At 31.2% G+C, this 143022-nt stretch overlaps 13 protein-coding genes, 3 long non-coding RNA genes and 1 pseudogene across 34 annotated transcripts; 9 read left to right on the plus strand and 8 right to left on the minus strand.

Moving 5' to 3' along the window:
* Nucleotides 1-2081: 2081 nt before the first annotated feature.
* On the minus strand, nt 2082-4369 carry LOC114173000 (uncharacterized). Its single transcript, XR_014992772.1, has 2 exons — nt 4095-4369; nt 2082-3740 (listed from the first exon to the last, which is right to left on the minus strand). It is a non-coding gene; the product is annotated as an uncharacterized LOC114173000 (long non-coding RNA).
* Nucleotides 2467-3052, plus strand: LOC114172999 (uncharacterized). Its single transcript, XR_014992771.1, has 2 exons — nt 2467-2605; nt 2940-3052. It is a non-coding gene; the product is annotated as an uncharacterized LOC114172999 (long non-coding RNA).
* A 1237-nt stretch (nt 4370-5606) lies between the features above and the next one.
* On the minus strand, nt 5607-15176 carry LOC114168229 (DNAse I-like superfamily protein). Of its 2 annotated transcripts, none has more exons than XM_085669985.1 (10): nt 15124-15176; nt 9550-9641; nt 9416-9456; nt 9201-9250; nt 9041-9110; nt 8396-8517; nt 7762-7904; nt 7284-7428; nt 6988-7135; nt 5607-6304 (listed from the first exon to the last, which is right to left on the minus strand). In XM_085669985.1, exons 1-10 carry the CDS (start codon nt 15174-15176, stop codon nt 5993-5995), a joined length of 1176 nt encoding a protein of 391 aa, XP_085526111.1. In that variant the 3' UTR covers nt 5607-5992. The 2 variants fall into 2 exon arrangements, with proteins under 2 accessions (XP_085526111.1, XP_027908781.2); XM_028052980.2 differs by lacking the exon at nt 15124-15176 and adding an exon at nt 9725-9859 and having other exon boundaries at nt 9550-9638.
* Nucleotides 13526-15195, minus strand: LOC114174711 (type 1 phosphatases regulator ypi1-like). 3 transcript variants are annotated; one of them, XM_085669986.1, is made up of 3 exons: nt 15074-15179; nt 14875-14970; nt 13526-14260 (listed from the first exon to the last, which is right to left on the minus strand). In XM_085669986.1, the coding sequence occupies exon 3, from the start codon at nt 14171-14173 to the stop codon at nt 13811-13813; it is 363 nt and encodes a 120-aa protein (XP_085526112.1). In that variant the 5' UTR covers nt 14174-14260; nt 14875-14970; nt 15074-15179; the 3' UTR covers nt 13526-13810. The 3 variants fall into 3 exon arrangements, with proteins under 3 accessions (XP_085526112.1, XP_085526113.1, XP_027915350.1); XM_085669987.1 differs by having other exon boundaries at nt 13526-14250; nt 15074-15090; XM_028059549.1 differs by having other exon boundaries at nt 14875-15195.
* A 6537-nt stretch (nt 15196-21732) lies between these two features.
* On the plus strand, nt 21733-27699 carry LOC114173914 (Pectinacetylesterase family protein). Of its 3 annotated transcripts, none has more exons than XR_014993060.1 (18): nt 21733-22150; nt 22890-23011; nt 23130-23212; nt 23326-23455; nt 23539-23618; nt 23729-23815; nt 23898-24022; nt 24109-24169; nt 24334-24387; nt 24476-24553; nt 24806-24911; nt 25135-25280; nt 25477-25602; nt 25899-25973; nt 26624-26692; nt 26798-26861; nt 27313-27411; nt 27519-27699. XR_014993060.1 is itself a non-coding variant. In XM_085669993.1 (13 exons), the coding sequence occupies exons 2-13, from the start codon at nt 22891-22893 to the stop codon at nt 25606-25608; spliced, it is 1203 nt and encodes a 400-aa protein (XP_085526119.1). In that variant the 5' UTR covers nt 21745-22150; nt 22890; the 3' UTR covers nt 25609-25848. The 3 variants fall into 3 exon arrangements, 1 of the variants encoding a protein (XP_085526119.1); XR_014993061.1 differs by lacking the exon at nt 21733-22150 and adding an exon at nt 22608-22760; XM_085669993.1 differs by lacking the exons at nt 25899-25973; nt 26624-26692; nt 26798-26861; nt 27313-27411; nt 27519-27699 and having other exon boundaries at nt 21745-22150; nt 25477-25848.
* A 1707-nt stretch (nt 27700-29406) lies between these two features.
* Nucleotides 29407-34488, plus strand: LOC114173977 (RING/U-box superfamily protein). 2 transcript variants are annotated; one of them, XM_028058691.2, is made up of 6 exons: nt 29407-29890; nt 30678-31721; nt 31937-32131; nt 32238-32368; nt 32945-33055; nt 33668-34488. In XM_028058691.2, exons 1-6 carry the CDS (start codon nt 29747-29749, stop codon nt 33726-33728), a joined length of 1686 nt encoding a protein of 561 aa, XP_027914492.1. In that variant the 5' UTR covers nt 29407-29746; the 3' UTR covers nt 33729-34488. The 2 variants fall into 2 exon arrangements, with proteins under 2 accessions (XP_027914492.1, XP_027914491.1); XM_028058690.2 differs by having other exon boundaries at nt 29409-29890; nt 32217-32368.
* A 1695-nt stretch (nt 34489-36183) lies between these two features.
* Nucleotides 36184-42925, plus strand: BMY2 (beta-amylase 2). 2 transcript variants are annotated; one of them, XM_028057823.2, is made up of 10 exons: nt 36193-36688; nt 37145-37369; nt 38287-38367; nt 38538-38741; nt 39922-40116; nt 40383-40547; nt 40663-40923; nt 41637-41849; nt 42043-42259; nt 42652-42925. In XM_028057823.2, exons 1-10 carry the CDS (start codon nt 36296-36298, stop codon nt 42669-42671), a joined length of 1974 nt encoding a protein of 657 aa, XP_027913624.1. In that variant the 5' UTR covers nt 36193-36295; the 3' UTR covers nt 42672-42925. The 2 variants fall into 2 exon arrangements, with proteins under 2 accessions (XP_027913625.1, XP_027913624.1); XM_028057824.2 differs by lacking the exon at nt 42652-42925 and having other exon boundaries at nt 36184-36688; nt 41637-41945; nt 42043-42226.
* Nucleotides 42926-43106: 181 nt separating this feature from the next.
* On the minus strand, nt 43107-47537 carry LOC114173430 (RNA-binding (RRM/RBD/RNP motifs) family protein). Of its 4 annotated transcripts, none has more exons than XM_028057827.2 (9): nt 47381-47537; nt 46952-47270; nt 45792-45893; nt 45564-45650; nt 45235-45360; nt 44792-45082; nt 44118-44183; nt 43656-43752; nt 43107-43345 (listed from the first exon to the last, which is right to left on the minus strand). In XM_028057827.2, exons 2-8 carry the CDS (start codon nt 47249-47251, stop codon nt 43696-43698), a joined length of 1029 nt encoding a protein of 342 aa, XP_027913628.2. In that variant the 5' UTR covers nt 47252-47270; nt 47381-47537; the 3' UTR covers nt 43107-43345; nt 43656-43695. The 4 variants fall into 4 exon arrangements, with proteins under 4 accessions (XP_027913628.2, XP_085526120.1, XP_027913631.2 ...); XM_085669994.1 differs by having other exon boundaries at nt 43651-43752; XM_028057830.2 differs by lacking the exon at nt 43107-43345 and having other exon boundaries at nt 43347-43752; nt 44792-44991; nt 45330-45360.
* A 7403-nt stretch (nt 47538-54940) lies between these two features.
* LOC114169576 (LRR receptor-like serine/threonine-protein kinase EFR) lies at nt 54941-58285 on the plus strand. Its single transcript, XM_028054804.2, has 2 exons — nt 54941-57763; nt 57871-58285. Exons 1-2 carry the CDS (start codon nt 55048-55050, stop codon nt 58239-58241), a joined length of 3087 nt encoding a protein of 1028 aa, XP_027910605.2. The 5' UTR covers nt 54941-55047; the 3' UTR covers nt 58242-58285.
* Nucleotides 58286-60557: 2272 nt separating this feature from the next.
* On the plus strand, nt 60558-63382 carry LOC114173108 (alcohol acyl transferase 1 allele RGb-like). Its single transcript, XM_028057331.2, has 2 exons — nt 60558-61075; nt 62266-63382. Exons 1-2 carry the CDS (start codon nt 60632-60634, stop codon nt 63163-63165), a joined length of 1344 nt encoding a protein of 447 aa, XP_027913132.2. The 5' UTR covers nt 60558-60631; the 3' UTR covers nt 63166-63382.
* A 3387-nt stretch (nt 63383-66769) lies between these two features.
* Nucleotides 66770-71090, plus strand: LOC114173224 (methanol O-anthraniloyltransferase-like; annotated as a pseudogene). The gene is made up of 2 exons (XR_014993062.1): nt 66770-67358; nt 69601-71090. The product of XR_014993062.1 is annotated as a methanol O-anthraniloyltransferase-like (transcript).
* A 4862-nt stretch (nt 71091-75952) lies between these two features.
* Nucleotides 75953-82826, plus strand: ROPGEF14 (RHO guanyl-nucleotide exchange factor 14). Of its 3 annotated transcripts, XM_085669991.1 has the most exons (9): nt 76041-76109; nt 76336-76411; nt 77263-77432; nt 80516-80899; nt 81018-81172; nt 81263-81337; nt 81435-81704; nt 81804-82154; nt 82244-82826. In XM_085669991.1, the coding sequence occupies exons 3-9, from the start codon at nt 77357-77359 to the stop codon at nt 82619-82621; spliced, it is 1689 nt and encodes a 562-aa protein (XP_085526117.1). In that variant the 5' UTR covers nt 76041-76109; nt 76336-76411; nt 77263-77356; the 3' UTR covers nt 82622-82826. The 3 variants fall into 3 exon arrangements, with proteins under 3 accessions (XP_085526116.1, XP_085526117.1, XP_085526118.1); XM_085669990.1 differs by lacking the exon at nt 76336-76411 and having other exon boundaries at nt 75953-76109; XM_085669992.1 differs by lacking the exons at nt 76041-76109; nt 76336-76411 and adding an exon at nt 78059-78991.
* A 3185-nt stretch (nt 82827-86011) lies between these two features.
* Nucleotides 86012-89786, minus strand: LOC114173107 (uncharacterized). Of its 3 annotated transcripts, XM_028057330.2 has the most exons (3): nt 86995-89780; nt 86517-86882; nt 86012-86312 (listed from the first exon to the last, which is right to left on the minus strand). In XM_028057330.2, exons 1-3 carry the CDS (start codon nt 89774-89776, stop codon nt 86293-86295), a joined length of 3168 nt encoding a protein of 1055 aa, XP_027913131.2. In that variant the 5' UTR covers nt 89777-89780; the 3' UTR covers nt 86012-86292. The 3 variants fall into 3 exon arrangements, with proteins under 3 accessions (XP_027913131.2, XP_085526114.1, XP_085526115.1); XM_085669988.1 differs by lacking the exon at nt 86012-86312 and having other exon boundaries at nt 86509-86882; nt 86995-89782; XM_085669989.1 differs by lacking the exon at nt 86012-86312 and having other exon boundaries at nt 86799-86901; nt 86995-89786.
* Nucleotides 89787-96840: 7054 nt separating this feature from the next.
* On the minus strand, nt 96841-99634 carry LOC114173716 (uncharacterized). Its single transcript, XR_003602550.2, has 2 exons — nt 99170-99634; nt 96841-98803 (listed from the first exon to the last, which is right to left on the minus strand). It is a non-coding gene; the product is annotated as an uncharacterized LOC114173716 (long non-coding RNA).
* Nucleotides 99635-108097: 8463 nt separating this feature from the next.
* Nucleotides 108098-111245, minus strand: LOC114173053 (coiled-coil protein). Of its 4 annotated transcripts, XM_085669995.1 has the most exons (5): nt 111092-111194; nt 110712-110747; nt 109300-109620; nt 108951-109130; nt 108098-108870 (listed from the first exon to the last, which is right to left on the minus strand). In XM_085669995.1, the coding sequence occupies exons 3-5, from the start codon at nt 109540-109542 to the stop codon at nt 108343-108345; spliced, it is 951 nt and encodes a 316-aa protein (XP_085526121.1). In that variant the 5' UTR covers nt 109543-109620; nt 110712-110747; nt 111092-111194; the 3' UTR covers nt 108098-108342. The 4 variants fall into 4 exon arrangements, with proteins under 4 accessions (XP_085526121.1, XP_027913056.2, XP_085526122.1 ...); XM_028057255.2 differs by lacking the exon at nt 110712-110747 and having other exon boundaries at nt 111092-111245; XM_085669996.1 differs by lacking the exon at nt 110712-110747 and having other exon boundaries at nt 110982-111124.
* Nucleotides 111246-112371: 1126 nt separating this feature from the next.
* On the minus strand, nt 112372-113762 carry LOC114174291 (late embryogenesis abundant protein). The gene has a single exon (XM_028059107.2). It carries the CDS (start codon nt 113367-113369, stop codon nt 112701-112703), a length of 669 nt encoding a protein of 222 aa, XP_027914908.1. The 5' UTR covers nt 113370-113762; the 3' UTR covers nt 112372-112700.
* A 494-nt stretch (nt 113763-114256) lies between these two features.
* LOC114174290 (uncharacterized) lies at nt 114257-117511 on the plus strand. The gene is made up of 5 exons (XM_028059106.2): nt 114257-114798; nt 114892-114969; nt 116209-116290; nt 116545-116687; nt 117199-117511. The coding sequence occupies exons 1-5, from the start codon at nt 114511-114513 to the stop codon at nt 117397-117399; spliced, it is 792 nt and encodes a 263-aa protein (XP_027914907.1). The 5' UTR covers nt 114257-114510; the 3' UTR covers nt 117400-117511.
* The last annotated feature ends 25511 nt before the right edge of the window (nt 117512-143022 follow it).

Consider the following 143022-nt stretch of genomic DNA (forward strand, 5'->3'; position numbering starts at 1 on the left):
GACGTGCGATATAGGACTTCCCAACAGTCCCCTTCACTCACTCACTTGCCAAACGAGGTGATTACTAAGAGGAGCTATAGGCTATTATACCGTGACAACATTAAAACAAAGGATAAAGACACATGAAAAAGAAGAGGAATATAATCTTTACATTAGCCCTAATAGAGAGTCTGAATACACAAGACACAAATAATATATAAATATGACAACAGCATAATACAGACATGTGTGTGAATTATCTAACAATTATATCAAGCTTAATCAATATTCTTCTTTTAATGCACGCATGATGCTTCCATTTACTTACACCAAACTGAAATATCCATACTGCTTGAATAACCCTTCAAGGTTACACTTGCACTTCATTCTCCACTCTTCTTATGAGAATGATTTCTCATATGATGAAAAGAGCTGAAGAAAAGGATGAATTGGCCAGCTCAATTTCACGTGAACTGGTTGTCCAAAACTATAACTCCATACCATGTACAGCATGTGCATAAATATTAAAACCATACACACAGACAAAGGCAAAAGATAATTTAAAGCTTTTCCAAATGGAATGAAGTAAAGACAAATACACTGCCACGACCACAACTCCGCCATAATTTATTTGTTCTCTTTCGTTTCAACCCCATTTTTATTTCCAAATTTAGCTTCTCTGTGTCATTTAACTTATCTTTCGATTAATTGACTCTCACCAATTTCACATGTTGAAAATCCATAGTGATATGATTAAAACAAAATGTAAATTTCAATTTATAAATCAGTTTTTGTAAGATTGATTCTATCTAAATTCAAATTTTAAGATGATATTTGAACTTACTTTAGTCATTGTTGATTGCTTACAAATATTGATTTCATGTTTAGGATGTAAAGTTTATAAAAAGAGAATGAAACTTTATGTTACAAATCAGTTTGGTATGCTTGGATTATGTCTAAATCTATTTTTCTAGAGTTTTCTGCTACTTAAAAGTCATTTTCAATGAACAAAGAAGAAGGACATTACTGTTTCATATAGCTTGATTCTACATTTTCATGGACAATAACTAATACCTGTTCATGTGATTGAGAGATAGTGAGAGTTTATATCAATATCTGATGAGTGAAAATGTATTTTAAAGATAAAATAAGAAAATAAGGAATAAACTTACAGAAATCTGATCCATGTAGGTTTGTTTACTTAAGTTTTTTAGTAACAAATTAACTACGTCTTTAGAAAGTACTTGCTGACAGAACTATGAAATTTGTCAGTAAATTTTACCATGAAACTTGTCAAAATAAGTTAGAAGCTAAATGATGTGATAAGTTTGATATATTAAATAAGTATTTAATTAAATTATTTATGAAAACTTGACTTAAAAGATATTAAAAATCTAGGAATGAGGATTTTCTGTGAAGTTAATTTGTTAATACAGCAAATAGGTAAGGACAAGTTCATATTTGAGCTGCAGTTCTTTATGATCAAAAAAATACTTCAATTAAAATAAAATTGAAAGCACCCTTTTGTATATTTATCTGCCACAAACTGATTTCTCATTTCGAAGCCTTACAGAAGTAACAAAATTTGTGATTCAAATGAGGAGAGAAACAAAAATTAAAATCAAACCACTTGATCTACAATCCTCTCTCTGAATTGAAACTCTGATTATGTTCCAAACCATGTAATTGAGTGATCCATGATTCGTTCCACCCCCAACTTGCATTTCATTGAAGTTGAATGAACATGACAATGCTATCCAGCTTGTTCTAATAGGTCCTACACTTCACGTGCCACATACTTGTTCCTAATTCTATGGGACCCTCTTTCTATTTCTCCCATTGCTTTTAAACCAGTAACACTAACTGTTGCAAGGCCTCAACTTGTATTCAAATTCTGATGTCACACTCATCATAGGCTTATTATTTAACTTGAACAAACTGATATTGTTAGGTCTGTGCTATAAGTTAATTTTATCAGGCATTTTCAGACTTGTTTTCTTAATTTTCCTCTTCTGAAGGTGAAGATAACTCAGATATACTTTCCAAAACTTTCCCACAATATCAAGCAGTTTAGTTTTTGTGAAAGAAAAATGAACACATGATTTTTGGAAAACGAAACTTGGTAAATGATAAGTTTACCTAAACTTATGTCCTATTCATGTCACTTTCTATCACAATTTCTTATGCTTGTCAGTTAGTGTGTGCAACACAACAAAGGGTGTGAAAAGATAAATATTGGCCTAAAAAATCACACCAGAATAACTTCAGGCCATGTTAGCCTTCTCTATATAAAGGTCCTCATCATTACAAATCTCAATTAGAATTTAGAAGAGAGAACACTCCTTGAGCTCCACCCAGATCACAGCAACATTCTTGTGAAACTAATTCCAATTTACATGGCTTCCCAATTTGATGGTGTTGTAAGATCCAAGAGACTAATTCACTGTGCAGCCTCTTATGGAGAAAGAGGGAGCCCTTGCTCACTATCTCATCTCCAAAACTATGAATATCTTCGAATCCAACCCCATGGTAACTTCAAAGAACATCCTACTAACAACATGGAACGTGAAAAGGGTACAAAACGTGGCACAAACCGAGGTAGACAACAAGCACAAAAGCTTCACAGGTTGGGTTTCTCATACCTTGCATCATCTTTTCTTTACATAGTCATAAAGGTTAAAGCCTTCTACAATGGATTCCTTGGAGAAGTTTCTGGTGAGGCAAAAACAATGAGCATTGAAGCACCAATGACTACTGAGACATATTTCTCAGTGCCAGTTCTTCCAAATTAACACAGTTCCTACCTCAGTAGGGGCAACATGCATGTTCTCATGTCTGGTTCACTACTATGTTGGAGCACATAAAAGCAAAAAATAAAAAATGTCCCGAGTGTCTATATTATTAAAATTGAGTAGAAATTTGTAATCAGGTTCTGACTAGAGTTGCACTTCTATGGGCAGGTTTCTTGAGAAGTTCCCTGCTGGATTATGAAGTAAAAATACATTTTTTGGGAACTAATTGTAATGATGTAATGTAATAAATAAAAGTTGAACAAATGTTATTTTGTTCTACATATGGGTGACTTTTTTTTGGCCAAAAAGTTGCTGAAGTGCTAATTAACTACATCAGTATATGTGTGTTAATTAAGATTAACTAATTGCACCACTAAACCATTTAATGCAAATAATATGTTCCATTTTGAATGTTCTGACCTCGTAAAGTCGAGATATTTGAACTAATACTATATTTTTAAGTATGTTTCAAGCCCAGAGACTATTATTTGATTAGACCAGCAAAGGTGTATTCCAGAAGATTCAGACATACGCATTTACATTGTTCCAACTAAACTTGAATGTGAGATTAGTTAGCCCACATATATTCTATTTCTGTGTAAAAATAAGTTCACCAGGATTTGTAGAAAATTCCAGAACATGAATTTGTCACCACTCTCGATGGATTTGTTTGGATTCTTCAGCACTGTAGCTTTCTGATGAAGAGAAGGAAGCATGACATAGAAAAAACTAATGCAAAAAGAAATTTAGCAGTAATTAATGTATGAGATATGTAACGTCCGGATTCTCACCATCCAATAGGAGAAAGAAAGAGCAGTGTGAGTATAATAACAGCACATGTGGAAAACACAGCCCAGCAAAAGATGAAATTGAAATGTTTGAATCATGAATGTGTTAAGAGCGAAGATTAAAATTTGAGTACCTTATTTACCGTATGGATAACTTTTGACGAACACTCAAAACGTGAAACTATATTATGAAAAATCAGAGAGAAAAGTTATATATTTACATGAGATTTGATGTGATTAAAGAAGACAGGCAGAGAACAAGGATCTCAAAGAGGTGCTCCTTAAAAGTTAGGATAAACTTGTTTAACTTTTTTAGAGATTCATTGAAACTATTTTATTTTAACGATAAACATAGTATTATGAATGACAAAACCTTTCTTTATTATGATGACTCATCTGTAAAGAATATAATGATGAAATTGAGAAATTTGACAAGATTTTCATATCCATTAGCACAGCATTCATTAGGTCAAGCTCCCGTAAAGATAATAATTTCATGAAATGTGAGAATTTATTGAGCATTTATTATGGTTACCTCAAGAATCTAGGTCGAGCTCGATTCCAGTTCATGGAAAAGTTAGTTGAAATGTCAAATATTTGATGTACCGCACACGGCATCCCAATTAAAGTTTCTGATAGTGACCTGCGATATATAGCCATAAAAGGTACCTCTATCTGTACATACTGTTTCCCAAGTCACGAGGGAAAAGTTTCCATTACCTTCCATCCAAAGACGAAAATGCAAGGATTTTTGTTAATCACCATGAGCCCCACTTCTTCACTTTCCTTTGGGTCTGGTTCAGATTTCGGAGACAGGTTTATGCTATCTATCTAAAGGCTTATACGATCTAATTTTTTTAAAGATATGAACTTTCCTCAAAGAAAGTCATTATGATTTCATTTGGTATTAATCTAAGCATTTTGACCATTTTCTTGAACTTCTTGTAGAATGAAGCTCGCGTTAATGCATATGAAGAGTAACTACTCTGCGCACTTCAGATTATGTAGTTTACCTTAATTGACACGAAGTAACATGTGTGGAACTTAAGCAACCTTAAAAACATGAAAACTGAGAACACAAAACTTACAAGTCTGGCCCCCCCAACTTGCAATGTTCGTGGTCCCAAACGAAACGCACCAATCATAACTGTGGGTGTCAATTTATGAGGGCCCTGCTGCAATCTATGACATTGGTGATAACAGTAAACTGTGCTAAGCATCACACGAATAGACAGATGAGAGCCGTCCAACGATTACGTAAAACAGAGCACATTAGCTAATGGAACAACTGAAATTTCAAAATTCCTTACACCGGCAAAACAAGTAAATTGGTTTCATTATTGCACTAACAATGTGAAAAAAAAAAATAAAATAGATAGTTAGCTATTGAGTTTGCCATTGTTGCAAAAATTATTTGTTGGATAAAAAAAGGAGAAAGATGAAAGATGAAAATAGAGAGAAAAATGATGGGAATAGGTAGGAAATAAAATAAAAGTTGAAAGTGTTTAATTGAAAATAAATAGAGTATATAATAAATATAAGAGAAATGGGAAGATGAATATAATAAATGAAAAATATACTAAAAAGATTACTAGTAATAGTAAATGTCCCTACTTTCAAAAATATATCTCCTCTAACTTTTCTCCTCCAAGCATCCTTCACTCATCCACCCTATATTTTTCATAGACAAAACAAAGACAAAGTGATGCTTGGAGTTTATAGCCAATAGGAAGTGCATTCTCACAAGGTAATGTGCGTTATGGGAAAACAGTGATATGTGCAATCTGATAGGTATAGGCAAACATTGACTTCGTAAATCAACTGGGGTAGTCATGTCACAATCATGATGAACATCAAATTTCTGTCTCGTATGGACAGGTTCAAAACTTGCACCACAATCATAAAAAAATAATATCCAACGAAAAAGATCATGGTCGTCTGATGGGGCCAGTAAGTGATGCTGGCCTGAAAGGACATCCGATAGCCAAAATAATCACTTTGGTTTCAAGATTAACAAAGAAATTTGGAATAGAGACTTTTTCCAGTATTCCTTTGAAATAAATAATGACATTTAATCACAAGAATGCTTTATCTCCAAAAAAATACAAAACAAAATATTGTCGTAAAAGAATACATATGTTCACATAATTTCTGAAACTGTCTGCTCAGAATAAAACAACTTTCAAATACTGGGCTGCAATTTTTGGGGGGTAAGTCAGACAAACTCAAACGAATTTTTCATCACAAAACAAGGATTTCCGCATAACAATAGCATTGTGGTGACTTTTAGCCTCCTTGCCAAGTGCCTGTAATGATTTTATGACATAATTCATTGTACATTTGCTCCTAGAGCCTTGCTTGCATCTCCAAAAAGGGGGAGGAGATGGAACATGAAGCCTGGTAATTTAAAGAACACCTGGCATAGAAGAATGTTTACTCCTTGATGATTTCGAACTCAGCACCAATTGGTAGATGATCACTAGGATAACTAAAGTTTGGCAGTCCACCAACAATATCGGCTGCATCTGAGTCTGGAAGCTCAAGAAAACTAATTGGTTTAATGTGATCAGAAGGGGAAAATAAAACATAGTCGAGTGTTCCAGTGAAGTCAGGTGTGTAGTTTGTAAATGGTGGCTCTCCTCTTGTAGAAGCATAGACACTACATAAGGGAATAGGAGGTGACTCCTCTAAACAGTTCAGCATCAGGTTTGATGAAGGATTTCCGGATACAAGATACTGGTAGACCTGAAAAAAAAAAGGGGAAAATGCTATCGGTTACTAAAGCTTTAGAGGAAATAAAGCTCGTATTTTGAAAGCACATCCAAAGCTATGACAAGTAATCAAGCACGACTAAAAGTTACATAGACAAACAACAACAAATTCATACAAGATAGAACTATGACAGTACAAATTAGTCAGTTTGCACTGTTCGTTCTAATGCTAACTAAAAAAAATCTCGAGAGCTTCTAGTTTTTATATAGTCATACTTTAGAGTTTTATATTTATTTTTGAATAATAAACAGTTTTTAATCAATTGATATGAATCATAAACATTGAATTGTGTTCAACAGATTTTGTCAAACTCAGAATTTGCACGTCGGATTACTTGTATAGTTTGGTCATGAGTTCCTTAAAAAAAACTGCAATTCTTCTAGGGAGGAAGTTAAACTGTGCAGCACTTTCAGCTATGGCATCCCATGACACATTTTTGTGATTTCCTTTTACCAATAAAATATTTTTTATGTCATTCTACTCTTTTCCACTGAGGTTGAACGTTAATCCATGACTATGAGTTGCTAGCAGATTATCAGACAGGATCTCTTCAAATTCCAAGAGAAGAGTTGGGCTAGATATGACTATAGCAAAAGCACAGTGACATTAGAATTTAGACAAAAGAAGAGAAGTTGAGGTTTAAGTAATGCTAGTACCGTGTCTCCTGGCTGAGAATTGAAGTCACCAGCCACAATGACTTCAGGTATGCATTCGTATGTATCTGATACCAGTGTTTTAAATTTTGCCAGACGGGATAGAAGATATTTAGCTTGTGCAAGCTTGACATCAGCCCATTGAGGATCCCTGGGGCAAAAATATATGTAATATATTAATTCCACCACCAAAGTTAAGCAAACCCATGTTGCCATACACAATCCATATTGAGTTAAAATTTCATTCGAAGACAACAATGGAAAAAATGAAGTAAAACACACATAAGTCACTTCATTACCAATAAAGATGTGTGTTGGCCACAATAACAATATGACGAGAGGGATCTTTGAATTTAAATGCAGCCATTATTCCAACACAATCACGCTTCAGTCTCACACGGGGATCATTGGGATCTCCACGGTCTTCTGTATTTGATTTAGAACCTGAATAAAAAATTTAGTAAATAAAGAAATTGTATACTCTAATCTGTACAGACATCCAAGTAACCTCAAATTCTGTGTGTCAAAAACAATGAACTTAAAAGAAACTATAAGAAAATAGCAAAAGTAAATAGCTAAGAAAAGGAAAACAGGGAACACTGATGCAATAGAAATAAAGTTGCAGAAATAGAATTGAGCTCCCACCAGATCATCAGTCATTTCATAACAAATATTAAAACAGTATATAGAAGAAAATAGAAAATCTTTTAAGTATCCTTAATATGAGAAGAAAATCTATATTTTAAACAGAAATCTTTAATTTCATTTTGCATTTACCATTTTTGGGTGCCACATCCTTTTGTTTATCAACATGGACTGTCTGAATATTGGTGTGATCATCATCGTTCGAAGAGTTCCCATCTGGAATAGACTTTACAAGATCATTGTATTCAATTTTCTCCTCTATGAGCAACTCTGCACTAAACAAAAAAAATCTAAGGATAAATTTAAGTAGATGAAGGTAGTTAGGACTGACCATCAATGAATATTGTAATCACATGTATTAAATTCTTTTGGAGAGAAAAAGGGAACTAACAATTAACTCCAAAAGATGAGATAGGAAAGAGAGATAAAAGATACAAAGAACCATTCCATTATAAATATTAAAGAACCAATATCAAGCAGAGTACCGTTATTGGTGGTTTTAATTACTAGCAAATTAAGTTGAAATCGTTCCAAGATATGTGTGTGCATGTAATACACTGACTTTGGACATTAGATTAGCAAAGTTATTGTAGTTCTCCCCAACTTTAACAAAAACACTTGTATCCACTCTATGTGAAAAATTGTAGCCACTCACTAGCCACTGCTTAAAAACTCAAGGTAAAATTAAAATCATTATAACACACTCCCTTACTTTCATAGCTACAAGTTTATGCCTGTAAAACAACCGCAAAAGATTTGAACATACCAGTCATGCTTGTAAAATAAGCCACACCCATCACGCTTCTGACCACTTCTCTTCATATAAATCGAAGAATATCCTAAATTCTGCATGTTTCCTTTGTAAAAGCTTTCAAATTCATCAACTTCCTGAAATGATTCATGATAAGAAGAAGAGCATCACTTGAAAGAAAGTAATCAAGGGGTTAAAATTTACGCATAAGTTATAAATGAAAATAAACAAATTGGAGATTGAAACTCAATCTTCTCAGTCACTTAGATTGACATTCTCGACAATCTCCCTATTCACTCTTTTGGATAACAATTCAATTCACAAATTACCTTGACAACTAACCAAAAAATTTTCAGCCATCCCCAACTTTCTGAGTGTAGTATTCGTAATCTTCTAAATAACCAATTCTTTTCAGTCTTACTTATTTCATCATTTATCTCCATGTTAAACTTAAAATAAGCTTGTATGAAAATATAAATTACTCTCGTTGTAAATCCAAAATATAGTTTATATTCAACAATATTTGTTTATTAGGAATTTAATCAAATAATAATTGACATATTCAAAATATCTATTTATTAATTATATCAAAATAAGCATGTATCTTGTACTGAGCACTAATAACCATGCCAAACTACAGTTTGACAAAAATAAAAAAACCTGCAGGCAGAAAAAATCAGCTCCCAAGTCCTTGAGAACTTCCAAAATTGTGTTTGAACGAAGTTTCCATCTACAGGAAGCAAAATCAATTAGTCAAATAAGCGTGCAAATTTCACATTCATCATTTGAAACCTTAGTAAATACAAGGCACATTAATTACTTGAGAGACGAAGATGGAGAATGCGGGAACGACGAGCTCTTCACATAAACCTACATTACAATCAGACATTTTATATATATATATATATATATATATATATATATATATATATATATATATATATATATATATATATATATAATAAAAAAAAAGTGAATAAACTGTATCCGTATATTCGTTCAGACAAAATTCAAAAACTGTTACAATTAGTGTACCTGCGCCAATATGTTATACGAAACAAGACTGAATCTGAAGCCTGAATAATTAAAATTGAGAAGCGAAAGAATGTAACTGAATTGAACAACGTCAAATTCAAAGGAGATGGGAAAATCAAGGTTAGGTTCGTTACCATCAGGTTTACTTCTAGAATGTATGTCTGAGCCTTCCACGGAAACGAACTTGCGAGATGCCGGCACAGAACTCATCTTCCTTACAACACTTCATTCATTGATTAATTCAGTAAAAGGAACTCAGAGATTTGTTCAAAAGATTGTTAATGGGATTTGAATGTGTAAGCACAGTACCTAGTGGTAGAAGATTTCGAGCAAAGCACGGCACATGCACCACCCATTACCTTCAGCATCTCTGCAGGCGATAGAACCGATGTGGCGGCGCTTTTTGTGATTCGAACTACAGGCCCAAACTAGTTCACCATGGGCCCAGGCCCGGACCTTTTTGGCCCATCAAATCTACCAAGAACTTTGGTTTGGGGGTGTTTTTCCTCCACCCCATCAATTTTTTTCCTGCACACCATCAACCAGATTTTGCTTTTGGTAACAAACTAGGCTAATTCCGAAAATATCATTTCGAAGACACTGGACTAATCCTATTCCGGATTAAAATTTTCAGAAGCCTGTGATAGGGTGCAGAAAGAAAAATTCAATGGAGTGCAGAAAGAAACACCTTTGGTTTGGACTGCCTCAGATTAAACTTCATTTAGGATATTTCTTTTTGTAGTCCCGTAATTTCAACTTGCACCCTCATGAAATAGTGAAATAACTTATTTGTTTTTATCTTCTGCACTTCATTCTTTTCTTTTTCTTTTTACACCACTGTGCATTCTCTTATGCGGATGTGTTTCTATTGACGGATCGTACTATTAATGCTACTGTGCAGTGCATGTGTGAATGTGCATGTTTCAATAAAGGGTCTTTCTTCCTACACCTCCAAGCATTTCTTCTGCACCTCCAAAAAATCTTAAAATTTCCAAAATACCCTTTGACCATTTAAAGAAACGCACGGACATCACACCCCCAAAAATACTTCCGGATGTCGACTTCCAGAAGTCAAAATATATGACTTTCGGAAGTCAAAAATCATCACCGGAAGTCGACTTCCAGAAGTCAAAAATCATCACCGGAAGTCGACTTCCGAAAATCAAAAATCATCACCGGAAGTCGACTTCCGGAAATCAAAAATCATCACCGGAAGTCGACTTCTGGAAGTCAAAAAAAATTACGGAAGTCGACTTCCGTATATAAAAAAAAATATATTTTATTTTATTTAATTTTTTAAAATACGTATACAAAATTATAAAACATTTAAATTTAAAAAAGATTACTTTAAAAAATAAAAAAATAACAAATAATAAAATTACTAAATAAAAAATTAAAAAACAAAATTGAAAAATAATTTAAATTCAAATAATAAAACTTTAAATAATTTAAAAATGAAAATATATATATATATATATAAAACGGAAGTCGGACTTCCGTATATATATACAAACGGAAGTCGACTTCCGGTATTAAAAATTATAAAACATATATATTTTATAAAGTTTTATTATTATAATTTAAATTATTTTTGAATTTTATTTTTACTTTTACTTATTTTATTGATATTCTTATAAATATTTTATTTATATATTTTATGTATATTATTTTATATTTTATTTGAATTTTTTAATTCTGCTTAAAATTTAAATATTTAATTTTAATCAAATTTTTAAAATTTTTTCAGTTATACATTTTTTATATTTCTAAATTTAAATTTATTTTTATATAATTTATTAAAAATTTAATAAAAATAAAAAAAAATTAAAAAAATTATATTTAAAATAACATATATTAATAATCAAATTTAAAATAAATTATATATCATTTTAAAGAATATTTCTATTTATTTTTATTTTAAATTTGATTATTTATATATTATTTATTTATATTATTTCAAAATTTCTAGAAAAATTAAAAAAAAATTAAAAAAATAAAAAAAATAAAAAAAATATATATATATATACGAAAGTCGGACTTCCGTATATATATATAAACGGAAGTCAAAATCCGTTTATATATATATATATACCGGAAGTCGACTTCCGTGTATATATATATATATATATATATATATATATATATATATATATATATATATATATATATATATATATATATATATATATATATATATATGTATATATATATATTTTTTCATTTTTTTTAATTTTAAAGTTTTGTTATTTTAAACATTTTAAAACTTTTTCAATTATATATCTTTTTATATTTTTAAATTTAAATTTATTTTTATATAATTTTTTAAAAATTTAATAAAAATAAAAAAGAATTAAAAAAATTATATTTAAAATAACATATATTAATAATCAAATTTAAAATAAATTATATATTACTAGAATTCGATTTTAAAAATATTTCTATTTATTTTTATTTTAAATTTGATTATTTATATATTATTTATTTATATTATTTCAAAATTTCTAAAAAAATAAAAATAAATAAAAAATAATATATATAAACGGAAGTCAAAATCCGTTTATATATATATATACCGGAAGTCGACTTCCGTGTATATATATATATATATATATATATATATATATATATTTTTCATTTTTTTTAATTTTAAAGTTTTGTTATTTTAAACATTTTAAAATTTTTTCAATTATATATCTTTTTATATTTTTAAATTTAAATTTATTTTTATATAATTTATTAAAAATTTAATAAAAATAAAAAAGAATTAAAAAAATTATATTCTTTTTTATTTAAAGTTTTATTATTTTAAAATGAATTTAAATATTAAATAAAATTAAATGAAGCAGAATTTTTTTTTATTTTTTTGTTTTTGTAATTTAAAGTTTAATATTATTTTAATTTTACTTATTTTTATTTTTATATTTATATTTATTTAATGTTTATATTTTTATTTTTATATTTATATTTATTTAATATTATTTAAAGTTAAAAAATACAAATTCTAAAATAAATTAAAAATGTTAAAAAAAAAAAAAAATTTACCTTATGAAAGTCGAAGAATTTTTCTTTGACTTCCCGGAAGTCAAATATTTTTTAACTTCCGGAAGTCGACTTCCGAAATTTTTTTTTGACTTCCGGAAGTCGACTTCCGGTGATACATTTTGACTTTTGGAGGTATTTTTGACTTCCGAAAATTGACTTCCGGTGATATATTTTGACTTCCGGAAGTCAACATAATTTTGGGGGTGTGGTGTTTGCGGATTTTCTTAAATGGTCAAAGGGTTTTTTGGGAATTTAAAAAAAGTTTGGAGGTGTAGAAGAAATTTTGGAGGTGCAGGAAGAAAGACCCTTCAATAAATTTGAAAGCATTTGACAAACTAAAGTATAGATGTAAAGATGTAGAAAAAGACGAATTTTTTTATATTAACTAATAAGTTAAAGATGTTTTTAGTAATTTAAAACAATAACGAGTATTAGAACAAGAAAAAAAAAAGTATTAAGATTGATATTAGAACCGGACAAATATGCATATATACATCTGTACCTAATTTAAGAAAATAAAAAATTACTCATACCTAACGAGAATATCTCATTAAAATCAAGATAGTTTTGGTAATATATATGAATATGAATTCATTTGTGATACCTAACGATTTCCCAATTGAGTGTTGTCTTGTTCAGGGACTTATTTTATTGAAAAAACACATCCTATGAGAAATGTTTCTTTTTTTTTTTAATTTGTATTTCATAATGTATAATTCAAAATATAAATTTGTATTACAAAATAAAACATACTTTTTAGAATACAAATTTATATTCTGAATAGTATAATTCAATATGTATTTTTTATTTTATATTTTAGAATATACAATGTACATTCCAGAATATAAAAGTATTAATATTAAACATTTTTTATTATATAATAAAAGTGATAAAGGTAAATTTTAGGATTTTATGAAAAGGACCAATTTTGTTTACATACAGATGGAAAATACGGAAGCATGAAAATTTTATTGGATGTGAGGAATCATGGTGATGACATGAGACCGTATTTGAGTTCAAATGACTGGATAAGCTGAAGCAATATAAATTAGATTATACAGATTCCACTTGCGTAGCAAACAAATCTTCAATCTTCGTTTTATAAATGCCAACAATCTCAGTGTATCACCTGGTATACAAGAATGTTTAATACTTGATGATTTCGAACTCAGCAACAATTGGTAGATGATCACTAGGATTACTAAAGTTTGGCAATCCACCAATGTCATAATCTTATAATTGCAACCGAAATTAAATAATTATTGAGTTGCAAACCTAAGTTCAACGATTTCACCAATTACACTACAAATATGTTTTAGGTTTCATTAATCACCGCTCAGCTGAATCAATTCTCTAGGTACTTGGGCCAGCTTCATCATGATTCTTACAGCAAAACCCAGTATCGTGAGGGCGTTCGTCAGAGTGATGTTCATCTTCATCGCTGTCATCTTCATCAAAGGGCTTCTCCTTATGGAAGATACAACACCTTTTGGAACTCTTCTTCTGCATGAACTCATTGTCCACGGTGCCCTCTTTCCAACTGACCTTTTTCTTCCTGCGATTGAGGGGGAGGAAAAGTACTTCTTCTGGTTGCTGTTGTTGGTGCTGAGATGAAGAGATAGATGGCTCAGAGTTTTGAATTGTTATGGTGGTGGTGCCAGTGATGGAAGAGGAAGACATCACTATTGGCCTGGTGGTGTTCGTGTGTCTGTCCATGACTGTTCTCTTAAAGTTCAAGAGATTGGAGAGACAAAAATACTTTGTGGTTGTTCTGTTTCTGTTTGTTCTCCAATCTGCGTTCAACTTAGAATATGAAATAATGTCAATGCTTAATAATCAAATTTATTTTGACAAAGTTATGTGTTGTCAACTTCTATAATCAAGCATCAACAATTAAAAATTAATCGCATAATCTCCTCCACAATTAATCCAATAATTTTGAATTTCATCATCCAAAACAGAGTTGATTTCGTAGCATTCCCTCCCAGCTTTTCAAGCCATATAATTCTTTGTTCCGAAAGAAACAACACCATTTCCCAATTTGAACTTGAACCTGTAATTCCTAGTCCCACCCTTATTGCATTGATTCCAACCACAATTAACAATTAAACATTAACACACATACACCACAATCAACCCTTAGTTACTTGCATTCAATTACATAATCCCTTCAATACATTAACAGTAATATCCAAGAGCTACAATCACAGTCGGTATAACATTACCCATAATCACAAGCACAAATGTCATAGTCAAATAAAACAATAATCCTTTCACTCAACGCCACAAAACAGCACAGAATGAGTTTAAATCACATTAATTAAATCTCAAAACCAAAACAGAATACGAGCATACGAGATATTTTAAAATGACCAGCATAGCGCCAGAAGAGATTGTTGATACTGAAAGGGTCTCACCGGAAACAACAACAGTGGGCTTGGAGGTTTGCACGAAGAAGACTCCAGGGATGCGCCGCAACTCTGGGAAGCTTCGACGGAGATGGCAGAGGCGACCTAGGGATCCGAAATTGCAGTGCAGCGAGACGCAAGTTACGTGGTGATTGAGGAAGAAATTGAAAAGAAATAAATCAAAAGAGGGTTCCTAAGGGTTGAGAACCTATGCGTGAGGGCTTGGTGGAGAATCAGTGTGCGTGAATTGTGTGGTTAGTGGAAGAAGACTTCGAGCATAGCACTGCACGTGCACCCAATGCTTTCAGCATCTCTGCAAACGAGAGGAACAAAGAGATCACGGCGCCTTTTATAATTCTAAATAAAAGCCCAAACTAGTTCACCATGGGTCTAGGCCCGGACCTTTTTAGGCCCATTAAATCTAGCAAGAACTTTGGTTTGCACTGTTTCAAATTAAACTTTATTGAGGATATTTCTTCTTGAAGTCCATAATTTCAAACTGCACCCTCATGAAACAAGTGAACTGACTCATTTGTCTTTTTTCTTCTCTACTTCGTTCTTTACTTCTTGTTAGACCATTGTGCATTATCTATACAAAATGGTGCCAAATGTGTGGTTTATAAGAATGAAATGGGTTTGACTATCCTATCTTTATTTAAAAAAAAAAATTAATAATTTCCATCTCAATTCCCATTTTTTCAACTCAAAGCAGTTATATTTTGCAATTCTACGTTTTTTTTTTACTGAGGTTGAATATGTTTTTACCTCTTAACTTTCAGTAAAAAAATGTAATTAGTTTCTTTTTTAAAAATTTGACTCAATTTAGTCTTTTAAACTTTAGAATTGTGTAAATTTAGTCTTTCAAACGTGTTTTATGATAATATTTGAGTTGTTTACACAGATTGACATATGTTTACTTAGCTGATAAACGTGTTTGAAACGTTAAATAAACTTAATAAAATTTGGTTAAAATGACTAAATTTGGTTCAGAAACTAAGTTGGATCAAAGTTTCTAGACTAATTTTAATTTTCACTAAGTTAAAGACCAAAAATATATTTAACATTTTTACTATTTTAAATACTAATTAAATATAATTTTTTACAATAAATCATATTATTAAGTATTAAATGTTAAAAATATACACTTTTTTATATACATATTTTATTTTGTATTCAATTTCAAATATAAGACAAAATATTACAATTGTATAAATATCGAAAATTAAATAAAAGTAAACTAAACACACGCAGAAGATAATCTAATTATAGAAAATGTAAAAACTTACGTGAGTTTTTTATATTAGTTCATAAATTAATCATTTTTTTTAGTAATTTAAAATGAAAACGATGATGAGAACAAATACGAGTAATGAGATTGCTATTGGAACATAATTTTCTTATCAAAATGAAAACAAGTTTTGATTATATCCATGGACATGAGTTCATTTGTGTATCTCATATACTCGATTAAAGCCAACAAAACATTTTTTTTCAATCGCTTCTCCTCCAATTGAGTGTTGCCTTTTCTCAGAGATTTTTTTTTTTAAATACGCTCTAAATTCGACGGTCCAAGATTTTTCTTTTAGAATATATATATAAATATATATATATATATATATATATATATATATATATATTTTGGTACATTTTTCCTTTAATGAAAGTCTTTTCATATCACTGAAAAGATACAATACTAATGAAACCTGAGTATAAAGAATTGACATCATTATCGATCTAAAACTTTAAAGACAGTGGGTTTATATAAATCTTTATCCTTGTATAATACTCTAATTTCTCATTTATAATCAATGTGAAATTATTAATGTTAATCATATATAATAAAAATCCCTCTATGTACACAGTCCTCGACTAAAACTAAAAGTGAGAAAGGTAAATTTAGGATTATAAAAGTGGGAGTTACAGGAGTACAGAAAGAAATGACCCGTGATTTTATGAAAATGACCAATTTTGTTTACCTATAAATGGAGTTTTTATTGACATGACACTGTATTTGACTTCAAAACCAGAGTGTGGATAAGCTGAAGCAATTCATTGGTCAATTTAGATTATAAAGATTCCAGTTCCGTAGCAAACAAGTCTTCAATTTTCGTTTTATAAAATGGCAACAAGCTCAGTGGACATAATCTTCTTTTCCATTATCACTTTCCACCATTTGGTGCAACAGATTCACATTCATCTATCACCCATTAATATTATTTCTGCGCATTCATTCAAGGCTTTTTCTGTGGGACATGTTTTCTGATGAAGACAATTAGGTTTCATGATGACATGTTTATGTTTCAAATTCAAACCCAATAATAACATCACTGTATTTCAGTGTTCATACCTATAAAATAACATAATATATATATTGTGATTTTAATCAAATCGCATGCCATTGTCATCCACTCGCTATTTTCCATTGGAGTGTCCAATTATTGATCCATTTACGATAAGATCGCATAATGACATTTTTTTTTCTGAAATTTATTTAAGAATATGGTTTGAAATCTTAAGTCCTTATTCGTTTGTCGTCTACCACTTCTCATCAATTAAGTATTATTTTTACTTTGTGTTTTAGTATTCGTTCCCATTAAACAGTTTCGAACTTTACCACAAGCTTTCATTTACTTTCTTCACCTACCTATTCCATTTTTTTTTTCATAGTAAATCCATTTAAAAAAAAAGTTAACAAATATTAGGAAGTGGAGTTAAGCCTATCCTAACCTCATAAAACTGACTTATAAAATGAGGTTTGTACTCATTTATATATTTTTTAAATCGTTTTATATCTCAAATTAAGTAGAACTATACATAAATAAGTGGCCTGATAGTGGCAATATACCCAACAAACAATAAATTTTTCCATAGTAGGTGACGCAATAGAATGAATAAAATATCAAATATTATTAAGATAGATGTTAACTATGACTCTAATATCATATTAGGAGGTGAACATTAAACCTAACTTAACCTCACAAAACCGACTTGTAAGAAGTTTACATCCACTTGTATATTCTTAAATCGTTTTATCTGGACTCCATCAAATGAAAGTCTATTAACATTAATTACCATAATAAACATGTTCGATGTCCATATTGAGAATTATTTTTAAAATATGAAGTTGGATTCACAACATTTGTCATAAGAAAAGACAGATATCGACCGCGGTGAATGCCATTAATTGATTTAAATAACACATAACGGGCACCACAGAAATTCTCAGAAGCACGTTTCCTCTTAAGCATGTTAAGCAGTTGCTTATTCTGGTGATTGAATAACTTGCAGGTGCAGTTTGGTGGCTCCCTTACTTGTTCCGTTAGTTAAACCAACTGAATTAATATATTATATATGGAACAAATAACAAGTGAGGGAGGAACTGCAGAGTTAGGTTTACCATCCTCATTGTTTTTTTCCAGTGACGTTTTGCGATTGCTTTCTTCTAACGTGCTTCTCATGTTATCCAAACAAGTCCTTTTCCACTTTCGCTTTCCGCGTTCTCTCTCAACTCCCGGTGGTTCCATATTAAATGCATTTGGCCATCACATGTCCCATGAGAAGCACTTAAATTTTTGAGCTGCCACTTTGTTCCATCTCGCATATGCCTTGCCTCCTACATATATAATTTCTCTATGCTTATCTGCTTTTGCTTAGACAAATCATTAACATTAATTATTTCTGCAAGATTCTCATCAACCATCGATTAAGACTTGTAATCAATGTATTCAGATATATTCTTTTCATAAACAACCATGTCTTCTTCTACTATTAATATTGTTTCAGTCAAATGAACAGTAACTATTTTTTAAAATATTTAACATAATTGTAAAAATTATTGTTTTGGTCTACCAAGTATATTATTCCTAAGCAATGGTTTAATATTGATTAATTACTTTTAAAAAATATTGAAGTGGGATTTGTCTTTATGCATTAATTAAAATTATATATATGGTCAGAAATGAAACTTATAACAAAATACACCTTGTTAGTTTGTAATAATTGATTCAATAATATTTCAACATGTATTTTAGTCGTCTAAAGTTGACTCATTGCAATATATTTATAGCTAATCAAATTAAATTTTCAATGATCGAATTAAAAAATTCATGACTCGCTATAAAGTAAGTTCAATTAACTTATTTAAAACTCAATTCGAAATGTGGATCAAGACGATGGAGTTAATTGATTTTGACAACTTAAATTATTAGAATAAATTAAATAAAATCATCTTCATTTATAGAACCATTTCTATTGTAACATCTTTGACAATAATTAAATTATGTATAAATTGTAAACTTATACTTGATGAGTTATATACAATAATATAGTTTAAGAATTTGTGAAGAACTTCAATAATAAAATTTTCATAACTAAATAGTCTCACATTCACTTGTTGTATTTTTTTTCTTCTTGTTTTAGCCAATGACCATTGGTATATTTTTTCAAAATCCTTGCTCGAATACTTAATGTGTAAGTTTTTATTTATACTTCCATTTTCAATTGAGCTGAAAAATAATATTTAATTAATATAATTTGTCTCATAATATTATGTACATATTATTATTGTTGTAATAAATGTAATTATATTATATTACATAATATTACACATACTAAATATACTTATGAACATAATATATCTTGAATATCATTAAATCTGATGATCGATGCACATAAAATGATAAATCAAATAGCAAATATATTCTCAATTAATTTTGTTTGAAAATTTACATTTTTTGTCCGCTACTCCCTATAGATTCAACATAGGAGTAATTACTTAATTCTTTCTCGTAATCATTTTATTAAATTAATATAATTATTCTCATAATATCACGTATATATTATTCTCCTAATAAATATAATTATAGTATATCACAAAAGATTAAACCATAATAAATATAATTACAAGTATAAGATACCACAAATTTCATTAAATCTGATTATTGGTGCACATAAAAATGATACATCAAATAGAAAATATTCTCAATTAATTTTATTTGACAATTTACATTTTTTGTCCACTTTTGTCATTAAATTCAACACATGCATTAATTACTCAATTTTTTCACATACTCATTTTATATATTCAAATATTTTATGTTTTTATTTACCTAAGCGTCAGAGAGTCAGAGAATTTTTTGTAGTTAACTCTTCATCTTGTTTGATCAATAATCAATATCTTCATATCATCTTCGAGGACCAATGATTTTTTTCAATAAAAATACTATTCTTAATGTATCTCCGTAACTAGACATCCATATACCTCATTTCAATAAGTAAAAAGAAAAAACATACAAGAAGCCAGGTTGATTGTTGTTTTGAAATGGTGGAGAATATCCTATATTATAATATTCAGATAAAATAAATCTATCAATATAAAAAAATAGTTCACAATTTCAGAATTCACATTAGAGTACACTGGCATACCTATGTGTATACCAAAGTGTGTAAGTGTACTCCATGATTTTGTTAAAATTATTACTAAGTATTTGAAAAAATAAAATTTTGCCTACCCCTCCTTGATTTTATATATTTAAATTTGCTGACCGTTATTCTATAATAAACTCGTGTGTAGTTGAGAATATGTATAAATATACCATTTGATTTGTCTTCTCACTTAAAATCTTAGATCTACAACTGATAAATTATCTATTATATAACAAATAATAATAAAAAATAGTAATTTTAATTTACATTTACGACGAGAGAATTTATCATAAAGATTACAACTCAGCAAATCCTCTCTCATCAAAATTTTAATTGAAGTTACAAGGTATAATTCAAAGAGTAAATACAGTCTAGTGCTAGTTAGATAGTTTAGTAACCTTTAATTAAGATTTGACTGAATTAATTTTCATCATCAATAATGCTTTACCAATTCTTCACTATCAACAATGTATTAACATGTTTATTGAATTAATTGGGGATGATTTGGGTTGGGGAGAAGAGGTTGGGCTATCCTAATCCCTTGATTTGAAGGGAGTTAGAAAGTGCTTTTGCGTTTGGCACACAAAGGTGAAAAGAAAGACAAGAAAAGGAGGTTGGTGGCTTTTGGTGCCATTGGATGACAGCTTTCTCATTAATGGGAATATAACAAAACATCATCCATGAAACTGTTGTTTAGTGAAACTGTGATGTGGTATTTAAGAATTCACCGTCAAACGCGTTCCACTTTTTGTACCTCAACATTGCTACCAAATTCCCAACTTTTCCCACACCCACTTTACAATCCAATCATGCCCTTAACATTTTAATTTCTCTATACATTTTTTTTTATTTCAAAATTCATTTTAAATTGCAAAATTTTGACATCATTACATCGATCAATGGAGACGAATGCATGCCGAAATGTCTCTCCCAGAAAGCAATAATTTACGTTCGATGCATGTTTACCTTTTTTTTTCGCAAAGACAATCTTAGAAGAACAACATCATCATCACCGTGCTGAGAATGTGTTTTGTGAAACTGAAAACCCTAGAATTTTGTCAAAGGAAAAAAGTGGAGACAGAGAGAGGCGAGCTCATGATGATGAGAAAAGGAGCGTGCACAGGAGAATATTGTTAGGGTTTTGTTCCAAACTTTTATTTAGTCGGCGCCAAGGTTGCACATTTGAACCACTCGTTCATGTGGGAACACTAAACAACGATAAGATTCGATGCTTTTCACAAGAAACATTCGGGTCGGACCCCGGAGCCCCAGAGACAGCTTCAATATTCTTATTGCCGTAATTATTATTTAATAAAGTTATTAGAGGGCAGAAAACACCAGCACCGTGAAAAATTCTGATTTTCTTCATAAACTAAAATTTTCTATCTTTGAACTTAGATCCCAATTTAAGGACATTCTGCGACTAGGTTTACTATGTCGGACTGTCACTCATTTTTCTTTTTCTTCTTAAAAACAAGTAAAGAACTTTACTATATAAATCTGCACATTCTTTCACAGAAAAATATAAATTATCACATTTTTTTGGTGTGGTTTTTGAGCAAATGAGTGTCGGCCCTGGGTTTTTCTGACCAAACTGAAACAAAAAAAAAACCTTTGTACTCACAGAACTAACTGACACCATAATTCCATTACTTAGACTGAAGAAGATTTAAGACTCTATTCTCTCTGCACAACCATTCTCCACCCAACACTGTTGCAGAAACAGACTTCTTAACCATTGTTAGTTACACTGTGTTTCTTCACCAACCTTATAAGCCTTCACCACCTTCAATTGCCTTTCATTAACAAACCTTCTTCAGAGTTTCTTCACCTTGTTTCCCCAACCCATTCTCCATCTCAGGTACACCTGCTAGCGTTTATACTCATACACAAACTTTTATCTTTTTCGTTTTGTCTTTGATCATCTGAATGTTTGTGGGGTTGTTGTGAAGATTCTGATCTGCCTTTGCCTTAGAATATGCGATTAGTTATTGGAATGGAATGGATCAGTGATTGTGTTTGTGATTCATTTTGTGAAACTTACAGCAAACCTGTGCAGGGCAATGCTTCCTTCACGTTGTTGCATTAATTTCTAGTGATGACAGAAATAAATAAACGGAAATCAAGATTTTAGGAAGCTGTTTGTTTCACCATTTTTTATCACAACATCGGAGTTTTTTTAGTCGCTGTAACTGCAATTATGGCACATGTGTATATAGTTTCTGGCAATATCAAGGATCACGACTGTGGCTGACTCCAATTGAGAACCACGTCAATGAAAATGCAGGTTTTTGGATTTGTTTGTGTGTGTGTGGAGACTAGTGGGAATAGGGGCATTGGGTTTTTTCGCCGTGGAAGGAAAGCAATATTCGCACACAAGTCATAAATTCATCTAAGTTCTTCTATAGGAAATCAAACTTTTTGGCTCTACGATTTTTGAAATACCAACTGCATGAATAGATCCTTTTTCGGTGAGTGTTAGGTCGAAGTGAAAAGGGAATTAGAAAGATGAATTTTTACTTATATATCGATGGAAAGATCTTACTCTGTTTTTTCTATATATGTATGTTTATCGTTTTCTATTTGTTGGATTTGTGCAGAATGGAGGGTGGGAGAATAAGACAGTGGTTGAACCTTCTGGTTTGTGCACTGCTGTTGCTGATAGCAGAGGCTTCTTATGTGCCAATCACCTATCTTCAGAGCGCTGTAGCAAAAGGAGCAGGTTAGGAAATTTTGTTCTGTCTTTTCATATATTAATTAATTGTGCTCTTAACATCATGCTTATTATTTTCAATGATGTTTATAATAATTGGGAAATTGAATTTCAAAATATTGTGCAGTTTGTTTGGATGGGAGTCCACCAGCTTACCATTTTGACAAGGGATCTGGAAAAGGGATTAACAGTTGGTTGGTTGCTTTTGAGGTTTGTTCCTCTCTACAACTATCAAATTTGGTTCAATGTTTTATCTGACTTTTTTTGACAAGTTATAGAAGTTTTATCTTTATTTGTTCTTCATCTATTTTTGTTTCTACTAGGGAGGAGGATGGTGCAACAATGTCACCACTTGTCTCTCTCGCAAGACCAATCGTTTAGGTTCATCTAAGCAAATGGCAAAGCAAATTGCCTTTTCGGGAATTATGAGTAACAGGCAAATGTTTAATCCAGGTCTTTCCCACTGGTCAAAACTCTTGTTTCTCTTCATCAATCTAGCCTTCATTTAACTTTCTAACTGGTGTTGTAAATTACAGATTTCTACAACTGGAACAGAGTCAAGGTTAGGTATTGCGATGGTTCATCTTTTACTGGTGATGTAGAAGAAGTAAATCCAGTAAGTTCAGCTAAAATCTAAGGGACTTTGGCATCTAAAATTTAATCAAAATATTAGTCACGAGTCATCATTCTGGTTAATCTTTAATACTGTGGTGTGTAAAAAAATAGGTTACTAAGTTGCACTTTAGAGGAGCAAGGATTTTTGCTGCTGTCATGGAGGATTTACTAGCAAAAGGAATGAAAAATGCTCGAAATGTAAGAAACGTTGGTGTTTTGTAACTCTTTTTCTTCCTCTTTATTGTTTTTTTCATTCACTCACCATAACTTGTAACTACAGGCTATTATTTCTGGATGTTCAGCTGGAGGATTAACTTCAGTACTGCATTGTGATCGCTTTGGAGCTCTATTACCTATTGGAGCCAGAGTGAAATGCCTCTCAGATGCTGGTTATTTTATCAATGCGTAAGTTGATGCTTTTACTTTGCCTCTTCCTAAAATATCAAGAGTTCCTTAGATCATTTTATGATTCAATATGTTACTGTTAACAGAAGGGATGTCACTGGGGCATACCACATTCAACAGTACTTCGGTCAAGTTGTTGCTACGCATGTACCACTCCTTTCCTTTTGTCTGAGCAATTTCCATTTTGGCATATGCTGTGTTCTAATGTTTTCCCTCTTTCATTTTCAAGATAATTTTATGAAACTTCTACGGAAGATCTAAAATATTCAAGTCTGACTTTTCTTTTCTTTTTTTCATTCTAATTCTAATAGGGCTCTGCTAGGAATTTACCTCAGTCATGCACTTCAAGACTTAGTCCAAAGCTAGTAAGTTTATGAATCAGTTTTATCTTTCTACCTTTGCAATTCCCTCTTTGATGTTACTAATACTTCTGATTTCTGAACAATCTTGCAGTGCTTTTTCCCACAATACTTGGCATCACATATCACTACGCCAATCTTCTTTGTAAACGCCGCATACGACTCATGGCAGGTCAGATAATTCTTTTGCTCAAGATACATGAGTGTATTTGCAGAGTGGTGTTCCTTTTTTAGTGTTTTGGTCATGCAAAATAAAACTCTTGTGGTTTCATATGCAAAATAAACTTTGTATCAGAAGTTGAACCAAGATTATTCTACGTAATCTTCTCAAGATTTCTATCATTGGATGTTTTGCTACTAGCTCTTAATAACTGGAGAGATCTTTCTAGTCCTTTCCCTGATCCTCAGATTTGTTTTGATTCAGATTAAGAACATTTTGGCACCTGGTGTTGCTGATCCTGATGGGCATTGGCATAGCTGTAAACTTGATATAAACAACTGCTCACCTGATCAACTAGATCTAATGCAAGGTGAATATTCATATATTAATTATTTGTGTCCCGTAGAATCATGGTAAAATCCAAACTGAGAAATTTTATTTTATAAAATCACCCTCAGAATGCTGTCTATCATTACAACTTACTGAGATCACAATATCATACGTTGCATATCTGAACTTTTGTCAAAGCTTTTAAGGGCCAATGAAATTCCTGATTTCAATGACCTCACTTTCATACATGGTTTGATTTTCAGGCTTCAGGACAGAATTCTTAAGGGCATTGACAGTGCTAGGCAACTCTTCATACAAAGGAATGTTCATAGACTCTTGCTATGCTCACTGCCAAACTGAAATGCAGGAAACATGGTTGAGAAGTGATTCTCCAGAGCTGGAAAAGACAGTAAGAAGCTGCATTTTCTAAACCCCCACCCCCTCTTCAGAAAATATAACATACAAACATTTTTCCATCTCTATAAATATACCAAGTTTTAGTTATAGTTTCTTCAAATTTTTATTTATAATCCTTGTGATGTCCAAACCTTCAAATTTTATTGTCTTTCCTTCATATGCTGACTTGTCTGCATAACACTCTGCAGACAATTGCAAAGGCTGTAGCAGACTGGTTTTATGAAAGAAGGACTTTCCATCAGATAGATTGCCCTTACCCCTGCAACCCCACATGTCACAACCGCGTTTTCGAACCACAAGACGGCCACCAAGGAGTATAGATACATTAATTTCATCAAAATTTAGCAAACATTTATTTCTACCATTCCTAAAAACCACACTTATTAGTTATTGGTTAGCAACATCAGATTGAATAAGAAAATATGATTTCCAATTCTATTAGGCCATCAAAATAAGGAAATGCCACCACTGCACTGAACTTGTGTGCTGGGTGTACTACCTCCACCATTGTTTAATGCCACTTATTCTTAATAAAAACTAGTGATAGTATATTCTTTCTATGCTTCTGTTACTTGATGTGTAAGAGCTTTATGTGTTGTGTGAATGTTAGAAAAATGTGACCTCGAAAGGAACGTCAGATGCATCAGCCAGAAAGCTCAATTTTCCGAAACTAACAACAAACAAGGTGAGCTGAGCTTAGTTGCAGTATTCTGCTATGAACCACTCATTTTATTCCAGGGGTTGGAACCAGACACGGGAAAAAACTGAAGTATACCACAATGCAAATTGCTTCAATCATTGATTGTGGTATTAAAAAAATATTATTAACATAAATATCTTATATTATTGATTAATATAGTGCCATATTTTCTCAAATCAAATCGTCATAAATTTAATTAAACACGCGCTTTGAGCGATTGCAATTGTCCTTTCTCAATTTTCATCTCTCGAAGCTCTGATCGCCGTCGCTCGTCGCCGCGAACTAAATTCACCTTGGCCGGAATCGTATCGTTTGAAGCGGCGTTAGCTTTGTAACCTGTCTTGTCGTTTACCTTATTCAATCATGTCGTTTTTCTACAACTTCTTCTCACTGGGGTAACCAAAGTAAAAAAACATCTATGTCTGGATTTTGGTGATTCGCATGTTCATATTTAAATCATCGGCACCATGTTTTATACAGTATAAACACACGTACATGTATACTATTTATTTATTTGTCGATTCGTTTGTGAAAACATCTTTTTCGGTATTCTTGTAATTTTATTTTGACTGTATTATGCTCCTGAACGAGGAAACTTGAACTTTGTTTACTTAATGTTTCTATTCCATTTCTAGGCACGATGGATTGAGCTGGTGTGCATTAATGGAGGGATCAATGGGCTTCTACTAACGTTGGGTCTTATGGTAAACATGAATGTTTAAAGCTGTTTTTTTTTTCTTCTTTCAATTATTAGTTCATAAATTCTGCAGAGGGGTGACATTTATATGGGTCCTTCTTGCATCTTGTAGATCATCATATAAAAGCTGGTTTGAATTCTGACACGGCTGGACCATCTCTTCCACTGTCTTCCATGTAAGAAGGGTCAATTATGAATTCATGATTTATTGTTGTGAACTTACGACTGGTGTGAATTTTGTTGGAGTAGTTTCCAAAGCTAATAGTGATAGAATCCTCTTGCTTCTTGCACTAGTTCAGTAACAGTTTCCCAATTCAATTCATGGGACCACAGTCCTTGTTAGTACCACAGGGTCTATGACCCTATTCACAGTAAAGCTGTTCTGGGTCTTGTGGATATTGTATGATTCGCTAGTTTGTTCTAACAAAGTTTTTGCTTGGATTTAGATTATCAAAATTCTGGGTGTTGTTTGAAAATCAGTGGTTGAAATTTAGTACCTTATTTTGTTGAGAGTTTTCAGTTGTTGTCTGGTAAACTTTCTGTTGACTTTGTTAAGGAACTGCTGTTGGATTTTTCCTTTTGTTGGTTAGAAATAATGGATTGATCAATTGGGTGCTGGTTGTGCAGAGGAAGCAGGAAAAAGCCAATCCCATTGGATTGAACAATTTTGTGGCCTTGTACAGACTGCAATAAATTCCAGACACAGCTTCATAATTATTCAGCAGAGTAAGCTTGAACCTAAATAATTATTTTCTGGGAGAGAGGATGTTCTGGTGTTTCTGTTCTATTATGAGAAACATTTATGCAATTCATTTGTTTTTCTCACTTTGCAGACTGATCTATTAGTTCAACTGGTGTGAAGAAGTTCCATTGGCTCAGTATCTTGCACCTACTAGACACTTTGTTTTGTTTTGTTTTGGTTCTTTCTGTAATATTTGCTCATTATAGTTTTGAAGGCTCAACTTGTAAAAAGAATACAAAATAAAATAAAAAGATCATATGATCATTTTCATATCTCTGTAGTGACATCATCATTGTAAGATTTTCTATGAGGCTTTAAGATAAGAGCTCCACTAGCCACTAATGGGTTATCAACACACATAACTAGTGCATCCATATCCACTATTATTGTATCCATTCATCACCAACATTGCTGAAACACCAAGTTTTTTTTCTTATCACTGCTTAAACGTAAAAGTTAAACTGTCATAAAGAGTTACTGTTAAAGTCATTATAGTTTAAACAAAATTCTGATATCATTTTCTTTAGTAATCTGAAATTTGTCTTCTTTCAATTATTTGTTCATCTCTAGCAACATCCATGAACAATTTTTTGAGTTTCAAGTGATACAGATATATGCATATATCAAAATGATGTAGACCATGTTGATATGTTATCTGATTCATCATGCTGCATATATTTGGAGTTTATGTATCTGTGCCTTTGACATTACCTTTCGAATGTGGTGTGACAGAATAATTAAATCATCCTCTTAGGGAAACCACAAAAATAAAAATAAAAAACAAAACATAAAAGGTTAAATTAATTAGTAAACTGTTGAATAATTCGTGTATTATCTAATCCATCATCTTGGATTGATTTGGACTTTACGTATATGTGTCTTTGATGTTACCATCTGAATTTGGTGGGACACTAAAATATCACCCGGGTCATAAACTTACAAGTAATTTATAATTGAAATTTAAAATTTTCAAACATTTTTTAATATAAATTATAGATTTGAAACACATAGGAGATTATTTAAAACTTGTTAAATAGTTCCATAATTTTCTTATTAATTCACCTTAGTAATATAACCTTTAATCAGTCAATTTAATTCCATCTCAAAGACTCTTTAACGTAAATACAACGTTTGGAAAGAGATGACTCTTTAACGATTTCCACTAATTTTTTGTTTTAATTTTCAAACCAATTAACGTTTGTCTTTCAAAAGATGAAAAAAAAAACTTTTTCAGACCTTTTCTTTAGGTTATGTTGAACACGACACGTTCTTTTAGGTGGGTTTGGAAGGAAATACATCTCAGGTTCTGTAACACATTAATAATTAATAATAAAAGAAACATAGAGTAGGTCAAATTAACCATTTTATTATTACTATTAGGTAATATTTATTTCAACACAATGAGTATAAAATAAATTAAAGATTTAAATTTGTTCTTTTTCTCCCTTTAATATCATTTTCTATTGTAAATGTTTTTTTTTTCACAGAAGCGTTCCTAACGGGAGTTAAGTTAGTTACCGTTACCATGTGAGTGTAAGTACGGTGTTTTTCCAACAAAAACAAAAGGTTGAAAACAAAAGACGTGCGAGATTCAGTGTTGAAATAAGGTAAAATGAAAGAAAAAAAAAAGGTGTTGTGTTGGGGGCAGCTCCACCTGATTTGTGAAATTGAATGCGATTGAAAGACACGCTGCACTCATCGTACACCAGAGACACCTATATTTTAATCCCCAGAATCGTGGGGGCACACAAAAATTAAATGCCATTTTTCTTCTTAAATTAAACTACAAATTCAAATTTAAATTTAATCCACTGTAGTTTTTGTAAGAACAAAAACTCTGCTATGATCATGAGTTATTGGATATGGCATTACAGAAATTGTTTAACATTATGAGTGTTATTTATTGAATTAAATTAAAGTGTAGAAAACAGCTACTACTTTATTTTGCTTGTTTATTATTTTATGTTCTCGCCACTTTTCTTACAAAAAAAGCCTCCTTTTCCGTTTCCCTGCGAGTTGCTTTGTCTCATTCCCTCAGCTACTCCCATCACCACCACACTATCTTTTCCCTCTTTACCCTCTTCTTTTCCCTTCTCTCTTCTTATTCACATATTCGCATTCAAAAAATTCAGACACTTCAATCCAATGCACCACAACATCCCGCAAAAATCTCACTTTACTTTCCCTTCTCTGTAGATCTGAACCACCCGGGATCTCAAAAAAACCGCATTTTGATATCTGGGTCTTGCCGTTTGCTCCATTTGGGTACTCCCAAACGCATTTTTCTTTTGCCGGGTTTTTGGTTGCTGGGAGAGGAAGATGGGGTCCAGTGGCAGCAAAGCCAGGTCATCGTCGTCGTCTTCGGGGAGTTTCAGGAAGGGTCGATCTAAGGGGCACAGAGGTTTCCCATCTTATTGTCTGGGAACGTCGTCTGGATCTCGTGACATTGATAGTGACGACCAGGTAATACTAACTTCCTTGGTTTTTCAAACTTTTTCGCATCCTTTTCAGTGTTACGTCAATTAGATTTTAATTTAAAGGATAATTATTTTCAAAATTTTCATTAAGTTTACCTTTATTTATATTTTAAAACCAAATATTACGTGATTGATTTTGCCGTTACTTTCAAAGGTGTTTGAAAGCTACTGGGTTTCGTGATTTACTGGTGAGACTCCTAACAAATCGATTCTTAATGGAAGAGATGACGTAATTTAATAAGGTTCTTGAAGGATGCAATAGTATTTATACAGCAATGAAACAGCTAATTATGCATTGAATTCCTGATAAACAATGGAATTGTTGGAAAGTACTGGTTACTCTGCCTCGATTCTTGTATTGGGGAAACTCGCCTAATGCCAATTGGTTTATGGGTGAAATCTGAAATGTGGCAGAACCATTTTGGTTTGTGGGTGAAATCTGAAATCTGCAAAAACAATTATAATGCATTGTGATTCTGTTACAACTTGCAAATTTTTAAACTTTTGATTGGTGGGGTGTATTAGGACTTTCTTAACACCTATGCCTCTGTCTTACTATTAGCCTCATTGTTCTATCACACCTTATTTTGTTTTTAGGCAATGAAATGCCCGTAAGTTTGTTTAAAAAGTAATATAATGGAATAGTTTCTCTTCCGTATTTGTTCTCATACATTTGTTTCCTTGTGTCACTGTCATGTAGTGGAAAAGTTTTGGAATTGGTCAAGGTTTTTTCTTACTAACTGGCTAACTGTAGTTTGAAACACATGCTTTAGGTTTGTGATCAGAATAAAGTAAATGGAGATGATGTGACATACACCAGTGGCAATGAAATAGACTCAGATGAAGGGAAGACAGAGTCTTTTAGAAAGGTGAAACCTGGTAAATCTGATGAAGTGCCTTCTAACGTTGACCTTGAAGAGTGGCGTCACAGTGCATCCAGAACTGGTAGCAGCTCTGCACATTCTTCTTCAAACCACTCCTTGAACCCCTCAAGTCGGTTCCTGTCTCGCTTTAGCCTTGTTCCTGGTAATATAAGCTTTAGACTTAGCAGAACCACAAGTTTGGGTTCATCTAGGCCTTGCCCTGTTTCTTCAACAAATCTCTCAATATTTAATGATGAAGATGAGCTTAGTCTGCATCCAAGGCCACCTGGCAGCTTGATTACTAGAAATGAAACTCAGCACCGTAATGATTTGCTCAATGCATCTTTTGTTAGTCAAGTGCCTATGCAGTGTCATGAAGAAGCTTCTAATAATTTGCGTCCTAATGCCCCAGCATTGGTTTCACCTGGTAATTTGGCTAGTAATCGCCCAGTTTCTTCTGTCCAGGATGTGGGTAGAGATGGAAATGGTGCAAGAGAAGTGCCTGATGTCAACATCTTTTCTCCAAGAATTCATACTGATACAGAAAATATTGAGACTAGACATACTGATAGGCGAAATGGAGCTCGAGAACCTGTTGAACGTAATGTTCGTTTTAGCCGAACTTTAAGTGTTGGAAGGCTCCGTGACAGAGTTCTCCGCCGATCAACATTGTCAGACTTCACCTTTTGCCCTATGCAACGAGAGAGAGAAGTAAGAGATGCTGGCCAAGAGAATGGAAGACGAGTAGGGGATAGAGAAGCAAGAGTGTCACCAACTGGTCGTAATGCTTCAAATTCTTCTACACCTAGATATCCTTTACCAAGTACACCTAGCTCCTTGTTTGGCATCCAAGACTATGAAGTTGAGACTTCACGTTCTAGAGAAACTAGGTATCAGGATCTGCTGGAACATAGGTCCAATTTCTTGGAACGGAGAAGAAGAATTCGGTCCCAGGTTTGTTGATTTTCTGAACTTTTTTATTAACAACTAACTGATGATCTGATAATATGCTTCCAAACCCAAGAATTCCCTCATTATTTGAGGTTTTAGAAACAACAATAACAAATATCAAGACTAATATTTTTTTCTATGGAAACATCTGTGCATGTTCTCTTTCCCAATCTCTGGAATTTGTTCATTGTTAATGATGCAAATTTTAATTGGTCTAGGTCCGTGCTCTTCAGCGGTTGGGTAGCCGGTTTGAAAATCTTTCTGGACATGACAGATCATGTATCTTGTCTGGTCAACATAGAAACGGTCGTTGTGCATGCAGAACAAATACTCGGGATACCAATTCAAATGATGATACCAATGCTAGAGCAAGCATATCAAGAATTGTTATGCTAGCTGAAGCCTTATTTGAAGTGAGTTTAATGTGCTGTTTATCTATTCTAGTGGCCATTCATTATATATTTATGCAGGTTAAATATTTGTACATATTTTAATTAGGTTCTGGATGAAATTCACCAGCAATCTGTGGTTTTATCTTCTCGTCCTTCTGTGTCATCTATCGGTTCCATTCCTGCACCTAATGAAGTTGTGGAATCCTTGCCTGTCAAATTATACACAAAGTTGCACAAACATCAAGAAGAACCGGTACAGTAAGTATTCAAGCTCAACCTCCTCCCAGTGTTGACTCATTTTCTTAAAATGCCTTTTCATTGTCCTTTTTCTTGACCACTTTCATTTCCATTTATTTTGTATAAGTATTATCTTGTGTGACATGTCTAACAAATTTTAGAACGCATGCAACTTTTCCTAACAAAGGTTAAAACGTAGAAAGCGAACAATGAAAATTACTATTTAGTCATGTCTTGTGAGGCCACACATGATTCGTTTTAATATGCAATTTTGGATGTCGTAATGTTTACATGATGGCATGAAAATGCAAACTGATACCAGATACTTTGAAACTCTTACCTCCAACCTCCATACCCAGTTATTTTGTAACTTGCTGCGTATTTATTTAGCTTTAACTATTCATGACTGTCTTCTTTTTTTTGGTTTGTCGTGGCATGTGACCTTTACCCCCACTTTTCCTTTCTTTAGTCAACATGCTGGTGTGCCTTTTATTTTTAAACCTATTTAGTACTATCTAACTAAACTTGTTTAGCTTTTCCCTTACATGGATTATACTAAACAATTTTCCTTTTTCTTTTTGCCTTTACTTTTTGCAGATGTTATATATGCCTTGTGGAGTATGAAGATGGAGACAGCATGAGAGTTCTGCCTTGTCATCATGAATTTCATACAACATGTATAGACAAGTGGCTGAAGGAGATTCATAGGTATGTGGATATAAGGATTTTGGGAGCCCTTTTGGTTAATTTAGGATTACTATGACTAAAAGCTTAAAATTTATGTAAAATTTTCTATTGTTACATCTATGCATTCATGGGACTGTGGAACCTATCTAAAATGGGACCGAAAGAACATAGATGAGTGAGTTTTACATGAACTTTTTAGACTAGAAGCACTTTACTGAGTAAACTGTAAAACAAAGCAGGTAAAAACAGCAAAACTATATGATGCTAAACTTTGGTGATTGACAATACTGACTAAATTGTTCTGCGGTCTTATTCGCTTTTCCCATGTTTTCTTCAACCTATTCAACTTGTGGTCCAACCACCATGATTTTCTGAGATGGATAATGGAAGATTTGGATGCCCTTCTGACATCATGATGTTATGGATTTCTACCGTTTTTAATTCTTGGCAATTCTTATGACCCTACTATAATAATTGATGAAATTCCTTTGCATCTTAAAACTGAGCTATATGTGTCCCGATACCATGTTGTCCTCTATTCATATGATCATTATGTTATTATCTTTACTTGCAACTCGTGCTAAAGATGCTTGGAAATGTGTATCTCTTTAACTTTTATTATATTATACACAGGGTGTGCCCGCTATGTCGAGGGGATATCTGCGTATCTGATTCACTGCCAAGGGAGAACTAAGGTGGCCAATTTTTGATCAACATCTTCTCTGAGATATAATCATTGCTCCTTTGATCATTGATTGCACATAAGCTGATGTGACACCATCAGAAGAAGCACTCTAATTGTTGTCAATGATTATTTACTACAATTTCTGAATAAACAAATCAGACCATGGTAGAAATAGACTGAACTATTGGCTCACCACCCTGTATTGCCAGGTGAAGCAAATGCCAAAAAGGAGGGCAGTGGTGTATTGTTTAATGGAAATTCTTTTCCATTATGTTTCAGAAAAAAAAGGTTCTCTTATGATATATCCGACATCCTTTGTTTTGCCCCACTTGTTAAACAAAATTTGGGGAAAAAAGCATATGTCAAATGAGCACTTTTGGCCATGAAACTGCAGATGAACACAGCATCTTTGACTGAATCATTCTCTTTCTCTGTAGACCAGTCAACCAAGTGGCTGCAAAACCAGAAGCAGTGGTGCATGCGTGTGATGATATCCCTTTTTCACTTTTCAGAGGAAAAAGGGAAAGAAGCATTTGAATTGCCGTGTAAACTGGGGGAGACAAGTGGTAGTTGTCTCCTAACAGACCTGAAACACCACCGTCTACATTTTTTTGTTGTACAATTTGTTCTGTCCCTGTTCTTCCAATGCATGATCATGATGCAGGGTGGCTAAAGTATCATTTCATTGAATTTTAGATCACTCACTTATCTTGATTTATCTGTCAAATTTTTAATATTTTCTTAATATTTTTATAATTTTATATCATCATATACTAATGCATTTTCCATGTTGCTGTCTCACTCACTGTTCTCAGCCTTGTTAGATCACTTGCAAAATTGTTATAATTATTTAATGCAAAATGAAATTTTAATGAATTAAAAGTCGTCATTTTCAATAATATTATGCATTCATCTTTTACTTAATGTCTTTGGGTCACTGAGGAAACTAGTATTATCATTTTAGATATTAATGGAAATTCAGACACCACTGTACCTCCGTGTCTACCTTTTTTATGATCATAAAAAATAGTTAATATAGTGCTCACATTTTTATGATTATAAAATATTAATACAATTAAAAAATTCATTATTATAATAAAAAAATAGTTATCACAATATAAAGGATAACATTATAAAAAAGAAAAACAGTTAAAAAATAATGAATCACCTGCTATAATAGACCTTAAGATATAAAATGTTAATTTATTGTTTTAATTGAAGTTCAAGTTTCAGGTGAACACATAATTTTATTAAAATTAGACAGAGTTTGTTGTTTATAGTATCATCCAGTGACATTGATTTATGTAACTGGTGTCTTCGAACAAAACCACTGGTTTATTTAGTTAATTATATCTTCGTTTTGTGTTGTAATCCTTTTGTCTCTATGTTGTGGTAGTTTTAGATCAGAAAATTAACAGAGATCAGAACAGTGGTGAGATTAAAACATAAAGTTTAAAATTAAACAGGTTATGAAATTGTTAAGACAGATAATGATGCAAAAGTGCTCTGCATAAAGCAGTGGATGGTTGATTTGTTTGGTTGGTGTTGGGATGTGCATGTAATGAGTGAGCATGAGTTTTGGTTGGTGAGGTACAGTACCACACTATTGGTCTCGATTCAAAACAGATACAGAGATGACAGAACGGTCAGTATCATACATACATGTCACTCACTCAACCAAAACTGAACAAGTTTTCATTTCCAAAGCAATTGCTGCTTCTGAATGAGCTAGGCCATTTCCTTTTCCAAAGTAACACCTGTTCATGTTATTTTATTGTATTTTATTTTATTTCAGTATCATTACTTTTAAGTTTTTTGTATAATTTTTTAATATTATAATTTCACAAGATCTACATCTTAATGAAATAAGGTATATATTGTAAACTATTTTATTTAGAATATATTTTTGTTTTATTTTAGACTCTCAATTTCATGTTATATGAATATGTTTTATAGAATACATTATATTTTCTAAATATAATACATTATTAAAATAAGTTGATTTCTAAATAAGTTTATTAGCTTATATATAATAATAAGCTAAAAACTAGATTTTTTAGAAATTAATATAAATTTTCTCGTTTTACTTTATTCTTCTCTTTCTAAATTATTTTCAAACAAATCTTTGTCGTACAAATCAATTATGATTGATTAAAATTGCATTTCATTTTGAAAATAATTTTGATATAATTAAATAACATTAACTAATGTAAATTAGATTTTCATTATTGTTATTCTTTTTTTTCCTTCGTACTTTATTATTATTGTGTGCTGAAATAAGAAAAAAAAAGATGCATATAGAACAAACCTGCCAGATAACATGTGGTGTGTTATGTGTGATATCCACCCTCAAAAAGTTCACGTATAGCAATTATTTGAAAAAAAAAAAAAAACTTTTGTTTTTAGTGACAGAGAGAGATTGAGAAATGAAGGCCCAAGTAGGAGGTGGAGTGGTTTAAGTTGGGCCAGTTCGTATCAGAAAATCAGAAAAAAAATAATGAGAAAACGGCGTTGAGTTTAGTTGTGAGAGGAAGAAGAGTGAAGAAGGTGAGAAGCGTCAACACTGAATTGTGAAGATGAAGAGCATAAACGACGACGGTTCCACGCAAGATCTCGACCCTCAGAGCGACCACAGTTCCGATTACTTAGCTCACCCAAACTCTAACCCCCAACCTCACCCTCACCCGCGCCGTCCGCGGGGTTTCGCGGCGGCGGCGGCGGCGACTACCAATTCCGTCGCCAAGGGAAAGAAGGAGAGAGAGAAGGAGAAGGAGCGAACCAAGCTCCGGGAGCGACACCGCCGGGCCATCACCAGTCGCATGCTCGCCGGCCTCCGCCAGTACGGCAATTTCCCTTTGCCCGCGCGCGCAGACATGAACGACGTACTCGCGGCGCTCGCGCGTGAGGCTGGTTGGGTTGTTGACGCCGATGGAACCACCTATCGCCAGTGTCCCCCTCCCTCTCACATGGTTCCTTTCAATTCTCCGAAATTTCACGTTTGAGCTTTAATTCACTCATGATTGCGGCTGCATATTATTGAATACTCCAATTTGTTGATGGTTCGGAAGTTGAGATGTGACAATGTGATTGAATTTAGTTAGTTGCTTGTAAGTTAGATCATTGAAAGAAAAACTAGCAGAATAAATAATACACGCCGACAGTGTAAAATTTACGCTGTCATCTAATTACAAACTACCATATTCGTTAGATTGTTGAGATTTTAATAACTGCTCTAAAAACCATCCAATGTATGATTTATATTTGGTTGACAGTATAAACTTTTAAACTGAGAGTGCATGAGTGCAGCATTTTAAAGCTGAGATGTAAAATAAGAAAATGAAATGAAATATTGAGCTAGGAAATGATCTGTTGTGATAATTTTAAGGGTTTTCCCCTTTGTGTAAATGTAATGTGTTATGATGCAGGGGTCATTTGCGGCTAAATCAGTTGAAAGTCAACTCTCTGGTGGTTCTTTGAGGAATTGTTCTGTTAAGGAAACGATTGAGAATCAGACATCTGTGCTTAGAATTGATGAATGCTTGTCACCTGCATCCATTGATTCTGTTGTAATTGCAGAAAGGGACTCAAAGAACGAGAAATATACAAATGCGAGCCCCATCAATACTGTTGACTGCTTGGAGGCTGATCAGGTGATTTTGGTGGCTAATTCTAGTGGATTTATATCATATTTGATGTTGATTTTGATATGCACGGGCTATGGTTTTAATTTCCCTTGCTGTTTTCGTCGTTTGCAGTTATTTGAAATCTGAACAATGAACTAAATATAATGGCTGTAATTTATAATGTGATTCTACATTTGCACTGTTGAGTTTCTTGATACACCATGGATTTATGATTGTAAATTTGACATTTCTCCACCTAACTTTTCTGATGGGCCAGATTTGCACTCCAATTGCATAATACTTTTTTATAATATGTTTTTGTTTTTGTAAATTTAATTTAAGATGGTTGTGGAGCGATATTTGAAACCATTAGATTGCTATTGTTCTTGATAAAGTATTGTATCATTAGTTTGTTCAATTTTTATTTTTATCAAAATTCATCACTTTGCAACACTTTGTTCCTTCTGAAACAAGTCACCAAATGATTTATCAAGTTACAGTTTGCCCTTTGCAGAAATGAAAGAAGTGATGGAGTGTGTTAACCTATAAACTTAATATTTAGAAATTGCTCCTCTTGATATGGAAGTATTTTTTCTTAATATGATGGTGTGTAAAGCTCACAACCGTTGGGAAAAATCTGAGTATCAGGATAAGTAAAATTCACTATAAATCTTTATAAACAAAAACTTGACAATGACAATACTGATATAGAACATTTTAGAAAATAAATATTACACCTGAATTTTCTGAACTGATACTAATTTTGTAAATATCACTTCCTCAATGGCTTTGTTTTGTTTCCTGGTATGCCATATAGTTTTTAGAATGAAACTAAATTATTCTCTGTATTAAGTGCTTTTAACTTATGCATAACTATTATATTGAGCCTTATATATGAGCAGATGTGATCCAGGACCAGCTGATAGTGTAATTTTTTGATGCAGCTTATGCAAGATATTCATTCTGGGGTTCACGAAAATGATTTTACTGGCACACCATATGTTCCTGTTTATGTAAAGCTTCCAGTAAGTGTCCTTCATTTGCTTCTTGCTGAGTAACTAGCTTTGATCATGTTTAATTTCTTCGTTCTGGACAACAAATTGTAAATTTAAGACTATCATTTGTTTATCCTATTTAGTACTTTGTTTTCCTTGTATTTGATTATAAGGTTTAAAGAATTAGTCTTTTATTGCAGGCTGGTATTATTAACAAATTTTGCCAGTTGATTGATCCTGAAGGCATTAGGCAGGAGCTAATGCATATGAAGTCTTTAAATGTAGATGGTGTTGTTGTGGATTGTTGGTGGGGCATTGTTGAAGGCTGGAGCCCACAGAAATATGTGTGGTCTGGCTATAGGGAGCTGTTTAACATCGTTAGAAAATTCAAACTTAAGTTGCAGGTATTATTTTACTTGCTCATATAATCCTATCCCTACATAATGCATTGATATTCATTCAAAAAGAAGAATTATCAAATACAAATATGTTTGTGCTATCTGTGTGCTATGTGCTATGTGTACTATGGGAGTAATATGTCTATTTAAGTCATTTATTTTCTTGTAAAGCATTTTCTCGTTTGGACTTTCGATCATGGTTATTAGTATCACACAATTCATGATACAACTGGTGCAATATAAGTGTGGGTTGTACTAATTTTGTCTGACTTGCATATGGATTGTGCAATTTGCAAACAAATTTTGTCCCCTGCATATGTACGGCCTCTGTTCCACTTAAGCTGCACTTACTGCTGGTGGGTCATGAAGGGAGATGACCCTCAACCTTAAAGTTAAATGACAGGGTACAGACTTTTATTTTTTAATTGAGGAACTTTTGTATTTTTGTTCCAAGACAAACACCACCAACATACAATTTTTGACTTTGGGCCATAAGTTATCCACTGGGCATGTATTCTTACAGGACTTTCTAATATCTTTTAATCACAATATAGAGAATAAAAAACAAAAGATCTAGGTTCGTTACTATCAAGTTTTATTTTCGTATATAAACAGATATTTTCTACTCATGACATTTGGAAACTGAAATAAACATTATTTTCAAACTTGTATGTTTCTTTGGTAGCTATTTAATTTGCGATGCTGTTATATGTGTGTGTGTGTTTTGTTATATTGCTCTTAGATTTATCTTTATTATGATTTTGAATCTTGCTATTCATGATTCTGAAAATGAGCCTTCGGATCCATCATTTGTATCCCAATTCAGCCACCATTGATAGATTTCCTACCTATTAAACACTTGAAACTAGTAAAAAACATGAATGACATAGTATGGAATAAAGAATTTCAGAACGAACGGATGTTGTCTACTACCTATGACATCTATTATTTATATGGAAATTTACACATAATAGCTAGTGGATGATTTCATTAATACTGTTCCTTGAAGAAATGTTTCTTCAGTGTAATTCGTAAAACCATGCTCTAGCAAGCATAATATTTGAGACACCATTTAGAATGTCTTTAGAGGTTTCTATGATTGGATTTGTATTTATGTCATGGGAATTTGGAACCATCTTTGAAGGTTTTGGAGAACCTTTCTTGATTCTTGTTTAAAATTCTGAAGGTTGTTATGGCATTTCATGAATGTGGAGGGAATGATTCTAGTGATGCATTGATTTCCCTCCCACAATGGGTTTTGGATATTGGAAAAGACAACCAGGATATATTCTTCACAGATCGTGAAGGACGGAGGAATACTGAATGCCTTTCTTGGGGGATTGACAAAGAACGAGTTCTCAAAGGAAGAACTGGAATTGAGGTATGAAAATTTCTATCCCTACTGCTAGATTCAAAGATTTGACATTCACGTTATTGTTAAATGGTTGTTAGTTACATTTACATACTAATTTCCTGTATTGTTGTACATTTCACCTTATTAAAAAAATAAAAGAGCAGTTCTTTCTAGTATGTGCAGAATTCTATGTGGTCATAGATTATATTCTTTGAAGTATTCTTAAATTGAAATCTACTAGTGTTTTCATTTCTTGTGTTTGTTAGTGATTAGCCTTTTCTGAAAATATGCAGGTCTATTTTGATATGATGAGAAGCTTTCGGACAGAGTTTGATGACCTGTTTGCAGAAGGTCTGATTTCTGCTGTTGAAGTTGGACTTGGAGCATCCGGAGAGCTGAAATATCCTTCTTTCTCAGAAAGAATGGGATGGAGGTATCCTGGTATCGGTGAGTTTCAGGTACCTCATATTGTGGCTTAATTGCAAAATTGATGCATTATTCTGTACCATAAATAGTGTGCGTGCTATCATATTATAAAGTAGTCCTGTTTGCTGTCTCATCTTCTATGGGCAGTGCTATGATAAATACCTGCAACATAGTCTGCGGAGAGCAGCAAAATTACGTGGTCATTCTTTCTGGGCTAGAGGACCTGATAATGCTGGACATTACAATTCTATGCCGCATGAAACTGGATTCTTTTGTGAGCGAGGTGATTATGACAATTACTATGGACGATTCTTCTTACATTGGTACTCCCAGACATTAATAGACCATGCAGATAATGTTTTGTCTCTTGCAACTCTTGCTTTCGAGGAGACAAAAATAATTGTCAAGGTAGTGTTCCTGGTATATCAGTTTTTTTTTTCTCCAGTAGTTTTGTCAAGGTCGTATGACTAAATTTGGATGATGTTTGTTATTGGCAGTATTATCAGGGTCTGCATTATTTAGATTCAATTTGGTATCCCCTTTCAAATTTGGGTTCCATTTACTACACGTTTTCCATTAAAGAGAAACTTTTCATTGAATAAATGTTAATGGTATATAACTCCTTACTTGTAAAATATAGAATTTGAGTGCATAAATAAAAAATTTGGTTAAGAAATGGATATAGTGAAAGCCAAACGGAACAGAGTGAAAACTTGTGAGCAAAACTGGTAAATAAGATAATATCAATATCTGAAAGGAAACTCAATTTTAGAATTAACATTTGGACACAGATTTGGAAAACTAACAATAGCTAAGGAATTTATATCCAAGTCTCAAATGTGATATCATCTTTCAGGAATCGTTCTGCAGCAGACCCAAATGGATCATGATGATATTTTGTTAGTATACTACAGTCGACTATGGTTGACTTGTATTGTATAAGGAAAAACCAAATTTTAATTTTTCTCTTCAGTTTTTTTCTTAAGATGTTTATTGTCTCAGATATTTAACCTTAGGAAGCATAGTCATTACATCTCTTTAAAAGTCATATCCTGCCGTAGAAAGTACAAGTATATAAACTGAAACTACATTTTCTTTAAAGTGACAATGATTTCATGTAGGTTCCTGCTGTATACTGGTGGTACAAGACTCCAAGTCATGCAGCAGAGTTGACAGCAGGATATCACAACCCAACAAATCAGGATGGGTACTCTCCTGTGTTTGAGGTTCTAAGAAAACATGCTGTCACCATGAAGTTCGTCTGCTTAGGGTTTCATCTTTCCAGCCAGGAAGCTAACGAATCATTGATTGATCCTGAGGGTCTGAGTTGGCAGGTAATGCTTTCTATGTTCTTAACCTTTGCAAGTATAATTTTTCTGATGACAAGTTTTGTAGTTACCTGCGTGAAGGCAGGAATCTTACTGATTTAGGTACTTTGCAGAACTTATTTTGGTCAACTTGGACGATTGGTCCCAAGGATGTTTTTATTTTTGTTATGAGATCATTGTTTGTTTTATGTTTACACAGGTGTTAAACTCAGCTTGGGATCGTGGGTTGATAGCTGGTGGAGAGAATGCACTCCTTTGCTACGATAGGGAAGGGTACAAGAGATTGGTTGACACGGCAAAGCCGAGAAATGATCCTGATCATCGACATTTTTCATTCTTTGTTTACCAGCAACCATCTTTGCTGCAGGCTAATGTTTGCTTGTCCGATTTGGATTTCTTCGTTAAATGCATGCATGGTAAGGACCCCTGGAATTTACTTTGTTCTATGTGAGAAGTAGTATTCTTGTTACGTGGTTGTTTGCACAAAGCACGATATTTTTTAAAATCATTGTCCCAATTAGTGTTTTCTCCCTATACATTCTGCAATTACACTCAGGGTTTCGTGTATAGTGTGATAAAATTTAAGTTCACTTACATATGTTTTTAGGGAATTCTGGTCTTTTCATGAGATGAAAATAATTTTTTTTAAGTACCAATATCAAAACTCATTAAAAATATATTTAAACCTTTGAAATTTGATATGCATTAAAGCATTGATTAAGTTTCTTTATCTATATCCGTTGTCAAGTTCCTGTTCAGCAAATATTTTCCATCTAATGTTTATTAATATAGCTAGCTATTCTTGCAGGTGAGATGATGGATCTGTAATGGCTGCAAATTGTAAAGTTTTAACTGTAGGTCATTTCATGGGGGTAAATGCCATTTGTAACAATGTCATCTACATATAATAATATTCGTAGCGTTGGCTTCAAGAAGTGGCCTAGTTCTCAAGCAGCGCCGTATTAAGGCATTCCAACATCTAATCTTTCTAACCGATAAAATAGGCAATTATAAAATGTGATTATGGATGGCAATGTTTGGTTAAGAAATTTGCTAGCGATAATAAAAAGCATTTTAGTCTATCTGTTGTTTATTTAGACTTTTTATTATTATTCCAAATGTATTTATTTGGGTGGTTCGGGAACCATTCAGCTAATGAATGTCTACCGCTAAAAGTATACATAGCATTGGGTTAGTGCAAAACTTGAATTATAAGCAGTTAAGATAACAATGCTTTTACAGAAGGCCCCAGCATAAAACGAGTGATTTGAAACTGCGCTTTTGTTGTTTTTGGTTCTGTATGGATTCACTGAGACTTCCATTTACATAAATATATTCACTGAGATTTGGTCAGCATAATGCTCTCCATCTGAACGTTAAACATCAGGTGCTCGCAAAATAATGTAATCAAAACAAATTTGAAAAGGGATGCCCTTTTGGTTATCACTGAAAAATGATTGGAATACTCGTGTGTTGGAGCATTATGAAGCATAGATATGACACTTCAGCAACAAAAAAAAACATGCACAAGTTAGTAGTTATAAGCATTATACATTTCATCAAACGAATCAGATAAGAAAAAAAATCCAAATAAGAAAAAAAATCCAATGACGATGTTGGGGTTAGTGCTGGTAGTGACAATGAATATAACTGAATGAAGCTATGGTGGTGAAGAACTGGTGACCTATAATGGAAAAACCATCCTAAATCCCACAACAATCTATTTAAATATTCCTAATCAAAGAAACATCTTGCATGTGCGTGAGTATTATAATATCAGGAAACAGCAAACAGATGCAGAACACACCTCACCTCAGGTTATACAGGTCCAACTCTCAATACTAGTGAAACCTTATCTTTGAGAATCGCAATACTGAGGAAATTCACATTTGCACAAACCTGCTCTAACCTGGTACATACAAATACTTGTTTTTAACATGAGAATATGTAGTTATTTCAAGACAGACTAGACAGTAGGCATAGAAATTGTTCTCGAAGTGTTTTCATTTTTCAAACCTGCTAATTATTGGATTAAAGGAATATTGTCAAACTATAGCCAATATCAACTGACCATATTAACTAAAAAAAACTGAAATGTCCATTTCAAAAGCCCAAACATCAAAAAGGATTTCGTAAGAGGTGTGCCAGCTACTGAAATAATTGCATTACCCATATTTTTGTTCTCTTGTGCTGAAGTACTAGATACTGAATCATAAACAATAATACGGTGTTTACAGGAAGATCCGAACCAAAAAGGCCATGACATCTACTCACCTTACGAAATGTAAAAGATACCCTTCTTGAAGCTCTTCTAATGACATTGCCATTAACTTTATCTATCTGTGGGGAGACAAAATATATTATCAAGATACACACTTAAATGCACTTCAAGTAAAGAACCAATCTTCAAGTTTTCTGCCAACAGATAATAATATACTAACGAAAAATGTCAGAAATTAGAACAATAAAGTTGCCCTGCTATGAAACACATGAAAACAGCTGCAAACTTATGGGACTGATACTATTAGCAGGCACCTTAATTGATAAAAGGTTATAAGTTCATCAAAATACAACGTTTTCGGTTTTTAATATGGTCTTTTATAAATCCAGCACGCTTATCTGAGGTGCTCAATTTGAAAAGCATCATGAGGAAACACTGATTGTCTAGTAATGAAAGAAACATTATGAACTTAATATCTTAAATACAGAAATTCTCAAACAAGGATCCTTTTGGAAAATGGGATCTTTTACTAATTTTATATTGAAAATTTAGGAAAACTTTTGGCTTGCACTCTCATGCCTTTTAAAGATATGTTTTTCATGATTTCTCCATTAAATGACCACAAATAAACAACTTACAAACCATGATAGTAAACAGGATTTTGAAATGTAACAATTTCTTTCCACATGTAAAAGGACACATCATAATCATTTCTAAAACATCACACCTTGTGATGTGGAATGTAATGATGCCATGCATAACGTGCTTCTCCAGACAACAGTAGCAAAGACCGAGGAGGAAGATAGATAGCTCTCCTTATAAAATTTGATTGATCTTCTGTATTTTCTGATATTGCAACAGAACTTGAGGCAACTTTAGGAAGCCAATCACCATTTTCATACCGTCTGAACTCCATTATACAGGGCCCTGATAATGAAAGGCTGAAAATTAAATCTTCAAATGCAGAGTGAGTGTCTATATGAGGGGACAGACCCACTCCAGGTGGGTACTCATTTACCTGGTGGTGCATAACAACAATTAACTTAGAACATCATAAACAGTACTTATTATATTATATGCAATAACTCATTTTCCCATATAAATGAACTAATAATAGCATCAATTTATCACTGGATTGAACAATTACGGAGTACCGGTAAGTATGAATACCGTAAGTTGGTCCAAAACTATATTTTTAACATTCTTGAAACTTGGACATGATGAAATTCTTTCTAGTATTGGAGAAACAAATGACGGAAGTTCACCTAAGCAATGCCTTGTATTAACGTTCCTAGTCTGCAAAGCCAAATAAAATGGAAAGAGAGTATAGATTAATCAATCTTCTCACAATACTCAGCAGCCTATTTGTTATAATATAGCACATTTCCAACTTGTTTGGAATAAGATCTTCAATCTCATAAAGTAATTATTTAGTTGTCTGGAAAAAAGGTTGGATTTAGGCACAATAATGAGAAATCCAAGTAATCCTTCAAACTCACATCATAACGAAACTCATAACCGTAGTGTTGAACCCTTCTTTTTGCAAGACTGTTCCAATGCCTGCAGTCAACAGCCTGAAGCAGTTCCTGAGAAGATATAAAAGACCAAAATTTGTACAGGAAGCACCAACATAAGTAAAAAACTATTTCAAACAGATCAATGCAAGAAAAATGCAAACATGGTAAGCTAAACAATTTGCATTGATACGAAATGAAAAGATTCATAACCTCTTCTTCTTTAGCACTAATGAAGTCTTGAATTAGGTAAAGGCCTGGAATGCTCACTTCTGATGCAGAGATAGATACAGGAACCAAGTCACTAGCTTGATCCTGAACAGACATGTTAACTCATAAGTACTAGCATAAAGAATAATTCCACAAACCACCATTGCTTGTTAGAAATGCATACCTCCTCCTTCCTTACCTTGTTAATTTAAAACAATTTTAATAAACTTATGGGCTATGAAGCCCGAACCCGCCATATCAATGGTGTGTCCTGTGTCCAACATGAATCGGACACCAACACATATACATACTCGTACGACACTCAGTAAAGTGTCCAATTTGAAAGACATCTTTTTGTCTTTGACATGATTTTGACATGACTCCAAGACAATGTTAATAACCAAAAATTCAAACATTTTCTAAAAAACTCATATACTTGTAAACTTATTACATAAGTTTTTATTATGATTATAAAAATAAGGAAAATACCTGATATGATCACTATTTTTCACTTCTTTTGGATATTAGAAAGGTAGATTAAATTCATTTTTTGTGTTAGTTGAAAGTTTGAAACTAATATGTCCCGTGTCTTATGTTTTTTTAATTTAGTCGTGTATCCGTGTCTGTGTCGTATCTTAATTCAGGTTTCATAGCTTATGGTGTGGTCTGTACATGGAAGCTACTTTAAAGAACATATCAAAGATGATTTTTTTACTGATTGACTGTTTAAAAACCTTCACACTAATAGTTTATAAAAAGTTAAGCTTTATGAATAATACATAGAATAAGGAGTGGCATGAATCGTCAACCAATAAAAATCATCATAAGCATGACTCTTCAAGTAGTCATTCCAAAAGGTAACAAACTTACTGTACACAACAATTTTGCCATTGAAGGAAATTGCATCCATTATATAAAGTCAATATAAGAGAGAATTTTTACAACATAATCCAATTTTAACTTATGAAGAAATCAACTTCACTCTTTTTCTTCTTATTTTTGTCTCCTAGAAGTCCTTATGGAAAATCTTGTCCAAACATACTCTATTGTTCCAATCAAATAGAATGTAAATGTAATAATCCAAATAAGCTGTAATAATTAGCCAGCCTTAAATATAAACATGAACCAATTTACAGTGAAATGAGTGGTGTTAGTAATAGTACCTGTGTTGTTGGCTGAAGCACAGAATAACGGATATGCATGGATCGACCTCCAAGTTCAGGACATGGGCGTCCATGTAATGCCTTCAAGGCAGCTTGTGCAGAACCCTCTTCAGCATACGCCACAATGACACGTGTCCCACTCTCATCTGCTGCATAAACTCCCTTAAGCTCTCCAAATTTGCAGAACACAGATGCAATGTTATCATCGGAAATCCCCACTGCGGGCCCACAATTGGCCACGTAAAGGTTCGAACTCAACTCACCATCATTCTTGGGACGCCCAAACCTTGGCAAACCCATATCAATACCCACAAAGAAGCTGCATAAATAAATCAGACAATCTTCATTAGAATCATCGAAGACTTGTTTTGGTTCGACCCAGTTGAGGATCAGGGAAAACTATAATGTAATAATAATATGAATACGCACTTCCAGTGATGAGGGTAAGAATCAAGTTTCAATTTTGCCGAATCAAGCGTTCTTGTTGTGTGTGCTGCGCAAACAAGCTCATTCAACCTACGCCAATTCAAAGGATTTGAATCTGTTGGGTCAAATTAATTTATTGGTTGGGAGATGCTATTTACACCCCCTTTTAGCTCCACTTTTCCTTTCCTAACTTTTTGACAAAAGAAAAATTGAAAGAAATTAATTTCCGTCAAATAAATTTGTATATATATTTCAGAAATTAGTCGCTGCTATGTGAAAAATTGCATTGTGAAAATTTTCTGTAAAGGTTAGAAAAATAAGAATTTGGAATAAAAAAATAGTGGAAGTATAAGACAGAAAAAAGAATCCTCACTGTATATTTTATAAATAAATAAATATCAATACATACATACTGATGAAATTTAGCGTTTTACTTCAATATTTTTCATAATAAATAGTAATTTTATTAAATAAGTTAGATAGTATTAAGGTAAAACTTAAAATATAAGCTACCATGATTGCAAGTTTGTATTTTTTTTTTCAATTTAATTTTTATGAAAATATTCATTGTTTCATATTAAAATACATGATATTTCTCTTAAACAATCAATTTAAATTATAAATTTAATGTTAAAGTAATATCATCAATTTTGTAAAGCCCACTATTAATCTTAGGATTTTGGATCCAGTTTCAGTAAAAAGGTCCAAGTCAACTAACTTATATTTTTTTGAAAATTCTCTAACACAACTTCTCTCGTTCACAAAAAATAACTTACATTCTCTTGCTCTCCTTTGAAACAGAAGCTGACCTAGGGTCTTTGTGAGATCTTTCTCTGACCTAACCACACGCTTTTTCCGTTAAGTGTAAGTTGGTCGAACCCAAAACCTCCATCTTTGTTTCATTTCTATTCTTCAGTTTGGGATTTTGTATAAAGCCTCATTTTTGTCTCTCCATGCTCTTACGCAGTCCTTTGGTTTGTTCCGGAATTGTGGTGCTCATCTCTACCTAGAGCTTTCTTCTCGTCAAGAGTAGTAATAATTCGAGATAAGGGAAGCTAGGATTTTCTTTAAGATTTTGAAATGAATTGTTTATCCTAATATTTAATTGAACTTGATGTGTTGGATTGAGGAGTCTATTGAAATTGGATTGGTTGTGCTTCCTTTTTTTTTTTTTTGCTTGGAATTTTTGGTTTTTGAATGCTGAAATTAGTGAAAACATGTTATTATAGCTTAAGCGAGAATTTCCAGTTTAAGTAAGATCAATCTAGCCTAAGAAGCCAGAAAATCTAGTTTAAGCAAGAATAGCATAATTTCATTTTGCTTTGTGTTCTAAATTTAGCTTAAGCCAGAATTTCTAATTTAAACAAGAATTTCTAGCTTAAGCGAAAATTGTTGCAGAATTTTAATTCTTTCTTTTAACTTGTGGTTGATTAAGTTAATGTTAAAAATATGATGTATGAAGTTATGCATGAATGATGTGACATTTTTTTTACTTGTACTTGATGTGTCTAGTTTGGGGTGATAATAATTCTGAGGTAACATGTGGAATGTTGATGATAAAAGAATTTCAAGAGAAATTCTTAGTGATGGTGTGGTTAGTGTATGTCTTGATACATGAGATGTCTATATAAGAAAGGTATTCTGAATATTAATAATCACTCACACTCATGTAGCGTAGAGTGATTATGTGCTGAGAGTAACAGGAGATCCTAGTCTTGGAAGGTGTTTGAGTCTTAGATATATTGGGATTAACCTTGTGATTGATTGGGTGATAACCCCTTATGGCTAGACTATGCAGAGTTTAAAAATCAATGTAGGTGCATACCTCCTTAGAATTCTATATCAAGCACATAATCCAGATATCAAGTTAAAAGTCAGTTGGATATTTAATTGAGTGAAAACTTTGTGAGTTAATGTTTGTTTTCTCCATGTATGTGTTTCTTAGATCATGTACTTTAACTATATTTATGCATGAATGCTTAAATACACTAGCTTACCTTTTTTTTTTGTTTGTTTTCTTATTGTGTTTTCCTTTTTGCAATAATCACTAAATGTTGGTGTGAACATATGTTGAGATCTCTAGTAATTATCAAGACGGTGAAGATGGTGTTGTGTAGTCTAAGTGTGTTAGTTATTACTCTTTTGAAAAACTATTTTCTTATGTAATTCTTTATTTTGTTGAGCAATCTTTTGTCAATCTATTTCATGCACTCTCCACACGTTTTTATCCTGAAAAAATCGTTCACTCCCGACACGTATTTCTTGATTTTGTGAATTCAAAGTGTCAAAGAAAGAGATCGTACGAGGGTCAAACGTTTTCATAGATAAGATCGTTCTAGGATCACACATTTTCCAGTTAGAAAATGTGTGGGAGTACCACGTTTTCTCTTATTTCTATTTGCACCCCTTTTCCTTTTGAACGAACAACCGAAAAAAAATACTAACATCATATTATATCTTTTTACGCTGTCATTAAATCACAAATTATTATATAACTAAAAAAATTGGGTTTCATAACAATCATTTTAAAAATCACATCATATCAAACAAGTTAACGCGGTACATAATATCAAAATTAAAAATTAAAAAATAATTAAAATTAAATATTTAATTTAGTTGACCATATTGTTATACATGTTTCTGAAATCATTTGTTTTACTCCACATTCTTTGATTATATTTTAAATTGTATTTATCATATATTTTTTAATTTTTATATTCAAGATCAAATATTTTTTCCATTAAAGTAACACATTTTTACTGCATGGGACCGTATAATTAACCATATTGTTATACAAATTTTATAGTGTTAATAATTTCTTTTTTAAAAGGACTTAATTGAAATACTCTTTTAAAAGAGGAGATTCAATTATATATTTTTGAAAGTAAATATCTAATTTGACATATTCAAATGAATGTGAATATCATTCGGACTAATTAAATTTAATTAAATTTAAGAATTATAAATTGATGATGAAATTTAATGATAATTACATTACCAACATAAATATTTTTCAACAATACAAATTCAAATTTACCGATAAGTATTTCCATTAATAATTTAGATTATAATATCTATTAGTAAAATCTACTATAATAAATTCCGTCGTTAATCTTGCCTCAGTAATTAAAAAAATTCTTGGAGAAGATATTTTCCGATAAATCATCTAAAGAAACATTACATTCATGTTAGAATAATATACCTTAAATTTTTATCGTATATAGTATTTAAATCTTTGTAACTAATAAAAATTTTAATTATAAAATTAATTTTGACAAAAAAGTTAAAAGATAAAGTAATAAAGATTAATATACAAAATAATGTGTATATATTAATAAAAGTAGAAGGGTGTAACACATGTTTCTGATAGGAATGATATAAAAGATATTTTCATAATAAATCTATATTTAAATAAAAATTAGTGGAACTGTTAACATTTTTTTGAAGTAATACATTTTCTAGTAGAAAAATTAATATGCGTTATAATAGTATAATATATATATATATATATATATATATATATATATATATATTAAAAATTTAGTGACTAAAAAATTATTATTCATTATGATTACAAATTTAAATATTAATTTATAAAATAAATAATTATTAATTATTAAAATAATTATAATTATAAATAAAAGATTATAATTGATCATTAATTAATTAAAAATTAATTTATTAAGAATCAATTATGATTTTTTATTTATAATATTAATTATTTTAATAATAATTAATTTTTTTTTATAAATTGGTATTTAAATAGGTATTATGGCTAACAACTTTCGATAATAATAACCTTTCATGCTCTTTCAAGTTTCATAGACATAAACTAGCAAATTAAATTTCTTTATGCTCTCTCAATTACATAAAATCAATAATAATATTGAGAAATGAATATATTTAAAGAATATTTAAGAAATGTTGTTAGAATTAACTAAAATTTATGTGTATAAAAATAATTATAAGGCTAAATTATTAAAATGTAATATATGAAAATTATTTTAGGAATTGAGCGTAGTAGAAACAATTAACAATCCAGAATTTATAATTTAATGACAGATTATTTTTAAAAAAAAATAATTAAAAATGTGTCAAAAGATCATAGTTAAAGAATTATATTTGACAAATGTTTTGATATGCTACAACCATCGTTAAGAATAACCACCACGTTCTTAAAATATTATTTACTTTAGATTTTGTTCTTTATAAATACATTAAAGTGTAAAGAAAGGAATGAGTATATAAATTGTATTTAATGTTGACTCTTAAGTAATGTAAGACTTATAAAGTGTAACAGAAGATAATATCCAAATAATATGAAAACTTTAAATGGAATGAATTTTATCTTTGTGTAACAGCAAACTGTGATACATGTGTGTCAAAAAGCCTTACTGTTAAAATAATACACGCCTATGTGTTGCATTGGCGTGAAGGAAAAAAGCAATGGTCGACTATACTTTACTTCAATAAAATAGAACCCATTATTGGACTTTTATATTTATATATTGTTGGAAAAATGATTATTAATTAAATTATTACAAATGGATAAGTTGATTTGGCAAAATCCAACTATTTAATGTCACTATTAATTTTGTATTAAAAAAATCATTAGGCAAAGGAATGATAATGTTAATTTTTAAAGTGGTGGGAGAGATTCCAATTGAGTTTACATTGCCAACGATTTGTTGGGTAAGTGATCTCAACACCACAAGTCACTCACTACATTTCACTACATTTGCTCGTGTTTTCCAAAGAAAACTGGAACAAATCTTTGCTTGATTAATTAAGAGCTATATTATTATACAATATTATACTATGTGTATTATATAAAGTTAATGGTTTTCATATATTTAAATTTAAAATTAATAAATATTTTTTAAAGTGTTTTTTTTAACTTTTCTTATTTATATTTGTAATTTCAGTTTATTTTTAATTGAATTAATATTTTCATAGAAAGATTAACAGTTGGACTTAATATCTTTTAATCTGAGTCCGTATAAGATAATTTGTGTAATTTTCTCTTCCATATTCTCCCCGGTTAACTCTTGTTATTATAAAGAAAAAAAAATTAATTGAACTTTGATATTGAAAGGAGATAATTTTAAAAGCAATTTAGTGGACAAATTGTATTTGCTTGGTGTGGTGTTGTTGCATCACGTTAATGGAATGGAAAAACAATTGAAAAGGGTATGTAAGTTGAAAGAAGATGAATGTGCTTTGTCAAATCTCATGTGGTTGGATCTGTTATTTAAAAATGATTACGGCGTCACTATTTTACTTTTCCTCCTGTTTTTATATTATTGGTGATTCGGTGAATAAGTAGTTGAAGATAGAGTTTGGCAACTTAGATACATTTCTTGTTTACCACTACACTTCTATAATTGCGTTTGCGTTAATGCCTCATTTCTTCCATTTTCTCAAATATATAAGTTTGTTTTCGCCTTTTGGGATCGGAATGAAGAATATTAAACCACGTAATCTGATTTGACTAAGTGCTAAAACATGATCATCATTCCAACATTTTTTTCCTCAGTGGAAACTTGCTTGATCTCAGTTAATTCTTTTTGTCTCACGACACAGAACCTCAATGGGATTCCTTCATGGCTGCATTACACAAAATCTAAGAATGATAACCACCTGGAAAATACGAGGTTGAATATGACATGTCACGTTTTGCGACATTGTTAAACGAAATCGTGACAATGGTTGTAAGTTAGATATATACATACATACCCATATATATTGTTAGGAATAATAGGTGTGAGTTAAGGGGTTACATTAATAAAATATACAAAGTTAAACATTATATAAAAATAAAGGTCTATAATATCATTGTCTTAGGATGTGTTTTTATGAGTGGAAAGATTTGAGAGAGAGGAAGATGATTGATTTGAGTGGATTTGAAGGCAAAATTTGTATTTTTCTTTAAGGAATTTGAAGGTGATAGTGAAGTGGATTTGAGAATAATTTTTGTAAAAATTTGTGTAGAATTTGAGTGATGTGACTAATAAATAATAAAATTTATTTTATGAAAAAATAAAATTACCAAATTGTCCTTGTTATTAAATGTAGTATAAAATGATAATTAGATAAATTGTAATTAATTTTGAATTTTTTAGTTCATAAATTAAAATATTAAAGATATTTATTAATTGAGAAAAATAAATATTATAATGTATTTGAAGTGAAAAATAAAATATTTAAGTGCTGGAATCGGATACATAAAAAATGGATTCGAATAAGTGGAGAAAAAGGAAGAAATTGGAATCGGATACATATGTTTCCCTTTTCTTTATCTTCTTTATCATCCACAGATAACCTTCACACAAGGACAATATTGTAAAATATTCTTTGTCACCCACAAATCTCCTCCAAAGTGGCGAGATGGTATCACGAGCTTTTTCTGCAAATCGTCGCTCTTCTTCGCTTGCAAATTATTAGATACGAACGTCAAATTCACTCGTATATCCATCGTCGTCAATTCTTGATAATAGTAAATATGTGCATACGAACATAACCTTAAGGTTTTAGGGTAAAAGTAATGTCAAATGTCTTATATGGGTAAGACTAATGTCATTTATATACAGTGTTTAACTTTGTCTATTTTATCCAATGTGTGACTTTGACTCACTTGGATTAATGTGGTGAGTCACTTCAAACCATCAACTCTAATACTACTTATGAGTTTATATATTTTTCATATATAATTATAGTTATAGAAAAATTGTTGTTGTTGTTATATATATATATATATATATATATATATATATATATATATATAAATATAAAAGGTGGGGTTGGTACAAGTAGAGAATAGATTATTTTTACATAAAATGCTGTTATGAATAATTTATATAATATAATGCATATACATTAAGCACTTTGGTGCACTTATAATTATTTTTTAATATTTTAGTAAAAGATTAATATTGTTGTTATTTGAGCAATTGAATGATGTTGATTTGAGTACGACTAAGTTCACACTTTTCTACAAATTTTGAATTAATCTTTGACTAAACAGAATTACTTATAATCATGTTGGTCTGAATAAGAATGAGTATTTAAATTTTTGAACTTTTAACTTTTTGGTTCTTTTTATTATTTTACTAAAGAAAAGATTTTTTCTTTTTACATATTATTACATCTCACAGTCTAAAACTACATTTTAGAAAAACTATATATCATTGCAGTAAAAACAAAATGCGACTCCTTTATATAAAAGCTCTGAAGAAATTATATATTTTCTATACAATGATATTAGTCTGTCAAGTTTATCCTTTGAAAAGGATTGAGAAGTGATCTTCAAAATGTCAAATGTGAAAACTTTATACTAAGAAAATGTTGGCATGCTGGCCATCATTACAGTAAGTTTCAATGTAATTTATAGTTGACTAATTTTTTTAACTGATATATTCAGAACAGTGGTAGTTAGGAACACACATGTAGTGTGAACCTAATTACATGCCATTAAAATTAAAATTAATTCCCATCATGAACATTGAACTCTACTATTTAAGCCCTTCCTGTGTCAGAGGCAATTGTCAAACCAATATACTCTTCCAATTTTCCAACCAAACACAAATATAGCATTCGGATCATCCTAGATATCTGTCCACCTACATAATCATTTCAAAAATCTATCTGCACTGTCTTGTATTCTGAACCAAATGAACACTTTTTCTCTCCTGTTTCCTTCGTTTTGTTCTGTAGCATGTCTTCCCATGCTTGTCTTCTTTATTATCAACTCTCTCTTGTGTGTCCCAACCACAACTGCCTCTATATTAGGAAACCAGACCGACCATTTGGTGCTGCTCAAATTTAAGGAATCAATATCAAACGACCCTTACAAAATCATTGCCTCTTGGAACAGTTCCATTCATTTTTGCAAGTGGCCCGGAGTTACATGTGATTCCATGAATCAAAGAGTTATAGAGTTAAACCTAGAAGGAAAACAGTTGCATGGTTTCATACCACCCCATATAGGCAATCTCTCTTTCCTAACCAGGCTTAACCTCGGAAACAACAGCTTTTGTGGAAAAATTCCACAAGAACTTGGTCGGTTGTTACAGTTACAAAACTTATCTCTCACCAACAACTCTTTGAAAGGAGAAATACCTGCAAACTTGACAAGATGTTCTAACCTTAGAGAGTTACACTTGTTTGGTAACAATTTGATTGGTGAAATCCCAATGGAAATTGGCTACCTGCAAAAGCTTCAAGAACTGACCTTGGCAGTAAACAATCTCACAGGAGCAATCCCATCTTCCATAGGGAACCTTTCATCTCTTGTTTCTCTCTCAATCGGTGTCAATTACTTCGAGGGAAATATCCCACGAGAAATTTGTCTGCTCAGAAACTTGTCATTGATGTCATTGCATGTCAACAAGCTGATAGGTACATTTCCTTCTTGTCTCTACAATATGTCATCTCTTACCATTATTTCAGCTGCAGACAATCAATTTAATGGCTCCCTTCCACCAAACATGTTCCACACTCTCCCTAATCTCCGAGAATTCCTTGTTGGTGGGAATCATATCTCAGGTTCAATCCCAACTTCCATTGCAAATGCATCTTTACTTCAAACACTTGATGTTGGTACAAATCATTTAGAGGGCCAAGTTCCAAGTCTTGGAAAGCTGCAATACCTTTGGTTCCTTAGTCTGTATAGCAACAACTTAGGTGAGAATACGACAAAGGACTTGGAGTTTTTAAAATCCTTAGCCAATTGTAGCAAGTTGGAAGTGGTTTCTATTTCCTATAACAGTTTTGGAGGTAGTTTGCCAAATTTTATGGGAAATTTATCCACCAAACTTAGTCAATTATATCTTGGGGGTAATCACATATCAGGAAAAATTCCTGCAGAATTAGGCAATCTGGTTAGCTTAACTATCTTGACCATGGAAATTAACCACTTTGAAGGGGTTATTCCAGCCACTTTTGGGAAGTTTCAGAAGCTACAGAAGTTGGAGTTGAGTAGAAACAAGTTGACAGGAGATATTCCAGATTTCATAGGCAACCTCACTCAGTTGTATTATTTGGGCATGGCAGAAAATATGTTAGAAGGAAAGATTCCTCCGAATATAGGAAAATGTCAAAATTTACAATACCTTAACCTTTGGAAAAACAACCTTGTAGGAAGCATACCCTTAGAGGTTTTCAGTCTTTTCTCGTTAACTAACTTACTGGACTTGTCACAAAATTCACTGAGTGGTAAGCTTCCTGATGAAGTTGGCCGGTTAAAAAATATTGGGAAGATGAGTGTGGCTGAAAATAATCTGTCTGGTGAAATTCCTGAAACCATTGGAGACTGCATAAGCTTGGAGTACCTTTGTCTGCAAGGAAATTCCTTTCATGGAATCATACCTTCCTCTTTGGCTTCACTCAAAGGTCTTCGAGTATTAGACATGTCACGAAATCTTCTCATTGGATCAATTCCTAAGGATCTACAAAATATTTCTTTCTTAGAATACTTCAATGTATCTTTTAACATGTTGGAGGGTGAAGTACCATTTGAAGGTGTCTTTCAAAATGCAAGTGAGTTAGCCTTGACCGGGAACAATAAACTTTGTGGGGGTGTTTCACAGTTGCATCTACCACCGTGTCCTATAAAAGGTAAGAAACCTGCAAAACACTTGAATTTTCTATGGATCGCAATGGTGGTAGTTAGTGCAGTTGTTTTTCTTCTCGTTCTGCCATTTTTTGTATCTATCTACCGGTTGAGGATAAGAAACCACAAAAATCCATCGTCTGATTTGCCAATTATAGACCAAGTGGATAAGGTTTCATACCAAAATCTACACCAAGGAACCGATGGGTTTTCGGTTAAAAATTTGATAGGATCTGGAAGTTTTGGCTCCGTATACAAAGGGACTATTGAGTTAGAAGGAGAAGAAAATGTTGTAGCCATAAAGGTTGTAAACCTTCAACAGAAGGGAGCTCAAAAGAGTTTCATTGCCGAATGTAATGCCTTGAAAAATATCAGGCATCGAAACTTGGTCAAAACTGTAACATGTTGTTCTAGCATAGATCAGAGAGGCCAAGAATTCAAAGCTCTTGTTTTTGAGTACATGATAAATGGAAGCCTAGAAAGCTGGTTGCATCCAGAAGTAGAAACTTCAAAGGAGCCTGCAAGATCATTAAACATTGACCAAAGATTAAACATTATCATTGATGTTGCTTCTGCTATTCACTATCTTCACTACGAATGTGGGCAAGCCATTATTCACTGTGATTTGAAGCCAAACAATGTTCTTCTCGATGATTGTTTGGTAGCTCATGTAAGCGACTTTGGTTTAGCCAGAAGACTCACAACAACTATTGCAGTTTCTCCAAAACAAACTAGCACTATTGAAATAAAGGGCACAATTGGTTATGCTCCTCCAGGTACACTGTTTAAGTTACGAAATCTTGTAAATTTAGCCTTTCTCTCTTCTGCATCATTTAACTTGAATGTTTTGATCATTTTCTCTTCTGCATTTAACCAATTTCAGAATATGGAATGGGATCAGAGGTGTCTACAGAAGGCGACGTGTACAGCTTTGGAATTCTTGTTTTGGAAATGTTAACTGGGAGAAGACCAATAGATGAAATGTTTGAAGATGGTCTTAATCTTCATAACTATGTCAAAATTTCAATTCCAAACCACCTTCCACAGATTGTGGACCCAATTATTCTTCCAAAGGGAATAAAGGTGGTTGCTAATGGCCAAAATCTTCCTTCAATGCATCCTTTGGTAGAGAAATGCTTACTGTCACTTTTTAGGATTGCACTTGCTTGTTCAAAGGAGTTGCCAAAAGAAAGAATGATTATGGTTGATGTCATTAGGGAGCTCCATTTGATCAAAACTTCATTTTCTTCATGAAAGATCAATGGAGGTCGGATACACGACAACCAAAAATGTTAAGATATGTGACTTGTATTTGTATACACTCAAAGTCTCACTTTGAATAAAATTAACAAAGATATATATAAGATCCCTAATAATATTTATTTTATTTGGCATGTATCAATATTAACACCGATATTTATTTAATAAAAAGATGTATTTATTTTTATGTTTTTTTAATTTATTTTAAGAAAATCAAGGTAAAGCCAATTAAACTGATGTTAATATAGCACTGATACAAATATTTATTTATTAAAATAATTATTTTTTAAAAACTAACCGTTTGCAATAGGTTAAGTCAACGTTAATAATATCACAATGGTGTCTTTGTTTATTTCTTAATGCAACATCATTTTTTTTTTTAATTTTCCACAACACAATGGTGTCTTTGTTTATTTTTCTTACTTTTTAAATGTGATTTGATTGTAAGAAACCCAAAAGTAAAGGAAGCTTTTAATTTTTTCTACTTTTTATTTGTGATTTGATTGAGACAATAGAAAAAACCCGAAAGGAAAGGAAGTTTGGGAAGAACCGTTGAATATAATATCTAGTATGAAGAACAAATGGATGATTTATGATGTTTATTATTATGATTTAATGATGAAATAATGGGTTGTGTATGTGCAATTAGATGCACAAACTAATTTTGTTTTTTTAAGAAAGATTATTTTTTATTACTAATTTTTAACAACTTATTATATATATATATATATATATATATATATATATATATATATATATATATATATATATATATATATATATATATATCGATGGAAAATAACAAAATTTAGTGACGGGATTATAGTAAGAAGTTGCTTTTGTAAACCAACTTTATTTCTGGTTAAACAAAATACAGAGAAAACAGCTAGGCAAAAGTATTTATTTTAATATATTTGGCATAAATTAGATTTAAACTTTCAAAATTATTTTTTAAATATTGACAAAAATATGAATAATCCTTTACGTCTAGCTAGTGTTTTGGGCTATTTCCAACTATGAGCTCAGCGTGTAGTATGGACATAAATATGAACTAACTCTACATACCACCAATTCCTTCAACGTCATTAATTTGAGAGTAATAAAAAACAAAGTTAGGCATGCTGCATAATTTTTCGTTTTTCGTTTTTTGGTAATAGGAAAATTCATTAAAAAGATACAAGATGTACCGGATATAGCTGATTATAAGAAAAACAAAAGGAAGAAATATTAGGAATAAGTGTGAATCTAAGTTTTTCATTGAATAAAAATGAGAAAGTAGAACACTATATAAGAATAAAAGACCCATAAATTTATTTAAGGTTTTGGAAGTTTTGGGTTGAGAGTAATATCAATACCTTATGTGGTTGGGTTCATGTCTCATCAGTGTTGTATCTTTCCGGTGAAACTCCCTCTGTAAATCCTAACAAGGGATATTAGAGTCGATGGTTAAAACCGAAAAATTTCTACATAACTTTTCTTTCTTAATCTATATTTAAAATATATAATAATTTTAAATAATAAAATTAATATATTAAATCGATATATTTTGAGTAGCACCAAAATCTTAGAATGTGGACTCATGAGCCAGCTTTTTTTCTTTCCTAGTGATTAATTGCATTAATACCACGTATCCTTCTCAATCCTCATGCTTATCACGTTTTATTTTCCTTTGCGTTATAATCTCTTATCATAAAAAGAAAACAATTAACTTCTTACTAACTCATTTCTGTGAATCATATCATATATATCTTGCTTTATTTTATGTATAGTTCACCGTGTTACGTTATTTTTAGACTTTATTTTAATACAGAAATACAAGATGCCCAATTTTATATTGGAAAATTATATGTTGATAGCTGGACATCATTAGAAGCAACATTTTAATAATAAAACACATGGCAATGGAGTGCGAGTGGACATAAAGTGTCGCAGTTATTTTATTAAAGGAAAATCATACTAGAATTTTAAGCTATAAATTAAAATAAATATAATTAGAATATCGTTATTTTGAGTCTGTATATGAGAGTGTTTTTTTATTTGTTGGGTGTGAAAATATTATCAACTTTTATTCAATATATTTAATTTATATTTTAATACAAATGTAATATTTTGTAAGATAATAAATTTCTTTTGTATAAAGTCTACTTAAATTTAATAAGAAAATGACGCTTTAACTACTTTTTAAATACAAGTAATTAATGATAAAGTTTAAGAATGATCAAATAGGAGATATGACATGTGTCTAACTTCCCGCGAAAAAGATCCCATTTCTGGTTTTATAAGTACAATGTTTACCCTGTAGTTGCTTACGAAGAACTTGCTTTTCATGTTCAGAAACAACTCTGTAGTGAATTTTCTGCTTTTGCCCGTGCAGATTGCGTTAAATGGCTTCGAACAGTTGCGGTGCAATTTCCGTGAGGCGCAGTGAAGCGCAAGTGGTGGCGCCGGCAAGAGCTACACCAAGTGAAGTGAAGTATCTTTCGGACATTGATGACCAAGAAGGGCTTCGCATGCACTTCTCCTTCATCATGTTCTATGAAAGGGACGACGCAATGAAGGAGTTTGATCCTGCCATGTTCATCAAAAGGGGCATCTCTGAAGCACTTGTTCACTACTATCCCTTGGCCGGGAGGGTGGCGGAAGGGCCTAACAAAAAGCTGGTGGTGGAGTGCAGCGGCGAGGGGGTTATGTTTGTTGAAGCTGAGGCTGATGTTGCGTTGGAGGAGCTTGGTGACTCCATTGGACCACCTTGTCTGCATAGGAAACACTTCGTGTATGAAGTCCCTGCATCTCAAGGAATTCTAGGCTCTCCTTTGTTGTTGATTCAGGTAATCAAATCCAAATTTTGACAATGATTCTGTGTGTAAATCGAAGGGGACTAAACCCAAACTTAAGGACACAAAAAAAACATATTTAATCTATATATATATATATATATATATATATATATATATATATATATATTAATAAATGTTATGCATGCATTAATAATATTAATAAGTAAAGATAGTTTAATTACCCATTCGCAAAAAAGATGTATGCATATCGGTGACTTTTATTTGAGTATATGATTTTAAGAATTCAATTATTAAATAAAATTATTGATAAGAAAATATTAATTATTCAAGAATTATTTAAATTGAATTTTATTTATTTAGATTTTGTTATTTAGTTTCATGAAATTATTGATTTTAAAAAATTAACTTTTCAAAATTTATATTCTGTGAATATATTATGTAATTTTATTTAGAATATATTCTAAAATAATTATTTTATCTTAGGCTATATTTTAAATTGAAAAGAATATATATATATATATATATATATATATATATATATATATATATAATATAGAGAGAGAGAGTTAAATATGTTTTCTATTTTTAAATTATTTGTAAAAGTTATATTTTTTATGTCTAAATTAAATGTGTATATATATATATGTATATATATATATATATATATATGTATATATATATATATATATATATATATATATGTATATATATATATATATATATATATTTTACGTGAAAATAATGTAAAACATATTTTCAATAAATAACACATGAAATATATAGTTCTACATATAGATTATATATAATATAATATCTAGAAAAACATATTAAAACCTTTCTTCTTATATATACATATACATAACATAACCAATAAAAGAACAAAATATGGTAAATATTTCTAGACAAAAAGAGATCGACAAGATAGACAATAATTAAATTAATAATTAAGACAACAATTAAATAACAATAATAATACCTTGACATTCAACTTTTAGATAAAAATTATATTTGTTGACAACAACTTTTATATAAACAATTAGATAACAATCTTTTTAATAATGAAATATTGAGATGAATGATTATAGCTTTAAAAGGTTATTAATTATATCTTTGTCACATGAATAACAGATGTTTGTAGAATGATCATACAAATGGATATGTATATGAAATATTCATCAGTTTTTCTTTTAAAATGAAAACCCTAAATCGTCATGTCTCAGGTGACTCGTCTTTCATGCGGAGGGTTCGTATTTGCCGTGTGCATGAATCACGTTGTGTGCGACTCTTTCGGGCTGGTTCAGTTCCTCAACGTGGTGGCAACAATGGCAAGGGACCCACACGCCGCAATCCAACCACCGGTGTGGAGAAGAGACATATTTAGCGCACGCAACCCTCCACGTGTAACTTGCACACACCACGAGTACGACAACGTTGTCCAACACAGTACTACAACCACTTCTTCACACTCAACGGAGAACACCGAAAACTTGTCTCACGAATCATTTTTCTTTGGGCAGAAAGAGATTCAAACACTTCGTAATCATCTTCCCCAGAACCTTCGGAAATGCTCAACTTTCGAGTTACTAACGGCATGCTTGTGGAAGTGTCGTACAATGGCGCTTGATCTCGACCCGAACGAGGTGGTTGGTGTGTCGAGTTTCGTGACTACTCATGGTAAGGTGGATGTGCCAAAAGGATATTATGGGAACGCGTTTGTGTTTCCAATTGCATTATCAAAGGCTGGTTTGTTGTGCGAAAAGTCGTTAGGGTATGGTTTGGGTTTGATCAGAGAAGCCAAGGGTCGAATGAGCGAAGAGTACGTTAGGTCAGTGGTAGATCTTATGGTTCTGAAGGGGCGTCCTATGCATAGGACACATGGGAATTTCTTTGTAGGGGATATGAGTCGTGTGGGTTTTGGTGAAGTTGATTTTGGTTGGGGAAAGCCCGTTTATGGAGGCCCTGTTGGAGCCATACCATTAGTAAGCTACCTTGCAAGGTTCAAAGATGGGATTATGGTGCCAATATTGTTGCCAGAGTTTCCCATGAAAAGGTTTCTCAGGGAGGTCACCAAAATGACTAGTGAAGAGGACATGAAAACAAGAGCTAGATCCATGATATAACGTTGTTTGATCTGTCATTTCCATTTCATAAGGTTGTTTTAAGGTTTTCAAAAGCATAAAGCTGAAAGTATAAACACAGAAGCTATGTTATCTTACCACTTTTGTTCAGTACCGATAACTCAGTCATAGTGAGTGCGTACCGTAGTGTTGGCATCGATCATCCATAGTTTCTCTCTTTTATCAAATAATAAAATATGGTAAGAATATTATTTATTTATTTTTGGGAGCAATTCCACGTGGCAAGCACAAATGAGAATATCTAAAGTTACGATTTTTGAACCATAGAATTTATCTTTAGTTAGCAATTGATTTATTAACACTTAATAAGCTCACATTACCCTCTATAATATTGAGATGATCTTATATAGTGTAGAATAAAAGGTTGAATTTTTCATCTCCACCGAACTGGATGTTAATTTTCTTTGCTCTGCTTTACTTTTGAATCCATCCCGTAAAAGTTTTTTCTGAAGTAATTTTCCTTCATTTGGGCTTTACTACACATTTTGTTGTTTTTTATTGGGCATTGCTATGTTTGTGGATCCATGTGCTAATGTGGCAATTTCTGCCTGCAGCACCTTCGTAACTTTCTTTATCTTCATATAAATGATTTCCAAAAATAGAAAATGACTTCCACATTACACAATTTGGAAATCTATAATTTTAACATTTTTTTATGGCTAGAGAATTATATAATTTATAAATATTTTTTATTTTCAAATTAAACAATTTAAAAATAAAAAATAACTTCTAAATTATAAATTTTGGAAATAATAAAATGGGAAAAAAATTAATGAGGATAAAACAAAACAGTTATAGAGGTGTACTAATAACATACTTACTAATTTTGTGTTAACTTTGGGGAGAGTGATTTATCGAAGATGGAAATTAGAGTTTATTATGTGTTCATTTATGAGGTTTTGAGAGGAAGGTATAGAAACGATTAGTAGAGGATGCAGAAGATTACCAATCTCGTCAATAATGCGCTGATTTACGTAGATTGATGGGTTTAATTACCATTTGACCCTCTCATCTCTCTCACGTGATGCCATTTCAGGTGAGTCTCCAGATTTTTTTTTTATATTTGTGTGTGTGCAAGTTGAGTTCTGAAATGGTGTCCATGTGAAATGGTGAGGAACTCTTGAAAGTTGGAACATATTCAGGCATGACGAAGGGCATGCGAAGTTGGAACCCATTCACTCAAGTGGTGTGTGCGAGTTGAACGTGGAGAAGGGATCCGATCCCGCTGCAACTAGAGAGAAAATGAGAGATCTGATCCCGACTGAAGTGGATCGGTTCTATGGCACTTTGTGCATGATTCGATCCCATTTTAATGGATCAGATATGGGGCTTCTTAAGGATTCGATCCCCTTGTCATGGAACGAATTTGTGCTTTGTAGTATTTTTTTTTCATTTGTAGTGTTTAAAAAAAAGTTATGGAAATAAATTTACTCATATAAATATCAATATATACTACTTATTAAACCAAGGGCAAAATGGTAATTTCATTAATACTTCTATTAAAACATATTTTTTAATCTATCATATCCATTAAATCTCTCACAAACTTTCACAAAAATTACTTCTGAATTTACTCACAATCACCTCTAAATCCCTTAAAAAAAACACAATTCACTCTTAAATCAACTCAAACTCATCTACTCACTCTCTCTCTCTCAAATATTCTCCCCCAAGTGAACACAACGTAAGGGATTTTATGTAAGGCCAAATAAAAGTCTAGATTAAATATATTTTTGGTCCTTTTCCGTAAAAATTGGAATTAGTCTTTCATTGAAACTTTGGACCAATTTAGTCTCTCATCTTTAGAAATGTATGTATTTAGTCTTTAACCAAATTTCTTTAAGTTTATTTGATGTTTCAAGCATATAGTATTCAAGTTGTTTACATCGTTTGATACATTTTCACTTTAATATTAACTTAAATACTAACATGAAATATCCTTAAAACGTTAAATAAATTTAATAAAATTTAGTTAAAATGGCTAAATTCATGCATTTTTAAAGTTGGAGAACTAAATTGGGTTAAAGTTTTGAAGATAAACTAATTTCAATTTTCACCGAAACTTAAGGGACTAAAAACATATTTAACTCTACAAGATAATATTTCATTAACAACTATCTTCCTATAATTCCTTAAATTACATACACTACTACAAGATAATATTTCATTAACAACTATCAATTTTAGTGACAAAAAGTTGTGAATCATTATAATGATCAATTTATATATCAATTTTGAAAATAAAAAATTATTAATTATTAAAATAGTTACTGTTATGAATAAAAAATTATAATTGGTTTTTAAAATTTAACTACTAAAGATTAGCTACCAAATTTTTGCTACCAAAGGAATTAATATCTAAACTAATCTCTAATTAATTAGTCACTAATTGAACGATAAATTATAATTTTTTATTCATAATAATAATTTTTTTACTGACCAATAACTTTTTATTTTATAAATTAATATATAAATTAATTACTATAATAACTAACTCTATTTTATCATTAAAATTGTAGTTAATAACACATTTTTCAAACATAACTTAATCATGTGCATAACTTTTTGTAATTATCCATTTGGATGAATTTAAAAAAATTGCACGATAAATTTGCCATTTTCATTTTACACGAATACAATGGATAGTTCCCAGATCACATACATTTTAGTGGTCCCAGAATCTTAATCAAGTGCAGTGGTGTGGTGTGATGTGAAACTGTTCATAACCAAAACATACATTTATTGCTCATAAATACATTTATTGAATAACTCTACGAAGACTTACAACGCCAGCTAGCCTTTTTATGGACCAGCCAATAGCCCCACAATTTGAGAATCTTATTATGCCAACAACTATGAGTTTAAGTTTTAAACAGTGTTAGAAACTAAATGAGTTTAACTTTTATATAAGCTGATGTTAATTTTTTTTATGCAATTCAACTTAGGTTGCATTAATATTGAATATTTATGCCATAGCCCAATTAAGAGCACACACTGATAAGTTTTAAAATCCAGTTTATTTTTAGGGTTAACTTGTTTTTTTCCTTAATTGAGTAAAAGTTGAAATTAATTTATCTTTAAAATTAAAACTAATTTAAAATTTAATTAATTTAATCAAATTTTATTAAATTTATTTAATATTTTAAAAATATTTAAAGTCAAAATATATCGAACAATATAAATAATTTAACCAATATATCAAACAAATTGTTAAAATATATAACAAGAAGAGAAAACAAGGAATAAGAAAGAAAAGAAGTATCATTCTGAAAAGATAACAAGTATATAAAAAGCAAAAGGTAAAGAGCAGAAAGCTTTAATAAAGGTAATTAAAACCTAAGAGAATAAAGAGATCGGTCACTGCAAGAAAGCTGTATTCTATTATTATTTTTTTATACTAATATTTTCACACCATTTCTTTTTTTTTAACTATCATTTTACACTATTTTTTATTTTATTTTTTTCAAAAAATTTAAAATTTATTTTTGTTAAAATTATTATTCCTTTATATAAATTTTCAAATGAAGTTATCCCTATTCTTTTATAATGTACTTATGTCAGGTATCTGTCAATTTGTATATAGGAGATTATCTCAATCATTTGTAGATAAGGCATTCATTTTGAGACTTCATCTTAACCAAGTCTTCCTATGGTCTTCATCACAGTGTTATTTATATATGAACTCAAAAGTTAATCTTTATTCTATCTTCCTTACCCTCAAATTGATACAATATATATGATGTCACGGAGGAGTTTCAGCGTGGTGCATGGTGGAGCCGAACTGGTGGTGCCAGCAGGAGCAACTCCAGGAGAAGTGAAGAAGCTCTCAGACATAGATGATCAAGAGGGGCTACGTTTTCAGCTTCCTGTGATCATGTTCTACAGAAATGGTTCTGCTGTGGAAGGAAAAGATGCTTGTAAGGTTATAAGAAATGGTTTAGGTGAAGCACTGGTGCACTATTACCCTCTTGCTGGTAGACTGAGAGAAGGGCCTAACAGAAAGCTTATGGTGGATTGCAATGGTGCGGGGATATTGTTGGTGGAAGCTGAGGCTCATGTTTCACTCAAGGAGTTGGGGAATGAGATTCTTCCACCGTGCCCTTATATGAAGGGACTTTCTTCTTGACGTTCCTGGATCACGAGGCATTCTTGGAAGCCCTCTCTTGCTGGTTCAGGTCAATTATTACGTTGCTTAATTAATTGGTCCTGACGTAAATATTTGGATAGGGTTAAATTCGGATTCAAATATTTGGATTAAGTTGAAAATTTAAAATTTATTTTTTATAAAATAAAATTAAATTAAAATTTTTAAATTTTGTGTTCATATAGAGACGATATTATAGAATTTGACAGATTTTTTGTTGGGGCCAACAAAATTAAATTTCAGCATGGTATGGACTTGGCTGACTTTTGGTCAGGGTTGACCGAATTATGGTCAGGGTTGACTGAATTTTGGTCGAGCCCAACCGAATTTTGGTTGAGTTTGACTTGGTCGAATTCGGCCAATTTTTGGTTGGAGTCAACTCGACCGAATTTTGACTGGGGTCGACTCAACCAAATTCGAACGAATTTCGGTCGGAGACGATGTGACCAAATTTGGGCCAAGGTCGACTCGACAAAATTTCAGTCAAGATCGACTTGACTAGATTTGGCCGAATTTTGACCAGGACCGATTTTGCCTAATAGAACCAAATTTTGGTCAGATCCGACTTGGCCAAATATGGCCACATTTGGGCCAAGACCTAATCAGTCAAATTTTGGTCAAGATTGACTCCACTAAATTCATCGAATATGGCCAATTTTCGATCATGACCAACTCAGTTGAATACAGTTAAATTTCATTCGGGACTTACTCGACTGAATACGACTAAATTTGGGCTAGGCCAACTCGACAGAATTCGGCCAAATTTAGGTCGGGACCGACTCAACTGAATCCAACCAAATTTCGATCGCGATCAACTTTGCCAAATACGACCAAATTCGGGCCAAGACCAACTCAGCCAAATTTCAGTCGAGGCCAACACGACCAAATTTTGACCGGAGTCGACTCAACTGAATTCGGCCGAATTTTTGTCGTGGCCAACTCGGTTGAATACGGCCAAATTTTGATCGTGACTGACTCATTTGAATACGACCAAATTTCATCCTAACCTGTCTTAGCCGAATACAGCCTAATTTGGGCCAGGGCCGACTTGGCCAAATCTCAATCGGGGCCAACTCGATTGAATTCGACGAAATTTTGACCGAAGCCAACTAGGCTGAATACGACCAAATTTTGGTCGCGATTGTCGGCCGAATACGATCAAATTTTGTCTTGGTCGACTCTACCCAATGTAGTCTAATTTGGGTCGGGGTCAACTCGACCAAACACTTCCAAATTTTGTCCAGGATCGGTTGGGCTAAATTTCGTATAGGGCACACCAACTCAGTCAAATACGACTAAATTTGGGCTAGTCCGTCTCGACCTTTAACCTAACCTAACCAAAAATATAAATTAAAAATTTGGATTGGATATTTTGGATTATTCATTTTGAAAATCTAGATTTAGATAATGGATATTCAATCTATAAAATATATAAAATGTAGATCAGATTGAAATCCATATCCAATAAAATAGAGTTTAAATGGATTGAATTTTTAATAAAATAGATATTAAATGAATTGAATCAGAGAAAAAATGGATTAGATCATGAAAATTGAATTTTTTGTCCACCGTTAATTTTAAGCAATTCAATTCAACATTTTGTTTCTAAATTTTAAAATATTATTTTGTGAAATAAAATTTATAACTATTTTATAAATAATTTAACTCTTTTTTTTTTTTCAGCACAAGTTTAAGTTGGTAAATGTTAGGGTCAATAATTATCAAATTTGAGATAATATTAGATTTGAAATTTAGAATTTTATATATAAATTTATCTTTAAAAGATATTTCGACAAATTAAAAAAAGATAATATTTGAATTGCCATTTACTCTATCTAATATTTCATCATCGTATTGTCACTCACTATCGAATTAGTCTCACATTCCAAATGTATGTTTCTTAATTGTTTTAATAATATCACTTTATTAACTTTTAATCAAGATATAATTAAATATAGCCTTTTCTGAATTAAAGTGTACTTCTATCCAATAATCTTTTGAAAGTTATCCTTTTAACAATCCGAACAATTTTAGTTAAATTTTTCTGAAACTCAATCTACACTAACAATGTTTAAAAAAAGAATCCTTCTTTTAAACATTCACTCAAGAAGAGTAGAAGAAGAAAACTAAAACCTAAAAGGATTAATTGAATAGTTTGATCAATGGGTTTCTTTTGTTGGCAATAGCAGAATGAAAATTACCAGTCAAAACCGGATTTCAACACAGAACAAATACACTGTCATTGAATTTGTCCACATTTGATGATTGTGCAGGTAACCCGTTTAACATGCGGAGGATTTGTTTTCGCTGCTCGCATGAACCACACGATCTGTGACTCATTGGGGTTGGTGCAATTTCTGACCATGGTGGGTGAGATTGCAAGAGGTGCTTCCATAACCCACTTCCCTGTGTGGCAAAGAGAGTTATTCAGTGCAAGGAACCCACCAAGAATCACTTGTGCACACCATGAATATGAAACCCAACACTGCCACAAAGAAACATGGGACACCCACCAAATGGACCATCGATCATTTTTCTTTGGTCCCAGAGAGATTGCAACCCTTCGGAATCACCTACCCAACCACCTTAAAAATTCTTCAACTTTTGAGGTGCTCTCTGCCTGTTTGTGGAAATGTCGAACTATAGCACTTGGGCTGAAACCCAACGAGAGTGTAGGCCTGTCACCCTTTATCACTGCTCGTGGCAAACTGGGCCTGCAAGTGCCAAATGGGTACTATGGCAATGCCTTTGCCTTCCCAATGGCTCTTTCAAGGGCTGGGCCTTTGTGCTAAAACCCATTGGGGTATGCATTGGAGTTGGTAAAAATGGCAAAGGCTCAAATGGGTGCAGAATATGTGAGTTCTGTGGCTGATCTTATGGTTCTAAAGGGTAGACCCATGTATAGGACTGAAGGGAACTACCTTATTGGGGACACTACTCAAGTGGGGTTCTATGAAGTGGATTTTGGGTGGGGGAGTCCTATATATGGAGGACCAGCTGGGGCTATACCTTTTGTTAGCTTCTATGGACGTTTTAGGAACAGTGAAGGAGAGGATGTAATTGTGGTGCCAATTTTGTTGCCACACCATGTCATGAGGAGCTTTCTCTCTGAACTGGTAAAGATCACAAACAAGGACCCTATGGACCTTTCTGATGAGAATATGCCAAATAGGTCCATGTTGTAACACTGCTGTCAAGGTAACACTAAATTTGTATACTGTAAGTATAAGCAAACTATTTTCTATTAAAATATAGTTCTGCAAGCTTTAATTTATTTGATTTGGACCCATCAAAAGTTTGGTTGCTTTCATTGAGACTGTGATGTGGGTAGTCAATAACCTGTTTGATATCAAGTTTTGAGGCCAGTTTCAAATTTGAAAATGGTGGTGCTGTTGCTTATGTAATTTGTTTTTCATGTGCTTTCTTGTCACGAGAGAGACAATCTGTGATGGGATCGCATAGTGTCATTGTGCATGTGAAGCATTTACTATTTTCAAAGAACGTTCTTTGACTAATGGAAGCAAGGTGTTGTGTATGAATTTTCTCCCCCAAGAGAAAGTCAAAGGAAGTTGGCCGAATTGTAAGTGGTGCAGAGTTTGTGAGGTTGTTGAGTTAATTAGGTAGGTTTGTGTCCATGTGCTTAGGAAATGGCAGCATCTTGATAAGTGCTACAGAGCTCCCAAAGCTTTTCCACTTTCTTGCAGTAATGTTTAGTTTTTTTTGAGTGCTTTCACTGTATGCATGATGGCAATGGTTTGCATGAGATTTGTGACTTTGGTTTTGATTGAAAAATAATGATTAGGAAGGATGATCTGTGAATGAGTGGTGTGAAAGACAAAGAAAGTCAGATTAAGAGTTCCTAAATTACGAATGAGTCCAAGGATTATAGTCACTTCATAAAAAAAGTACACTGATGATCTATGAATAAATTATAAAAATAAAAAGACAACTTTAAAAAATTCTCTAACACCAACTTGGATGGATGATTAAATAATATCTCAGCCATTGAGATATTATTATTGAGACTGTAAAGTGAGATTCAACTTTGATTGATCAGAAAAGTAAGTTTATTTTTATTTTATAAATATTTTTTTTTTCATTGGATATTTAGACATCTCACAATACAATGTTATGAGATGAGAGGATACTGTTTCATCAATATCAACATTGATGTTGATATTTGGTGTTGTGACTTTTATATCTTAAGACATCTTTGCAGCTTAGAGAGCAGACAAGTAGCATGAGAAGAACTGATAACTTAAATTTATTTTAGTTTAGTTTTGAAGTTAAAATAAAAATTTATTTGAGATTGAGAGATCTATTCTGGATTTATAAGTCACAATGTTAAATTAGTTTGGAGTTTGCAATAGTCATTTTAAATTAAGACTAAATTTTGATAAAATTCATAGTTGGATTTGTTATTAATATTAAAATTATACAATTTTAAATTAAAATATTAAAATTATAAAATTTTAAATTTTAAAATAACATGTATCATGGACTTAAAACATAATTAAGTCTTAATTTTAATTATTCTAGTTGGTTTCATAACTTGGTTATGTCTATTATTGTTTTCAAAATCACAATTTGATAATCAATTGGATGATATGTCTGTTAAAAGAATACGTAGTTATTATTTTGCTTTATGATGGTCATATATTATTTTATTATTTTATATTTCATAATTTTATGATTTTAATTTAAAATTATATAATTATAAAATTATGATTTAATAAAATATAAAATTGTGATATATTTTCACTTAAACAACAATCTTATTATTAAAATGAAAAATTATATTGACACAATTCTTTTCTCTTGAGAAGATTTTCGGAAATCATGTCACTTTATTTGGTGAAAGTTTTCCCACTAAGCAAAACGTAAGGTGAAATTTATTATATAGTTTTTGAAGTTGAGAAGTTCTATGTGTAAGTTGATATGATTGAATAAAATACTTACGATACTATAAATCGAATAACATTAGATGTGATATGTGTTGTGGATGATCAAATTGTGAATAAAAATAGGATTCGATGAATAAAATAAAAGTGAGTAATTTTCTGGTATTATGATCCATAATTACCAAAATGTATTATTTAATATGTTGAAATGTGGTTTATCTAATAATACACCGAGTTAAATAAACAAATATTATGTGACGAAGAGATGATGAAAATTTCATATGCTAAGTTGAGGATCAGTGACATTTTTACCCTATCAAACATACATAAATTGAATTAATATTCTTTCTAAAATGATAAATTTAATCCAATACTGAAATTCATTTAATTAGTCCAAAACTCATGACTAAATAAATCAGAAGTTCATTAATCATTTAGGGTGTGTTTATTTCAAGCAATGGAAATATCGAAGGTGTGGATTTTGTAGAGAAAATGTGAAATTAATTAGACTAATACAAACAACACCATTTTCCATTTTCTTTCTTTCTGAAATTCATATTTTTTTACTTCCTCAAATCTAGTTTCGGAAACAAACAAAGCTTTATGGTTCAATGAATAATAACCGTGTCATGGTTTTATAATTTAGATTCTTTTATCTCCCTATGATTGAAGATGAAATGGATTGGTGTGTCTTTTAGTAAGGACAAAAGAAGAAGAGAAGAGAAAGGTGCTTTGGAAGAAGTAGGAATGTCATGTATGAAAGAAAGCAATTGTTATTACTCCCACAATACAGAAATTAATTAATTAATTAATTAAATAGAAAATATTATGAGATTTAACCCGAACGATTATCGGGCTATTCTTTGTTTGGGTGGATGTTATAAAGTAAGTGTTCAATATTTTACCCCCACATTCAAACATCAAAATCCACAAAGAACATGCACCACATAAACATGTAATCTTCATGATTTTTATGTAGAATAGATGGGAAAAGTTTTTCCGGTACACCCAACAAATTTTACATCGTTTAGGAATCGAGGTCAAACATAATTTAAATATTTTTACGGGTTAAATATGGTTTTGGTCCCTTAAATTTCAGTGAATGTTGGAATTAGTCCATTTAGAAACTTTAGACCAATTTAGTATTTCATCTTTCGAAATATGTGAATTTAGTCATTTTAATCAAATTTTGTTATGTTTATTTGATGTTTCGTACGTATTTCAGGATTGTATTTGAGTTGTTTATACTGTTTGACACATTTTTGCTTTAATGTTAAGTCAAATACTATTACAACACATTTGAAATGTCAAATAAACTTAACAAAATTTGATTAAAATGATTAAATCCATGTATTTTGAAAGATGAAGGACTAAATTGGTTCAAAGTTTCGAAATAGACTAAATCCAAAATTCAATTAACCCTATTTTTTCTTTCCTCTATTTTTTGAGACACATCTCAAGAACAAAATCGTGATAGAACTTAATTTTTAAAACAAAAAATACTTCGAAAATGTAGTGGTTAAAGTTATCGAAGAATCAGAAGAATAGTATAAAAGTAGACAGAGACAAAATATAGTGGAGGCGTGGACCTTGTGAGGTGGGGATGAGCATGAAACTTCTTATTAATGTTTTGTTTGTTAGCATAGGGAGTATGTGATGATAGGAATAGGAGCGGCAAACGCAGGCAAGCTACTTTTTTGCCTCTTCCAAAACTAGACAAATTAGATACAGCCACGCACCAATAATACATCTATAATTTACACCATTATTTTTAATATCAAATTTTTAAATAAATTACCTTTTTTACACGTTATATATTCACCTTAATCTTTTATTTAACTCGTAGTTTAATAGTTATTACTGTGATGAGAAAATGGACAAACTAAGAGACAGCATCCCTTAGTAGCGGCGGTTTTCATGGCACCGAAATGGGGGAATTAGGTGAAGTTTTATATGTGTCTGTTCTCTCGTTTTAGTAACACTTCGTGCTGTGTCATGTGTTATGTTTGAATTCTCAACTTTTTTTTTTTTTAACAGGAAACAGTAGTGGTTATTGCTAATTTTTCAAATTAACGTTACAATTACTTTCAATAACGTCTAGTTCTATTTCGTACACGTGAATCTTCACTTGTTTGTTTTTATTATATTCAGTTAATTCCAAGTTCATACCTTGGATCACGCACGTGAAAACGTATTCTTAGAATAACTAATTCTTGGTTTAAAATTAAGTTGGTTTTCGTGAAAGTGTTGTTGTAAAACAAAAACAAAACATTATAGAATAAATTATAGTTAATAATTTATAATTGATCAAGAAGATAATTTCCTATCCCATTTTTCTCATATATATTTATATGTTTAGCAATAGAAATGAGGTTGTCTAATAAAGACAAAAACTAGAGAAAAGCTTCCAATGCTTGTTGCCTAGCTTTTGCGGCAACAACTTCGTTATTAAAAACACACACTAACTCAAAATTATTTTTTACTAGGATCCACCCACCATCTTTGTCCATGATTAAGGGAATAATGTAAAGGAAGAGAGGAACTAAAATATTCTCTTCATCGAACAAGGATAACGAAAGTACGCTGTTTCTTGTACAAACTATGTTTATATCATAGATTTCTTTTTTCTCAATGGAAGAAATAAAAATGTAAAAAAGAAATAAAATTTCATTTTTTTTAGTTTTATAATTTTTTCTTCATCTTTCTAGTGTGTTTGGATATAAAGTTTCAAAATTGATTTTACACGAATCGATTCGTGAACGGAGAAATAACCAGTGTTATTTCTTTTTACGTACAAATATTTTTCTTTAAAATTGAATTTAAAAGTCAAACTTACTGACATTTTGTATTGAAAAATGGATTGTACATTTTCAATGCCGAACCAAACACACAATTCATCAAATTGAGAGGATTTATAAAACAAAAACTTATTTATACCTAGGTGGAAGAAACAATGTCATTTTTTATTTTTTTAATATGTTGGAGAAATTCGATATTAATGAGTCATATAAAGATATTATGACACTAAAAACAATCCAAAATTTCGAGACAATATATTTATTAGTCCTTTTTATACGTTGTTTATCTTAATATTTTTAATTTCTAATATTTATTTTTACATTTTAAAGATTTATTCTTTAATTTCTTTTGTCCCTATAATTTAAATTAAATATTTTTTCTAACTAAACCAGTTTTATAATTTTTTCTTGTTCTTACAAATAAATGTAAAAATATTCTAATATCTAGTAAAACATCATTTCAGTTTATTTTTTATCCGAAATGCTTTATTTTAAATTATATTTAAAAACCAAAAACTCGTAACCACTCCTGTACAAATTTTTAAGTAATCACGTGATTTTGGTTTTACAAGAAAGATGCATTAAAAGTAATAGGTAAAAATTAGTAAGTAGAGGATGATTCATAATAAAAGAACAAAGAATCAAGTTAAAAAAAGGCAAAAGTCTACTAAAGATATAATTTACCTTAAATAAAAGTACAAAAAGTGCAATTTTTTAGCTGAAATGCAGTTGTGTAGTAATAGTGACTCTACTGAACAAGTTTAATTTAAAAATTGAAATTGAAAAGCTTCATTATGAAAAGATGATTTTCCATCTTTAGGGTGAGATTTTCCAACTCATACATGACCCCTAATCACAGCCGTCCAAAGACACACGGCCCCACTACATCCAACGGTCCAAAGTGGTTGTCGCAGAGAATCCTCTCTTTTTCTCTCTCTTCCCTATTAAACACACACTCCGTTCTCTCTCCAACCTTACTCTGTCTTCTTCTTCTTCTCATTCCCACACTTTCTGTAAAGCGCCATTGCTCTTTTGCTTGCTTATGCTCAACATCGCCATTCACAAACAACAATGCTATTCGAGGTACGCTAATGTTGTCTTCTCTTTCCTCGTTTCACCATCTTAACCTGTCGCCGTTACCGTCACAGTTACAGGAACCTTCTGCTCTGTTTGCTCTGTTTCCATTTTCAACTAAGAACCGTTATTTCCATTTACCCCCTTAATTTGAAACCCCACCTTTCTCTTTCCATAGGATCTTCTTCAACTCTTAACAAAACGTTTTGAAAAACAAATCTTTATGCAAAATCAGGGAATCTGCGTGACCTGTGCTCTACTTTTCAGACCATCCTCTCTTGACTTTTTGACCATCCCTTTGTAAAATTTCCGTAAGTAACACCTTTTACTCCACTCCATCCTAGTACCATTTTAATTTTCCCCTTATGGTTATTTAATAATAATATTAATTAACTCTGATTACTTAATAATTACGTAATTAAGCTCAACCTGCATGATCTATTTGTATCTCAGAATGTATAATAATCTACTGTGTTGTACAGTATAATATGGCCTGCATAATGCTTTTAAGAAGTTATATGTGGTGACCAAGTTTGGTTTGGATGGAGTGGACATGCACATGTAGGAGACAAGATCACATGAGCAAGTTCATTTCTCATTTTTACATTTTGATGATTTTTTATCTTTTTAATTCAGTAAATTCCTTTTTTAATATATGCTATCAGTGTTAACTGATGTTTTTACTTTTTATCGAAAGTGGTATACTAAATAATAAATCTTTATTTATTTTTTGTTAGTATTTATTTAACAAATGAGGATCATTAAATAATAAGCAGCATCAGTAAAAGTTTATATTTTTTAATCATTATAAAAAAATTGTGCTTAAAAACCTATCTATTCTATTATTGACATTTGTCATAATAATTTGTAATGTATTCTATTCATTTTTGTTTGTGTGCTTATGTAAAGCAAGTTGTGTGTACATTCATGAAATAGTATGATTTTTTCCTTTTGAAATTTGGGGACATGGTGGAAGTTATTTCAAGCGTGACTGGTGGTAGGTGAACTTAAATGCTTAGGAATGGTTGGAGTGACAGTGCTGGCCCATGGTGTGTCCTGAGCATGCATTAATCTCAAAATTTTATCAGTTGTGGAGATAGTGCCAAGTGTTGAAAAAAATGACTTAGAATAATATTTTGGTTACATTTTTTTGTGAAATCAGAGCAAGAGTTATTGAAGGCACAGTGAGTCAGTGACTTTTCACTCAGCCCTTTGGGGACAAACACTGACAGTGGAGAACCAAAAAATTGAAAACGATGTTGAGGATGAGAAAAAGGCTAGCATGCTGCTCCAAGGGAAGCAAATTTAGCATCGATCTTGATGAGCAAGAGAGTAAGTTCATACTACCCATCTCTCTGGTTATGTGCTTCTTTTGACCGATTAGGTTCATAAGTTCTATGATTTTTCTGACTAAAACTGCGAACATCAACTTTAACAAATTAAAGTTTCTTTAGATATACAAATTAGTTAAGTTAGTAGAAGTTATATTGCTTATCATTTATAACAGTACTTGCATGGTTTTACCATCTCACTTATTTTTTCAAAACTAATCATGATTGTAGGGTCTTGAAGTGGGAATAGTTTTCTTTGCATTTTTTCTTAAAAATCTTCCTTCAAATCTGGGTGATGAACCTTTAATTTATACTTTTATGTATAATAAAGATGGCAATATGGATACTGTTGTGTACACATCTTATTCTTACTGTTTTAGTAACTGCTTTTAAGTTATGATGACTGTTTATTATTTCCTTATGTGTGTTTCAGCAATAGTAAGTGAGCTATATTTGAATTTGAAATTTACACCTACTTTACTCTGCTAATGATCTCAATTCTATTTAGTAATGATACTATAGGTTCAATAGTCAATAATCCCCTTTATTTCGGGCACATTCATGCTTCGCCTAGTCAAGAATATTAAATCGCCATCTTCACAAACTTCACTGACTTTTCTGCTACAGCATACCAGCTGCGTGAACATGGCCATTCGAAAAACATTGTTGTCCCAAAAGCCAAAAAGGAAAAAGGATAAGTACAAAATTGTTTTAATCTGAATTTCTTTATTCAACAACTTAATTATCCTGCTGATAAAAACAGATAAATGTGAATTTAGAGGTTTCTTATCATATTTTATCCTTGATTTCAAGCCTGTTCAGAAATGACAATTTTCAGAGTAGTTGGTTATGTTCTGGTTGTTGTTGGAACCATGTTTGTGGACCAACGAAAAGTACACCTCCGCATTATTTTCAAATTTTGTATGGTGATCAATTATTGTCACTGTTCCTCTGCCAAATTCAACAAGCTAAAGGATAAACAGTAATATCCACTAACTCCACTTGAATTTTGAGTCCCAATTATTTATTACTAATCCTAACTTTAAGCCAAGCTTAACATATTGAGCTTCCAATAATTTTGTACAATAATATGTTAGACAAACAAGACTAACAGGTAGCCTAAAAATCGACAAATTAAAGGGGACCAATTAATATTCCTTCATTCTTAAGCTTTTTCTGTCATTTTATTTTTTCTCCTTTTTCTAAATCAGATGATGGAATCTCACAATTTTAACAGTTTGTCTTGTTCCATTATTTTGGATGTGGCATGAGTCTTCTTGTTTTGGTTTTGAGCAAAAACGAAGGTGCTAGAATAATGGTACAAATAGTGTGAAGTTTTGGGATTTTATAAAATCACAGAAACTGTGGTGGATACCTTTCTCAATCCTAATACTTGAATCCAAGATCTGAACATCTTTGACCGATTTATTGGTTGACTTGGGGCCACCATGAGTGTTACTATTAGTGTAACTACTAGCTCTGCCATTCCCACCTATAAGTGCTGACAAATTGAAGAAAATGGGTGCAGAGTTGGGATGCACCATTCATTGCCATACTTAGGTACTCAAAATTTCAAAATATCTTTTTTCTGTATGTGTTGGATTCTTTTCTGGGGATTCTCTTATATCTTTTTTGAGGCACTTTTGTCCTAAGCTTTTCATTGGCTTCAATTCCATGTGGCTGATGTTCTATCCTGTCATAGCATATGGCCTTGGAAGCTTTTGTGTTCTGCTAGAATCCTTGCCTGCAAATCCTGTGAACACTACATGGACACAGGAAAGTAACAAGTTTTAGAATTTATAGGACCCCACTGCATAAGATTGTTCTAAAGTTAACATTTTTACAATAAAAATAAATACTATTTCTTATTTGATTATTTTTTTAATATTTGAGAAATATTTAAGTACTGTTTGAATCAATTTACTCGAACAAAATAGCTTCTCATGGAATTTTTTAGGCCAATTTGGTTTCTTGATATATACGTCCCGAAATCTGAATTTAAATTTGTCAAAGTTGAAGGGTTAATTTGTTATTATTGCAAAGGAAGAAAAGTGGAACTTTTTATTCTCAACTCAAGTCTTATGGCCAAACGCCAAAAGGAAAAAAGAATAAAAAGTTTGGCTGGTGACATTTGCATGTGACTATGTATGTTTCACTATTATTCATAATTATCACATGGTTTTCTCATTTTTTTACTTTAATAAAAAAAAGATTTTGAAAAATTAGTTATTTTATTTATTAGATTATTTTTTGTGGTAGTCCACGCTTTGCATGTCACTGTTTTTATTAAAGAAAATGAATGCTAAAAAAATTCACTCTCTTTTTGCCTTAATACCCTCATATAAACATGCAAACCAATAAATAATTAATTTGGTTAAATTTTTAAACTTCGTTTTCGATATATCAAATTAATGCTCATTATTAATGATTTTTAAATTCTCTTCTTACTATCCATCAATACAAACACAAACACTTATAATATACTATTTTTTATAAATTGTGTGTAATAAATAAAAGTATAAAGGTATATTATTGTCATGGATAATGATAGAGATTTTTAGATGTTAATATAGAGTTGGGACAGAAGAGAAATGTTGTCGCCTCCTTGGTGCGAGATCCACCATGTAATTTTAAAGACTCATATAGCATAATAATGAAGTGGATTAAGTCTAAAAATATAAAAAGGTTTATTAGCACTCGATTATAATGTGCTTTAAATATATTATTAGGATATTTAACAATATATACGGCTTTTTCTGGCAACAATAACATATGTTCTAGTCAGCGAATTTTGCAACAGGTCACTTTAATTTGCATTATGATATGCAGTTGCAGTGACAAATCATAGTTGGGTTTAATTGTAAACATGCTATTTATTCATATGCTACTTTTGGAGGTATGCTTGCAGCAATGACGTGTATGACAGCAAAGAGGAATATATTGTTGCGTTATTTTGAAAATGACAACCATGTACTGTTCTCATGATTATTTGGTTAAATGAAATTTGTAATAACATTGTTTAATATTGAGTATAGCACCTTTTGGAATCTTATTTCGTGAGTCTGCAACATTGCAACATTTCAGGGATTATGACATACAATGGCCTTGAAAGTTGCATGTTGAATAACCAGTCCTACGAAGATGAGAGCAGAACAAGTAGAGGAGATGAATGCATAACTGATTCATTTGACGATGATTCCAGTTGTTCCTCCAGCAAGGATGCTTTTGGATCATTCTCTTCAAAATGTTTAACGATGAAAAAGGACGATAAAGGATTGGAGGAATGGGATCTCACAGAAAGTCCGCACGATTTTTATGCCAAAGAGAAGCCTTTTGGTATACAGCATTCAGATATAGAAGCCATGAAGGAAAGATTTTCGAAGCTTTTGCTTGGTGAAGATGTTACAGGAGGTTCCAAGGGTCTCATTACAGCTTTGGCGCTATCTAATGGCATCACAAACCTATCAGGTCTGCTCTGACACCATTTTATCTGGTTTTGGTTTGTTTAAAAATTGCATGAAAATGATGAAGTTTGTCACAAATGAAATGACTTGTACGAACCAACGTGCTTAATGATCATATGCAGTGACGGTTTTTGGAGAGATGTGGAAATTGGAACCACTATCTGAAGAAATGAAGAGAAAATGGCAAAGAGAGATAGACTGGTTATTGTCTCCTACCAACTATATGGTTGAGCTTGTTCCCTCTACGCAAAGCGGTGCCAATGGTGGGATTTTTGAGGTATCTATGTCATTTCAGCTAAGATTATAAAGGTTTGATTATTTTTGTGGATCATATAGCAATGAAATAAGAATCATCTTCTAAAAACAGATAATGACCTCAAAGCCTCGTGCAGACGTCCTCATGAATCTTCCAGCACTTCAGAAGTTGGATTCTATGCTGATTGTATGTCACATTGTGAATTGCGATCTCTTATTTCATCAAAATTTGGAACTTTGTTTCATCTGACTTACTATGTTACTATATTGTCTTTGGTTCACAGGAGACACTAGATTCGATGACGAATATGGAGTTTTGGTATGCAGAGGGAGGAAACGAGGCAGAAGGGGGGGACACAAATGCACAGCATAGCAAAAAATGGGGGCTTCCATCACCCAAAGTTCCAAAATGTGGTCTTTCTGATACTGAAAAAAAGAAGCTGCTTCATCAGGGTGGGGTGGTGCGTCAAGTATTCAAGGCTGCCAAATCCATCAATGAAAGTGTTTTGCTTGAAATGCCTGTGCCAGCGATTATCAAAGATGCACTTATAAAGGTTATCTTGTAATTCTGAATGACTTCAATTTGATCAAAGGGTACACTTTGATAAACTCAAATTCGTTACATCTTTACTCAATCTGTTTCTATGTTGCAGTCTGGAAAGACAAACCTCGGACACGAACTGAACAAGGTTCTGGCTGTTGAATCAAGCTCTGCAGAAGACATGCTTAAATCGCTGAACTTGAAATCCGAACATGTTGTCCTAGAGACTGTGAATAAACTGGAAGCTGCTATATTGTCATGGAAAGAGAGAATTGCAGAATATGCTGCTGGCAAACACCAACCTCGTTCCACGTGGTCATCTTTTGTGAAGGATCCTGCGTTAGAGTTTGATAAACTGAAGGTATTATCGGACCGTGCTGAAACACTACTGCAGCTGATTAAAATCAGATACCCAAATCTTCCTCAAACATTTATCGATGCAGCCAAAGTTCAACATGGCAAGGTAAGTATTATTGGAATGCACTTGACTGATGATAGATGTGTTTGATTCAGTTTCAGTGGTAGTAATGTGTTTTGTTTGTGTTTGTGTAGGATATTGGACATTCCATTTTGGAAGCATATTCAAGAGTTCTAGCAAATTTAGCCTTTGGCATTCTGTCTAGAATAGGAGATGTATTGCAGGAGGATTCTTCAAGCAATCCGAATTCACCTATGGTGGCAGAATACTCTCCAGGGATGAATCTTTCTCAAACTTGGGTGGTGAATTCAAGTATCAAACAGTCATTACTTGATAAGATGAACAAAGCAGATGGACAATATTGTGATTCTAGCTCTTACAATGCTTCTGATTTAGAACATTCTTCTATTCATTCCAAATCCCTATCTATGACAGCCACGACAAACCAGAGTGGTGGCTGGAGCATGAGTAAAGAAGTTTGTTCAAGTCTGTCTCCTAGAAATTCTCCATAGTGGCTTTTGTTTAGACGCTTCTGTAAATGTTATTGCTCAGTGAGAATTGAAGCAAACTCACATGTTTGCGTGCCCTCAATTTTTGGTTGGTTTTTATAACCAACTATACAAAATCCTTGGTCGTATAATGTCGGGTTTTATTCATCGGATTTTGTACAACAGGGTTACAAATCAAGGAGAGTGTATTTAGTTTCATGTTAGCACACATTTTGAGCTCCTATTGAGAATCTACAATAGGAAGAGGTGTTTTGAAGTACAAGTGGGAATGTAAAACATCACAATGTGTAAAATCAAGGGACATGTAAGGTGAAAAAATTATTTTATACATGTGAAAAAAAAGTTGTCAAATAATTTCTTTCAGTGACCTAAACATTAGTTAAGTTCTAATTTTAAGAAATTAAATTTAAATCTGAGTTTTACTATTAATTGTTCAAAAGTTAAGAACATACTTGGAGGAGCATAGCCAACCGATGCTTCTTGATTCGTCAGAAATGATAGAGATAATATTTGGAAAAGGTCATGTTATGTCAAAATCACTCACATCAGCAGTCATGTCATAATAAATAAGGGCTTTAATTTAAATCACAATAAATGATTATCACACTCATAGTCAAAGTAAAGATAATGTAATGGAGATTTTGAATTGAGAGAGGAAGACAAAAGAATTAAGATGTTTTGAATTAAGGAAATATCTAAAATGTTTATAAATAATTTAATTGATGTAAAAATAATTACTTTATTATATTTATGAAATTAAAGTTTTAGAAAGAATTATAAGAAACGACATTTTTAAAAATGAATTTTAAATTATTTAAATCATTATTATTATAAAATTTGTATATATAAAAGTTATTTTTAGATAAATTACTTTACTTGATATTAGAATTTAAATTATTTATTTATTATTTTAATATTTATTTTAATTATTCATTTATAAAATATAACTATTAATAAAATATATTATATTAGAAAAGTTAATTGATAAAATATAATTAATTAGATATATTTAAATATAGTATAACTACACATTATCTCATAAATATTATATTATATTTACGTAAATAATTAATTATATTATTATTCATAATTTATATAGTGATTTTCTTTGAAATTTTGAATGAAAAACTGAGACATTATTTTTTAACTTTTGTGTCTTTTTACGTTTTTTAACTTTCTTCTCTCATTTTTTGTTCTTTTACTTTTTCTTTCGTCAAAAAGACATCTTAGTTTTGTCACATGAAGAACCAAATAGGGGCTTGTGTCAATAGATGGAGCTGTGGTTCTATGCTTCTATTTGTCATCTACTAAAATATTTTAAACTTTGTAATGTGTGTTCGAATAACATGTTAGATTTGAACAAAAATCGTTCTCAACACTAGCGACTTAACTGTTTTCGTATTTTTTTATTTTCAAAAAAATTAAATTAAGATAAATAATAAATATATAATTAATTTTTAAAATAGTTATTAAATTAAAATTAAAAGAAAATAAGTAAAAAAAGTTTAAAATAATATTTCAAAATAAAAGAAATTTTAAAATAATAATAAAAAATAATTTATTTTTAAAATAATTTATTTTTAAGTAATTAAAGATAAATAGAATTTTTTTATATATTATTATAAATTTAGATTGAAACGTTTGGCATTCGAGAAAAATAAAACTATAATTACTAATAAATATGAAAATTCTTTTATTTAAAAATATAACCGTCGAAGTGCTATCGATCAATACAACCTACAATACTGTTTAAGAAATTTAAATTAAGATTTAACAAAAGTTGATACTTTACCTACTTTAGAAAGACTTGACCAATTCCTATTAAGTGAAAGACTCAATAAGACTCGTGCACTAAATGTGAAGAATGTTATCAATATTTCCTTTTTCATTTTAGTTTCAATTTTTTTTTTTTACTTTTTAATCTATACTTATATTGTTTGACTCTTGTTTAAGATTGAAAAAACGAATTATTTTTCCATACCATATATGGTACTAATATTTTGAATTAAGTTTTAGTTAAAATAATATTAATAAAATCAATTATCATATTTTAACGTATATTTTAAAGTATCGAAGAATGTGAGTATATTTAAATTATTCTTATAAATATTTCTGAGTCTGGATGTTTCTTTTCACCGTTTACATTTGTGAGTATAAACTACATAGTAGCTATTTTAGAATTTACGAGTTATTAAGATTTTGATTTACAAATGGGAGTTATAATTTATTATTTATTCATTGTTTTTCGATCTCATTTATATTTTAGAAAAAAAGATAATGTATATTTTTTATATGATAAAGGAGCTATTCATTTTTCACAAATTATAATGGAACAACTCCACTTGATCATATGTCCAAAATAACATGATTCAACCTTTAATTCAAGTTGATATAATTCAATTTTGGATTTGGTTCAACTCAGCTGGACTAAAACTATGGTCCGAGACAATAAGACTTAAACTCTCACATTAGATGACTTGACTTAATCTTTTAGTCTAAATTGACACTATTTAACCTTCGATTTCAATAGACTTGTTTCGATATTCGATCTGAACTTATTTATGTGAATCTTTGATCCATGTAGACAAATCTTCACTTTTAACCATGAACAACTCAAAGCAATATAAATTTAGATAATTATAGATATCAAAATTTAGATTTTTTTTTCCCACCTTGGCTAAGGGTGTGTTTGTCTTATTCTTGTTTTCAATTCCTAATCAAAATTCTCACGTCTTTTGCACTCACTATTTATATTTCTGCTATTAATTAAGTAACAATGTTAACTATTATAGACAATCGATCGACCTTACTGATACTAAGGTTGTTACTGATATTACTAGACGACACTAATAGAGGGACAAAAGAATGTTAATGAAAATAAAAGTTTTGAATTAAATCCTCTCAAAATTTTCATATGTACATTAAAATCTGAAAAGTCTACTAAAGTTTAAAAACTGTCTTCAAAATAAGTGTTTTAAAAACTAAAATCATTTTTGCAAAATCAGAAATCAAACCCACCATATTTCTTAATATGCAGCAGAAAAATGACTGTTAAATAAAAATTAAATGATGTTGAATGCAAGGACAACCAAACAGCAAATGAAAAAAATTCTACCTATATATGAACAACAAACAAGGATCACATTAAAAACAAAGATTACAACTTAGTTTGGATTATATAGGAGTAATTGCATTAGTGAAAGTTTTGTATTGATGTGTATATTTCATACAGAAGCTTTTCTTCTTTTCCCTTATATATGGATTTAGTGCCTCGTAATCTAAAGCTGGAAAAAAACAAATCTCAGATAGTTATATCTTCACTTACTGTAAAAGGGTTTATGAGCAGTCTGAAACCAGATAGAAAAATAACCAAATTGGTGATTAACATGGATAATAGTTTTAAGAGCACTTTGATATTTTTGCAGCATAATTTAGAAAATCATATACATATGAAACAAAATATGGAACTACAAGTCTACTAAGCAGAAGAATCATTAAATCCCTCAGTACATAGTATATGTTACTTGAAAGATGGATTTGATTTATACAGATAGCTAGAAAACTGAGGAAAATTAATAGATAATTTTGCAGCCGGTTTAACTTTATTGGAAACACATGGCACTGCAAACACCTGTTTCCTAAATGTCTGAAGCACATTTGATTTCAGCTTTTAACTACTTTGGAGTATCCATACCTGAAATTCAAGAACTCCATCACATTTCTTGTTCTGGAATTTTAAAAACATAACAAGATGACAGAAATGAACTTAAAGATACAGTTTACTGTATTATTAATTTTGATGAGGAAAGCTTCTGTGTAATTTGTGAAGTAATTCATGAAAATGAAGACAGAGGAATAAATTGTATATGACTTCTTTTAACATAAAACTGTTACTCACCAACAAGAAAGGCTTCACTGATTCGGTTAAGCTCCCTAGTGACATCAGCAATTTTCATTCTATCTTTTGGTGATTTCATAGAACAAGAAAGCCCAATCCTAAAAAGGGAAACTAAGCACATCTCAACATTTGGATCAAGATTCCAATTGTTTCCTTTCAATGGAGGTGCTTCCTCTGTTGGAACAAGTAGTGGATCCAGAATTTGCAAAAGATTATCAGGAAATGAAACTGTGACAAAGTTATGAAGATTTTCACCATCTTCAAACATTTCATCTGTGGGACTTTTTCCTGTAAGCATTTCCAGCATAAGAATCCCAAAGCTGTATATGTCACCGTATGTTGATACTTCAGAGCTCACTCCATACTCTAAAATATATACCAAACACTGTCAATACACAAATCTGGTAAATAACAAAAGTTGACACCAAAAGATAGAAAATTTTGAGAAACACTAATGATTCAGAGGATAAGAACATACCTGGAGGAACATAGCCAATAGTTCCCTTTATTGCAATTGTACTTGTTTGTTCAGAAGTGGTATCATTGATGTTTGAGAGAAGTTTTGCTATGCCAAAATCACTCACATGAGCAACCATCTCTTTGTCGAGGAGGACATTACTTGGCTTTAAATCACAATGAATTATTGGTTGCTCACCTTCATGATGAAGATAATGTAATGCAGAAGCAACATCCACCATGATATTTAACCTTTGATCAAGGCTCAATTTTCTCGGATTCTCAGCACTTGGTGTCTTAGGATGCAGCCATTGCTCCAAGCTTTCATTTGTCATGTACGGAAAAATCAGAGCTTTGAATTCTTGACCATTGTAATCTATGCTGGAACAGCATGTCAAAACCTGAATCAGATTTCGATGTTTGATATTTCTGAGTGCGTTGCATTCTGAAACAAAACTCTTGTGAGCACCCTTTTTCTGAAGGTCTAGGACCTTTATGGCAACAACTTTCTCTTCTAACTCCTCAAGAGTTCCTTTGTAAACAGAGCTAAAATTTCCAGACCCTATCAAGTTTGTAGCTGAGAATCCATCAGTTGCCTTGTGTAGGCTTTGGAACGAAACTGTAGCCAACTGATGATCAGTTTCTGAAGGTGAAACCAAAGGTTCTTTCTTACTCCTTTTCCTCGTCCAGTAAATAGTTATAGTAATTGACAATATAAGAAGAAAAGCAATCACACTAACTATCACTGCTATCAACTTGAACTTGTAGTGTTTTTCAAGTTTCTTACCTTTGACAGCACATGGTGGTAGATGCAGTTCTGAAGTTCCCCCACAAAGTTTATTGTTTCCAATAACCAGTATAGTTCTTGCATTTCCAAAGACCCCTTTGGTTGGTACTTCACCCTCTAATGTGTTGAAGGAAACATTGAAATATTTTAAGGAAGAAATGTTTTGTAGATCATTAGGAATTGATCCAGACAATTGATTTCGTGACAGGTCTAAACGTTGAAGCCCTTTGAGTGATGCCAAAGAAGATGGTATGGTTCCTTGTAAAGAATTCCCTTGCAAATATAGGTATTCCAACATTATGCATTCCCCAATTGTTGGAGGAATTTCCCCGGACATGTGATTCTCAGACATATCTAGCAAACCAAGATTTTTTAGGCTGCGTACTTCTTCAGGTATAGTGCCACTCAATGAGTTTAGTGACAAATCCAACAAGATGGTCAGAGATGAAAGCTTAGAAAGCTCCAAGGGTATGGTTCCTGTAAGGTTGTTATGTGAAAGATCCAAGTACTGTAGATTCTGGCAGTTTCCTATACTTGGAGGGATATTCCCTTCAAACAGATTATCTTCTAATTCCAAATGAAACAGTTCAGTAAAGTTGCCTATGTAGGATCCTAACTCTCCTGACAGCTTGTTTGCACCCAAATTTAACTTCCTTAGCTTTTGAAACTTCCCAAAAGTTATTGGGATATTCCCACTAAGGCTGTTGTTTTCCATAGTCAAAAGAGCTAAATTAGTTAAATTTCCTATTGTTGCAGGGATTTTCCCTGATATATGATTACCTCCAAGAAATAATCCACTAAGTTGGGGGGATAAATTTCCCAAAGAGTCTGGCAATTGACCTCCAAAATTATTGTTGGATATGGACAACTGTTGTAACCTACTACTGTTAGCCAATGATTCTACAAAATCGAAATCAGTATTTGAATTGTTACCTAGATGGTTCCAAGACAGAGATATGATATCAAGATATTGGAACTTCCCCATGCTTGGAATTTGTCCTGTGAGACTGTTTCGACTGGCCTCAAGTGCTAAAAAGAATATGGATGCATTGGTGATGGAAGGTGGGATTCGACCAGAGATTTGATTGTCACCAATGTAAAGTTCTTGGAGATTGGGGAGGGTGTGGAACATGTTCGATGGAAGAGAGCCACTTAATTGATTTTGTGTAGCTGAGATCATGGTAAGAGATGACATATTATAAAGACAAGAAGGAAATGTTCCAGTGAATTTGTTTTCACCAAATGATGCAAACGTCAAGTTTCTGAGATGACATATTTCTTCTGGTATATGTCCTTCACAGATGTTACTACCAACATCGAGAGTTGTGAGGGATGTAAGATTACCTATGGATGAAGGGATTTCTCCTGTAAACCTGTTACGAGAAAAACTCAAAACTTCAAGCTTTTCAAGTGAGCCAATTCCGACTGGAATTTTTCCAGTCAGATTATTCTTTTGCAAGTATAAGAATCTGAGATCATTACATGCAGTCAAATTTGAAGGAATTTCTCCTACCAATAAGTTGTTTCCAACAGATAGTTGTTGCAGAAGTGACAACCGTCCCAGTTGCTGTGGTATTTTGCCGTGGATGTTGTTGATTGCTAGATTGAAGTTGATCATATAAGAGAGATTCCCTATGTGGGGAGATATGGATCCTTCCAACTTGTACCTATTCAAGACTAACTGTGTAACTCTTTGAAGATTGAGATTGCATGCTATTCCAGGCCAGTTACAGAAGTGAGTAGAAGTGTTCCAGGAAAGTAAGATTCCATATGGGTCTCCGGATATAGATTTCTTGAATTCCAGCAGTGCCAAATGATCAGTCTCATTTCCTGGTGCAAAGGCTGTTACAGTTGGGATATAGCACAGTTGAACATATATAGCCCAAAAACCAAGAAACAGAAGAGAAAAATGTTTCATTTTGATGAGGAATTGAAGACTGCAAGACTGAGAAGTTATCATAGAAGAAATACAAGTTGTTCCTTCTGCTATTACCATACAAAGATAGAGTGGACTCATCCTAAAAACAATGCGAAGTTAACGAATTTGCCAACTGCAGATCATTAATATGACAGGGAAATAACTTACACTTATCAACTACCAAGTGAAGTTTTGTCAATGTTTCATTTATGGTCATAAATAAATATCTAGTCCATTTTACTACTTCAAACATAGTACATATCATATCACAGCTTGATTTCAGTAGAAACCTTGACCTGAAAAAAAAAGTTGCTGGCATAGTAGGAAGTCAGAAAAAAGCAGCATAAAGTCATGATGAATTGTTGATGCAGTGAACTTGACATGAATAACATAAGCTTAAGATCAGGTGCAGTTCACACTTTCTATATATATATATATATATATATATATATATATATATATATATATATTCTCAGTTGTTTCCTTAGATGCATTTCAATAAAATTGTTTATCTTGATCCTTATTTTGCCATTAATGGTTGTGTGGCTAAACACACTGAATATGTCAATGTGAGTTTTATTGTCTGGAGAAGACACCACAAACTGCACCTTTAAATTAAAGGTGAAAGGGTGTAGAAGTACTCTTATTACAAAAGCAATTATTCTTCATTTAGCATGTTAGAATTCATAAAAGTATATTCCAAACATTAATTCAACATACCTTAATTTTTTTTATTTTGGTTTTATATGATTTGTTTACATTCCTGCCTAAAATAATTTTTTTTATGATATTCCCCTTTAACAGACATTTTTTTTAAACTTAACTATTTTTTTATTTGACTTTTTTTTTTGAATTTGATCATTTTCTTAATTAAAATAATTATTTATAGTAAAAGAAATTAAAAGACATAAATAAAATTCACTTGTAATAAAAATATAAAATTTACTTCTATTTATTTTTATAATTATAAAAAAATTATTATTTTTTATTATCATAGAAAAAATAGCATATGCACGTATCTTTACTAGAGCTGTCAAAATAGGTAACTCGACTCGGTTCGACCCATTACGGGTTGATCACTTGGTAAGCCAACACAACCCAACTACCTTATTAGCGAGCCAAAAAAATTCTAATCCGGTGCGACCCACCACAAATTAGTGGGTTAAATTGGTTGGCTTAGTTAAAAAAAATCTAATTTTTTAGTTAAAACTAAATTATAATTATAATTATAATCTAAATAAACTTCAATACAATCCAAGTACAAACCAAAATCACAAAAATACAAATTATCTAACATGATCCAAATGCAAAGTCCATCTTAACAAAAAATAGTTGTGTGATCTTTTATTTACAGGTTGGTGAGTCAACTCGACTTACCACGGGTTCAATCCGGGTGAGTCGGGTTTTAGGTGGGTCAGGTAAAAAATTAATCTGTATTGAAATTTGTAAAAAAATTTCAACCTAACTCTGTTCGAATTCGTGGTGGATCGAATTGACTCACGGATTTTGATCCATTTTAACAGCTCTAATATTTACTATATTATATGTATAATCTAAATTGGATTTTTTAATTGATTTACATATTTTATATTCTTATTTTATCTTTAATTATATTTTAAAATAAAAAAGGAAAAGTTATAAATATAATCTATTCACATGTAAAAGTAACTACACTACAATCACTTGCTATTTTTTCATATAAATATTAAATAAGAAATATAAAAAGTAAAATAGATAAATAAAATACACCAAAAAATAATTATATATATATATATATATATTATAATTGCAAAGTAACTTTATATATCATGGTTCTGTGTATATAAAGTATTAATTTCACATTTAATTTTCAATTTTCAAAATTAAATAGTGTTGATTAATTCATTCTTAATATGGTATTCAATTTATTAATAAGAAAATATTAATAATAATAATTGTTAAAACTTGATGTTAAACTTTTCTATTAATATCTTATTTAAATATGTACTTGATATCACTAAAAAAAGAATCTTTCTTCAATAATTTGATAATATATTAAAAATGAATTAATATTATTTAAATTAAAAAAATCAAAAACTACATATGCAATTAAAACTATACTTAAAAAAATAGTTTTTCTTAAGTAATTTTATATATAAAAAAGGAAGATATACTTACTAGGTTAAAAGACGTAAGTAAATATCATATATTTGTTTTAATTTGGCTTATTTGAATATATAGTTCTGAGTTGCATTGTCATGTTTTTTATTTGTACTTTTATGGATGATGAGATGAGAAATGGTAAAAATATTACTTTGTGTTGTTATTTTATTTTCATTCTTTCCTACAATTTTGATCATTGTAAGAGTATTGTGCAAATCTAGTGTTTATCATCTCCTGCAGTTGTGTTGCTACCCTCATATTTCATGAAGTTTCTGAGATAAGCTTTTGTCACTGCATTGTGTGGTTTACTCATTTGTAGATTTCTTACGAAGTGTTTAAATTATAGAGTCATTCAAGTTTCTGAATTATGATAACAAATTACAAATCATTATGAATCGATCAATTCTCAAAATGCTTTTACAAATGTTATCATGTAGAAAGTCTCTCAAATTGAGGTATTCAAAATATGTATAATGTTTATGTTTAAATATATTGAGCAATCCAAAATGGTCTATTCTATTGAATATTTAAAAGAAATTTGAACTAAATAATTCGTTATACATACATATAATTAAAAGAATGTATTGGTGCTATATATAAGTACGACTACTCACTTAACTTAATGTTTAATAGTGTAACATACATATATATTGTCTAGAAGGTTGCTTATCCAACGTCTCACATTTATAAAAAAAAACTTGTATATGCATTAAACTTTTCAAAATAAATTTACGTTGAAGATATATTCTAGAGGAACATAAAATAATAATACATATACAAATATTCTTTACAAAATATGGATAGCACTCAACATCTTCACTGGTATGTATTACTACCTAGGTTATTGTTTAAAGCAACACAATATATGCATGGTAAGTTAACATAAAAGAAACATATAATTTTTAAAGCAACACACAAGTCACATAACCACTTATTAATATGTATTTACTCCAATTAAAATTATTTACTTATATTTTATTGGTGTATTGGATTAGACATCACATATGTTAGCACAAAAGCAAGTGCACGGGTTGCGACGTAGCATGTGATAAATATTGTTTTCTCCCAAGGGACTTTCCAACACATGACAATTCTTGCAATTCATCATTCAATTAAACAACAATGTTCATAAAAACACAATAAAAATTCTTTTTGGTATTTTATCAAACAGATGGTGTGCAATAAAACTTAACATAGTGTATTTACAATTGTCAATAATAAATTTCATCCACTTCATTCTCATGCATTCACAATCAATTTAAATCCATATTCATGTCAAAATTACCTCACAAATCAACTCAAATTCTATCCTTAGTGACTTTGAGCCTATGATAACTCATCCAAGTTAATTCCTTGAATCTTCACCAAGTTAAATAATGTATTAAGTTTAAGTGTCTTTAAGATTTCTAATAAATCATGTTCTATACCTAGATGCAAGCGTCATTAGGTATTCAATTTCAGTTCTAGATTCAAAAGATATTTTTTAACATCTCAATAGAACTAATAAGTAAACAATGGGCGATCAAGACACAACAAACATTAAGAATAGAAATCATACAATAACATAGAAATGGAAAATTATATGTATTAATATCACAAAATACACAAGAATCAATTTGTTACATCTAATATCAACAAATAGGTCTAGCTCTCTATGGTGAAGAACTTAGGTCATACAAATTGAATAGATAAGGAACAAAATTGAAACTAAAGAGATGCACGTCCTTTCCCAAGGTTCTTAGCAATTGCTTCATGCTTCAGTCGTGCCTCTCGTTCACATCAATACCTCCAATTGGCATATTATCTCCCTCCAATCCTAAAAGGGGAAAAACACCACAAATGAAGTTTGAGACCCAAGGAGAAGGGAAAGCTTTTTGGCTAGCATCATCTTAGAATCATTGGACGCACTCATTAAATAGTTAAAGGGGTAGCCATTATCAAGCCACCACTCGACGTCAGAGAACCATCGCTTAGTGTAGCTCCCCCAGTATGTGTCTCACCCAACGAGGTTCTTGGCCGCCCAGCATGAACTCCTATGCAGCTAATATTACTTTATGTGTTTGTGGGGCTAGGCGTGAAGGCGCCCATCGCCATTATTTTCCTTAAATTCATTCTTTGGTTGTCCGATCAGGCTTCCTTGACTTTCAACTTATTTTCCTCCACCAGATTGCTTCCTATTTACTCATTTCACACCCTCAAAATAGATATTAAAGGTAAAACAAATATAAAACAACTAAAATACAAAACAATGCAAGAACAAGATAAATTTGAGAATTAAACAAGAAAAAAAACTATGGAGGAGTTGACTGTATTCCACAACTTGACACAAATAAAATGTAGAAAATAATGTTATCAACAAACTTTGCACTTGTCTTACCAGTATATTATTGTATACAAATTATTTTTCACACCACCTAACGATCATGTATTTTCATTGTTTAAGTATCTTTTCCTACATGAGTATCTTTCTTTACACAAGTCTAATATTTAATATAGTACTTAGTAGAATCAAAATAATCCTTTTCAAAATTCCAATTTAATACACTTGGAGTACACATCATAATAGTTTGGAAACTCATACATAATTTCATATTATATCATTCATAACAAAAACATAAAAGCTTGTGTGAAAAAGTCAGTTATTACTCAACTTATTACAATTTAAATATTATTAATATTTTTTGGTTCTACCAACAGTCTTTGTCAATCACCAAAAATAAAAATATTCACCACTGTCAAGGGCTATAATTGGAAGGTCTTTTTTATTTTATAAAAAAGAAAAAAAAAAGATAATAACGTAGTATAATTGATTTGTATGTTATCTTGATTTTATTTGTTCTCTTACTTTGTCATAGAATTTGAGAATGGGACGATGCAACTTAATTTCTATATATAAAAAAAATGGAATAGTTATGAAAGGAATTGTATATTATTCACCATGCATAGTCTTTAGCACAACTATGAGACATTATTAACATCCTCCTGATTTCGCTTTCCAACAAAGTTACCCATCACCAAGCACAAAATTGACAATGTGAACATGTAATCATGCATACTTAGTAACTATAGCAATATATGTCGTAAATATATAGTTTCCTAAATTTCTTTATTTGTAATATATTAAACTCTAGCCATGCAAAATTTATAATTATTTAAGGTTTAAATATTATTTTGGTCTTTGTTTTGGTTTAGTTTGTTCAATTATTTAGATTCATTTTTTTTCACATTCGATTTGGTTCTTGATTTGCTAAATTATGTTCAATTTTGTTGACGTGTTTAAATTGATAACGACAAAGTGGATATGCTAACACTATTCACATTAGGTAAATTGCTTTAATTATTGTTGTTTGTGTTTTATTCATATAAGTCTTTAATTTTGTTAAATTTGTTCAATTTAGTTTTACCATTCATTTCATTACCCTTCACCACTGTCATTACCACCATTATTGTCGCTATCACCACCAAACTAAAACAACCACTATCATCCTATAGTTACCACCACCACAACCACAACCAACCACCACACTAAAAACACTGTCACCACCAAATCAAACCAACTATCACCACTACAACATTAAAACAACAATGACGACCACAACTACCAATACAATCATTTCCACCACCATCCTAAAATTACATTCACCACAATTACATTAAACCCACCAACAACAACCCTCACAATGGTAGGGGTTTTACTGTGATGGTGGTGAATGTGATTTTAGTGTGGTGATAGAGGCGGTAGTGGTGGTGATTTTAGTATTGTGGTGTGGTTGTAAGGGATGATTGTGGTGGTTGTAGATTTAGTTTGGTGGCAGTGATTTAGTGTAATTATAAGGTAGTAATGGTGGTTTTAGTTTAATGGTGATAATGGTAACAATAAAGGATCATAAAATAGAAAATGGAAGGTAAAAGTGATAAACTGGAAGGTGAGAGTATATTAAATAAATTTAACTAATATAAAAATCTATTTAAACAAAATACAACTAATTATATAATTAATTTCGTTCACATAATAATATGAATCGTCTTAACTTGTACATTCTATCAAATTAAACATAAAAAGAAAAATAACGATCAAACTAAATAAATATAAATGAGGACTAAATAAATATTTAAACCATTATCTAACGATTCTATAGGTGTTATAAAATTTGAGTAATTTTTTCTAGTTCTAATTGTTCAAGAAAAAACCAATAGTTTATCTAAAAGAAAGATATACCTATATAAAAATAAAAAACACAACGTGTCAATTGATTATTGAACGTAATACATGCACCGATAATTTAAAAATATATGTTTAAAAACTTATCTTGAAAGGTTATTAGAAATTATCCTTCTTTAGTCGATAAGGTAGAACACTAGGCATCTAAATTGAAAGCTAGCTCTGATTAGTCGCTTTTATGACAGGAGGATTTTGTATCTGGGCAATGGAGGAAACTATCTTTACAGGAACAAGTACAAAAACTCATCTGCACTTTTTGTACCCGAGCTGTTATGGCTATCATCAACGTGGAAAATAAATACAATTGGCTGACTTCATCTATTAATTTTATTTAATTTACCATTTATTAATAAAAAAAGTCAATTAAATTCTCAATTTCATAAATACAATAACATAAATATTTTAAACTTCAATCAAGTTTCTTATTTTTTAATAAATACAACTATTAACCTTTGAAAAAAACACAGCTGTTAACCTTTTAAAAGTCTGAAAGATAAAGTTAGTTTTATATGCATACATTAAGTTAAAACCACAACTACTTTTGTTAACAATTTCAATATTCATTTAGCAAAAATAGTAATAATATTAGAAACTTGAATGCTGTTTTAATAGTAAAATTAAATTAAATCAAATAAATAATGATACTAAAAATATACATGCTTGTTTTAGAAGTGGAAGTGTGATGTATCTCTCTAATATGATGAGTGAATACTAAAATATTTTATTTATGAGTAAATACAAATATATTTTATTTCTTCTATATTTGTAGACCCCTGACTTTCTGTCCAACTGCTCTTAAACTTCTTGTTTTTCTTGTCATCTTCCGTTTAATTATTTAATTTGAAAATATATGTTAAATAGTATATTTTATTTTTCTAAATTTGTAAATTTGAACTATTATTTAATTAGTCTTAAATATTTACTTTAATGTTTTTCATAAAAACACTTAATTCAAAAGTATGTTTCTTTTTCTTCCTTTTGAATTGAATCAATAGCTTTATATTCTCCTTACTGCATTTGTATGTTTTCATACAATTCACTATATATGCAACAAATATCAATAGCTAATTTTAAGGAAGAAAACCTAAAAGTTGTGTATCTAAGCAGTAAATAACACACACGTCAATAGTTCTTGATTATCATGGTCATGGTATTGCGTCACACCATTTAAAGCCACAGAACAAAAAAATGAGTATTACATAATGGCAATGCAACAGTCATAATCACTACAGTGGTAATCTGATCTAATCTAACTGCAGTAAACATCACGGTGGAGAAGGAGGGACAGAATTGCAGGGACAGAGGAAATGAGTAGTTTTTGAGTGATGAATAAATAAATATTTTAAAGAAAGAGGAAAAAATCCCTTAAATATATAGACAAAGAAATGTTCTGGATAGCTTATGCTTTAAATAGATTATATTCATAAACTAATATATACCTTTATACCCATAATTGATTGAGACCCACAAATAATCAAGACATTCTTTTATTATTATAATAATAACAACAGTGATAATGAATAATTAAAAAATAATATATAAAATAATCTTTTAATTTTTACTATTATTTTTCATACAAACAATTTTTCTTGTCTCTAAGAGACAAGAGACTCAGTTTTTTATGCCCTTCTTTTTGAAGGAAAAGGTTCAAAGCATATTCGTACCCACCTCTCTGCAACATGCTCTGCTTAGTTCTCTCTATATTCTCCCTGGACAAATACCCAGTCAAACAAGAATACTGGCATTTTCCAGAAAAGCCAAGATTTAAATAACATGTTCTATTTTCTCTATCCTTGACTTCTATTGTTGATAGAAGGATTCAATTTAAATTCTGTCTTTCATTCAATAATTTCAAATGCTTTTTTTATTAGCATTTACAAACCGAGTATAAATTATGCCATTTGCATTTCATAATATATAGCAAGAATTAATTAATCTGAGAACCTATGTAAATCAGACTAACATTTAGGTTAACTTCAAATTCATATTTTTGCTAAGTCTTTGCAGTTTGTTCATGATAACGATGAAGAAACAAACAAAAAAGTAAAAATCAATGCACCATAACTGATAAGAATCATAGACTAAATGAATCTCTAGACTTTCAATTATGTTCTCAATCTCCCATGTCATAAATTATGTACATCACTGAGGTTGTTGTGTCATCACAAATAACAAGAATTATCTGGATTTCTCTAAATCTTCATTTGATAACATATTAGAGTCCCAACAACAGATCTTCCTTAGATAACTGTTAGAATCTGGTGACATAAAAATGCACTATATGCATGGAATTTGTTATGCCAATACAGTTAAATGCAACTTGAATTCACATTATTTAAAAAATATTGCCACTTCCCATAGAAATCAAAGCATTTTTAAATTTTTACACATGAAAGTCCTCTTGCCAACAATCAAATCAATCTCAACGAAAACAACTTCCGTATTTCTGTAACTTCTGTTTAGCTTATGAATTGAATTGGTGAGGAAGTCTTTCCCTGGTATTGGCTAGAAGAGAGGGATTAGTCCCCCTCCAACAATTGAATAGCTAAAATGCAAATTTAAACTAAGTATTTATAATCAAAAAGCTGATACCACTGAAAATTAGGGTCCCTAACAAGCCTTTCACGCCTTCATCATATGCTATAAGTTCACCACTTCATAAATTTAAACCTTCCATTCCCCAAAAGAAAGTATCAATCAATCTGAAGTAACCTGAATCAGGATAAGCACAAGCACCACAATCAAATGCATCACTTTAAACTCTGCAACCAAAACATACACTCTAATTCAACCAAAGCCCAAACAGAGTCAGAAAAACCTCAAACAATTTCTTTCTTGTTTTCTCTTTCAACCAAATTGCAACCACTGAATCAAATACCTTAATTAGCTTAACCTATAAAAGTATTTACAGTAATATCCATGATTATTTCAATCTGAATAAAAATTTCCCCACATAATCAATGAAAAGAAGCACCTCAAGTAGTCAAAAAATTCAAACAGGAAAAAAAACACACCAGAAGCTTACTGAAAAATGTTTTTTCTAGATGTAGATTCTAGGCATCGGGATCTATAACTGGATCTGATAAGCAGATATTGAAGTAAATTAAAAAATAAAAATAAAAATTTACTGATAGTAGAATCTGGGAGATGAGATCTGAGCGGGTGTAACCAGACATCGACAAAAACCCTCACTGCGGCCTCCGATTCAGTTGATGCAAGGCGGGATCCAATTCGCCGCCGGCTACCACTTCACCATTTCGCGCAGAAACCGGTTCCCGACCTGCACCAAGCGAATTAGAGACCGCACAGTGATAGAATCAAAATCTGCTGCTTAATCACATCCACTTCACTGGTAAACCACCAAACAAATTTCTCGTCTGTTTTACTTTCTCTCTTCATTCAAGAGAGAGGAGGTAGAGAGAGAAAGAGGCGAAGAGAGAAAGAGGCGAAGCCAACCCCCAACCCACCCTATGTGGTGACCGGGTAAAGATTGGGTTAGCGTTAGGTTATTTATAAAGAGCACAGACGAAGGAGATAGGAACACGTGGCTGCTCACGCTCTCGCTGATGCCATTAATACTGTGCAAGTGGTCATTTTTTTTCTTTTGAAGAGCAAAGCGCGGCATGGAGAGATTAAAAATGGGCTTGGATTTAGAAAGATTTACTGAAGTAATGCCATTTAGTTGAAGTACGTGGCTGCACGTGCGTGTGTTTCTGTAACCGCAACGTGTTTATGGGGTGTGAGGCGCGTTTCACTTTTGGACTTGTATTTACCAAATTACCCGTGAAATTGTGATTTGGGCCGCTATGGACCGCACTTGTATGCTCTATCATGGACACAATAAATAAATGAAATTACTATCTTGCAGACTTTTTTTTTATCACTGCTATTTGAGGAAAACAAATTAAAAACTATGTTTCATATAGTCAAAGTTAGGCAAGATTTGAGTGATGAAATGGTTGGTCTCCACTGTGCAAAAACCTCTTTTAGAAGAGATTCACTGTGTCAAAGTTGACATGCAATCAAAGAGAGAAATAGTAGATGAGTTAGATAGGAATATTTAACTAAACTTGAGAGATTTTAGCTTTAAAAATTTATTTGTGGTTAAAATTATATTAGCTTCAAAGTTCAATCTCTTCTTCTTTCATACATACACTATCTTTTTTTTTTTTTAATGAGAAATCATGCAATAAATACCACGAAAATAAACTCTGAACATTCTTCTTTGTGATGTACAAAAACTATGTAGTGAGTGCACTTGGTCCACCAATTTGAGAAGAAAATCCACCCTACTGCATTATCTCAAAATTGGTGAGATGTAGTACTAATTGTACTGATAAATTCAATTGTTGTAAGCTAGCAAAATATATATATATATATATATATATATATATATATATATATATATATATATATATATATATATATGATTCTTTATCATGTATGTACTAAATTTTGGTTAAAATAAAGAATGGAATATAAGTTTCTGTAAAATTAGGGAACTATTTCCAATCATCAGAGAATTCTGAAAAGTTTATTTCATGTTAACCTTGATGAAATTAACAAAATATGAGGAAATTGTAGGTGGACTAGTAATAAATGTTGAAGGAGGGTGGTGGATTACAAATCTTCAAACTCCTTTTTCCAATGATAGAATATTTCTGGTTTAAGTGAGTATGTAAGCAAATATTTTTTTCTAAAATGAGTATATATGTATTGATAATTTCAGATTGAAGTTATTATCATATAGATTATATATGCAAAATTGTACATTAATTTCAAATTATGTAATATATTTTTATATGTAAACTAAAATTGATATAATATCCATTTTTTAAAATTATTAAAATTTGAATTATTTTATTATTATTATTATTATTAATCTTTGATAAAATTTGAGATAAATAATAATGATATAAAATTATAATTTAATAGTTAAATTAACAAAATTTATTTGTTATATTAAATTATTAACTACCTTATATATATTATTTACAGTAAATGTCAGACAATATTAATAATTTGTTAAAAGAATTGGATAACATTTACTTTGAAATTTATTTTTTCCTATTAGGATAGTGTGTGTTTTTTTATCTAATTGATAATAAACAAGTTGTTAGTGATTTACAAATTAGATTATATGTATTTATATTTCTTTTGAAGTTTTCTTCATCCTTACCAAAATATGTAAATATAGGAAGGACACCTTTGAATAGGGTTGAGCAACAAGTGGGTTTGGGTCGAATTCAAGTTCAATAAGACCGATCCGAATTTAACATTTCAAATTCATACCTACCTTATTATTTAACTTATCGATTATTGGGATTCAGAATTGGTTAAACATGGATGCATGACAAGGGAAGAAAGAAGTGCATGGAGGAGGATGAAAGACAAAGGTTGTGAATAACACTTACCAAAGATTGTGAAGGAAAGTAGCGGGTGGTGAGTCTGACATGCAATGGAGTAAGCAGGTGCTACTATTGGAACTGAAGAAAGACGACGACAGTTTTCTTGTTGCAGAGAATCCTAATTTCAGGTTCCCAATGCTAGAAAAAGAAGACATAGTAACTTTGTTTGAGAATAGAGAGAATGGATTCCAATGGGAAGGAAAAACATCGAGCAAAAGTCTATAACAACTCCACCTTTGTGAAGATCTTCAGTAGTGATTATACCACAGACCAAGGAAAAAGAGTATGTTGGAAGCCTACAAACCATCAATGTGGCTAACAGAGTAGTTTCAGTTGATGTCGGTAAGGTAAGCGCATGGTGTGTACAAAAAACAAAGGCATAGTGATGATGGGCATGGGAAAAAAGTAATGTTGAGGAGAAAAAAAGAGTGTAATAAGAACAAAATTAAGGTTAAAGGAAAACTTTTACTTTTATGGTTAGTAATTTTGGGTCGTTGGAAGTCTAGAAATAAAATAATTTTATAGTATATAAGAGGAGTGCAAACCTCATTTTACAAGTTAATTTTGTAGGATTGATTTAGATTTAAAGTTCATTTCTTAACACATACTTCACAAGCAATGCATTTATCAAATTCAAAATGTATTCGACCGCAAAAACGTTCTGATGAGATTATTTTTTCATAAGGATATTGAATAGTTACGGGTAACCTATTTGCATGAGATAAGGTAATCATGAGACCTTGACCAATATATCTAGCAGCTCGTATTATTTGTTCACTATAATTTATGAATTCAGTTACCATAAGGAACATATCGTGAATAGCTCTGAATATTTTTTTTCTTTCTCTTGTTTAAAACAAGTTCTGAATTTTGAATATAGAAGGTCCACATTTTTTTTACAGTGAAAACAGTTGAGACGATATTAGAGTCAGGTTAAAGGTCACTTATATTTGAATGTCATTATTCATTATAATCTTGAATTCACATAAAACCAAAAAAGAAAAAAAAATTGTCACTTATCAATCTAACATTGTGTCACGTGGTAGAGAATGTATGATGTGGCAGTATCAGGTGTCACTATTGGATATGAAAAGTCTCAATACATTTATTATATTTGTCACTCCCATTGTCACATCACACTCTAATCTCATATTAACACGTAGCAATTTTTTTTAAATTATAAAAAAATAATTAATTAATTAAAAAAATCAAAAAATCACGTGTTGACACATGAAATATAGTTAATCTCGTTAGCATATTACTACAAAAAAGAACTTAATTATAACGAATTTTTCAAAATAGAAATTTAATTGAGTCAAATAAAAATGAAGAAACCTACTTAAGATTTCGCTATAAAATTGGGAACCTCTAAAATGATTTAACAAAAAATATGTTTGGAAATGCATGTGGATCCATATAATATGAAATTTGTAGAATAAAGAAATTAAATATTTTTAGTAATAAGAGAATTTATGATATTTCACCCTGGATAGAAGGTACAATGATAATAATGAAATTTCAAAGTAAACACAATAACTTGACGTGCTAGGTAATAAATGTAAAACTAATAAAAGATCTTTTAAGAGTTATGATTCTCACACGATAAAACATAATAGAGTATTAACATTGATCAATGGGAGATCATGTGAATATGCGTTCTTCATATTTGTAATTTTGTGTGCTCTTCGATCACCGTTTCTCAATCTATCTTTTTGTCTTTCTTTTTCTTCTCACACGTTTTTGATGGGTTACTGTGAAAAGAACCTTATGGCCAGAGACAGAACCTCAATCCCTTTATATACCAACGTCCATCAAGTTGGTTTTTATTTTATCTTTATCTTTATCTTATTTTATTATCACTTCTCATAATAATAACCAATAAGTCTTTAGATTTTATTAAATCACAATTAGGCCACCATAATATTTCAAATGAGTCACTAATAAAATTAATTCGTCAATTAATTCTAATAATAAATGGACTTATAGTTACAACAATGACGAACACTGATACACAAAAAGAAGGTAATATTGGGTACAAAAACAAATATCGAAAGACTATTGTGATGCAATTTTCTTGGGAGGGAGATGATTTCAAACTTCTAATAGTGATATTCAAAGAATGGCAACATAAGATGTGAATTTTAATAGTAAATATTTTGGCCTTGTAGTAGAAAATAATATCATACAGACCAAATGTACATAGTTGTAGTCTAAGAATGCGTGCAAATTATCAAACAACTCTTAATTATAGAACGTACAACTTTGACTATTCTTTTGGTCGGAAAGGTAAGATGAAAGTTTAAACTATAACCTAATGTTACACCTTTTATTCTATCTATATGATTTTATTTTTAAGGATACTTGTTTTATAAATTATAAAGTTATTTATGTATTTCAAACTTTATTAAGGAATGCGTTAAAAAAATTAAATGTGAGAGTAAGTTATATTGAATATAAATAAAAAAGTCAGAAAATATATATATATATATATATATATATATATATAACTCTTATATTTAATTATTTAATTACTTAAGATTTTGAATTAGGAACGGTCTCAATTATCATATCTTTTGACGGGAAAAAGATACTTATGGTACTGAGATTTTTAGTTTTACAAATAATTGAACACGCTTAGTATCTATAAATGTTGAAAAAGTTAAACAATTTGTTTTAAGTCTAAAATTAATTCAAATATTATAAAAAGAATAAGAAATTTTAATATTTAATAAACTTGTAAATTTAGTCTTTATAATAATTTTATTATCTTTGAACTGACAATGTTGACATATTTAATCATTTTAGTTTCATAGTTACATTTTTGTTTATAAATAGCACAGTAATTGTAAAAATAAAATTTATATAATTATCATATCTTTTTTGTTCTCATTTTCATAGTGTTTGTTGCAGATGGTCCTCATTTTGACATAATGTGTAAAATGTTCCTCATTTTTACAGAATGTTTAAAATGATCATTATTTTCACAATTCATGTTTTATTTTGTCATTTCCTGTAAGGCAGTTTAAATCATTAACGGAGCATTGTACCACATTTGTACAATACACGTAACACACTTTAATACAAGTGTCACCTGTACAATGCTCCATTAATGATTTAAACGGCGTTATAGAAAATGATCAAATCAAACATGAATTACGAGAATAAAGATCATTTTAAACATTGGGTAAAAGTGAACATTTTAAACATTCTGTCAAAATGAAAACCATCCTCAACAAACATTACGAAAATAAGGATCAAAAAAGTCTTTAAATCATTATTAAATATTGAGTATCAAAGAGTTAAAGTTGTAAAGGCATTAATTTCAACATCAAGATACAAAACACTTACTTAACACAACCCCAAATAATGAAAAAAATAATTTTTGTAAGATTGAATATACCATGACGTGCGTTAAAATTAATGCCTAAAGCAGCACAATAAAAGAAGTGTTTGACGATGTAAAAGTTACTTTTGTATTATTGTAATATTTTGATTGCCTAATGGGTTGATTAACTTTTGACAATTTGAATTCACTTTATGTGAAAGACGTGCTGGGATATTCTATAAACAACTATTAATTTATTTATGTTTAATGCTTTTTAAGTCGCAAAGGGAGAGAATAATTATTATTATGTCTTGCTTTTTGCTTTCTAGATGCATACTTGTCGTCCCTCTTTAATATTTATGTTCAAATCGTTTTTATTTCAATGAATTTGGTTAATTCTAGAACAATCTAACCTCGTATGGAGTTAGGTGTAAATGAAATGGTTGTTTCTTAACTACTACTACTACAAGCTAAAACCATTGTTGTAAAACATGTAAAAAAAATTATTAAAAGTGAGGAAGAAAGAAGTAGAGTTTAAAGAAATAAAATAAATAAAAATGAGTACGATTTTAGATAGATAAAGAGTAAAATAATAGAAATAAGAGTTGTGAGAAAAATAAGAATGTCAAAGTATAGTAATGTGTTACATAAATATATTTTTTTAAAAAAACTTATAATTATCGGAAAAAATTGAACTCAGTAAGTGAAACTCGTAGACTTGACATATTTAATATTTACAAAATTACATACTTTTTAGAAGAACTTGACTTTTAATTTACAAGGTTAATTTTGATGTTATAAATCTAAATGTATTTTATTACAAACATGAGTTGCATTATAAATTCAGTTTCATATGTTTTAGCTTAAAATTAAATGAAAAACATTTTTTTTTAGTTTGATAGACTTTATTTTAAAAAATATATACTTTACATATTATTATTTGGACCACAATCTGCTTCATTAATCCAAGACCTTTTACGGGTACATAGTTAGAAATAAAATAAAAAAAATAACTCATTTAATTTAAGGTATGAACTCAAATAATTCCTTGGAAAAGCTGCTAAATACGTTATTTTTAACATTAGCATAGTTTATCATCTCTTTTAACCTCACTCAATTGTTACAAGGCTTATATTATTATAAAAAGTTTACAACAGTTACTTAAATATAATTATTCTTTTATTTAAAAAAAATCAATTATTAATTTTTATTAATGATATTTTTTAGTTATTCACTAGAGAGTTACCAAGATAATCCAATAAATTGACCCAAAAAATTGGTAAAGCAACTAATGTTTTAAAGACAAACAATATACAAAAAAAATAATCAGAAATTCAAAATTATGGTAAATTTTTTAGATGAAAAGGGTATCATATTTTATTTTCGAGTGTGTGGCGCATTGAAACTTTATACAATAATATGTTTAACTGCTTAAAAAATATCTGTTCAATTATATCCAAATAAATTTAATCTTGTAAGAAGTTTGCTTTTTATTTATTATCCATATATATAGTACTGCTTAACACATCTTATTGTAATTAAGTGACTAACCAAGTGCCATATTTATATATTTATACAAGAATGTCACGTGCAACAATTGTTCTTATATGAGATCAAGTTCTTAACTATTAAAACATAATAATCGACAATAAAATAAAGATGTTACCTAACTTGTTTTGTGAATCGAAATAACAATAAACTTTATCCATATTAATATTCGTTTATTGAGTTAAATATCATTATTACTCCATATTGATAAATTCATTTTTAGTTCAGTGACAAGGTTAAACTAAAAACTTTAAAATTCTAAAAACAGATGCCAAAGGGTAGAAGATATAAAATAAGTAACTTGAACAGTTTTACTGTTGGAGATGCTCTTAGCAAAGAAAAAGAAAAGAAAAAGCACTTCCCCACCTTCATTTCTCTATTTATTATTTATTGTTGCTGAAATCGTGGTAAAACTCGTGGGTGCTAAGTTCTCACTCCATATAGCTACACCACTAGAACATATAGAAATAGAATATATGCCAAAAGTAGAGTAGGTTGCACATAACTACAACAAGACCTTCACATTATTCTAATGCCACAAAAGGCTTATATTTTTTATATGCAAAGTGCGCTACCTACGTCAATGTTATTTCACCAATCAAATCTTTTCATGGATAAGTGTCCCAAACCATATCACATGCTTCAATTGGAATGTAAAATAATATATTTAAGCATATTACTAATATAAGACTTACATTTACTTGATCTTTTTATGAATAAGAGATAACACGATACATCCAACAAATGTTAAGAATTTAAGTGTGAGTATAAGTCTCACATTGACTAGAAATTTAATTAGAAATGAGAAAGTAGAGCACTATATAAGGATAAAAATCCATAAACCCATTGTCTTAAGGTTTTGGATTGACAGTGGTGTCAATGCCTTATGTGGTTGGACTCAGGTCTCATTAATGTTGTATTTTTTCAGTGAAATCCCCTCTGTAAACCTAATCCTGACCAAAACTTACAAAACTAACTTGAAAAATAAATTTTGTAACTTGAAAAGTAAAATTTGCAGTGATTTATATACTGTAAATCTACTTTATTTTTAGTAGATGTAAGATTTGTAACAAGTTTTAACTCCTAAATTAGTGACATACCAAACCAATGTACCCTACCAAATGAATATAGAAAAAAATTGATCCCGCGAGGGCCATCCACTTCTGAATTGAATATAAGAAAGATGGTGACAGGAGTGGAAAAGTGGGATGATGGAATGATCTAGCTAGACATATAATAATATGCTTACAATACTAGGCAAAACTTATGCCACATTTTCTCATGTTGCTTTATCTAGACCTACCATAAAAGAGACTTAAAGGTGCAACTACTATATTTCCTCATAATACAACAATCAAAGAAAAATGTATCCTTCATGGGACCCCAACCTCAACCACACACCAATTAGTCATATCCCTGCCTAACAGCTGCCAATCTGTGATTGCCCTTTGGAAATGTCTAAACTCTCTCTACATTTTTTAGTACAATGTTGCAAAATTTTGGATAGAGCCTCAACTTTTTAAGCCTTGTAAAGTACAGGCAAGTCCTAACTCTAGATGTTGACGGTTTTGGTAAAGTTTAACTCATGCATTGCTTTTAGCACCTCATGCTAAAAGCCATGAATTCAGGTATCATACAATTATAAATAATGGATTTGGATTGATTTAAATCTTTTCATTTTAAGAAAGTGACAAAGCGAGAAATCGTATTGTGTTGTGTGTGTATGATAAAGAGATGAAAAGAACAGAAACAAGTGCAAAATGACATGATTGATATGATAGAAAGAGATAGATTAATTTATGCTGTAAAGAACAACTTTTTGTGAGCTCTGAAAAATGGTAAATAACACAAAATCTGGTTTCCTAGCTGGAAACTGAGAAAACAGAATATCTATATCTCAACACAGACACACCAAATAACAGATATTCCTCAGGTTGTACAAGCAGTGACGCACACCACAGTAAAAAAGAACTTAAAATTCAGATTACACTGCACATAAAGAAAAAGAGATGAAACCGGTTCATGGTTGATCCATAAGACGCAAAACTAGTGGTGCCAGCATGCGAGCAACCTTAGGTAAGGTAGGGTAGGATAGAGTGCCAAGAATAAACAAATTGAAGCTTAAAAGTGCAACAACATCAGAAGCAGGTTTGTTTCTAATGGAGGAGAAAAACTGCACCACACTCTTCAAGGACATGCCTACTACGGCAAAGAGAGCCACCACAAGAGGCATGCAAGGATCCTCAGCTTCCCACACAGTCACTCCAACCACAAGTGACATAAGGGCAGTGAAAAGTGATTGCGACAGAGCAATGTCTCGATGATGGTCGAGTGCTAGTGTTTCCATCGTTTCTACAACATCCTTTGAACCGGTTTTCAATAGTTTAAGAACCTCACTTCTTGTTTTGCTCTCATCTTCCCCATTATCTTTGCTCGTTAGAAGATCTTGGAGGGAAATCTTTTGGAATTTCTCACTTTTGTTTTGATCTCTGGAGCCCTTTCCTCGAATTTCTTTCAGCCGAAGATTTTCATTTCTCTGATCCCGCAACTGTCATATTAGTCATAAACAAGACATCAAGTGAGGAAAAACTATTCCATCATGCATATAGTTACAGAAAAACTATTTACCTTTCCCTCTAACTTTTCAATTTTGGCGATGGCCATATCATGTTCCTCTTCAATCTCTGCCAATAGTATCTCCACCATTCTTCGCTCTTTGACAGCCATTTGAAAATGTTCTTGAAGTTCTTTCTTCTCCCTCACCAGATTCTCCAGCTCTATCTGCATTTCATGTAGTTTTTGTTCTAGCTGCAATAACAGCATAACCCCCATTGAATCTAAAAATAAGATAAACTACATGCTTAGGATATCTTAAAATAAGATAAAATTAATTTGTACTATGCTGATATCAAAACCAGTAATTGCAAATTAAACAACTTTAGATTTACGGGAAAATGAATACCAAATGAAAACAAACCTGCTTCTCCTTTTGAAAGACATTCATTGTTCTTGCAGGCAGGGAAATAAGCCCAAATGTCCATGTGATAACACTTAATACTATGTCTACATAGAAGCTAATAGTAGTGCTGATCAACTCAGTCCAAGTATATATGACAGTTAATGCGATTTTGATACCAAACCAGAATGCCAGTTTAAGGAGAGAGAAAGGCTTCGTCACCAAGAGTATTATCTTGGCCAATAGCTCCAAAATCAACGCCATTAATCAGCAAAAATGAAAGCTCTTTCTCCTCAAGCATTACATGTTGAAAATGTCCATAGTGTTTCACCATACAGTATCCTGCAATATCAATAAATTCATGAGAAAAAATTGCTGGACTTTCACAACAAAGCTATTGCTCAGTCTTCTTAAATTATACAAGACAGAATGCTTCCTTTTCCCTTACTCTACTAGCTAACTGTTCCTCTACAAGTTTATATTTGCCACTCGATACAATGATAGTAAAATTCGAATAAAATTCAAATTGTGGTCCTTAAATTTAGGAGTTGGTCTTGATTTTAACTACTAACACTAATAAAACAACTCATTTTTCCTAATGTTGCCTTGGTATAGAGTACATATCTCCCAAATTCAAATGTGCAGCCCACAGCTAAAACAAACTGGCAATAAGAGAAGAAAAAACAAGATCATAATCTTACAAGCTTCTAAGGAAGTTAGAAGATCAAAAAATCAACCTTTCATAGAGCACCGAACACCCCTTCAGACGACTAGAATAAGCTAAATCTTTAAAAGATGAATGATTTCCGCAAACTGTTCATACTCATAATTGAATTGTGTTTAGTTACTTCAGCAGAATACTGAATCCATTGCTTACAAAACAGATGCATTTTTTTATTCATGGGTATCTGCTGAAGATAAATACATCACATTAGTGAATGATGATAGTTATGGCTACTTATTATCAAACCAACATCTCTTCGTTTTCACTTAAAATTCTCTAAACTTACTGTGACTGCACAATTGGTAGGATTCTTCTATGTTGGATGAAGCCCAAAGGACACTATTACTTTGTGTAAAGGGTTATCATAGAAAACCTTTTTCTGAGTCTGTTGCTCTACTCTGTGCTTATTGGATTCATGAATTACTATAAGAATGAACCCACTTCCAGAATCAGAAATTTACAAAAAGCTCAAGCCTACACTGCCTAGTGTCCACAGTATCAAGCATAACAGTCAAAAGTTTATTAGAAGTCTATAAATTTTTTTAAGAGAATCTACAGAGAGCATCAGCGAGAGAGGAGCAAGAAAACATGATAAAAACCCTCAAATCCCCCTGCATGTCCGGCAAAGAGAAGCCAAAGTAGATTACCCTGTATCCTATATCAATGGCAAAAACAGAAACTTCTCCTGAACTACTATATCAGCATTTACCATTGAACTTTCACCAATTGTTATGGCATCCAATAACTGCACGAACAGCGATTGATAGAATAAGGCTAAATGTGAAAATTTTTAGAAAGTCGATATGACAAAACGAACAATCCACGGGCAATGGCATAACTTGAAAACTGAAATATCTTCCACGGCAGTGAATTCACGAGAAGAACGAACTTTCACAAAAATGATCAAGACCCAGATAACCAAAAAAGTGAAAGAGAATTTTGATGTGAGCTGAAAGCTCAGGAAAAGAGAAGATCAAACCTTTGAAAGGTGGTGATTCCAAAACGATGAAACAGAACCCGGGAAAAAGAAAAGGCATTGAAGCGAAAGTGTGGAAAAATACATTTGCAGGAAGAGAGTAATAGACTTACAAGTGAGAAGAGCAGAAGGAAAAGCCGAAAGAGAAAGGTAAGTGAAAGGAAGAAGAAGAGCTTGGTGCGTGCAAGGACAACCTATGTAGAGCGTGAGTTTGAAGGGATGCATGATGAATAGGTGGCAATGAAAGCCTCCTCGACCTGCCACGTAAAGTGTAAAGATGTATCTAACACACATATGTTGTATGTTAACAGACAACAGAAACACCAATCCATTATCCATTCATAAACCTTATCTCAATAGAGAAATTTCCTTTATTTGTTCCATGATTCTATTGGGAATTATTTCAGTAAAACCTTCAATTTTAGTCATGTTTGTTGCCCATAATGTTTAGATTCAAAATTTTATTTTTTAAAAATTGAATTTAGTTTTATTTGGATAAAGTATATACTGGTTTTACATTCACATTAGTAGCATAAAAACAAACGTCAAAAAGACCTTCAAATGAGAACTGAAAGCTGGCTTAATCATTGACATTTTTTTTATGAGTAATATAACTTGCACCTTGGTTATAAATGAAAATTATAAGTTTTTAATCCATAAATTGTATAAATTTAGTTTGTATATTGGAAATTGACGAAATTTAGTTATCTCCAGATAATTTAATTAATTGAATTTGGTCATTCTTTTTGTATTTTCATAGACTATATATATATATATATATATATATATATATATATATATATATATATAACAAACGTGTCATTAATACGATGATAGTCTGTTTTGTAATAATAATTGAAGAAGGTTATGTCAGTTTCTAGATTTGGAGTCATGTGACGTGTCTTGTTGAAACAATCACGAGTGTCCCTGTTTTCCGGATTCTTTTAATCTTACTCTGTTTGTTGTAGAAATAACCTATTCTTTTAGTAAAATCGATTCCACGTTAGATTTTATGAAATTCTACTAAAAGTAACTCATAAACGTATCACATAAACTATTATTATATTTACTTTTGAGATTTTTTTTTCCCTTCCATTCTCTCCAAATGAAAATTTCCGTCATTTTACAAATTCCCTGATCTCTTTTTCCTTTTTAAATAATTTATATTTCTTATTTTTAGTTAAGGACTATAAGATTTTTACTTAACTAAAGTGTAGTATTATGAGAATACCTAAACTTCGATAGCGAATGAGAAAATCTTTTTCAAACAGCTTTTTTTTTTTCTCTTTCAACTTGGTTCATTTCTAAAATTTGTAGTTTTCTATTGTTGGCAGCAACCTACAAAATCCCATTCAACAAAGGAAGAACAAGGAATGTTATAGTAGACAAACTGTTTGATAAGTTAACCTTTTGTCTTTTCGGGGTGAATAACTAAATTGAACATAACTTGTTGGATACAAAGACGAAGAATATTGATTATTCACTATATACCATTAAAGCCACAAGCTTCGTAAAAAGAGTGTCGAATGCAGAGCCACATCGCTATAGCAGATTGAAATATCTCCTGCAAAAGCAACGAATCTAAAAGATACTCAATTTTATTACCCGTAAAAATCTATGTGGGGGGAGGCAGAGGCGAAAATATGCAGAAGGAGAAGGAAGATTTAGTTTTTTGTTTGTGCAAATTTGTGTTTACAGAAGGAAAAATGAAGTAATGAAGAATCATTTGGACTCAGAGGTGCAGCGTGAGTGCTTAATGTAACTCCCATTGGAAGGGCGAAACCTGAGTTCACACTCCAAGTTGCTCCAGAACCTAACCGAACCCAAGGCTCCTACTCTCCACCTTGTTCTGGCGCTGCCCTTCAAGTCAAACCCTATGATGTCACGCTTCCAGGACTCATCCACTTCCTCCATCTGGTCCGGTGTCAAGGGAATGGAAGCGGACCGAACAACGTAGTTGAGTGTCTTGGAGTTGTTCTTGGGAACATCAAAGGGTTCAGCAATCATCCTTGCTATTGGCTGGCCCTGGTAGCTGAGGTTGAAGTTTATGTCGGAGAAGGTTGCATGGGCCTTGGCGTTCCCGTTCTGGGCCATCACGATGATGGTGAGTTGGGTTTGGAGAAGACCCGCGTAGTCGTTGCTGAGAAGGTCAAGGTGCGCGTTGGTGACGCTTATCACAGGGATTCTGGGGTGGATCACTATGTAACCCACGAAAACCACTATGCCTGCTACTACAACACCTATGGCTATGATTGTGCAGAGAATCGCCGCCAGCCAGATCAAAGGGTGTGTGTTACCACTATGATGAGTGTTTACCAATCTTCTTCTATGGTGCGGGTGGTGGCTCTGGTACTCGGCCGCGTGGCCATGGTCGCGGTGGGACGACGGCATTGAGGTTTTGGTTGATCAATGGAAAGCCAAAAAATCAACCCATGTGGGGTTATTTGGGAGTTTTATGTTTGGTGTGGGTAAAGACTACTTGAGAAGGAGGAGTTGGGGTTGGCAAAGCTTGGTCAGGTAGGGAACTGCACAAAAAACTGGTTCTTTATCTCTAATTCGTGGGAAGGTTTTGGTATCTTCCTTTCCTACCTTTAAAGCATTTCTCTCCTCCTACCACCTTAATTATGGTTTGGTTTTTATATTTCCCTACGTTGTTGGTCTTGCTCACGGCTCTCTCCAACAACGTATCTTGGTCTGTAATCTTTCTGTAAAGGGAGTTGAGTAGTAAAATTGTTTTTACACATTTTTCACTTACGCTTCTTTCTTAACCTTGATTGGGAAAAGTGATGAAATAAAGAATGGTTTATAAATATATAAGTATTGTACAAAAAGTAAAAATACCAAACTTGCTTGCCAAATACCGACTCACTTCCTCTTTTCTTGCAGATTTCCTGCCTTTGAAGCTTTAATCAGGAATGGCTTTGCAGTTGGACGAGGAAGTTATCAATTACTACTTTTTCCTGTCGAATATACACATTTTTATTTCACATATTTAATGTTCAGTCAAATAGTTTATTGTAGGAACTAAACATTGGACCAGGGCCTCATTTGTCATGATTTCGTGGGCCGGCCCAAATGAGTCACAGACCGCCACGTAGTATCCAGTTTTAGATATTTCCTCAATCTGATGGAAAATACCAATGATTGAAAAGTATACAAAAACACGTTTTTTCCTACTACATTATACTAAAAGATGTTTAACACAGTTAATTGTAATTATTTTTAAGAAATTTATCACTATCTTGATTTTGGCGGCGGCGGTGACAAACGTTAGTAAAGAAACACGTGTACGGGGTAAATTCCGAGTTTCCAAGGTTGTAGGTCCGTGCAGATTTTTATGGTTCCAGGTGTAGCAGATAGGTTCGTGCCGTGAAACTCCCAATCTCACTCTCACTCTCATTCTCACGTTCTGACCAGTGGCACAACACAAGATTCACTGTACGTGCCACTCCATAATTTTGTGGCTCACAGATATAACACAACACAGCACACTCTCAACTTTCCTCAGCTTCTTCACTTTCTTCTTCAGACCATGAAACTGTCCCAGGCATTGGTGCGAACACCCTCACCAACTTCACCACCTTTAATCCGCACCCAAAATTCCATCTTGACCTCAAATGGAATTAGAAGGGTCTTTGTGTTTGGGTGCCAAAGCCTCAGGATCCCCAGTTGCGCCTGCAGCAACTCGGGATCCGCTGTTTCTTCTCCGGCGGCGAATCCTTCTTCGCCGCCGCATGTTGCTTCCAAGTCTGGATATGATTCTGTGGTGACTCAGGAACAGTCGGAGAAGTTGGAGGCCTTAGAGGAAGGCATTGAGAAGGTGAAGGTTATGTTTTCCACGGTTTTTTTTCTTCTTTGTTGCAATTTTGGAGTGTTTGTTGATTGTTCTGTTTTTTGATGATTGATTCTGTAGGCGATTTATAGGTGCCGGTTTATGGCTATTCTGGGAGTTTTTGGGTCTTTGATGGGATCATTTCTTTGTTTTATCAAGGTATGATTTTTGTGCATTCTTGTTTACTTTCTCATTGTTATATCTGCTCTAATTCACCAAAACTATTGTCAGCCTTTTAATGGATACTAGCTACAGAAAATTCTGAACCCTGTTTAAGCATATTCTTTCTTTCATTTAATTCTCCTTTTTGTAAAGTATTATTAGGAGAATATTTAGACTACTCTCTGAGATGAAGTTTCCTTTTTTAAAAGTATTCAGAGACGACCACGCAATCTTGTTCTGTACACTTGTATAGTAACTTTGTATTTCTTTATTTTATTATGGTATTTGATAGTTATATTTTTCTTTTGCCATCAATTTTTGGTGTATCGCTTCTTCAGAGATTGTTAATGATGGAATGGACCACATTAAATTCAAAGAATACCTAAAAAATCCTCAGTGTCCAAGTTCAGTATGCTGTACTCTAAAAATTATGGATGTGACATTCAATTACTTCTGCTAAACAGCTTTATGCTGATAAGCATCAATTAGTCAGATTCTTGTTTTCATTCAAACACCAAGTCCAATATAACCACTACAAAAATTATATACATCACTCCAAGTGTTTATTGGTTCTTTCGAGGGGATTCACACAAAAAAGTTGACACCATCGAGCTATGATTCAACCCATATAAGAAACTATTACACCATCTTCTTCTATTCAAAACATTAAAGCAATTAGCTTGTGGGTCATCTTACTTATAACTTTCTCAATTTTGTTTTTAATTTGACACTCAGATTAACACTTGAATTTTTCATAATATTGTTGTGAGGTTTTCCGGCACCTCTTTGGTCTTTATATAACTTAAGTAGTGCTAATTGGTTTATCTTTTGATAGAATGAAAGTCCCTATAGATTTTTGTTCTTAAAGAGTGTGACAATGTAAGAAATTCCACATTTTGTAGAATAAATGACTTGATATAGTAAATAAACTATGAGACAATTCCACCAAGGGATTAGTATTTTAAACTGGATTCTCCTTATGATATGTCTTAAGTGGGTGACTCTAGGTTTCTAGCATAGAAATATCGTCTTTTTTTCAAAAAATTCCTTTCAATTTTGAAAAAGTTTGAGTTAGTTGATCAATATATATGCTTTAAAGGATTTTTTTTCATTGCTTAAAGTTGTTGAGATAATGGAATCAATTTATAGTAATTAAGCAACATCAGAATTGTTATGCTGTCTCTGATAAATCCTGGTTTACTGCATAATTTTTTCAATTGGCCTTTTATTACACAGGGCTGCGTATTTGTTACCTCGTCGTTTATGCAATACTTTGTAAACCGCACTAAAGTAATCCAAACGCTAATAGAAGCTATTGGTGAGTGCCTCTAAATTTAAACTCCATAAGTTTGTGCAATCGGGTTCTTCTTTTCTTGCTATATCTTAATTATATAGCATATTCTTTTGTTTTAGTTTTATAAAAGGGATTTAGAGAGGTACTGTTGTAGATTTCTTTTAATCTATTCTCTCTGTTCTTTTGTAAAGTTTGGATTTTGTTGTTCTATCAGGATTTCTTATGTCTCCTATGTAGTAGTGTTCTTCTTTCTAACTTTTGCTTTATTGTTCATCTAGATGTCTATCTGTTAGGAACTGTGATGCTGGTGTTTGGAATGGGTCTCTATGAGCTCTTTGTCAGTAATCTTGGCACTGCAAGCTCTCTTCCAGGTCAAAAACCTTCTGACAGATCAAGTCTCTTTGGCTTGTTCACTCTAAAGGTTAGCTTTGGGACATTATGCTTCTTCACCAACCTTATCTTAGTAGGATTTTGTGTTCTGTGTTTTACTACAATATACTGTCTCTCTTCTGCATTTAGGCCATGCAAGAAAAACAAGAAAACAGAAAGGATTTAATGGAACTAAATATAGGGAAAGATGTACAAGATGAAGATTTGTTTTATGGAAAATTAACAGATAGATACAATATTGCTTTCTGTCATCATTAATTGATCCATTATATGTCGTTATTCTAAAACTTAGCGCTTGTTATATAGTCACTAATGCTCATTCTCTAGATTATCCTAAGCAATGTCACGTGGGAGTTTTCAAGACGTATTATTTTCACCGGTTTAACACTATCATAGTCCGATAAGATAAACTTTTCAGAAACAAAGTATTGGTGAAAAAAAAATGAATTAAGCTATTAAGCTTTACTCTTGACTCAGGTTTTGGTTTTTCACATTAAGTGTGTGTTGATGTTTGTTACTGTGTGTTGTTTTTTCCTTTTCAGGAACGACCAAAATGGCTGAACATAAAAACAGTGGATGAACTGAAAACGAAGCTTGGTCACGTGATAGTGATGCTGCTTCTGATTGGGTTGTTTGACAAAAGTAAGAAAGCTTCGATACAAACTCCTGTGGATCTGCTATGCTTCTGTGTTTCTGTGCTCCTTTCTTCTAGTTGCCTCTTTTTGCTGTCTAGGCTGAGTTAGGCAAAATGATGTTCACATACATGTAAAGTAAGCATCACAACAAGTGATACACACGCATAAAGAGAACAATAAATGTACCTTTCACTTAACCAATCACCCCCATTTTGAGTACTTTCCAGGTTTCCTTTCTCTTTCTTATTTGGGTTTAAGTGGAAAAACAAGATTGTAAACTCAAGTTGGAAACTTGACAGATTAGAAAGATGCCAAATGCAAGTAATCTAAAACCTATTTTGTTAATTTTAATTGTCCACTTTGTTTTCTCTGTTCATCACACCTTGGATCATATAATATTATTATTCTTGCACCCCCCTTCAAAATGGCCATGCTGATTTCTTTGTAACTTGTTTTTCTTCCATATAGTCAAGTTGAGCACCATTAATCAGATACTTTGAACCTCCATAGTGCCATAAACATACGAAATAATGGTTGTTTAGTTATATGATATCCGGAATAGTTTGAATGTAAGTCAAAATCTCATATTATCAAAATTTTATATTGGATAGAATAGACGGAATTAAACGCTATATAAAATGAAAGACTCAATCCAATTATTTTAAAATTTTGGATTAAAAGTGGTGTCAAATGTTTTATACGTATAAGAACAATGTTATATATATAGAATTATAATCTCTTAATGAATATAATCTTATATGAAAAAATATATATAAAATTAACAGTGATATCAAAGTCGGGATTACCACATATATCATAACTTATCATAACTTATTTATAAAATGAATGAAAATTATTAAATTAATCCTTTCATGAATTTAAATTCTATTTTCAAACAATTTATAAGGTTCGATTTAAATGGCAAGAAACACGCACATTAAATTTTCTGGACAAATTCAAACACTAATATTTCTCTCATTGTACATAACACTTAATTGTTTAATATATTTATTTCTCTTTAATATAATTTATAAGTTAATTTGGTCAAAATAAAAGTGATGAATATATAAAATTAGTTTACTAATTTTTTAAATTTTTTTAGAATATATTTCAGTTAACTTATAATCTTTAAGCTGCTAGGTTTTTTATTCTCAATAGTTTACTTGTATTTTTTGTTATTCTAGAAAAAAACAATCCTAGCTTGTCATTTTCAATCTAACGTCTTCACTAATTAACATATTTTTGTGAAAAAGAAGGAAATACATAAAAGAAAATTATAACTACCGATAGCGTAATATTTAATAGTTTAATAAGAAAAATTTGATCATTAATTTTTTAACATTTAAAAATTATTAAGAGAAGAATAATTATTTTCTCTAAAATATAGAAAAAATAATTTTGATTTTAATATTTAAAAAATATTTTAGTATCTAAGTATTGAAATTCAAAACTAAAATAAGTTCCTTAGAATTATTTTTCGTAGAGTGGGAAAGAAGTATTTTATTCCTTTATTTATTTTAGGCATTGGATCAGATGCATGGTCATTGAGTGTTATATTTTCATATGGTTATTAAGTGTTAGACTCTTATATTTTTCTTAACGTAAAAATTTGTTTAGATAGTTTACCTTAATATTTGTGTTGTTTTGGAATTGTTAATAAAGTTATTTTTTTATATAGTTATTTTATGTAAAAAATTATTTTCAATAATTTATCTGCACATGTATTGTTATGTTGTGTGTATTATGTACACGAGCAAATATCGCTGCAAAAAGAATGTTTGGACAGGAATAGAAAATCTATTTTAACTTTTTTTTTATAAATATCTGTATTTATGTATAATTTGTATACATATAAATTCTATTAAAAAAATATTATATATTTTGTACATACCCTTTAAATTATCTTATATATTTTATTTTGTTTTCTAAGAGTGTTACATAATATTATTAATATTAATATATATATATATATATGATTTTATTCATATTTATTTTCCAATTTTATTCTTTAAATAAAAAATATTTTAAATTAAATAATTATTTTATCAATTATATTATTTAAATGACATTTTGTTTCTAAAATTTAACTAAAAGACACCTCCAAAATAAATAACATCTATTTACAATGACATTATAAAAATAATTTATATTTAATTTAATAATTACAATAATAATAATTTTTTTATTTTTTATTCTTATATGTTTTCACTATTATATTATTATTATTAGTATTATATATATATATATATATATATATATATATATATATTAATGGATAAGAATTTTTTCTTTAACTGTAAAATGTAATTAAAAGTAATATAAAAATAAAAAATTTAAATTTTCTTCATATATTCTTATAAATTAGTGTTCTTACAAATTTAATTTGTTATTTCAAATAATCATTATATAAAGTTTAATAATTTGTTTTGTTTTATTGTTACAATCAGTTTTTTTTTTCAATTTCCTCAATGTTCTCAAATTCTTTTATATTTTATAAAAAAATAAATTAATATAATTTTTTGTTCAAAATAATGGTATTATAATGTCGAAATGTGTCATGAAATCAATTAAAAATATTTTTTTGATAGAAGTAGTATGTGATACCAATGAAACATATCACTATAATAATAATGTCATTATAATTTTTAAGAGAAAATATTACAATTAATTAGTTAAGAAATGGGTAAAATTGGGGGGAATCCTAAAATATGATACAAGTTATTAAACCTTTTAGAAAACAAGATTAAAGGTACAGTTTTTTATAACTATTTTGTTAATAATTGAAGTAATATATATATATATATATATATATATATATATATATATATATATATATATATATAGGTGAGTGATATCTCTATATACAAAATTTAACTGAGTATCTCTAATTTTTGGTATTTTCCTTTTCAGGACAAAGACTGAAACATTAGTTTTGAGGAATATGAAATGCATTGTTAGAGCAAGTAGTTGTTATAGAATAAAAGATTGAAGGAAAATAAAGAGGAAGTGGGAAATATAACAGAAGATGTGATAGGAAAGACAAAGATAATGTGATAATAATGAAGAAAAGTTTGAACGGTGCAAAAGTAGATGGGACAAAATTTGCAGAGAAGATCGTGTTTGCTTTAAGTCAAAAAATGGAGAAACATGTACCACTTATTCTATATGCAAATAAATTATACAAGGTAGATGCAGTCAACTTTTTGTCTCTATCTTCTATTTTATGTTTCTTTTTCTCTACACCACTCCACCCACTAACTCCCACCAATAACATCTCAGCTTAGTTTAATGTTCTCAAAGACATCATCCATAATATCCTACAAAAAAAATTATTAGTTACTTTCATCATTAAATATCTATAACCTTTAACCATTTCTGAAAAAAAAATAATCAATTATATTATTCACAAGTATTCGATTATTTTAAAACATAATTATTATCTTGCTCAAAGTTTGACTTTCACATGTTAAAAAAATAATTGATTATTTCAGCGATGAACATTTATAAAAAGATTTATAAATGTTGCGGCTGTAACGATTACAAAAAATCATCCTAGTTTTAGATTTGACATAAATATAATAGATATAACCGAGATAGAAAATTTGTATTTTCTATGTCGGTTATAGATTCAACCGGCATAAAAAGTGTATTTACCTTGTGTGAATAGAGAATCCACACACACTAGTCATCACATATTCACTCATCCTTTCCATTTTTAGCTTCTCCATACAAAATTATCACCATATTCTATGACCAAAAACTCATAATTATACAAGAAAAATAAAAACACAATACAAAAGTGATAACAGTTCCAACAACCACAAGTTTCACATAGCAAAATTGTCCCATTAGTGAAAATCACATTTTTACAATACAAACAATTTCAACAAGCGACAAATGGAGAAACATAGAGAAAAGGAGAAAAGTGATCGATGGCGTCGACGGTGTCTCTAGTTGCAAGCACGATGACAATCGTGGGTGGAGTTCAAGAGAGATGTGGTGTGGTAGCTAGATCTATGATCTCAGATCTGAGAGAGGATACGCAGGCACCCACGCGTTCGTCCATGGGAAACACCGTCAATAGCTATGGCATTTCCAATTGTAGGCGTGACATGGTTGGCAACGTCGACAACGAGGGTTGGCTCGGCATCGGGGAGGGTTGGCTCGACAATAGCCCCTCTTCACTAGGTTCACTCAAAGAGACGAAGAAGAAACCCCGCGCGAGAAGAAAGTCAAAGGGGAAGAATAGATCCTCGTGTGGATGGTGGCAAGGAGGCGACATCGACGACGATGAGACAAGAGGAGACGAAGAGGAGAGCAAGAGTGCAACGCGAGCAAAGAGGTGAAGTGCAACAAGAACCAAGGAAAGGAGGAATAAAAGGCTTAAAGATATTATGTCAATTATAATTATTAACCAGCATAGTATCTATATTTTAGATTTAAAATAATATATGTTCTCACTTTCTTTGTTGGTTCTATTTAACCGGCATAGAAAGTGTTAGATGATATAATATTGTGTTTAATAGTTGGGCTCAGCCCATTATGTATTTCTGGGATTTGGCCCATTATCAATATAAATAAATTGTCCTTTGTGTAGGGTTTACACAAGGGAGATTAATCCCAAAATCCTATTTCATCTTATTTTACATGGTATCTAGAGCTTAGGTTAGTTTACTATAGCCACCGTCCCGCCGCCGCTCATTGCCGCCGCTCATTGCCGCCGCTTCTGCCGTCGCCTCCGCCGCCGCCGCCGCCGTCGCCGGAGCTGCAGTTTCGACCGACGACCAGACGGTTTTGTTCGTCTCGGCCAGGCGACTCCAACGCCGCAGAGATCGCCGCCATCGGAGCTCTCACGCGCCTCCACGCGCCGCCGCAAGCTCCGGCAGCCGCCACCTCTCCGCCGCGCATGACGGCGCGTCGCCGGTCGTTTTCTGCGCCGATCAACTTCGCCTGAATCGCCTTCTTGAGCTCTTTCTGAATTTGTGGTTGTTGTTTCAATCGGAGCACCTTGAATTTTTAGGGTTTCTCCCTCTATGGCTTCTTCCGCTGCCAATTCGAGTGTGTCATCTTCAAGCACTCCGATGTCTGAACCCTCTGTTTATACCAACTACGTCAATGTGTATTTATCCATTGACAAGTTGGATGGCACAAATTACGCGACATGGGCATCCGATATCAAACTTTGGCTCAAGAGTCAAGGATATGAAGATCATCTCACCCAGAGTGTAACTACAGTTGCTGCAGATGAAGTTTCCCGCTGGACGAAAATTGATGCCCAATTATGCATCGTCATTAAGTCCACCATTAACTCTTCGCTGAAACAAATGTTTCGTTCATATGAAACATGTTCAGACGTTTGGGCACAGGCCAAGTTGTTATACACCAATGACACTCAGCGTCTTTATGGTGTTTGTCAGGATCTTTTCAAAGTTGTTGCTCCGCAGAGTCCTGGACCCATGGTTGAATATTTGGGCAAAATTCATGCCCTTCTGCATGAGTTTAATGAGTTATTGCCTCCGGCCTCCACTCCAGCTGAAGAACTTGAGCAACGGTCAAAGTTCTTTATGTTATTGGCATTACATGGTCTTTCTGATGAATATTCCCATGTTCGCGACCAGATTTTGGGGTCTCCTGTTGTGCCCAACTTCACTGCTACTAGTTCTGCCCTTTTACGTGTGCCAAGAAAACAAATCATTGATACATCTACTTGTGCTGATGATTCCTCAGTCTTGGTCTCTCAGCGGGATGATCACAATCGTTCTCGCAAGCCGAGAAAGGGACGACCCAAGTGTGACCATTGTGGCAAATTAGGCCACAAGATTGACAAATGTTATGCTCTACATGGACGTCCTCCTCGGTCTGCTGCAGTAGTTCACTCTGATCCTCCTCCCCGATCAGCGACTGTGGATCCTGCTTTATCTGATACCGCAGGGCACCCTGCCATTTTCAACGACTTTCTCAAATGGTATGAGGAACGTCAAAGTTCTAGTTCCACTACATCTGCCTCTGTTGCACGCACAGGTACATCATTCGTTGGCCTGACTCACTCTGATTCTCTTGGTCCTTGGGTTCTTGACTCAGGCGCCACAGACCATATTACTGGTAACAAATCTTTGTTTTCTTCTTTGTCTTGTCTGGATCATTTACCCTCAGTTACAATGGCTGATGGGTCTAGAGTCTCATCTCATGGTGTTGGTATTGTTAATATTTTTCCATCCATATCCATTGATCATGTTCTTTATGTTCCTGGGTCTCCATTCAATTTATTATCTGTCAGTCGACTAACTCGTTCTCTTGATTGTATTATTTCCTTTACCAAAGATTCTGTTTGTTTACAGGACCGGAGTTCGAGACACATGATTGGCACCGGATGTGAGTCTCATGGTCTGTATCATCTTCGTCCTCCTTCACATGTTGGCGCGGCTATGGAATCACCATCCCTTCTTCATGCACAATTTGGTCATCCCAGCCTTGCCAAACTGCAACAACTTGTCCCCAGCTTGTCCAAGTTATCTAGTTTGTCGTGTGAGTCTTGTCAATTAGGAAAGCATAGTCGTAGTTCGTTTCCTTGTAGTGTCTCACAACGAGCTTTGTCCCCTTTTGCATTAGTTCATTCGGACATTTGGGGACCTAGTCGTGTTAAGTCTACTTTAGGTTTTCAGTATTTTGTTACTTTTATTGATGATTATTCAAGATGTACTTGGTTATATTTAATGAAAAATCGTTCTGAGTTGTTCTTTATTTTTCAATCATTCTTTCATGAAATTAAAACACAGTTTGGGGTTTCTATTCGAAATTTGCGGAGTGATAATGGTCGTGAATATCTCTCTCAATCCTTCAAACATTTTATGGCTTCTCAGGGCATTCTTCATCAAACATCATGCGCTTATACACCCCAACAAAATGGAGTGGCTGAGCGCAAGAATAGGCACCTTATTGAAACAACTCGCACTCTTTTAATTCATGGTGCAGTTCCTTCACATTTTTGGGGTGATGCGGTTCTTACTGCTTGTTATCTTATTAATCGCATGCCTTCTTCAGTCTTGCATAACCAAGTTCCTCATTCTATTTTATTTTCTCACGACCCTCTTCACCCTTTACCTCTTAAAGTCTTTGGGTCCACATGTTTTGTTCATGATTTTAGTCCTGGCTTGGATAAGTTGTCTCCGAGAGCCCACAAATGTGTCTTCTTAGGATTCCCCCGCTCACAAAAAGGGTATAAGTGTTTCTCTCCTTCCCTCAACCGTCATTTTGTCTCCGCTGATGTCACCTTTGACGAGTCTTCTTTTTACTTCACACACCCCTCTTCTCGTTGTGAGCCACCATCTACTACTATAGATATCCCTGTTGTGTGTGATCCTCCTAGTGTGCCCACTTCCAGTGCCACCTCGGATTCTCCTCAGCCACCTCCGAGTGTACCTATTGCGGATAGACCACCTCTTCAGGTTTATAGCAGAAGATATCGTTGCCAACCACCAACTCATGACTCACATCAAGTGCCGAGTTATTTGTCTCCTCTGGTTCCAACAACTGAGTCTGATCTTCCCATTGCCCTTCGTAAAGGTATGCGTTCTACCCGTAATCATTCCCCTCATTATGCTGCTTTGAGTTATCATAGAATCTCTCCATCTTTCTATACATGCCTTTCGTCTATTTCCTCTTTGTCAATTCCAAAATCTTTAGGTGATGCATTAGCCCACCCTGGTTGGCGTCAGGCCATGCTTGATGAATTGAGTGCTCTCAGGCATAGTGGAACATGGGATCTTGTTCAATTACCATCCGGGAAATCTGTTGTTGGTTGCAGGTGGGTCTATGCTATCAAAGTTGGCCCTGATGGCACTGTTGACCGTCTCAAAGCTCGCCTTGTTGCCAAAGGTTACACACAGATCTTTGGTTTGGATTATGGTGATACTTTTTCTCCAGTGGCCAAGATGGCATCTGTTCGCTTATTCATTGCCATGGCTGCTCTTCGCCAATGGCCTCTTCACCAACTTGATGTCAAAAATGCATTCCTCAATGGCGATTTGAATGAAGAAATTTATATGGAGCAACCTTCGGGTTTTGTTGCTCAGGGGGAGTCTTCTGGATTGGTTTGTCGTCTTCACAAATCTTTATATGGCCTAAAGCAGTCTCCTCGGGCCTAGTTTGGAAAATTCAGTAGTGTTGTTCAACAATTTGGCATGTCTCGCAGTGAAGTGGATCATTCAGTTTTTTATCGTCACTCCAGTGCTGGATGTATCTACTTAATAGTGTATGTTGATGACATTGTTCTCACAGGAAGCGACAACCTTGGCATCTCCCTCTTAAAGCAACATCTTTGTCGTCATTTTCAGACCAAAGATCTTGGAAAACTCAGGTATTTCTTGGGTATTGAAGTAGCACAATCCAATAGTGGTATTGTCATATCTCAGAGGAAATATGCATTGGATATTCTGGAGGAAACTGGATTAATGAATTCTAAAGCAGTAGAAACACCCATGGATCCTAATATTAAACTTCTACCTAAACAGGGGGAGCCTTTCTCAGATCCTGAACAGTACAGACGGTTAGTTGGAAAGTTGAATTATCTTACTGTTACTCGTCCTGATATTTCCTTTGCTGTTAGCGTGGTGAGTCAATACCTTAATTCCCCATGTGAAGAACATTTGAATGCAGTTATTCGCATATTAAAGTATATCAAAAGCTCTCCTGGAAAAGGTTTACTATATGATTCCAACTCTGATACAAAAGTTGTATGTTATTCAGATGCTGACTGGGCAGGATCTCCTTCCGACAGAAGATCTACTTCCGGATATTGTGTCTCAATTGGTGGTAATTTGATCTCTTGGAAGAGCAAGAAACAAAGTGTTGTGGCAAGATCTAGTGCAGAAGCAGAATATAGAGCTATGGCTTTAGCCACATGTGAACTTGTTTGGCTTAAGCAATTGCTTCAAGAATTGCAATTTGGAGATGTCACTCAAATGACACTCATATGTGACAATCAGGCTGCTCTTCATATTAGCTCTAATCCTGTCTTTCATGAGAGGACCAAACACATTGAAATTGACTGTCACTTCATTCGAGAAAAAATCCTATCCGGGGACATCAAGACCGAGTTTGTCAACTCAAATGATCAATTAGCAGATATTTTCACTAAGTCTCTTCGAGGACCTAGAATTGATTATCTTTGTAACAAGCTTGGTACATACGATTTGTATGCACCAGCTTGAGGGAGAGTGTTAGATGATATAATATTGTGTTTAATAGTTGGGCTCAGCCCATTATGTATTTCTGGGATTTGGCCCATTATCAATATAAATAAACTGTCCTTTGTGTACGGTTTACACAAGGGAGATTAATCCCAAAACCCTATTTCATCTTATTTTACAGAAAGTTTTATACTTTATTATGAAATCTATGTTGCCTCTAGTGATAATTAGTATAAAAAGCTTTATCATATTTACAATTCTTGCACCATGTGAATGAATTATTCTCGACATAATAATAAGTTGTCATAAAATGTTATTTTTGCATTAGTATATGTTCAATGATAATGATTTATGTTGATTCAAGATGTTTTCTAATTACATAAAATATATAATAATCCGTTATATTTAAACATAGTCGATCTTTAGAAGGTAAACTCTCATCCTTTTCACAAATATAATTTTTATATCTTTCAAATCAAGAGAGCTCTATTGTGATTTAGAAATCTTTTTGATTTTTTTACGCATTTCATTAATTTTTGAAAGAAAAATTGTTCAAGATTCATACTTTAGATCTTTTGTTATATAATTAGTCCCAATAGTTAATATATTTCTTTTAACTTGATTTAAATTCCGTGGTGTGTTAGTGTAGGTAGTTGAGTGTACTTGTAAATCTTTCTTGAATATGTTTTTGTTTTGTATATCTTTTTCTAGTTGCATAGATATTTTTTTTAATCGGATAATCTAATATTATAGTGAAAAATCTAACTTAGGTTGCTTCAATGTTTTGTATGTTTCTTTGATATTTTTTTGTATTTTTTAGTGTTCTTAAAATTGTGCATAATAATCTTTTTATTAACAACTTTCAAGATAAAAAATTTCTGGAAAAATTTTTATGTTTCATTTTTACCATCAGTTCACCCTTTCTTAATTTTAAATTAGTAATTATAATTTCTAATATTTATCTACATTTAATACTAAATATAATATTCACTTACTTTTTTTTATAAATAATTTTGCATAATTTTATTTCGATTTTATAATTATAGAAAAAAAAGATTGATTAAATATTTTATTCACACATATAATATTTTAAAAAAATTTTGGTTAAATTTGGTTAAAAAGATAGATTAGGAGAATAAATGTGAGTATAAAAAAAAACATGAAAATGAAGAAAACAATGATATTAATGCACTAAGATTACCTCAATTTTAACTTATTCAAGTTGTAAAGATAAACTATATATGAAAATATGGAGAAGTCAAGTTAACTCAATCAACATGATTCTTTAGTGGAACTAAAATGATTTTTTGTTCAACTAGTCATTTCATTCTTTCAATTATTCTTTCAATTAAGTGAGAATAATATTTCTAAAAGAGCAATTATGTATTAGAAATACAAAACTTTGAGTCAGCAATCACTTATGTAATACTATTCAATTGGTTTAGAAAAAAAAAATTGAAGAAGAGAAGAAAGTATAATGAAATAAGGTTATATTGAAGAACTTCCTCCCCGTGAAGTTCATCTTCACTTCTTTTTTTTTTAGTGATTTCATTTATTTAACATCATCAATAGTTAAATACTTATTTATTAAGATTAGATGTAATTTCAAACTTTTTCATATATTTTTATTATATTTATATATAACTATCTCTTTTTCTTCTTCATCGATGGTTATATTTGAAATTATTGATTATTCTAGCTTGATGAATAATAAACTTGAACTTACTGAAAACTTATCTTATGAAGTTTTTAATGCAAACTCATCTTATTAAGTGGTTAAGAGTTTGTGATACAATAGAATAGGTACAAATATTTATCATAAAGGTTGATATAATGAATGAGGAGAAAATTTTATCTAATGAACTTCGTGAAACAAGAATGTGGAGTAAGAAATATAACATAGTATTCATATTTATTTTTTTTATTTTAAAATTATGAGCGTACAAAATGGAAAGGAAGTATTTATTTTAAAACTTATCTATAAATTATTCTATATTATTAAATTTTGTTCACAGTTTGTCAACCGAAATTGGCTTAACCTGAATAATCAAATAGCTTGTGAAGCTTTTTAGTAAAATAGTTGTTTTGAACTCAGTCGTAAAATAGTATTAGTGAGCTTTTTCTTTTTGAAAATAGAGTGAAATTGCTAAAACTCATGAAATCGACATGTATAACATTAGGACTTAAAAAAAAATATTTAATAAAAAAATACATAATTAAAGTTGTTAACATATATAATAATTTTACTTGAAAACCGATCATACTCACGACAACTTCAGTTGTCATGAATTAAGAATATTTCATCCTATTCTGAAAAAAAAAAAAGTTATTATTTCCTATTTTATGATTACAGATTTAAAACAAACTTATTTGATCATCTAAAACTGCTTGCTCAAGTATGTTTAAAACGGAATAACTTCTTTCAAAATTTCAGTGAAACAAAAAGCAAAATATCATTATTTTTTTTAATTTTTATCTTTATTAGTAATTACTACAAATGAGGTACATAGATGCAAAAGAAAGAAAACAAAAAGAAGAGAAAAAGAAAGACAGTGATGATAATAAATACTAGATTGGCTCAAGAAAGTCTAAATTTTATTAAATAAATATATTTTAATATAAAAACAGGTATATTTTATATCCATTAAATTTCTTTAATAAAGGGTGCTATAATTATAAAAATCTTAAATTAATTAAGGAGGATCTTAAAAGTCCAGAGGAAATAGTGAGTAACAGCCACACTACAAAAAGAAAAATAAATCCGAAACTGTATTCATTGCAGTTAATTTAGCATTGCACATGAAGGCCAATTTACATGAAAATTTTTCAATTTAATAAGTAAGTTTTAGTTTGAATGTTAAGAATTTTTAATTTTGTTAAATATGTTTAAAAATATTATTTATAAGAATTTGATTGATTCAATTCAATGATTAGTGTCTCCCATAAAAATACATGCAAGTTGCGTGGATATTGACGTTGAGTGGCAGCCACACTTTGATATGTGTTTTTATTATGAGTGTTATTATTATTGTATGAAAAAGAAAGGAAAAAAATGTGAGAGGTGGGTTTTGTCTTTTTCTTTCCTTCGTAGATACAATGGAAACATTCCAAATGTCTGAATTTCATTTCAACAATATTATATTACTATTGGAATCTGACGACTTCTTCTTCTTCCTAAGCAAATTTCGGAAAACCTAGGTTTACCAATTTTGAGGTCACTTGACCTAGACCAATCAACCACCCTCTTATGTTGCTCATTATATATAAATAATGTGTTGGAAATAGTCCAAGTGTGAGTCAAAAAGTCCCACATTGGATAGAAAAGACAAAGTTAAACACTATATAAGAATAAAGACCCATAACAACATGGCTTTAAGGTTTTAGTGTAAAAATGGTATCTAAGGTCTTATATGTGTAAGACTAATGTCATATAACCATATATAACTATAATCTTTCAATGACCATAACTATAACCATGACCATAACCATAACATATGAAACATAACCTATCAAAATGAGTGTCACAGTCACTAATCACCAACTTGGTCAGTGTTCTGGAGTACATCTACATTTACCTATTTTAAAACATAACCCATAATCACTAAGATATATTCATGTGAATAGTTAATATCCCAACCATCAAATATGAGAGTAAGTTCAAGATGTTTTTTATATTATTTTCTAATCTGTCTGTTCATTGCCTTTTTTATAGTAAAAATATTATTATTTTTTGTTTATACTCTACTTCATTGCTAATAGATATGGTTAACATAATATTAGTTATAATATTACATTGTTAGCTTCAAATACAACCACTTTAAATCTATCTTTTATATTTTTTTCTATTTATAAATGCATATCCTACGTGCTCATCTAGTATTAAGTTTCATTTTATATATTTTTATTATTATTTTAACATGGTATCAAAATTATGAGTTAGAATAACAAAGTTTATTTGTTGGTTTTTCCTCACTATCGGATCATTACTATTGTTTAGTCTCACATTCAAATTGTATATACATCAATATGGGTGTGTTGTAAGCTTGGCATCTACTAAAGATGATACCAATTTACGGTGTATAAATGAATGTAAATTCCAACTTTACAAATTGATTTTGAGAAGTTTAATTAGACTTAAGGTTCAATTTTTAATATGGTATCAAAATATTAGCTCAGGTCTATCTTAGAAATGTATATGCTTCTACATGAGAGAGTGGCTTAAAATGGTATATTGCAAGCATCTTACAAACCAATTTTATAAGATTGAGTTAAGCTTAAAGAAGAGGTAAAACACATTATCCTTTTGTCTATACTCTTTTTTATTTGTTTTATTTATTTTTGAAGAAAAAAAAGTTAACTCTCTCTTGTTTCATTTTATGGTAAAATATTTGTTTTATAATAGTTTTATAATATGTTGAGGAAAAAATATAGTTTTATAATATTTTTTATATATGCTTTTTTATTGTTTCTCGTAAAAAAAATATTTCTTTCATTTGAATAGTTATGTGTTGTTGTTTTTTAAATTCTTAATAGTTTAACTAATTTAAGTGGTTTTATTTCTTTTCAAATCATTTTATTATATGAAATGACTTTTTAAGAACATAAAATAAAAATATTATCAATTATGTGCCTTTTTAATAAACAGAATTTAACTATGATTTATTTCTCATATGTTTTCCTTTTAATAATTATATTTTTTTTCAAAACTAATAATTAAGATACGATAATATTTATAAATTTTGTGTATATTAATTTCATTTTTTAAAATTATTGATGAAAATTTACCACTTGATGTTATTATAGACAATTAAACTATAATAACCTAGTCTCTAGAGAAGAAAAAAAACGAGATTATTGCTAGATTTGATCCGTATTATTATCAAAATAAATGAAACTAATCTTGCTGGATATCAGATTATACTTTTTCTTGACTCAACTAGAATGAATTTAATAATAATGAGAAACTTTTAATCCCATTTTGACACAAGAATACAGTTTTGGTTCAGCATTTATGGCAATATTTGTTTAACAATAGTTTGAGAATAAATTCCATAGACAGACTTGCCTCTTTCTCTTCATGTGTATATATTTGTTGATTTTGATGTTCTCCAAATTGAGTAAGTATGATGAAGCAAAAGTGGAGCAAGTAACAATGGAGAATCATATCAGACACTGATAATATACTTAGTGGAACAAGCATTTTCCTTATAAAACTTAATAACCTGAATGTATATATATATTGCAGAAAAATCCTTCTAGATCGATATATAATATATAATAATATATAATAATATACAAGAAATGAGAGAAAGTTAACTGTTAATTAAAGGGTTGATAGTGTTGTCTAATCACGATCAATGCCCTCTAATTTAAAATCATTGTAATGAATGGTGGTGAGAAAAAATGCAGGCACTCTGAACTTGCTTCATCTGGAAAGTATTCCAATGTTCACTTCTTTCTATTTATGCAAATTCATGAATATTTAAAAGGGGTGTCATCACCATGTGCATCAAACACTTATTTTATGTTCATGTTGAAGGCTTCTTGAACGCCATGAATGCACGTGGGACCGTAACAGTCATGTTAAATAGCCCTAGAGGGGCTAGTGTTAATTCACTTCCTTCCATTGAAACCTTGTTAATTATTAGCTTCAATTTCATGGCAGAAAAAACCATGTTTTTAACCTCTCTCGTCTTCCTTATTCTTCTGCTGCAACATAACTTTGGTATATCAGTGCATGATGCATCGAGGGTGCAAAACCTTCATCCACCACCAGATATTCCCAGAGTCTTGTTGAGGAGTCCTCAACCTCCCTCACTTCGTTCTTGGTATGCCATAAACGATGAAAAGAGTGATGATGCTTTTCGCCCTACAAGTCCAGGGCATAGCCCTGGGGTGGGACATCAAGCTCCACCACCATGACTTTTTATTCATTCATCTTCAACACGTACGCCACTGTACCTACAAATTATGGGATTGAACGACTCTTCTTAATTTCTTCCCTCCTTTTCTCATTATTTTTTACTTTGATGAATTATGGATGTTACAGCTTCAAAGTTTGTCATATGTTGTTTGGGAGTGTTTTGAGAGGCAAGTTAATGATAATGTATGATTTTTCATGTTTTCATTATTGATTTTGTTGGATTTAGATTACTTTCATAATCTCGTCCTTTTCTTTTTAAATATTTTATGATGTTTGAATGGTGATTATATAACTTCCTTACGTGTGTATATGGTAAAAATCTGAGTGTGAATTATATAAGTTTTACCTTAAATAGAAATGAAAAAAAGAAATAGCATATTTTAAAAAAAAAATTATAGACTTATTGTTTTATAATTTTGAATCAGAAGTGTATTAAATTTCATGTGTGATTTTAGTTCAAATTTTATTGTTGTCAAATTCCTTCAGAAAACACTTCATATATTTCTCTTATATTTTTTCACTTTATTTGTTTTTATTTTTTTCATCACATTTTACATTTATATTTTTTCTTTCTAAAATATAAAAACTTACATTACTAAAAAAACTCATATTTCTTGCTAATTTTGTTTTAAATTTTTTTTATATAGAAAATACTTATAAATTTTGTTATGAAAAAAAAATTATAGGAAATTGCTGCCAATTTTTCTACAAAATATTTTGTATAAAACACTTTTTACAACAAATTTTGTAAAAAATACTTACAAATTTTATAATTTTGTAAAAAATAATTACACACAAAAACATTACCTGCTAATTAAGATTCTTACTAAAAAGAACAGAAAAAAGTATTTTCCTACAAATTTTTTTTAACAAATTTGTAAAAAAATTCTCATGTAACATGAGAATTTTTAGTAGTTATAGTCTTATATAATTTTAGATGAAATATAGTGTGAAGTTTGTACGTGAGTTTAGTTCATATTTTATTATCATTGAAAAAAATTCTTATAAATTTTTCTTATGATTTTTTACTTTATTTATTTTAATTTTTTTTTTCATCACATCACTTATAATGCTGTAAGTACCACTTTCTTTTATATTCGTCTTCTCTTTTCATTACTCAAAATAAGAAATCATTTTATGAAATTTAACTTTCTTTTATCTTCCTACATCATACAATTCAATATTCTCAATTTATTTCTTAAAGTAAAAGATCCGATATTATATTTTGACATGAAATTGGTCAAAACCATTGACACAACTCGCCTCAACTCAAGAGTATCTAATAATTATCCCAAAACAAAGGGTACTTTTACATGCTCCCATTTTCTTTGGACATGAATTTAAGTTGGGTGAAACGTTAACGGCTAAAAAAAATTTATTTTTATTTTAATCCATAAAATCCACACACTATTTCTTTACTTTTAAGTATATAATATGAAATAAAAATATTTTTAAGATTAAATATGTTTTAGTCCTTCTTAATTTTTAGTAAAATTTAGATTTATTTCATTTTTAAAAATTTTAATCAATTTAATCTTTTATATTTAAAAATATATGAATTTAATTTTTTTAATCAAATTTTATAAAATTTATTTAATATTTTAAATACATTTATCAATTAAAATTCAAATATTAAATAATATAAACAATTCATATATTCTCATAAAATATGATTGAAAAGTCGTATTTTATTATAAAATACAAACTAATGACAGATATAAATATTGAAAAGATAGTGGGAAAAATAATTTAGAATAGAATTTATAGAGAATGTTGCGAAGGTGTTGTAGTGGACCACTTTGACTGAGTCGTTTGGGAAGGAAAGAGTTATTAGTCCGATTATGATGTTCCTTTTTAGATTCGTGTTCGATTCCCAAGTGGCATGCCTCAATAATAAAATAACATATATTTGATCCCTTTGTTTATTTGGTACCCACCAAACAATACACACGTCAGTATCTTATGATTCAATTAAGCTCACAAACTCACACCTAGTACAAACCACACCACCACTTTATTACATTACTCTTTCTTATGCCTCTCTCAATTTCTTTCCACAACATTTTCTTCGCCTTCTTAATTATCAGACTCGAAAGTGACACTTTTCTTTTTCTTTTTAATATTCAATTGTGGGTGACATAAATCCTATGAGACATCATAGGATCAAATCGAATGTTTACATTAATTGTTTTTGTTTTTCCTTTGGATCTTTATCTTTTCTCCTATGTTGAGATTGCAGGTAGTGTTAGTTACATACGCGAGTATCAAAATCAATTTAATCTAATCATGGGTATTATTAGAAAATGAAATTTAAGTTTAATTTGATTTTATAAAATTAATTTATAAGATTTTGTAAGATGATGTTTGTATTTTAAAGATGGGATTATACATTTATAATAGTAAAAATTAACAAATTTTTACGATTCAAGACTTCATTTATGTTTAGGGTTCCTAAAACATTAAACATTTTTTAAACCTAAATGGAGAATGTACTGTATGTCCCATCGGACCATCGGCAACGCGCAGTCCTCCGGTCCATCGAACAAGGCTAGGAGGGCTTGCGTATAAAATAGGACCATCGGTCGATCGGCCCCACAGATGAACTATATAGCACCATTGGTCAATCGGCCCCACAAACATATCACACGCTATCCCAAAAGGGACCATCGGTCGATCGGCCCTACGTATGAATCACGCGTTAGCCTTTAAGGGACCATCGGTCGATCGGTCCCACAGTCGAAGCGCTCGTTACCTCTAAAGGACCATCGGTCGATCGGTCCCACAGACGAATCACGCGTTAACTTGTAAGGACAATCAGTTGATCGGTCCCCAGGTCGATCACGCATCAACCCATGGAGATACATCAGTCAATCAGTCTTATAGGTGATTCGTGTAGCGCCTTACGTATGACCATCGGTCGATCGACCGTATAGATTAATTATTCACTTAAGGTTGTTAAAATCAGAAGATAACTAGCCTAGTCAAGCCGTCATCGGTCGATCGGCCAAACAAGGCTAGTCAGCTGGATTAATTAACATTAAACAAGTCAGTAATTTTGATTAAAGGATCATTGGGTCGTGATTAAGGATCTTTAATTCGCATTTATTACCGCTGTTATACCTATACACCGATCGGTCCATCAACTGACTTAAGCATCGGAGCCTTTTAGACAGGTACCCCGATCGTCTGTTCAACTAATCGAGCAAGGAGGAAGATTTCTTGGTGAAGAAGCTATCGCAGATTGCAAAGAGAGGAGACTTGAAGAGGAAAGGAGTAAAATTGAAGTGGTTCTTAGTAGACGCTTGGTCCCTACACCCGAAACAGAGAACAAAATCTAACTCTTCATCTGATAATAGAAGTTTAATGTTCGTTTTAGATAAAACAAGTTATTCAGATAATTTAATGTTTCTTTTATATGATTGTGAAAAAAAAAAAGGCCAAATCTAGAGTGTTTATTTTTAATTTAGGAATGGTTGAAGTTATAAGTGTTTATTTTAAATATCTACTTTCTAAAAGTGGGTCAGAGCCCAAAATGAAAAATAATAAGACCAGCCGAAGCCCATGTGGACCGCAGCTGAAAAGGGACGAAAATCCTATTCAATAGTTTATTAACATTTTGCAGACAATTTTGTGGGCCTAATATAGCAATAAACCAATAGTTCTTCAAGATGAAGGAACCTGTGCTGCATTCAGAGAGAATTTGTGAATAGTAATTGACTTTCACACCTATCTTCATTTCTAAAAGCACCCCCCTTTCTCATTTTTTTTTTCTTATAATCTTTTTAAAATACTCTTCTTATTTTATTCTTCTTTCTCAAACGTGGGATCTCTAACAAAAACGATTAAAAAAAAAATACTGAATCATCCAGATTTGATGCACAAGAATATCTCTGTACATTCACACTATTTGTCATTTCCTATCATTTAAGCAAGAAAGATAAGATGATGAAGAAACTTACAAAAATCACATGCCACACATTCTCTACTTTCACCTCCTACTATTTCTTATTAACATTAATTTAAATATGAGAGCCTTTAGAAGTAATCATAATGATATTTTAATGTGAAAAACACATTATTGTCACAACACTAAAGTTATTTCTCACAAGGTTTCTAAGTTATTAGTTGGATTGCTATCCATTTATATTTTGTCTCGGGTTCAATATGCATATATTTTTGTGTGTAAGATGATATATTAGATATCTCACATTGACCAGAGATAAAACAAGTTTGCAATAAATAAGTATATACAAACCTCGTTATGAGTTGATTTTGTAATATTGAGTTAAATTTAAAGTTCACTTCTTAACATGATATCAGAACTATGAAGTGTAATTTATCCCAGTAAAATTTGTTGTTTGCTGAGTTTATCATTCTACCCACTATCAAATCATCTATTGATTTGAGGGGGTGTATTGAAGATCCTACATCACCAAAAAATAAGACAAGTGTGCTATACAAAATGGATGCAAACCTTACATTATAAATTGATTTTATAACGTTTAACTAGCCTTAAATCTCAATTCAACCCAGAGTTAGAATCTACCTTAGTAACGTTTATTACTTTTGTTGGATTAGATTGGACTTAAAGTGCTGATATATTTTAAATATTTAAAATGACACTATTTTTACTTTATTATACATTTTAATGAAAATATTATAAGATATAATATAAAACTAACATCAAAACATTATGTGAAAAAGCATATTATGGTTGGAAGTAAAATAATTTATCAATAAATAGCCTATTACAAGAATCTGAAGTTAATTCAAATTATAAATATCCTCAAAACACATATTTATCATAGAAAATTACAATTTATATAAAAATATCAAATAAATATGTCTAATTATATCGTGTATATATATATATATATATATATATATATATATATATATATATATATATATATATATATATATATATATATATATATACTTTTTAGTTAGTTTTCAAACATTTTCTGTTTATGGCAATAAATATGAATATTTTCTTCTTCTACACGTATGCAAATTATCTATCAATGATAAAAATGAGTTGCTAACAAATTTTTTAATGGAGCTTAAAATTATATATAACAAACCGCTTTTCAAATTGCCAAAATACTTCTTTTTATTGTTATTTTTACGTGATTAAGTTGGAAATAATTAAGAAATCGATATACTGTGTTGATAATCATACCAATTTATTTTATATTTCGATACTTTAAATTAAAATGATATTAAAAATGTAATTTCATCCTAAAAGTATTGAGAGTCACGTTGTTTTGGTCGCACATGATGAATGGAAGATGACATTCCTATGTTTAAGTCTGATGTATTTTTGTAAAATGAATTTAATTAGTCTTAAAGTAAACCTCTTCATCTACTTTATCATTAGTTAGAATGAACCAATATACTCATTATGTTTCATAACTACTATCATTTTATTATTTTTAAGGTTCAAATAATTAATGTTCTTAATTACTAAGGAATTTTTTTTATTCCACTTTTACAACAAAAAAGTAATAAATTTAAGGATTAAATATGTTTTTATCCCTATACCTAAAGTGAATTTTGAAATGAGTCTATTTTGAAACTTTGGACCAATTTAATCATTTCTTTTTTGAAATGCAAGGATTTAGTTCTTTTAATCAAATTTTGTTAAGTTTATTTAATATTTCAAGCACCCTTCATAATAGTATTTGACTCAACATTGAAACAAAAATGTGTCAAACAATATAAACAACTCAAATGCAATTCTGAAATGCGTACGAAACATCAAATAAACTTACCAAAATTTGATTAAAATGACTAAATCCACATCAATTGAAAGATGAAAGACTAAATTGATCCAAAGTTTCAAAATAAACTAATTCCAAAATTTACTGAAAGTTAAGGGACCAACAACATATTTAACTCTAAATTTAATGAGAAAATGAAATTATTTTTAATAAAGTTTTTCAAGAAATTATATAGGCATTGTTGTCATAGAAAAATGTTTACAGTGATGGAAACATGATGAAATCTTACTGAAAAACACACCTAAATCATATCAATGCATTAGTTAAAAGAAAAAACCAACCTCCCGTTATTATTAATTTGGACGTTCAGTTCCAGTTTTCAAACTCTTCCTTTGTAATACGATGATGTTATACTATAAAAACAAAAGTAACCTCATTATACTCGAAAACAAACACATGCTTTGCAAATATCATATATTCACATGTTTCTTATTAATGGTTTGAATATTTATTTGATAATGAATGAAATTTTTTCGTTATTAAAAAGTGAATTTCAATCTAAGTTAATTTTACAAAATTGGTTTTATAAAATGAAGTTTTGTAACTTCTATATTATAAATTTATTTTATTTTTAGTTGATATAGGATTCGATAATTCTTCATAACAAAAATTGAAATATATTTATTAAATCTTAAATGCACCGGATGTCACATAAAAATGCACGTTACAAATTAACGAATGAACCATAGGCATATAGCCGTAGAATAGTTTTTAATCTATATTAATGAAAACACATGCTACCTACATGTGTGTCCTCTTCTTTATTATAGATAATTAATTTTATTAAAAGATAATTAAATTTAAATAAATAACAATTAAAATTGTAATTGTAATTAAATTTAAGTTATTCGTTATTTAAAGAATAAAAATATAAATGTAATTATTTTTGTTTAAAATAATAATTATTTATAAGATAAAATTTAAAAGAAAATATCTATCTAAAATGAAATTTTGATATGTATTTTGAATCTATATATTATTGAAATAGACTTACAAAATTTTTAAGTTTATATTTTTTTTATTAATTATTATTAAAAGAAATGTAATTTAAATCTAATTTAACTTTATAAAATCGATTTATGAATTGAAGTTTGTATCTGGTTATATATTATAAAAAATTTTATTTCTTGTCTACGTGAGGCTTTCGACAAATATATCAACAATAACAAAGATGATTAATTTGACACCAACCATGCATCTTCCACACACCATGAAAGAAAAAGTGTCCAACAAAAGCAATATATATATTTGAAAGAAGAGGGAGACATGCAGGTATGGGTGATTCCATAGGTGAATAAATATTGAGCAGTATAGTTGTTGGCAGAAAACATGAGTTGAAGAGAATAATATCCTTATCTTTGAGATTATTATTATTATTGAGCATTTATCCCTTCAAGAAAACATCTGCATATGCATATATTTCTCAGGAGAAAATGTCTCCATGCATGATCTCATTCTTTATATTATACTTTCCTTTTTGATCTTCTTCGCACACTTGTTTTGCAACCAAAAATGCAGAACTCTGCTTCTGTGGGTTTAATAAATGCAGAGGATAATGAAGAAAGTGTGGATGTGAAGAGAGATACGTAAAAGGTTCAAACATTAACTGCACAATGCATACGTGTATGCATAACACCCAACAAAAATCATACATGCAATCAACTCGTTGCCTCGTGTGTGTTTCAAAATCTCTCACTCATTTATTACTCTCTCTTTCTTATCTTATTTTTTTATTTATAAAACTCAATCGTATTTAAAAAAAAACCAGCTCATTTAGTTCAATTTGTAATTTTATGTCATTATCTTTTATTAATACTTTTATAAATATTTGTAAAAAATAGCACCCGTATTCTAAGAGTTTAATAAAAAAGATAACATTTTTTGAATAAAGAAAAATATATCAGCAAATTGCATTCATGTTTTGAGTTTTAATAATATAGTTAAAAATATAGTATTTTTTTTTTTGGTACAGGATAAGACTCAAAATTCACCAATGACATTTCTTGAGAAGAAAGTCTTCGCGTACTTTTTGAGTATAAAGTGCATTTAAAGAAGAGAGGTAAGAGTGTATGAAAAAAAAGAACCAATAGTTTGGAAAAACAAAAACGAAGAAAAAGAAGAAGAAAGACTAAGAAAGTTAAGTTTGAAAGTGAGTGTTTGATTAAGAAAGTGATATTTGTAATTTTATGGAAAAAAAACATAGTGAAATGTTTAAATCTTTCTTAAAAGTAATTTATCAAAATTTATATATTTTTAAATATAAAAAATATCACTTTTATAAGTTGTAAAAGTTCATAATTGAATACTACCATAATTTCAATGTACTCTTAAGAAAATCGTAATAATATTAATAACAATAGTACAAATATTTATATTTTTCAAAAGTCTTAATTGAATATCGTGATTTTTTTTTTAAATTAACTTGAATTCATGGTTTTGTATTGACGGTAGAATATAAAAGAAAAAGTTATGACAATTAAAATTCTCAACCTTCTATTATTTATTAACCTTAATTTTATTGAAGACTAAAAACAACATAGTTAAAAAAAATATAGAAAACACGTATTCAATATTACACGACTAAAGGTTCAACCTTTAATATTATTAATATTGATTATCACGTCATTAACTCAATGTCATGTCACAATTAGTTATATAATTTAAGTCGTGAAAGCATAGACATTTAACCATTTGACCAATTTATTTTTAAATGCTTGGATAAAGTATTGACGTTTAATAAAATTGGAAACTGAAATTACAAAATTAAATTTTAGAATATAGTTCAAAACAGAAAAAGGCAGACACGTAAATAACATGAATTACTGTATTGAGAGACGAATTAAATGTAATAATATGAAAAAAAAAATTAAATTTAATATATATTTAAGTATTGATTGGTTCAGATTATTCCACAACACGCGTTATTAGGATAAGATGTTGACCAAAATAATTAATGATATGCTCGAAATATATTAATACATATAACCTCCAACCACTTCTTCTCAGTGTTAGATAATAATGAATTAGACATGAAGCCATTGCCACTTGCCAAATTAAACATGTTCAAAGCACCAAAGTTTATTGTATTATTCGTTTTACATTCTTTTTGCTGAAGATATTTTATTTTATTGAGTTAATATTGTACTAGTTTACAAATTTTAAGAAAATGTTTCAATAAAATATATTGTTATTTTTATATTTAGTGTGTAGTTTATAGTTGGAATGAAAATAATATTGAAAGAGCAATACAAATAATAAAGCTACGTAAATTATAGTTAATCAGTTCTATGGTATAGATAATTTATGGTTTAATTATACCTTTGGTCTCCATTTTGGAGTCAAAATCTTAAAATGGTACCCATATTTTTAAAAGTTTCAAAATAGTCCCCTTTTTTGTTGAAACGTCTCACGTTTGCCCTTGCCGTTAAGTCAACGTTGACGACGTTAGAGGGAGTGCCAGTGTCAGTTCCTCGATTTTTTGAATTTTTTTATTATTATTTTTTTTTTGAATTTTTTTTATTTATTATTTTTTTTTGAATTTTTTTTAAAAAATTAAAAAAAATTGCCACGTGTCAAGCTGTCATCGTGCCACGTGATAGTGACAGTGACACGTGTCAGTATTACGCCACGTGTCATTTCCTTAGTCTCAATTTGGTCCCTTTATTTTAATTTGTCTCAATTTAGTCCCAATTTTTGTAAAAATGAGCAATTTTGTCCCTCTCCAAATTGAAATCAAATTTAATTTATGTATAAATGTACACAAATATTTCCATCAAAATTGATATTTCAAGTAAATATTTTTAACCAAATTAAGTTCATTTAATTAATATTTTACATTGAACTTTATTTAAAATGGTTTAAAAGTTGTTAATAGAAAATAATGTTCATAGAAAAAAAATTCATAAATTACCTAATTCATGTTACAATAAAACACATATAAATTTAAAATTTTAAAACAATTTTAAGTAAAGTTGAATGTGAAACATAATGTTAACTAAACTTAGCTATGTTAAAAATATATAATAAAAATATCAATTTGAATACAAATATCAAATTTAATAAAAATATTTGTATAACATTTATATAAAATTAAATTTTGTTTCAATTTGAAGGGGGACAAAATTGCTAATTTTTACAAAAATTGGGACTAAATTGAGACAAATTAAAATAAAGGGACCAAATTGAGATTAACAAAATGACACGTGTCAGTATTACGCCACGTGTCACTGTCACTGCCACGTGGCACGATAACAACTTGACACGTGGAAATTTTTTGATTTTTTTAAAAAAATTCAAAAAAAAAATAATTCAAAAAAAATTCAAAAAAAATTCAAAAAATCGAGGAACTGACACGTGACACTCCCTCTAACGGAGTCAACCTTGACTTAACGGCAAGGGCAAACGTGAGACATTTCAACAAAAAAGGGGACCATTTTGAGACTTTTAAAAATATGGGTACCATTTTGAGATTTTGACTCCAAAATGAGGACCAAAAGCATAATTAAACCATAATTTATTTGTGTTATTGTTAGGATGACAAATAAATTTGTCTTTATTATGAGTATTGTCTGAATTTGTTATCATTTTGAGAATAAATTTTTGTATTTATCACATGAGTATGAGAAATACTTAATTTTTTTATTTAGATATTTGGATGAGTAACAATCTTAGTATATGAGTATGAAAATAATATATATATATATATATATATATATATATTATATAAGTGAAAATAAAATTAGGTAATTTTTTTTTTAAGTATAACAATTAATTTAATAAATAATAAAATGTAAAATTAATACAATAAAAATTAAATAACTTTATTAAGACTTTTTTT

Source organism: Vigna unguiculata, chromosome 2 (assembly GCF_037176805.1).
Source record: "Vigna unguiculata cultivar grain cowpea cultivar isolate G323 ecotype 2 chromosome 2, ASM3717680v1, whole genome shotgun sequence".
Lineage (NCBI taxonomy): Eukaryota > Viridiplantae > Streptophyta > Magnoliopsida > Fabales > Fabaceae > Vigna > Vigna unguiculata.

Excerpts from the sequence above, each read along its gene's own strand:
- LOC114168229 (XM_028052980.2), bottom strand. The coding sequence starts at position 9,783 with ATGCTGAAGGTAATGGGTGGTGCATGTGCCGTGCTTTGCTCGAAATCT. Across the intron at positions 7,905-8,395 it reads TTATTTTACAAGCATGACTG|TGCAGAGTTGCTCATAGAGG; the intron begins GTATGTTCAAAT and ends TTTTTTGTTTAG. Across the intron at positions 7,136-7,283 it reads GCCAACACACATCTTTATTG|GGATCCTCAATGGGCTGATG; the intron begins GTAATGAAGTGA and ends TTTTTGCCCCAG.
- LOC114174711 (XM_028059549.1), bottom strand. The coding sequence starts at position 14,173 with ATGGACAGACACACGAACACCACCAGGCCAATAGTGATGTCTTCCTCT.
- LOC114173914 (XM_085669993.1), top strand. The coding sequence starts at position 22,891 with ATGGAGGGTGGGAGAATAAGACAGTGGTTGAACCTTCTGGTTTGTGCA. Across the intron at positions 23,816-23,897 it reads GAATGAAAAATGCTCGAAAT|GCTATTATTTCTGGATGTTC; the intron begins GTAAGAAACGTT and ends TTGTAACTACAG. Across the intron at positions 24,388-24,475 it reads CAAGACTTAGTCCAAAGCTA|TGCTTTTTCCCACAATACTT; the intron begins GTAAGTTTATGA and ends ACAATCTTGCAG.
- LOC114173977 (XM_028058690.2), top strand. The coding sequence starts at position 29,747 with ATGGGGTCCAGTGGCAGCAAAGCCAGGTCATCGTCGTCGTCTTCGGGG. Across the intron at positions 31,722-31,936 it reads GAAGAAGAATTCGGTCCCAG|GTCCGTGCTCTTCAGCGGTT; the intron begins GTTTGTTGATTT and ends TAATTGGTCTAG. Across the intron at positions 32,369-32,944 it reads CATCAAGAAGAACCGGTACA|ATGTTATATATGCCTTGTGG; the intron begins GTAAGTATTCAA and ends TACTTTTTGCAG.
- BMY2 (XM_028057823.2), top strand. The coding sequence starts at position 36,296 with ATGAAGAGCATAAACGACGACGGTTCCACGCAAGATCTCGACCCTCAG. Across the intron at positions 38,742-39,921 it reads AATTCAAACTTAAGTTGCAG|GTTGTTATGGCATTTCATGA; the intron begins GTATTATTTTAC and ends AAAATTCTGAAG. Across the intron at positions 40,117-40,382 it reads AAGGAAGAACTGGAATTGAG|GTCTATTTTGATATGATGAG; the intron begins GTATGAAAATTT and ends GAAAATATGCAG.
- LOC114173430 (XM_028057827.2), bottom strand. The coding sequence starts at position 47,251 with ATGGGTTTGCCAAGGTTTGGGCGTCCCAAGAATGATGGTGAGTTGAGT. Across the intron at positions 45,894-46,951 it reads TGCTTCAGCCAACAACACAG|GATCAAGCTAGTGACTTGGT; the intron begins GTACTATTACTA and ends ATGTCTGTTCAG. Across the intron at positions 43,753-44,117 it reads TATCTTTTACATTTCGTAAG|GTTAGAGCAGGTTTGTGCAA; the intron begins GTGAGTAGATGT and ends TGTATGTACCAG.
- LOC114169576 (XM_028054804.2), top strand. The coding sequence starts at position 55,048 with ATGAACACTTTTTCTCTCCTGTTTCCTTCGTTTTGTTCTGTAGCATGT. Across the intron at positions 57,764-57,870 it reads AATTGGTTATGCTCCTCCAG|AATATGGAATGGGATCAGAG; the intron begins GTACACTGTTTA and ends AACCAATTTCAG.
- LOC114173108 (XM_028057331.2), top strand. The coding sequence starts at position 60,632 with ATGGCTTCGAACAGTTGCGGTGCAATTTCCGTGAGGCGCAGTGAAGCG. Across the intron at positions 61,076-62,265 it reads CTCCTTTGTTGTTGATTCAG|GTGACTCGTCTTTCATGCGG; the intron begins GTAATCAAATCC and ends GTCATGTCTCAG.
- ROPGEF14 (XM_085669990.1), top strand. The coding sequence starts at position 77,357 with ATGTTGAGGATGAGAAAAAGGCTAGCATGCTGCTCCAAGGGAAGCAAA. Across the intron at positions 80,900-81,017 it reads TGGCATCACAAACCTATCAG|TGACGGTTTTTGGAGAGATG; the intron begins GTCTGCTCTGAC and ends GATCATATGCAG. Across the intron at positions 81,173-81,262 it reads CCAATGGTGGGATTTTTGAG|ATAATGACCTCAAAGCCTCG; the intron begins GTATCTATGTCA and ends TTCTAAAAACAG.
- LOC114173107 (XM_028057330.2), bottom strand. The coding sequence starts at position 89,776 with ATGAGTCCACTCTATCTTTGTATGGTAATAGCAGAAGGAACAACTTGT. Across the intron at positions 86,883-86,994 it reads TATTGGCTATGTTCCTCCAG|AGTATGGAGTGAGCTCTGAA; the intron begins GTATGTTCTTAT and ends TATATATTTTAG. Across the intron at positions 86,313-86,516 it reads CAGTGAAGCCTTTCTTGTTG|GTATGGATACTCCAAAGTAG; the intron begins GTGAGTAACAGT and ends CTTGAATTTCAG.
- LOC114173053 (XM_028057255.2), bottom strand. The coding sequence starts at position 109,542 with ATGGCGTTGATTTTGGAGCTATTGGCCAAGATAATACTCTTGGTGACG. Across the intron at positions 109,131-109,299 it reads TCTTTCAAAAGGAGAAGCAG|CTAGAACAAAAACTACATGA; the intron begins GTTTGTTTTCAT and ends CTGTTATTGCAG. Across the intron at positions 108,871-108,950 it reads TTGAAAAGTTAGAGGGAAAG|TTGCGGGATCAGAGAAATGA; the intron begins GTAAATAGTTTT and ends CTAATATGACAG.
- LOC114174291 (XM_028059107.2), bottom strand. The coding sequence starts at position 113,369 with ATGCCGTCGTCCCACCGCGACCATGGCCACGCGGCCGAGTACCAGAGC.
- LOC114174290 (XM_028059106.2), top strand. The coding sequence starts at position 114,511 with ATGAAACTGTCCCAGGCATTGGTGCGAACACCCTCACCAACTTCACCA. Across the intron at positions 114,799-114,891 it reads TAGAGGAAGGCATTGAGAAG|GCGATTTATAGGTGCCGGTT; the intron begins GTGAAGGTTATG and ends TTGATTCTGTAG. Across the intron at positions 116,688-117,198 it reads TTGGCTTGTTCACTCTAAAG|GAACGACCAAAATGGCTGAA; the intron begins GTTAGCTTTGGG and ends TTTCCTTTTCAG.